Source organism: Cetorhinus maximus, chromosome 20 (genome assembly GCF_964194155.1).
Source record: "Cetorhinus maximus chromosome 20, sCetMax3.hap1.1, whole genome shotgun sequence".
NCBI lineage: Eukaryota > Metazoa > Chordata > Chondrichthyes > Lamniformes > Cetorhinidae > Cetorhinus > Cetorhinus maximus.
Genome location: NC_135898.1, coordinates 1,663,279 through 1,806,778, shown reverse-complemented (window position 1 = coordinate 1,806,778; position 143,500 = coordinate 1,663,279). Strand labels below are relative to the sequence as shown.

The following is a 143,500-nucleotide window of genomic DNA, read 5'->3' as shown; positions in this document are numbered from 1 at the left end:
CCCTCCGACAGTGCAGCACTCCCTCAGTACTGACCCTCCGACAGTGCAGCACTCCCTCAGTACTGACCCTCTGACAGTGCAGCACTCCCTCAGTACTGACCCTCCGACAGTGCAGCACTCCCTCAGTACTGACCCTCCGACAGTGCAGCACTCCCTCAGTACTCACCTGTGTGCTCAGGCCTCCGGAGTGGGAAGCTCCTGTACTCAAGTCCTCTCGCAATTAAGGCCAAAATACCATTTGCCTTCTTAACTACTTGCTGCACCTGCATGTTTGCTTTCAGTGATTGGTGTACAAGGACACCCAGGTCCCTTTGTACATCAACATTTCCCAATCTATCACCATTTAAGTAATACTCTGCCATTCTGTTTTTCCTACCAAATTGGATAACTTCACACTTTTCCACTTTATACTGCAGCTGCCATGTATTTAACCACACACACAACTTGTCTAAATCGCCTTGAAGCCTCTTAACACCCTCCTCACCGCTCACATTCCCACCTAGTTTTGTGTCATCAGCAAACCTGGAAATATTACATTTGGTTCCCTCATCCTAATCATTGATATATATTGTGAATAGCTGGGGCCCCAGCACTGATCCCTGCGGTACCCCACTAGTCACCATCTGCCACTCCGAAAAAGACCCATTTATTCCTACTCTCTGCTAACCAATTCTCAATCCAGGCCAATATATTACCCCCAATTCCATGTGCTTTAATTTTACACACTAACCTCTTATGTGGGACTTTATCAAAAGCTTTCTGAAAATCCAAATACACCACATCCACTGGTTCTCCCTTATCTATTCTGCTAGTTACATTCTCAAAAAAAACTCCAGTAAGTTTGTCAAACATGATTTTCCTTTCATAAACCCATGTTGACTTTGTCTAATCCCGTTGATATTTTCCAAGTGTCCTGTTATCACACCCTTTATAATAGACTCTGGTATTTTCCCTACGATGGATGTTAGGCTAACCACTCTGTAATTCCCTGTTTTCTCCCTCCCTACTTTTTTGTCATCATTCAGACCGCCAATTTCCACTTCCATGATGTTCACCCCGTCTCACCTCATTTGTTGTTGAAATCTTCACCCATACCTCCATTATCTGTAGACTCAACTATTCCAACACACTCCAGGCTGGTCTCCCACATTGTAACCTCCATAAACCTGAGGGCATCCAAAATTACCTGTGTCTTAAGTCACAGCAAGTCCTGTCCCCCTATCACCACTGTGTTTGCTGACCTACTTTGGTTCTGGGTCAAGCAACATCTTGATTTTAAAATTCTCATCTTTCTTTTCAAATCCTTCTGTGGCCTCACCCCTCCTTGTTTCTGCAATCTCCTCCCAGCCCCACGACCTTCTGCGGTATCTGTGCACTTTCAGCTCTAGCCTCTTGTGCATCCACAGTTTTGAGCCCTTCACCGTTGACAGCCATGTCTTCAGCTGCCTTGGCCCCTAGCTCTGGAATTTCCCCCTTGGAAGGAGAATCTTATGGACTGGAAATGTTAACTCTGTTTCTCTCTCCACAGATGCTCCCAGACCTGCTGCGTTTTTCCAGCATTTTCTATTTTTATTACAGTTCTGTACAGTGACTAATCCTTGACCTGCTGAATAAAGAGTGCCTCTATAGTTACAGCGTGTAACAGTTGAACCATGCTGTCCTGGGCAGCTGAGTACAAGCAGCTCCTGTCCTCAAGCGGCAGATAGAAGGCATGGTACAGATGTCAGGAATTAGAGGGGCAAGTGGGTTCCACCTTCTTCCTTCAGAAAAAATCGACAAGGAGATCTGGCTGAAAGAAAGACTTGCATTTATACAGCGCCTTCCATGACTTCGGGCAATCTGGAAGTGCTTTACAGCCGATCCAAGTACTTTTTAAAGTGCCATCGCTGTTGCAATGTAGCAGCCGATTTGTGCACAACAAAACCCCACATACAGAAAAAAGCTAATGACGATAAACTGTTTTAATGATGTTGGATGAGGGATAAATGTTGTGTAGTGCTGAAAAAAAGAGGCATGTCTAAGCTTTTCGTCTTACACTCCTCAGGACACTCGCAAGAACACCAAATATGAGGGGGAAACAACAGTTTATTACTGTATGTGAAGAGAGTGCCGATTGTTTGGCAACTGGCGTTACCATGGAGAATGCAGCACTGATGGTGACTGACAGTTAACTGCCAAGCATTGTTCGAAATTTAAACCAGGCAGTTTGCTAAGAATTACGCTGACAACCAATTTAAGATTGTCACTCAGGCTTACAAAATGGCGCAGTTGCAGACAGAAAGAACATGTACACACATTGTGCCTGTTTCAGCCAAACAAAACAAGTGGCAGCCATCCTCTGACTCATTCCCCAGGGCAATGCCTTGACCAATCAGGGTCAAACTGCCTGGTTTAAACGTCAAGCAATGTTGGCAGTTAACTGTCAGTCACCATGAATGGTGCATTCTCCTTGTTAGTGCCACTTGCCAATCAATCAGCACTCTTCACATATAGTGTAAATTATTCGCTTCCCCTCACACTGGTATTCTTGCGAGTGTCTTGGTGAGTGCAAGACGGAAAGCATAGACATATCTCCTTCTTCAGCAATGCTCAAGTTCTGTACCACCAAATGACAATTGGATAAATATTGTCCTCAGGACACCAGGGAGAAGAACTCCGCTGCTCTTCAAAATGGTGCCATGGGATCTTTTACATTCACCCGAGAGGCGGACGCCTCAGCTAAAAGACAGCACCTGTGCCAGTGCAGCACTCCCATCAGTACTGCATTGGGAGTATCAGCCTGGATTCAATGCTGCACTTTGGACCAATTATTTGATGTTGCGAGTGCTGCCCACAGAGCCACGTTTGGCAGCTTTTATTGTGTGAGTCATGAGTGTTGTGCTTTGACTTTGTGACACCTCCCTTTCTCTTATCGATCAAAGGTTTATAATTCTTGCCATCCTGATTGAGCTTGGGCCATGTTGGGATGATTCCATCATTTTCTATTTTAATCAGTGACTCCACTTCCTCAATCTTGTTGCTTCGCCCTGCTTATAAATACACATACATTTACTTCTGCTTCCTTTCATAGGGCATTTTTTTCCATTTCTGTCTGCCACATCATTCTTTCTAATTCCCATCGGCTCCCACTTTTCAGCCCTTTTACCTTCTTATTCCCCAACGACTGAAGCATCACCCTCCTCCCAGTCTCCTTTTGCATTTCCCTGCATTGGACTCTTGAATTATTCGCCATCTGCCTCTGCACTGCCACCTGCCTGGCTGGAACTGCACTTGCCTGGTTCCATCCTTATCTATTTCATTATAGCCAGAGAACCACTTGCAATGGCTTCTCTTCCTGATCCCACATATTAACTCTGGTGTCCCCCAAGGATCAACCCTGGGCCCCCCTCCTATTTCTCGTTGAATACTGTCCCTCAGCAACATCCAAAAGCACACAATTGATTTTCACATGGATGCTGACGACACCCAGCTCCACTTCACCGCCACCTCTGTTGACTTCTCCATGTTTCTAAATAGCCAACCTGGTTATTTACCATCCAGTACTGAACGAGTAGAGAATTCTTGCAATTAAGTACTGGAACTACTGAATCCATTGTCATTGGTGACTGTCACAAACACTATTCCTAGCTACCAACTCCATCCCTGTTTGTGGCAACAGTCTGAGACGGAACCAGACTATTTGCAACCCTTTGGGCAAGACATGTATGAGGAATGTGAGGAAGAACTTTTTCACGTGGTGAGTGGTCACAACCTGAACCTTGCTGCCTGCAAGGGTGCTGGAAGCAGAGATGACCAATGATTGCAAAAGAAAATTGGAGGGAAATGAACTTGCAGGGCTGGGGGGTAGACCAGGGGAATGGGACTAAGTAGATTGGCCCACTGATAGCTGGCATAGACCTCATTGGCAAATAACCTCCTTCTGTGCCTCAAATAACTAAATAAACCTTGGTGTCACACTTGACCCCGACAGGAGCTTATACATCGTCAGTGCTAGAAAACTCAGCCTTGTTAAACACACAGGCATGCTAGGACAGACCCAGACATGAGGTATATTTGCTAGCAGGCTAACTATTATGTGTTTACCCCATGCCTGGGTGAAGTAAATAATATGGGAAGCTATGACCCAACTTATGTTTCAGAAGGGGCGTCACACATGGAAATCCTCACATCTTTCTTTTGTAGTGACGCCCAGCTTATACCTCGTTCCTGGATCCACATCAACCAGTCTGGATTCAATTTACAATCAGCTTTCTCAGAAGAAACAGCTCTTGTTTGAATTAAGGGTGGTTTATGTATTTGAGATTAACTGTTTCCAGAATGAACCGGATAGCCAAATTGTCCCTGGATCTAATGGGTAAATACGATGTAGGGATGAGACTCTTCACTAGGCAACAAGAAATTCCTGTCCAGCAGGAAAGCTCCGTCCACTATGGGACTGAGAGAGTGAGAACCCTGTCCAGTGCAGGACTGAGAGAGTGAGAACCCTGTCCAGTGTGGGACTGAGAGAGTGAGAACTCTGTCCAGTGTGGGACTGAGAGAGCGAGAACCCTGTCCAGTGCGGGACTGAGAGAGTGAGAACCCTGTCCAGTGTGGGACTGATAGAGCGAGACCCCTGTCCAGTGTGGGACTGAGAGAGCGAGAACTCTGTCCAGTGTGGGACTGAGAGAGCGAGAACCCTGTCCAGTGTGGGACTGAGAGAGTGAGAACCCTGTCCAGTGTGGGACTGAGAGAGCGAGACCCCTGTACAGTGTGGGACTGAGAGAGCGAGAACCCTGTCCAGTGTGGGACTGAGAGAGCGAGAACTCTGTCCAGTGTGGGACTGAGAGAGCGAGAACCCTGTCCAGTGTCGGTCTGAGAGTGGGAGAACCCTGTCCAGTGTCGGTCTGAGAGTGGGAGAACCCTGTCCAGTGTGGGACTGATAGAGCGAGACCCCTGTCCAGTGTGGGACTGAGAGAGCGAGAACCCTGTCCAGTGTGGGAATGAGAGTGGGAGAACCCTGTCCAGTGTGGGACTGAGAGAGCGAGAACCCTGTCCAGTGTGGGAATGAGAGAGCGAGAACCCTATCCAGTGTGGGACTGAGAGAGCGAGAACCCTGTCCAGTGTGGGACTGAGAGAGCGAGAACCCTGTCCAGTGTGGCACTGAGAGAGCAAGAACCCTGTCCAGTGTGGGACTGAGAGAGCGAGAACTCTGTCCAGTGTGGGACTGAGAGAGCGAGAACCCTGTCCAGTGTGGGACTGAGAGAGCGAGAACTCTGTCCCGTGTGGGACTGAGAGAGCGAGAACCCTGTCCACTGTGGGTCTGAGAGAGCGAGAACCCTATCCAGTGTGGGACTGAGAGAGCGAGAACCCTATCCAATGTGGGACTGAGAGAGCGAGAACCCTAACCAGTGTGGGACTGAGAGAGCGAGAACTCTGTCCAGTGTGGGACTGAGAGAGCGAGAACCCTGTCCAGTGTGGGTCTGAGAGAGCGAGAACCCTATCCAGTGTTGGACTGAGAGAGCGAGACCCCTGTCCAGTGTGGGACTGAGAGAGTGAGAACCCTATCCAGTGTGGGACTGAGAGAGTGAGAACTCTGTCCAGTGTGGGACTGAGAGAGCGAGAACTCTGTCCAGTGTGGGACTGAGAGCGAGACCGCTGTCCAGTGTGGGACTGAGAGAGCGAGGACCCTGTCCATTGTGGGACTGAGAGAGTGAGAAATCTGTCCAGTGTGGAACAGAGAGAGAGAACCCTGTTCAGTGTGGGACTGAGAGAGCGAGAACCCTGTCCAGTGTGCGACTGAGAGAGCGAGAACCCTATCCAATGTGGAACTGAGAGAGCGAGAACCCTGTCCAGTGTGGGACTGAGAGAGCGAGAACTCTGTCCAGTGTGGGACTGAGAGAGCGAGAAGCCTGTCCAGTGTGGGACTGAGAGAGCGAGAACTCTCTCCATTGTGGGACTGAGAGAGCGAGAACCCTGTCCAGTGTGGGACTGAGAAAGCGAGAACTCTGTCCAGTGTGGGACTGAGAGAGTGAGAACCCTGTCCAGTGTGGGACTGAGAGAGCGAGACCCCTGTCCAGTGTGGGACTGAGAGAGCGAGAACCCTATCCAATGTGGGACTGAGAGAGCGAGAACGCTGTCCAGTGTGGGACTGAGAGAGCGAGAACCCTGTCCAGTGTGGGACTGAGAGCGCGAGAACCCTGTACAGTGTGGGACTGAGAGAGTGAGACCCTAGTCCAGTGTGGGACTGAGAGAGCGAGAACTCTGACCAGTGTGAGACTGAGAGAGCGAGAACCCTGTCCAGTGTGGGACTGAGAGAGCGAGAACCCTGTCCAGTGTGGGACTGAGAGAGCGAGAACCCTGTCCAGTGTGGGACTGAGAGAGCGAGATCACAGCCCAGTGTGAGACTGAGAGAGCGAGAACCCTGTCCAGTGTGAGACTGGGAGAGTGAGAACCCTGTCCAGTGTGGGACTGAGAGAGCGAGAACCTTGTCCAGTGTTGGGACTGAGAGAGGGAGACCCCTGTCCAGTGTGGGACTGAGAGAGCGAGAACTCTGTCCAGTGTGGGACTGAGAGAGCGAGAACCCTGTCCATTGTGGGACTGAGAGAGGGAGACCCCTGTCCATTGTGGGACTGAGAGAAGGAGACCCTTGTCCAGTGTGTGACTGAGAGAGCGAGAACCCTGTCCAGTGTGGGCCTGAGAGAGCGAGAACCCTGTCCAGTGTGGGACTGAGAGAGCGAGAACCCTGTCCAGTGTGGGACTGAGAGCGCGAGAACCCTGTCCAGTGTAGGACTGAGAGAGCGAGAACTCTGTCCAGTGTGGGACTGAGAGAGCGATATCCATGTCCAGTGTAGGACTGAGAGAGCGAGAACTCTGCCCAGTGTGGGACTGAGAGAGCGAGAGCTCTGTCCAGTGTGGGACTGAGAGAGCGAGAACCCTGTCCAGTGTGGGACTGAGAGAGCGAGAACCCTGTCCAGTGTGGGACTGAGAGAGCGAGAACCCTGCCCAGTGTGGGACTGAGAGAGCGAGAACTCTGTCCAGTGTGGGACTGAGAGAGCGAGAATCCTGTCCAGTGTGGGACTGAGAGAGCGAGAACCCTGTCCAGTGTGGGACTGAGAGAGCGAGAACCCTGTCCAGTGTGGGACTGAGAGCGCGAGAACCCTGTACAGTGTGGGACTGAGAGAGTGAGACCCTTGTCCAGTGTGGGACTGAGGGAGCGAGAACTCGGTCCAGTGTGGGACTGAGAGAGCGAGAACCCTGTCCAGTGTGGGACTGAGAGAGCGAGAACCCTGTCCAGTGTGGGACTGAGAGAGCGAGAACCCTGGCCAGTGTAGGACTGAGTGAGGGAGATCCCTGTCCAGTGTGGGACTGAGAGAGCGAGAACTCTGTCCAGTGTGGGACTGAGAGAGCGAGAATCCTGTCCAGTGTGGGACTGAGAGAGCGAGATCACTGCCCAGTGTGAGACTGAGAGAGCGAGAACCCTGTCCAGTGTGGGACTGAGAGAGCGAGAACCCTGTCCAGTGTGGGACTGAGAGTGGGAGAACCCTGTCCAGTGTGGGACTGAGAGTGAGACCCCTGTCCAGTGTGGGAATGAGAGAGCGAGAACCCTATCCAGCGTGGGACTGAGAGAGCGAGAACCCTGTCCAATGTGGGACTGAGAGAGCGAGAACCCTGTCCAGTGTGGCACTGAGAGAGCGAGAACCCTGTCCAGTGTGGGACTGAGAGAGCGAGAACTCTGTCCAGTGTGGGACTGAGAGAGCGAGAACCCTGTCCAGTATGGGACTGAGAGAGCGAGAACTCTGTCCAGTGTGGGACTGAGAGAGCGAGAACCCTGTCCACTGGGTCTGAGAGAGCGAGAACCCTATCCAGTGTGGGACTGAGAGAGTGAGAACCCTATCCAGTGTGGGACTGAGAGAGCGAGAACCCTATCCAATGTGGGACTGAGAGAGCGAGAACCCTGACAAGTGTGGGACTGAGAGAGTGAGAACTCTGTCCAGTGTGGGACTGAGAGAGCGAGAACTCTGTCCAGTGTGGGACTGAGAGAGCGAGAACTCTGTCCAGTGTGGGACTGAGAGAGCGAGAACCCTGTCCATTGTGGGACTGAGAGAGTGAGAAATCTGTCCAGTGTGGAACAGAGAGAGAGAACCCTGTTCAGTGTGGGACTGAGAGAGCGAGAACCCTGTCCAGTGTGCGACTGAGAGAGCGAGAACCCTATCCAATGTGGAACTGAGAGAGCGAGAACCCTGTCCAGTGTGGGACTGAGAGAGCGAGAACTCTGTCCAGTGTGGGACTGAGAGAGCGAGAACCCTGTCCAGTGTGGGACTGAGAGAGCGAGAACTCTGTCCAGTGTGGGACTGAGAGAGCGAGAACCCTGTCCAGTGTGGGACTGAGAGAGCGAGACCCCTGTCCAGTGTGGGACTGAGAGAGCGAGAACCCTATCCAATGTGGGACTGAGAGAGCGAGAACGCTGTCCAGTGTGGGACTGAGAGAGCGAGAACCCTGTCCAGTGTGGGACTGAGAGAGCGAGAACTCTGACCAGTGTGAGACTGAGAGAGCGAGAACCCTGTCCAGTGTGGGACAGAGAGAGCGAGAACCCTGTCCAGTGTGGGACTGAGAGAGCGAGAACCCTGTCCAGTGTAGGACTGAGTGAGGGAGATCCCTGTCCAGTGTGGGACTGAGAGAGCGAGAACTCTGTCGAGTGTGGGACTGAGAGAGCGAGAACCCTGTCCAGTGTGGGACTGAGAGAGCGAGATCACAGCCCAGTGTGAGACTGAGAGAGCGAGAACCCTGTCCAGTGTGAGACTGGGAGAGTGAGAACCCTGTCCAGTGTGGGACTGAGAGAGCGAGAACCTTGTCCAGTGTTGGGACTGAGAGAGGGAGACCCCTGTCCAGTGTGGGACTGAGAGAGCGAGAACTCTGTCCAGTGTGGGACTGAGAGAGCGAGAACCCTGTCCATTGTGGGACTGAGAGAGGGTGACCCCTGTCCATTGTGGGACTGAGAGAAGGAGACCCTTGTCCAGTGTGGGACTGAGAGAGCGAGAACCCTGTCCAGTGTGGGCCTGAGAGAGCGAGAACCCTGTCCAGTGTGGGACTGAGAGAGTGAGAACCCTGTCCAGTGTAGGACTGAGAGAGCGAGAACCCTGTCCAGTGTGGGACTGAGAGAGCGATATCCATGTCCAGTGTAGGACTGAGAGAGCGAGAACTCTGCCCAGTGTGGGACTGAGAGAGCGAGAACCCTGTCCAGTGTGGGACTGAGAGAGCGAGAACTCTGTCCAGTGTGGGACTGAGAGAGCGAGAACCCTGTCCAGTGTGGGACTGAGAGAGCGAGAACCCTGTCCAGTGTGGGACTGAGAGAGCGAGAACCCTGCCCAGTGTGGGACTGAGAGCGCGAGAACTCTGTCCAGTGTGGGACTGAGAGAGCGAGAACCCTGTCCAGTGTGAAACTGAGAGAGCGAGAACCCTGTCCAGTGTGGAACTGAGAGAGCGAGAACTCGGTCCAGTGTGGGACTGAGAGAGCGAGAACCCTGTCCAGTATGGGACTGAGAGAGCGAGAACTCTGTCCAGTGTGGGACTGAGAGAGCGAGAACCCTGTCCACTGTGGGTCTGAGAGAGCGAGAACCCTATCCAGTGTGGGACTGAGAGAGCGAGAACCCTATCCAATGTGGGACTGAGAGAGCGAGAACCCTATCCAGTGTGGGACTGAGAGAGCGAGAACCCTGTCCAGTGTGGGTCTGAGAGAGCGAGAACCCTATCCAGTGTTGGACTGAGAGAGCGAGAACCCTGTCCAGTGTGGGACTGAGAGAGCGAGAACTCTGTCCAGTGTGGGACTGAGAGAGCGAGAACCCTGTCCAGTATGGGACTGAGAGAGCGAGAACTCTGTCCAGTGTGGGACTGAGAGAGCGAGAACCCTGTCCACTGTGGGTCTGAGAGAGCGAGAACCCTATCCAGTGTGGGACTGAGAGAGCGAGAACCCTATCCAATGTGGGACTGAGAGAGCGAGAACCCTATCCAGTGTGGGACTGAGAGAGCGAGAACCCTGTCCAGTGTGGGTCTGAGAGAGCGAGAACCCTATCCAGTGTTGGACTGAGAGAGCGAGACCCCTGTCCAGTGTGGGACTGAGAGAGTGAGAACCCTATCCAGTGTGGGACTGAGAGAGCGAGAACCCTATCCAATGTGGGACTGAGAGAGCGAGAACCCTGACAAGTGTGGGACTGAGAGAGTGAGAACCCTGTCCATTGTGGGACTAAGAGAGTGAGAAATCTGTCCAGTGTGGAACAGAGAGAGAGAACCCTGTTCAGTGTGAGACTGAGAGAGCGAGAACCCTGTCCAGTGTGCGACTGAGAGAGCGAGAACTCTGTCCAGTGTGGGACTGAGAGAGCGAGAACCCTGTCCAGTGTGGGACTGAGAGAGCGAGAACTCTGTCCAGTGTTGGACTGAGAGAGCGAGAACCCTGTCCAGTGTGGGACTGAGAGAGCGAGACCCCTGTCCAGTGTGGGACTGAGAGAGCGAGAACCCTATCCAATGTGGGACTGAGAGAGCGAGAACGCTGTCCAGTGTGGGACTGAGAGAGCGAGAACCCTGTCCAGTGTGGGACTGAGAGCGCGAGAACCCTGTACAGTGTGGGACTGAGAGAGTGAGACCCTTGTCCAGTGTGGGACTGAGAGAGCGAGAACTGTGACCAGTGTGAGACTGAGAGAGCGAGAACCCTGTCCAGTGTGGGACTGAGAGAGCGAGAACCCTGTCCAGTGTGGGACTGAGAGAGCGAGAACCCTGTCCAGTGTAGGACTGAGTGAGGGAGATCCCTGTCCAGTGTGGGACTGAGAGAGCGAGAACTCTGTCGAGTGTGGGACTGAGAGAGCGAGAACCCTGTCCAGTGTGGGACTGAGAGAGCGAGAACCCTGTCCAGTATGGGACTGAGAGAGCGAGAACTCTGTCCAGTGTGGGACTGAGAGAGCGAGAACCCTGTCCACTGGGTCTGAGAGAGCGAGAACCCTATCCAGTGTGGGACTGAGAGAGCGAGAACCCTATCCAATGTGGGACTGAGAGAGCGAGAACCCTATCCAGTGTGGGACTGAGAGAGCGAGAACTCTGTCCAGTGTGGGACTGAGAGAGCGAGAACCCTGTCCAGTGTGGGTCTGAGAGAGCGAGAACCCTATCCAATGTGGGACTGAGAGATCGAGAACCCTGACAAGTGTGGGACTGAGAGAGTGAGAACTCTGTCCAGTGTGGGACTGAGAGAGCGAGAACTCTGTCCAGTGTGGGACTGAGAGAGCGAGAACTCTGTCCAGTGTGGGACTGAGAGAGCGAGAACCCTGTCCATTGTGGGACTGAGAGAGTGAGAAATCTGTCCAGTGTGGAACAGAGAGAGAGAACCCTGTTCAGTGTGGGACTGAGAGAGCGAGAACCCTGTCCAGTGTGCGACTGAGAGAGCGAGAACCCTATCCAATGTGGAACTGAGAGAGCGAGAACCCTGTCCAGTGTGGGACTGAGAGAGCGAGAACCCTGTCCAGTGTGGGACTGAGAGAGCGAGAACCCTGTCCAGTGTGCGACTGAGAGAGCGAGAACCCTATCCAATGTGGAACTGAGAGAGCGAGAACCCTGTCCAGTGTGGGACTGAGAGAGCGAGAACTCTGTCCAGTGTGGGACTGAGAGAGCGAGAAGCCTGTCCAGTGTGGGACTGAGAGAGCGAGAACTCTCTCCATTGTGGGACTGAGAGAGCGAGAACCCTGTCCAGTGTGGGACTGAGAAAGCGAGAACTCTGTCCAGTGTGGGACTGAGAGAGTGAGAACCCTGTCCAGTGTGGGACTGAGAGAGCGAGACCCCTGTCCAGTGTGGGACTGAGAGAGCGAGAACCCTATCCAATGTGGGACTGAGAGAGCGAGAACGCTGTCCAGTGTGGGACTGAGAGAGCGAGAACCCTGTCCAGTGTGGGACTGAGAGCGCGAGAACCCTGTACAGTGTGGGACTGAGAGAGTGAGACCCTAGTCCAGTGTGGGACTGAGAGAGCGAGAACTCTGACCAGTGTGAGACTGAGAGAGCGAGAACCCTGTCCAGTGTGGGACTGAGAGAGCGAGAACCCTGTCCAGTGTGGGACTGAGAGAGCGAGAACCCTGTCCAGTGTGGGACTGAGAGAGCGAGATCACAGCCCAGTGTGAGACTGAGAGAGCGAGAACCCTGTCCAGTGTGAGACTGGGAGAGTGAGAACCCTGTCCAGTGTGGGACTGAGAGAGCAAGAACCTTGTCCAGTGTTGGGACTGAGAGAGGGAGACCCCTGTCCAGTGTGGGACTGAGAGAGCGAGAACTCTGTCCAGTGTGGGACTGAGAGAGCGAGAACCCTGTCCATTGTGGGACTGAGAGAGGGAGACCCCTGTCCATTGTGGGACTGAGAGAAGGAGACCCTTGTCCAGTGTGTGACTGAGAGAGCGAGAACCCTGTCCAGTGTGGGCCTGAGAGAGCGAGAACCCTGTCCAGTGTGGGACTGAGAGAGCGAGAACCCTGTCCAGTGTGGGACTGAGAGCGCGAGAACCCTGTCCAGTGTAGGACTGAGAGAGCGAGAACTCTGTCCAGTGTGGGACTGAGAGAGCGATATCCATGTCCAGTGTAGGACTGAGAGAGCGAGAACTCTGCCCAGTGTGGGACTGAGAGAGCGAGAGCTCTGTCCAGTGTGGGACTGAGAGAGCGAGAACCCTGTCCAGTGTGGGACTGAGAGAGCGAGAACCCTGTCCAGTGTGGGACTGAGAGAGCGAGAACCCTGCCCAGTGTGGGACTGAGAGAGCGAGAACTCTGTCCAGTGTGGGACTGAGAGAGCGAGAATCCTGTCCAGTGTGGGACTGAGAGAGCGAGAACCCTGTCCAGTGTGGGACTGAGAGAGCGAGAACCCTGTCCAGTGTGGGACTGAGAGCGCGAGAACCCTGTACAGTGTGGGACTGAGAGAGTGAGACCCTTGTCCAGTGTGGGACTGAGGGAGCGAGAACTCGGTCCAGTGTGGGACTGAGAGAGCGAGAACCCTGTCCAGTGTGGGACTGAGAGAGCGAGAACCCTGTCCAGTGTGGGACTGAGAGAGCGAGAACCCTGGCCAGTGTAGGACTGAGTGAGGGAGATCCCTGTCCAGTGTGGGACTGAGAGAGCGAGAACTCTGTCCAGTGTGGGACTGAGAGAGCGAGAATCCTGTCCAGTGTGGGACTGAGAGAGCGAGATCACTGCCCAGTGTGAGACTGAGAGAGCGAGAACCCTGTCCAGTGTGGGACTGAGAGAGCGAGAACCCTGTCCAGTGTGGGACTGAGAGTGGGAGAACCCTGTCCAGTGTGGGACTGAGAGTGAGACCCCTGTCCAGTGTGGGAATGAGAGAGCGAGAACCCTATCCAGCGTGGGACTGAGAGAGCGAGAACCCTGTCCAATGTGGGACTGAGAGAGCGAGAACCCTGTCCAGTGTGGCACTGAGAGAGCGAGAACCCTGTCCAGTGTGGGACTGAGAGAGCGAGAACTCTGTCCAGTGTGGGACTGAGAGAGCGAGAACCCTGTCCAGTATGGGACTGAGAGAGCGAGAACTCTGTCCAGTGTGGGACTGAGAGAGCGAGAACCCTGTCCACTGGGTCTGAGAGAGCGAGAACCCTATCCAGTGTGGGACTGAGAGAGTGAGAACCCTATCCAGTGTGGGACTGAGAGAGCGAGAACCCTATCCAATGTGGGACTGAGAGAGCGAGAACCCTGACAAGTGTGGGACTGAGAGAGTGAGAACTCTGTCCAGTGTGGGACTGAGAGAGCGAGAACTCTGTCCAGTGTGGGACTGAGAGAGCGATAACTCTGTCCAGTGTGGGACTGAGAGAGCGAGAACCCTGTCCATTGTGGGACTGAGAGAGTGAGAAATCTGTCCAGTGTGGAACAGAGAGAGAGAACCCTGTTCAGTGTGGGACTGAGAGAGCGAGAACCCTGTCCAGTGTGCGACTGAGAGAGCGAGAACCCTATCCAATGTGGAACTGAGAGAGCGAGAACCCTGTCCAGTGTGGGACTGAGAGAGCGAGAACTCTGTCCAGTGTGGGACTGAGAGAGCGAGAACCCTGTCCAGTGTGGGACTGAGAGAGCGAGAACTCTGTCCAGTGTGGGACTGAGAGAGCGAGAACCCTGTCCAGTGTGGGACTGAGAGAGCGAGACCCCTGTCCAGTGTGGGACTGAGAGAGCGAGAACCCTATCCAATGTGGGACTGAGAGAGCGAGAACGCTGTCCAGTGTGGGACTGAGAGAGCGAGAACCCTGTCCAGTGTGGGACTGAGAGAGCGAGAACTCTGACCAGTGTGAGACTGAGAGAGCGAGAACCCTGTCCAGTGTGGGACAGAGAGAGCGAGAACCCTGTCCAGTGTGGGACTGAGAGAGCGAGAACCCTGTCCAGTGTAGGACTGAGTGAGGGAGATCCCTGTCCAGTGTGGGACTGAGAGAGCGAGAACTCTGTCGAGTGTGGGACTGAGAGAGCGAGAACCCTGTCCAGTGTGGGACTGAGAGAGCGAGATCACAGCCCAGTGTGAGACTGAGAGAGCGAGAACCCTGTCCAGTGTGAGACTGGGAGAGTGAGAACCCTGTCCAGTGTGGGACTGAGAGAGCGAGAACCTTGTCCAGTGTTGGGACTGAGAGAGGGAGACCCCTGTCCAGTGTGGGACTGAGAGAGCGAGAACTCTGTCCAGTGTGGGACTGAGAGAGCGAGAACCCTGTCCATTGTGGGACTGAGAGAGGGTGACCCCTGTCCATTGTGGGACTGAGAGAAGGAGACCCTTGTCCAGTGTGGGACTGAGAGAGCGAGAACCCTGTCCAGTGTGGGCCTGAGAGAGCGAGAACCCTGTCCAGTGTGGGACTGAGAGAGTGAGAACCCTGTCCAGTGTAGGACTGAGAGAGCGAGAACCCTGTCCAGTGTGGGACTGAGAGAGCGATATCCATGTCCAGTGTAGGACTGAGAGAGCGAGAACTCTGCCCAGTGTGGGACTGAGAGAGCGAGAACCCTGTCCAGTGTGGGACTGAGAGAGCGAGAACTCTGTCCAGTGTGGGACTGAGAGAGCGAGAACCCTGTCCAGTGTGGGACTGAGAGAGCGAGAACCCTGTCCAGTGTGGGACTGAGAGAGCGAGAACCCTGCCCAGTGTGGGACTGAGAGCGCGAGAACTCTGTCCAGTGTGGGACTGAGAGAGCGAGAACCCTGTCCAGTGTGAAACTGAGAGAGCGAGAACCCTGTCCAGTGTGGAACTGAGAGAGCGAGAACTCGGTCCAGTGTGGGACTGAGAGAGCGAGAACCCTGTCCAGTATGGGACTGAGAGAGCGAGAACTCTGTCCAGTGTGGGACTGAGAGAGCGAGAACCCTGTCCACTGTGGGTCTGAGAGAGCGAGAACCCTATCCAGTGTGGGACTGAGAGAGCGAGAACCCTATCCAATGTGGGACTGAGAGAGCGAGAACCCTATCCAGTGTGGGACTGAGAGAGCGAGAACCCTGTCCAGTGTGGGTCTGAGAGAGCGAGAACCCTATCCAGTGTTGGACTGAGAGAGCGAGAACCCTGTCCAGTGTGGGACTGAGAGAGCGAGAACTCTGTCCAGTGTGGGACTGAGAGAGCGAGAACCCTGTCCAGTATGGGACTGAGAGAGCGAGAACTCTGTCCAGTGTGGGACTGAGAGAGCGAGAACCCTGTCCACTGTGGGTCTGAGAGAGCGAGAACCCTATCCAGTGTGGGACTGAGAGAGCGAGAACCCTATCCAATGTGGGACTGAGAGAGCGAGAACCCTATCCAGTGTGGGACTGAGAGAGCGAGAACCCTGTCCAGTGTGGGTCTGAGAGAGCGAGAACCCTATCCAGTGTTGGACTGAGAGAGCGAGACCCCTGTCCAGTGTGGGACTGAGAGAGTGAGAACCCTATCCAGTGTGGGACTGAGAGAGCGAGAACCCTATCCAATGTGGGACTGAGAGAGCGAGAACCCTGACAAGTGTGGGACTGAGAGAGTGAGAACCCTGTCCATTGTGGGACTAAGAGAGTGAGAAATCTGTCCAGTGTGGAACAGAGAGAGAGAACCTGTTCAGTGTGGGACTGAGAGAGCGAGAACCCTGTCCAGTGTGCGACTGAGAGAGCGAGAACTCTGTCCAGTGTGGGACTGAGAGAGCGAGAACCCTGTCCATTGTGGGACTAAGAGAGTGAGAAATCTGTCCAGTGTGGAACAGAGAGAGAGAACCCTGTTCAGTGTGAGACTGAGAGAGCGAGAACCCTGTCCAGTGTGCGACTGAGAGAGCGAGAACTCTGTCCAGTGTGGGACTGAGAGAGCGAGAACCCTGTCCAGTGTGGGACTGAGAGAGCGAGAACTCTGTCCAGTGTTGGACTGAGAGAGCGAGAACCCTGTCCAGTGTGGGACTGAGAGAGCGAGACCCCTGTCCAGTGTGGGACTGAGAGAGCGAGAACCCTATCCAATGTGGGACTGAGAGAGCGAGAACGCTGTCCAGTGTGGGACTGAGAGAGCGAGAACCCTGTCCAGTGTGGGACTGAGAGCGCGAGAACCCTGTACAGTGTGGGACTGAGAGAGTGAGACCCTTGTCCAGTGTGGGACTGAGAGAGCGAGAACTGTGACCAGTGTGAGACTGAGAGAGCGAGAACCCTGTCCAGTGTGGGACTGAGAGAGCGAGAACCCTGTCCAGTGTGGGACTGAGAGAGCGAGAACCCTGTCCAGTGTAGGACTGAGTGAGGGAGATCCCTGTCCAGTGTGGGACTGAGAGAGCGAGAACTCTGTCGAGTGTGGGACTGAGAGAGCGAGAACCCTGTCCAGTGTGGGACTGAGAGAGCGAGAACCCTGTCCAGTATGGGACTGAGAGAGCGAGAACTCTGTCCAGTGTGGGACTGAGAGAGCGAGAACCCTGTCCACTGGGTCTGAGAGAGCGAGAACCCTATCCAGTGTGGGACTGAGAGAGCGAGAACCCTATCCAATGTGGGACTGAGAGAGCGAGAACCCTATCCAGTGTGGGACTGAGAGAGCGAGAACTCTGTCCAGTGTGGGACTGAGAGAGCGAGAACCCTGTCCAGTGTGGGTCTGAGAGAGCGAGAACCCTATCCAATGTGGGACTGAGAGATCGAGAACCCTGACAAGTGTGGGACTGAGAGAGTGAGAACTCTGTCCAGTGTGGGACTGAGAGAGCGAGAACTCTGTCCAGTGTGGGACTGAGAGAGCGAGAACTCTGTCCAGTGTGGGACTGAGAGAGCGAGAACCCTGTCCATTGTGGGACTGAGAGAGTGAGAAATCTGTCCAGTGTGGAACAGAGAGAGAGAACCCTGTTCAGTGTGGGACTGAGAGAGCGAGAACCCTGTCCAGTGTGCGACTGAGAGAGCGAGAACCCTATCCAATGTGGAACTGAGAGAGCGAGAACCCTGTCCAGTGTGGGACTGAGAGAGCGAGAACCCTGTCCAGTGTGGGACTGAGAGAGCGAGAACTCTGTCCAGTGTGGGACTGAGAGAGCGAGAACCCTGTCCAGTGTGGGACTGAGAGAGCGAGACCCCTGTCCAGTGTGGGACTGAGAGAGCGAGAACCCTATCCAATGTGGGACTGAGAGAGCGAGAACGCTGTCCAGTGTGGGACTGAGAGAGCGAGAACCCTGTCCAGTGTGGGACTGAGAGAGCGAGAACTCTGACCAGTGTGAGACTGAGAGAGCGAGAACCCTGTCCAGTGTGGGACTGAGAGAGCGAGAACCCTGTCCAGTGTGGGACTGAGAGAGCGAGACCCCTGTCCAGTGTGGGACTGAGAGAGCGAGAACCCTATCCAATGTGGGACTGAGAGAGCGAGAACGCTGTCCAGTGTGGGACTGAGAGAGCGAGAACCCTGTCCAGTGTGGGACTGAGAGAGCGAGAACTCTGACCAGTGTGAGACTGAGAGAGCGAGAACCCTGTCCAGTGTGGGACTGAGTGAGGGAGATCCCTGTCCAGTGTGGGACTGAGAGAGCGAGAACTCTGTCGAGTGTGGGACTGAGAGAGCGAGAACCCTGTCCAGTGTAGGACTGAGTGAGGGAGATCCCTGTCCAGTGTGGGACTGAGAGAGCGAGAACTCTGTCGAGTGTGGGACTGAGAGAGCGAGAAGCCTGTCCAGTGTGGGACTGAGAGAGCGAGATCACAGCCCAGTGTGAGACTGAGAGAGCGAAAACCCTGTCCAGTGTGAGACTGGGAGAGTGAGAACCCTGTCCAGTGTGGGACTGAGAGAGCGAGAACCTTGTCCAGTGTTGGGACTGAGAGAGGGAGACCCCTGTCCAGTGTGGGACTGAGAGAGCGAGAACTCTGTCCAGTGTGGGACTGAGAGAGCGAGAACCCTGTCCAGTGTGGGCCTGAGAGAGCGAGAACCCTGTCCAGTGTGGGACTGAGAGAGTGAGAACCCTGTCCAGTGTAGGACTGAGAGAGCGAGAACTCTGTCCAGTGTGGGACTGAGAGAGCGATATCCATGTCCAGTGTAGGACTGAGAGAGCGAGAACTCTGCCCAGTGTGGGACTGAGAGAGCGAGAACCCTGTCCAGTGTGGGACTGAGAGAGCGAGAACTCTGTCCAGTGTGGGACTGAGAGAGCGAGAACCCTGTCCAGTGTGGGACTGAGAGAGCGAGAACCCTGTCCAGTGTGGGACTGAGAGAGCGAGAACCCTGCCCAGTGTGGGACTGAGAGAGCGAGAACTCTGTCCAGTGTGGGACTGAGAGAGCGAGAACCCTGTCCAGTGTGGAACTGAGAGAGCGAGAACCCTGTCCAGTGTGGGACTGAGAGAGCGAGAACCCTATCCAATGTGGGACTGAGAGAGCGAGAACCCTATCCAGTGTGGGACTGAGAGAGCGAGAACCCTGTCCAGTGTGGGTCTGAGAGAGCGAGAACCCTATCCAGTGTTGGACTGAGAGAGCGAGACCCCTGTCCAGTGTGGGACTGAGAGAGCGAGAACTCTGTCCAGTGTGGGACTGAGAGAGCGAGAACCCTGCCCAGTGTGGGACTGAGAGAGCGAGAACTCTGTCCAGTGTTGGACTGAGAGAGCGAGAACCCTGTCCAGTGTGGGACTAAGAGAGCGAGACCCCTGTCCAGTGTGGGACTGAGAGAGCGAGAACCCTATCCAATGTGGGACTGAGAGAGCGAGAACGCTGTCCAGTGTGGGACTGAGAGAGCGAGAACCCTGTCCACTGTGGGACTGAGAGCGCGAGAACCCTGTACAGTGTGGGACTGAGAGAGTGAGACCCTTGTCCAGTGTGGGACTGAGAGAGCGAGAACTCTGACCAGTGTGAGACTGAGAGAGCGAGAACCCTGTCCAGTGTGGGACTGAGAGAGCGAGAACCCTGTCCAGTGTGGGACTGAGAGAGCGAGAACCCTGTCCAGTGTAGGACTGAGTGAGGGAGATCCCTGTCCAGTGTGGGACTGAGAGAGCGAGAACTCTGTCGAGTGTGGGACTGAGAGAGCGAGAACCCTGTCCAGTGTGGGACTGAGTGAGCGAGATCACAGCCCAGTGTGAGACTGAGAGAGCGAGAACCCTGTCCAGTGTGAGACTGGGAGAGTGAGAACCCTGTCCAGTGTGGGACTGAGAGAGCGAGAACCTTGTCCAGTGTTGGGACTGAGAGAGGGAGACACCTGTCCAGTGTGGGACTGAGAGAGCGAGAACTCTGTCCAGTGTGGGACTGAGAGAGCGAGAACCCTGTCCATTGTGGGACTGAGAGAGGGAGACCCCTGTCCATTGTGGGACTGAGAGAAGGAGACCCTTGTCCAGTGTGTGACTGAGAGAGCGAGAACCCTGTCCAGTGTGGGCCTGAGAGAGCGAGAACCCTGTCCAGTGTGGGACTGAGAGAGCGAGAACCCTGTCCAGTGTAGGACTGAGAGAGCGAGAACTCTGTCCAGTGTGGGACTGAGAGAGCGATATCCATGTCCAGTGTAGGACTGAGAGAGCGAGAACTCTGCCCAGTGTGGGACTGAGAGAGCGTGAACCCTGTCCAGTGGGGGACTGAGAGAGCGAGAACTCTGTCCAGTGTGGGACTGAGAGAGCGAGAACCCTGTCCAGTGTGGGACTGAGAGAGCGAGAACCCTGTCCAGTGTGGGACTGAGAGAGCGAGAACCCTGCCCTGTGTGGGACTGAGAGAGCGAGAACTCTGTCCAGTGTGGGACTGAGAGAGCGAGAACCCTGTCCAATGTGGAACTGAGAGAGCGAGAACCCTGTCCAGTGTGGGACTGAGAGAGCGAGAACTCTGTCCAGTGTGGGACTGAGAGCGCGAGAACCCTGTACAGTGTGGGACTGAGAGAGTGAGACCCTTGTCCAGTGTGGGACTGAGGGAGCGAGAACTCTGTCCAGTGTGGGACTGAGAGAGCGAGAACCCTGTCCAGTGTGGGACTGAGAGAGCGAGAACCCTGTCCAGTGTGGGACTGAGAGAGCGAGAACCCTGTCCAGTGTAGGACTGAGTGAGGGAGATCCCTGTCCAGTGTGGGACTGAGAGAGCGAGAACTCTGTCCAGTGTGGGACTGAGAGAGCGAGAATCCTGTCCAGTGTGGGACTGAGAGAGCGAGATCACTGCCCAGTGTGAGACTGAGAGAGCTAGAACCCTGTCCCGTGTAGGACTGGGAGAGTGAGAACCCTGTCCAGTGTGGGACTGAGAGAACGAGAACCCTGTCCAGTGTGGGACTGAGAGCGAGACCCCTGTCCAGTGTGGGACTGAGAGAGCGAGAACTCTGTCCAGCGTGGGACTGAGAGAGTGAGAACCCTGTCCAGTGTGGGACTGAGAGAGCGAGAACTCTGTCCAGTGTGGGACTGAGAGAGCGATATCCCTGTCCAGTGTGGGACTGAGAGAGAGAGAGAGACACCTGTCCAGTGTGGGACTGAGAGAGCGATATCCCTGTCTAGTGTGGGACTGAGAGAGTGAGAGAGACACCTGTCCAGTGTGGGACTGAGAGAGCGAGACCCCTGTCCAGTATGGGACTGAGAGAGGGAGATCCCTGTCCAGTGTGGGACTGAGAGAGCGAGACCCCTGTCCATTGTGGGACTGAGAGCGAGAACTCTGTCCAGTGTGGGACTGAGAGAGTAAGAACTCTGTCCAGTGTGGGACTGAAAGAGTGAGAACCCTGTCCAGTGTGGGACTGAGAGAGTGAGAACTCTGTCCAGTGTGGGACTGAGAGAGCGAGAACCCTGTCCAGTGTGGGACTGAGAGAGGGAGAACTCCGTCCATTGTGGGACTGAGAGAGGGAGACCCCTCTCCAGTGTGGGACTGGGAGAGTGAGAACTCTGTCCAGTGTGGGACTGAGAGAGCGAGAACCCTGTCCAGTGTGGGACTGAGAGAGTGAGAACCCTGTGCAGTGTGGGACTGAGAGAGCGAGAACCCTGTCCAGTGTGGGACTGAGAGAGCGAGAACCCTGTCCAGTGTGGGACTGAGAGAGTGAGAACCCTGTCCAGTGTGGGACTGAGAGCGCTAGAACCCTGTCCAGTGTGAGACTGAGAGAGCGAGAACCCTGTCCAGTGTGGGACTGAGAGAGCGAGAACCCTGTCCAGCGTGGGACTGAGAGAGCGAGAACCCTGTCCAGGGTAGGACTGAGTGAGGGAGATCCCTGTCCAGTGTGGGACTGAGAGAGCGAGAACTCTGTCCAGTGTGGGACTGAGAGAGCGAAAACCCTGTCCAGTGTGGGACTGAGAGAGCGAGATCACTGCCCAGTGTGAGACTGAGAGAGCGAGAACCCTGTCCAGTGTGGGACTGGGAGAGCGAGAACCCTGTCCAGTGTGGGACTGAGAGAGTGAGAACCCTGTCCAGTGTGGGACTGAGAGAACGAGAACCATGTCCAGTGTGGGACTGAGAGTGAGACCCCTGTCCAGTGTGGGACTGAGAGAGCGAGAACTCTGTCCAGTGTGGGACTGAGAGAGCGATAACCCTGTCCAGTGTGGGACTGAGAGAGCGAGAACTCTGTCCAGTGTGGGACTGAGAGAGCGAGACCCCTGTCCAGTGTGGGACTGAGAGAGCGAGAACTCTGTCCAGTGTGGGTCTGAGAGAGCGAGAACTCTGTCCAGCGTGAGACTGAGAGAGGGAGACCCCTGTCCAGTGTGGGACTGAGAGAGCGAGAACCCTGTCCAGTGTGGGACTGAGAAAATGAGAACCGTGTCCAGTGTGGGACTGAGAGAGCGAGAACCCTGTCCAGTGTGGGACTGAGAGAGGGAGATCCCTGTCCAGTGAGGGACTGAGAGAGCGAGACCCCTGTCCAGTATGGGACTGAGAGAGAGAGATCCCTGTCCAGCGTGGGACTGAGAGAGCGAGACCCCTCTCCAGTATGGGACTGAGAGAGGGAGATCCCTGTCCAGTGTGGGACTGAGAGAGTGAGAACCCTATCCAGTGTGGGACTGAGAGCGAGACCCATGTCCTGTGTGGGACTGAGAGAGCGTGAACCCTGTCCAGTGTGGGACTGAGAGCAAGACCCCTGTCCAGTGTTGGACTGAGAGAACGAGAACCCTGTCCAGTGTGGGACTGAGAGAGCGTGAACCCTGTCGAGTGTGGGACTGAGAGCGAGACCGCTGTCCAGTGTGGGACTGAGAGAGCGAGAACCCTGTCCAGTGTGGGACTGAGAGAGCGAGAACCCTGTCCAGTGTGGGACTTAGAGAGGGAGACCCCTGTCCAGTGTGGGACTGAGAGAGCGAGAACCCTGTCCAGTGTGGGACTGAGAGTGCGAGACCCCTGTCCAGTGTGGGACAGAGAGAGCTAGACCCCTGTCCAGTGTGGGACTGAGTGGAAGACCCCTGTCCAGTGTGGGACTGAGAGCGAGAACCCTGTCCAGTGTGGGACTTAGAGAGCGAGACCCCTGTCCAGTGTGGGACTGAGAGAGCGAGACCCCTGTCCAGTGTGGGACTGAGAGAGCGAGACCCCTGTCCAGTGTGGGACTGAGAGAGCGAGACCCCTGTCCAGTGTGGGACTGAGAGGGCGAGACCCCTGTCCAGTGTCGGACTGAGAGAGGGAGACCCCTGTCCAGTGTGGGACTGAGAGAGCGAGACCCCTGTCCAGTGTGGGACTGAGAGCGCCAGACCCCTGTCCCGTGTGGGACTGAGAGAGCGAGAACCCTGTCCAGTGTGGGACTGAGATAGCGAGAACCCTGTCCTGTGTAGGACTGAGAGAGCGAGAACTCTGTCCAGTATGGGACTGTGAGAGCGAGAACCCTGTCCAGTTTAGGACTGAGAGAGCGAGAACTCTGTCCAGTGTGGGACTGAGAGAGTGAGAACCCTGTCCAGTGTGGGACTGAGAGAGCGAGAACTCTGTCCAGTGTGGGTCTGAGAGAGTGAGAACTCTGTCCAGCGTGGGACTGAGAGAGGGAGACGCCTGTCCAGTGTGGGACTGAGAGATTGAGAACCCTGTCCAGTGTGGGACTGAGAAAATGAGAGCCCTGTCCAGTGTGGGACTGAGAGAGCGAGACCCCTGTCCAGTATGGGACTGAGAGAGGGAGATCCCTGCCCAGTGTGGGACTGAGAGTGGGACACCCCTGTCCAGTGTGGGACTGAGTGAGCAATATCCCTGTCCGCTGTGGGACTGAGAGAGAGAGAGACACTTGTCCAGTGTGGGACTGAGAGAGCGATATCCCTGTCCAGTGTGGGACTGAGAGAGAGAGAGAGAGACACCTGTCCAGTGTGGGACTGAGTGAGCGATATCCCTCTCCACCGTGAGACAGAGAGAGAGAGAGACACCTGTCCAGTGTGGGACTGAGTGAGCGAGAACCCTGTCCACTGTGGGACTGAGAGAGAGAGAGACACCTGTCCAGTGTGGGACTGAGAGAGCGATATCCCTGTCCAGTGTGGGACTGAGAGAGAGGGAGAGAGACACCTGTCCAGTGTGGGACTGAGAGAGTGAGAACTCTGTCCAGTGTGGGACTGAAAGAGTGAGAACCCTGTCCAGTGTGGGACTGAGAGAGTGAGAACTCTGTCCAGTGTGGGACTGAGAGAGCGAGAACCCTGTCCAGTGTGGGACTGAGAGGGGGAGAACTCCGTCCATTGTGGGACTGAGAGAGGGAGACCCCTCTCCAGTGTGGGACTGGGAGAGTGAGACCCCTGTTCAGTGTGGGACTGAGAGTGAGACCCCTGTCCAGTGTGGGACTGAGAGAGCGAGAACTCTGTCCAGTGTGGGACTGAGAGAGCGAGAACCCTGTCCAGTGTGGGACTGAGAGAGCGAGAACTCTGTCCAGTGTGGGACTGAGAGAGCGAGACCCCTGTCCAGTGTGGGACTGAGAGAGCGAGAACTCTGTCCAGTGTGGGTCTGAGAGAGCGAGAACTCTGTCCAGCGTGAGACTGAGAGAGGGAGACCCCTGTCCAGTGTGGGACTGAGAGAGCGAGAACCCTGTCCAGTGTGGGACTGAGAAAATGAGAACCGTGTCCAGTGTGGGACTGAGAGAGCGAGACCCCTGTCCAGTATGGGACTGAGAGAGGGAGATCCCTGCCCAGTGTGGGACTGAGAGTGGGACACCCCTGTCCAGCGTGGGACTGAGAGAGCGATATCCCAGTCCACTGTGGGACTGAGAGAGAGGGAGACACCTGTCCAGTGTGGGACTGAGAAAGGGACACCCCTGTCCAGTGTGGGACTGAGAGAGCGAGACCCCTCTCTAGTATGGGACTGAGAGAGGGAGATCCCTGTCCAGTGTGGGACTGAGAGAGTGAGAACCCTATCCAGTGTGGGACTGAGAGAGCGTGAACCCTGTCCAGTGTGGGACTGAGAGCAAGACCCCTGTCCAGTGTTGGACTGAGAGAACGAGAACCCTGTCCAGTGTGGGACTGAGAGAGCGTGTACCCTGTCGAGTGTGGGACTGAGAGCGAGACCGCTGTCCAGTGTGGGACTGAGAGAGCGAGAACCCTGTCCAGTGTGGGACTGAGAGAGCGAGAACCCTGTCCAGTGTGGGACTTAGAGAGGGAGACCCCTGTCCAGTGTGGGACTGAGAGAGCGAGAACCCTGTCCAGTGTGGGACTGAGAGGAAGACCCCTGTCCAGTGTGGGACTGAGAGCGAGAACCCTGTCCAGTGTGGGACTTAGAGAGGGAGACCCCTGTCCAGTGTGGGACTGAGAGAGGGAGACCCCTGTCCAGTGTGGGACTGAGAGAGCGAGACCCCTGTCCAGTGTGGGACTGAGAGAGCGAGACCCCTGTCCAGTGTGGGACTGAGAGAGCGAGACCCCTGTCCAGTGTCGGACTGAGAGAGGGAGACCCCTGTCCAGTGTGGGACTGAGAGAGCGAGACCCCTGTCCAGTGTGGGACTGAGAGCGCGAGACCCCTGTCCCGTTTGGGACTGAGAGAGCGAGAACCCTGTCCAGTGTGGGACTGAGATAGCGAGAACCCTGTCCTGTGTAGGACTGAGAGAGCGAGAACTCTGTCCAGTATGGGACTGTGAGAGCGAGAACCCTGTCCAGTTTAGGACTGAGAGAGCGAGAACTCTGTCCAGTGTGGGACAGAGAGTGAGAACCCTGTCCAGTGTGGGACTGAGAGAGCGAGAACTCTGTCCAGTGTGGGTCTGAGAGAGTGAGAACTCTGTCCAGCGTGGGACTGAGAGAGGGAGACCCCTGTCCAGTGTGGGACTGAGAGAGTGAGAACCCTGTCCAGTGTGGGACTGAGAAAATGAGAGCCCTGTCCAGTGTGGGACTGAGAGAGCGAGACCCCTGTCCAGTATGGGACTGAGAGAGGGAGATCCCTGCCCAGTGTGGGACTGAGAGTGGGACACCCCTGTCCAGTGTGGGACTGAGTGAGCGATATCCCTGTCCGCTGTGGGACTGAGAGAGAGAGAGACACCTGTCCAGTGTGGGACTGAGAGAGCGATATCCCTGTCCAGTGTGGGACTGAGAGAGAGAGAGAGAGACACCTGTCCAGTGTGGGACTGAGTGAGCGATATCCCTCTCCACCGTGAGACTGAGAGAGAGAGAGACACCTGTCCAGTGTGGGACTGAGTGAGCGAGAACCCTGTCCACTGTGGGACTGAGAGAGAGAGAGACACCTGTCCAGCGTGGGACTGAGAGAGCGATATCCCTGTCCAGTGTGGGACTGAGAGAGAGAGAGAGACACCTGTCCAGTGTGGGACTGAGAGAGGGACACCCCTGTCCAGTGTGGGACTGAGAGAGCGAGACCCCTGTCCAGTATGGGACTGAGAGAGGGAGATCCCTGTCCAGTGTGGGACTGAGAGAGCGAGACCCCTCTCCAGTATGGGACTGAGAGAGGGAGATCCCTGTCCAGTGTGGGACTGAGAGCGAGACCCCTGTCCAGTGTGGGACTGAGAGAGCGAGAACCCTGTCCAGTGTGGGACTGAGAGAGCGTGAACCCTGTCGAGTGTGGGACTGAGAGCGAGACCGCTGTCCAGTGTGGGACTGAGAGAGCGAGAACCCTGTCCAGTGTGGGACTGAGAGAGCGAGAACCCTGTCCAGTGTGGGACTTAGAGAGGGAGACCCCTGTCCAGTGTGGGACTGAGAGAGCGAGAACTCTGTCCAGTGTCGGACTTAGAGAGGGAGACCCCTTTCCAGTGTGGGACTGAGAGAGCGAGACCCCTGTCCAGTGTGGGACTGAGAGAGCGAGACCCCTGTCCAGTGTGGGATTGAGAGAGCGAGACCCCTGTCCAGTGTGGGACTGAGAGAGCGAGACCCCTGTCCAGTGTGGGACTGAGAGAGGGATACCCCTGTCCAGTGTGGGACTGAGAGCGCGAGACCCCTGTCCAGTGTGGGACTGAGAGCTTGAGACCCCTGTCCCGTGTGGGACTGAGAGAGCGAGAACCCTGTCCAGTGTGGGACTGAGAGAGCGAGAACTCTGTCCAGTATGGGACTGTGAGAGCGAGAACCCTGTCCAGTTTAGGACTGAGAGAGCGAGAACTCTGTCCAGTGTGGGACTGAGAGAGCGACATCCCTGTCCAGTGTGGGACTGAGAGAGGGAGACCCCTGTCCAGTGTGGGACTGAGAGAGCGAGAACCCTGTCCAGTGTGGGACTGAGAGAGTGAGAACCCTGTCCAGTGTTGGACTGAGAGAGTGAGAACCCTGTCCAGTGTGGGACTGAGAGAGCGAGAACTCTGTCCAGTGTGGGTCTGAGAGAGAGAGAGAGACACCTGTCCAGTGTGGGACTGAGAGAGCGAGATCTCTGTCCAGTGTGGGACTGAGAGAGAGAGAGAGACACCTGTCCAGTGTGGGACTGAGAGAGGGAGACCGCTGTCCAGTGTGGGACTGAGAGAGAGAGAGACACCCGTCCAGTATGGGATTGAGAGAGGGAGACCGCTTTCCAGTGTGGGACTGAGAGAGGGAGACCGCTGTCCAGTGTGGGACTGAGAGAGGGAGATTCCTGTCCAGTGTGGGACTGAGAGAGGGAGACCCCTGTCCAGTATGGGACTGAGAGAGGGAGACCCCTGTCCAATGTGGGACTGAGAGAGGAAGACCCCTGTCCAGTGTGGGACTGAGAGAGGGAGACCCCTGTCCAGTGTGGGACTGAGAGAGGGAGACCCCTGTCCAGTGTGGGACTGAGAGAGGGAGACCCCTGTCCAGTGTGGGACTGAGAGAGGGAGACCCCTGTCCAGTGTGGGACTGAGAGAGGGAGACCCCTGTCCAGTGTGGGACTGAGAATGGGTAAACAACGTACAGCCTGGGCATGAAGGTGGGTGAAGTCCATCCAGTGTGATTCGGACATCATGGAGCATAACTCCCAGGGGCAGTGCTGTGTGTCGAGGGAATCGCTATGTAGTGAAGATTTTGGTGCGAGTTGAAATTCAAGCCTTCCATACCCATTTTGTGTTTTCGCGAATGCTAACTGAAGTTAGCTGTGATTTGGTCTCTCAGGGAGCTGATGCCCTCTCTGGTGCAGTCGACTTACTGATTCCGACTGCAGCGACTCCCACAGTGAATGGAGTCCTTAGAGCAGTGCAAAGAGCCTGGATCAACGCTAGCTTAGTCAAGAGGCCGCAGTCCCAAGGGGATCATAAGGAGCAGCCCATGTCAGCTGGGCCCTGAGAGGCACAGAGTGAGTTAATGTCCAGCTCATTGCCCTGAACATGGGCCAGATTGTATGCAAATAACTCCCCAAGCCTCTGTGCCTGCTCTCGCTCGTTGCTACGGATGCGATGTGCCTTACACACTCGCATCCACTCACACGCAAACACACACACTTATTGACCTTCACAAGTAACAGGAAATAGCTCCAGTCAAAACCTGAACTTGAGAAGAGGACTTTAGACCAGCTGTTGAAGAGAGAGAGGGAGAGTCACACAGTCACCAACAGCAGTGCAGCTCATCTGAAACACGGCCAGATCAACAGTAAGTTCATTTTTAAACTGAATTTTTGTCCAGAGGAAATGTCTTTCTAGTTTCCACAGCTGGTTTGGGATAGACTATATTTTTCAGAAGCCACCTCTGCTGCTTCCAGTGGCTTTGTGCGAGTCTCGTGAACAAATGGTGTCTGATCAAACATCAAGCTGCTCTGTGGGTGTCTATGACCAAGTATCAGTGTGACTCGGAAGCGTGTTTCTGTCTGTGTCTCAGCGTCAGTGTGTCTGACAGTGTGTGTTTCAGTCTGCGTTTTGTGTGTTAGTGTCTCTGAAAGTATGTGTCAGTGTGTGTTTCGGTCGGTGCCTGTGTGTCAGTGTCTGTTTCTACCTATATCACTGTGTCTGAAAGTGTCAGAGTGTCTAAAAGTGTGTGTCAGTGTGTGTTTCTGTCTGTATCTTAATGTCACTGTGTCTGAAAGTGTGTGTTTCGGTCAGTTTCTGTGTGTCAATGTGTGTTGCTGTCTGTGTCAGTGTGTTTGGAAGTGTGTGTCAGCATCACTGTCTGAAAGTGTGTGTCAGTATGTGTTTCGGTCAGTTTCTGTGTGTCAGTGTGTGTTGCTGTCTGTGTCAGCGTCACTGTCTGAAAGTGTGTGTCAGTATGTGTTTCGGTCAGTTTATGTGTGTCAGTGTGTTGCTGTCTGTCAGTGTGTCTGGAAATGTGTGACAGTGTCACTGTGTCTGAAAGTGTGTGTCAGTGTGTGTTTCTGTCTGTGTCAGTGTCTGCCTGACTAAAAGCATGTGTCAGTGTGTGTTTCTGTCTGTGTCAGTTTGTGTTTCTGTCTGTGTCTCAGTGTCAGTGTGTCTGAAAGTGTGTGTTTCGGTGTGTGTCTGAAAGTGTGTGTTTCGGTGTGTGTCTGAAAGTGTGTGTTTCGGTGTGTGTCTGAAAGTGTGTGTTTCGGTGTGTGTCTGAAAGTGTGTGTTTCGGTGTGTCCATGTGCGTTTCTGTCTGTCAGTGTATCTGGAAGTGTGTGTCAGTGTGTGTTTTGTTCTGTGTCTGTGTCATTGTGTCTTTGTCAGTGTATCTGAAAATGTGTGTCATTGCGTGTTTCTGACTGTCAGTGTGCCTGAAGCCCAAAAGACGTAGGAGCACAAGTAGGCCATTCAGCCCATCGAATCTACTCTGCCATTCAATGAGATCATGGCTGATCTGATAATCCTCAACTCCACTTTCCTGCCTTTTCCCCATAACCCTGGATTCCCTTACTGATTAAAAATCTGTCTATCTCAGCCTTGAATATACTTAATGACCCAGCCACTACAGCCCTCTGCGATAAAGAATTCCACAGACACACTACCCTCTGAATGAAGAAATTCCTTCTCACCTCTGTCTTAAATGGGCGGCCACTTACTTTTGAGATTATGCCCTCTGGTCCTAGACTCTCCCACAAGGGGAAACAACCTCACAGCATCTACCCTGTCAAGCCCCCTAAGAATCTTATATGTTTCAATAAGGTCGCCTCTCATTCTTCTAAACTCCAATGAGTACAGGCCCAACCTACTCAATCTCTCCTCATAAGAAAATCCCTCCATACCTGGGATCAACCTAGTGAACCTTCTCTGCATTGCCTCCAATGTCAGTATATCTTTCCTTAGACAGGGGCTCCAAAACTGTTCACAGTATTCTAGGTGTGGTCTAACTAGTGCTTTGTATAGTTTTAGCAAGACTTCCCTATTTTTATACTCCATTCCCTTTGAAATAAAGACCAACATTCCATTTGCCTTCCCAATTACCTGCTGGATTTGTATACTAGCTTTTTGGGATTCATGCACAAGGACCCCCAAATCCCTCTGTGCTGCAGCTTTCTGCAGTCTTTCTCCATGTAAATAATATTCAGCTCCTCTATTCTTCCTGCCAAAGTGCATAACCTCACATTTTCCCACATTATATTCCATCTGCCAAGTTTTTGCCCACTCACTTAACCTGTCTATATCCCTCTGTAGACTCTTTGTGTCATCCTCACCACTTGCTTTCCCACCTATCTTTGTGACATCTGCAAACTTCATGACAGTACATTTACTTCCTTCATCTATGTCATTAATATATACTGTATATAATTGTGGCCCCAGCACTGATCCCTGCAACACTCCACTAGTTACAGGTTGCCATCCTGAAAATGCCCCCATTATCCCAACTCCCTGTCTTCTATTAGTTAGCCAATCCTCTCTCCATCCCAATATACAGCCCCCAACACCATGGGCTCTTACCTTATTAAGTTATGTGCCATACCTTATCAAACACCTTTCAGAAATCCAAATATATTACAACTACTGGTTCTCCTTTATCTATCCTGCTTGTTATCTCCTCAAAGATTTCTAATAAATTTGCCAGGCATGATTTCCCCTTCATGAAGCCATGCTGACTCTGCTTGATTAGATTATGCATTTCTAAATGCTCTGCTATTACATCCTTTATAATAGACTCTAACATTTTCCCAATGACAGATGTTATACTAACTGGCCTATAGTTACCTGTTTTTTGTCTCCCTCCTTTTTTTGAATAAGGGCGTTACATTGGCAGTTTTCCAGTCTTCTGGGACTTTTCCAGAATCTAAGGATCCTCTATTTGTGTAGCTACTTCCTTTAATATCCTAGGATGCAACCCATCAGGTCCAGGGGACTTATCGGCCTTTAGCCCCATTAGTTTCCCTAGTACTTTTTCTCTAGTGATAGTTCTTGTATTTATTTCCCTCCCCCAATGAATACTTTGTGTCGATGTTCACAAGTGAGAGGGACAACATGGGTATGGAAATCAGGCAGAAGGACTGTGATATAATTAAAGAAATTAGCATAGAAAGGGAGGAGGCTCTAAGTGGTCTGGCAGGCTTAAAAGTAGATAAATCTCTAGGCCCGGATGAAATGTATCCCAGGCTGATGAGTGAAGCAAGGGAGGAGATAGAAGGGGCGCTGGCAATAATTTTCAATACCTCTCTGACCACAGGAGAGGTGCCAGAGGACTGGAGGACAGCCAATGTGGTACCGCTATTCAAGAAGGGAGGAAAGGATTAACCAGGGAACTACAGGCCAGTCAGTCTAACCTCAGTGGTGGAGAAACTATTGGAAGCAATTCTGAGGGACAGAATTAATCTACACTTGGAGAGGCAGGGATTAATCAAGGAGAGTCAGCATGGTTTTGTTAAGGGAAGGTCATGTCTGACCAATTTGATTGAATTTTTCGAAGAGGTGACCAGGTGTGTAGATGAGGGCAATGCATTTGACGTAGTCTACTTGGACTTCAGCAAGGCTTTTGATAAGGTCCCACATGGGAGACTGATAATAAAGGTAAGAGCCCATGGGATCCAAGGCAATTTGGCAAATTGGATCCAGAATTGGCTGAGTGGCAGGAAGCAGAGGGTGATGGTCGAGGGGTGTTTTTGTGACTAGATGCCTGTGTCCAGTGGGGTTCTACAGGGATCGGTGTTGGGTCCCTTGCTGTTTGTGGTATATATAAACAATTTAGACTTGAAAGTAGGAGGGCTGATCAGTAAATTCGAGGATGACACGAAAATTGGTGTGGTGGTAAATAGTGAGGAGGATAGCCTTAGATTAGAGCAGGATATAGACGGGCTGGTCAGATGGGCTGATCAGTGGCAAATATAACAATCCAGATAAGTATGAGGTGATGCACTTGAGCAGGACAAACAAGGCACGGGAATACACGATGAATAGTAGGACCCTGGGAAGTACGGAGGATCAGAGGGACCTTGGCGTGAATGTCCATCGGTCCCTTAAGGTAGTGGGACAGGTAGATAAGGTGGTTAAGAAGGTACATGGGATACTTGCCTTTATTAGCTGAGGGAAAGAATATAAGAGCAGGGAGGTTATGCTGGAACTGTATAAAACACTGATTAGGCCACAGCTAGAGTATTGCGTGCAGTATAGGAAGGATGTGATTGCACTAGAGAGAGTACAGAGGAGATTTACCAGGTTGTTGCCTGGAGAGTTTTAGTTATGAGGAGAGATTGGATAGACTGGGGTTATTTTCCCTGGAGCAGAGGAGATTGAGGGGGACATGACTGAGGTGTATAAAATTATGAGGAGCACAGATAGGGTAGACAGGAAGTAACTTTTCCCCTTGGTGGAGGGATCAATAACCAGGGGGCATAGATTTAAGGTAAAGGGCAGGAGGTTTAGAGGGAACGTGAGGAAGATTTTTTCACCCAGAGGGTGGTGGGAATCTGGAACTCACTACCTGAAAGTGTGGTAGAGGCAGAAGCCCTCGTAGCATTTAATAAGTATTTGAATGTGCACTTGCGATGCCCAAGGCATACAAGGCTATGGGCCTAGTGCTGGAAAATGGGATTAGAATAGTTAGGTACTTGTTTGACTGGTGCAGACTCGATGGGCCGAAGGGCCTTTTTCTGTGCTGTAGACCTCTATGACTATGATCCCCACCAACTTTTTCCCCTTGATTATTTAGTATTTTTGAAATGCTATTAGTGCCTTCTACTGTGAAGACTAATGAAAAGTATTTATTCAACTCCTCTGCCTTTTCCTGGTTCCCCATTATTATTTCGCCAGCCTCATTCTCTAAGGGGCCTATGTTCACTTTGGCCTTTCTCTTCCCTTTTATATATTTAAAGAAGCTCTTACTGTCCGTTTTTTTTATTATTTGCTTGTTTACCCTCAAAGTTTATTTTCTCCTTCCTTATTATGTGTCAGTGTGTGTTTCTACCTGTGTCAGTGTCAGTGTGCCAGAAACTGTGTCAGTGTGTGTTTCAATCTGTCTCTGTGCCACAGTGTCTGAAATTGTGTGCCCTGTCTGTGTCTCAGCGTCAGTGTGTGTCTCTGTCTGTGTCTCTGTCAGTGTGTCTGGAAGTGTGTGTCAGTGTGTGTTTCGGTTTGTGTTTCGGTCTGTGTCAGCATGCCTGGAAGCCTATGTTCTGGTCAGTGTGTCTGAAAGTGTGTGCTAGTGTGTGTTTCTGTCTGTGCTTCAGTGTCAGCACGTCTAGAAGTGTATGTCAGTGTGCGTTCTGGTCAGTATGTCTGAAAATGTGTGTCAGTGTGTGTTTCTGTTTATGTCTCAAAGTGTGTCAGTGTGCGTTTGTCTGTGTCTCAGTGTCAGTGTACCTGAAAGTGTGTGTTTCTGTCTGTGTCTCAGTGTCAGTGTGCCTGAAAGTGCGTGTCAGTATGTATCTAACAGTGGGTGTGATTGTCTGAGTCTGTTTATACAGATGTGTGTAAACATGAATGTCAGTCTGCGTATGTACATTGTGTACACGTGCTTGTGATTGTACCACTGTGTATCTGTTTTTGTGTACGTGTATATGTCTGCCTGTGCTTCTGTGCGTTTGTGTGGTCCTGTTGGTGTGTTCATGCATTTGTATGCATTTAGCTGTGTGTTTATTTATGTGTGCATGTTGATGTTCTGTGCGGGTGTGTACTTATGCATGTGCCTGCCTGTTTGTGTGCGTGTGTCAGTCCATCTGTTTGTGCTGAGTGAGTGGGCACATGTACATATGTATGTCTGTGTGCATATACGTGCAATGGGATTTGTGCGTGATTGTGTGTATGTGTTTGTGTGTCTCTGTGTGTGCTTGTATATTCACTGGCATGTGTCCATGCTTTTGTCTGCATTTGTGTGTGCACTCGTGTGTTGCATGTGGATTTGTGTATGATTATGCGAATGTTTGTGTGTTCATTAGTGTGCATTCAGGCATGTGTCTGTATTTGTATGTGTTTTTGTGTATGTGTTTCCATGTTGGCATGCTTTTATTTGCATTTGTGCATTGTGCGTTGCATGTTTGTGTGTGCATGTATTTTTCAAAATGTCCAGTTCACTCCATCCCATTTTGTTTCTGTCCCTCTCATTAGTGCGTTTACCTTGTCTGGGATTGGTGGTGTGAGACGAGAAGTTTGTGGTGACTCACCACCACCTTCTCCAGGGCAATTAGGGATGGGCAATAAAGATGCTGGTCTAGCCAGCGACACCTTTGTCCCTTGACAGAATAAAAAGAAAGGCAAAGTTGTCAGATTGGTGATAGATCCTTAACCAGTTTGTTTCTGATTAAGAGAGAGGGGTGGTGGGCAGAAACAGCCCACAGCATTTCTGGATCTGTAAATAGCCTGCCCATTGAGGCAATGGTGCCTGGGTATCCTCCCCCTCGTTTAGGGGAAGGGGAAAGCAACAATTGAAATAATTGTGGAGCAGATTTGTAAACTGTGTTGGTGAAGCTCAAAGCAAAATACTGCGGATGCTGGAAATCTGAAACAAAAACAGAAAATGCTGGAAAAACTCAACAGGCCTGACAGCATCTGTGGAGAGAGAAATAGAGTTAACACTTCGAATCCGTATGACTCCTCTTCAGAGCCAAGAAGAAGAAAGTGGTGTATGGACTCGAAACGTTAACTCTGTTTTTCTCTCTCTCCACAGATGCTGTCAGACCTGCTGAGTTTTTTCCAGCTTTTTCTGTTTTAGAAGCTGAAGATGTTTGAGCTCTGAGTGCAAACAGGTTTCATTGGAGGGAATTTGCAGGTGGCACTGACAGATTCCAAGAAAGAGAGAAAGAAAGCAGAAACTGCATTTCTCTAGAGCCTTTCACGACCGTAAGACATACTGTAACCCAGAGCCATTGACAGACAATGAAATACTTGTGAAGTGCAGTCATTGTTATAATGCAGAAAATATGGAAGCCAATTTACACACGGTACAATTCCAAATAAAGCAGTGTGATAATGGACAGATAATCTGTTCAATGTTGTTTGAGGGGTAAATATTGGCCAGGACACCAGGGAGAACTCCCCTGCTCCTCTTCAAAATAGTACCATGGGATCTTTTACAACCACCTAAGAAAGAAGATAGCGCCTCGGTTTGATGTCTCATCCAATGGACAACACTTCTGACAGTGCAGCACTCCCTCAGTACTGACCCTCTGACAGTGCAGCACTCCCCCAATATTGACCCCCTGACAGTGCAGCGCACCCTCAATGCTGACCCTCTGACAGTGCAGCACTCCCTCAGTACTGACCCTCTGACAGTGCAGCACTCCCTCAGTACTAACCCCCTGACAATGCAGCACTCCCTCAGTATTGACCCCCTGACAGTGCAGCACTCCCTCAGTATTGACTCTCTGACAGTGCAGCACTCCCTCAGTACTGACCCTCTGACAGTGCAGCACTCCCTCAGTACTGACCCTCTGACAGTGCAGCACTCCCTCAGTACTGACCCTCTGACAGTGCAGCACTCCCTCAGTATTGACCCTCTGACAGTGCAGCACTCCCTCAGTACTGACCCTCTGACAGTGCAGCACTCCCTCAGTACTGACCGTCTGATAGTGCAGAACCCCCCTCAGTACTGACCCTCTGACAGTGCAGTGCACCCTCAATGCTGACCGTCTGACAGTGCAGCACTCCCTCAGTACTGACCCTCCGACAGTGCAGCACTCCCTCAGTAGTGACCCTCTGACAGTGCAGCACTCCCTCAGTACTGACCCTCTGACAGTGCAGCACTCCCTCAGTACTAACCCCCTGACAATGCAGCACTCCCTCAGTACTGACCCTCTGACAGTGCAGCACTCCCTCAGTACTGACCCTCTGACAGTGCAGCACTCCCTCAGTACTGACCCTCTGACAGTGCAGCATTCCCTCAGTACTGACCCTCCGACTGTGCAGCGTTCCCTCAGTACTGACCCTCTGACAGTGCAGCACTCCCCTCAGCACTGACCCCCTGACAGTGCAGCACTCCCTCAGTACTGACCCTCTGACAGTGCAGCACTCCCTCAGTACTGACCCTCTGATAGTGCAGCACCCCCCTCAGTACTGACCCTCTGACAGTGCAGTGCACCCTCAATGCTGACCGTCTGACAGTGCAGCACTCCCTCAGTACTGACCCTCCAACAGTGCAGCACTCCCTCAGTACTGACCCTCCGACAGTGCAGCACTCCCTCAGTACTGACCCTCTGACAGTGCAGCACTCCCTCAGTACTAACCCCCTGACAATGCAGCACTCCCTCAGTACTGACCCTCTGACAGTGCAGCACTCCCTCAGTACTGACCCTCTGACAGTGCAGCATTCCCTCAGTACTGACCCTCTGACAGTGCAGCACTCCCCTCAGCATTGACCCCCTGACAGTGCAGCACTCCCTCAGTACTGACCCTCTGACAGTGCAGCATTCCCTCAGTACTGACCCTCTGACAGTAGTGCGCTCCCTCAGTACTGTCACTAGTAGTGTCCACCTGCATTATATGCTCAAGTCTCTTACGTGGGACTTGTACCCATAAGTGTTCAACTCTGGGTTCTGCTGAGCCATGACTGACACCCTTTTGGATATGACTTCCAAATCACAGCACTGGGTGGAACAGCAGAGAGAGACAGGGAGAGCCTATGCCTGCTCCATTAAACCTGTTCCATAAAAGGATTTTCTTCTCCCAAGTTAGTACTCTGACAGCTTCTCCCCAATCCCCCAGCTCAAATAACCATTTTCATTGAGCGCCTTGATTTTGGATATTGGACTTTGTAGAGAGGCAGCACATCAGAAGTCCGATCCTGTCTTCCCCTGTAAGTGCATTCCAGTAGTAATCAGGAGCAGGAGAATCTTCAGCTCTGAAGAGGGGTCATACAGACTCGAAACACTGATTCTGTTTCTCTCTCTCCTCAGATGCTGCTGAGTTTTTCCAGCATTTTCTGTTTTTGTTGCAGGCGAATCCCTATTCATCCCTCATACCTGACCCATTGCCACCTCCCTGCCTGCATCTCTCCCTGCCCAACCCACCTCCCCCACCCCCCAATCCTCGTCCATCTCTTCCCCACCCCACTCATTGTGCCATTCCACCCCCTCGGTACTGCCATCATCCTGCCTTGGTTGATGTCACACACTGACATCAGTGCCTGTGTAAAGATTAAACCCGATGCTCTTTTTATAAGGAGCCTCTTGCATGCAGCTCACGTGAGCCCCATACAATAAGACCAGTTATGCAGCTAACAACTATCCATGAATTACATTCCTGCCCTTCGCCTAATTCTCCCTCTCACTACTACCCGCACCTATCAGTAGTAGTGCTGGGGCCTGAGGACATGCCTTATTCTCGATCCCATTCACAGCCACGGCTCTCTCCAGCAAAGCGGGGACTTCGCACTCTGTGAAGTTTGAGTGGAGTTATTGCCAGGAACAGCACAGAGGCTGCACAGGAACTGAGAGTGAGTCACTGATCCCTCAAGCTACAGCAGCACAACATTGAGTGGACACACAAATCCCAGTGAATTGGCAGTCTCTGCTTTAACTCTTAACTAACAAGGGTACAGAGAGAGTTTGGCAGTGAGTTACAGACTGGAACCTAATTCGTGGGGAGTGTAGCGGCAGGCTGGGGGATTTTATATATACAATAACAGATACCCAGGAGTGAGTTACAGCCTGGAATCTAATTGGGGAGTTTTGGGTAGTTTATATATAGAATAACAGATACCCAGGAGTGAGTGAGTGGAATCTAATTAAGAGGTTCGGGTCGGTGGGGTGTTTAGGGGGACAGCGGTTTAAACACAGAATAACAGATTCCCGGAGTGAGTGACAGGCTGGAATCTAATCAAGGTGTTTGGGCAGGGTTAATATAAAAAAATAACAGATACCCAGAAATGAGCTACAGTCTGGAATCTGATTGAGGATTTTGCTGGGTTTTTTTCTATAAAATAACAGATATCTAGGAGTGAGTTACAGGCTGGAAAGTAAGCCATGATTTTGGAAGGGTTACCTGTGGAATAACATACCTGTGAGTGAGTTACAGACTGGAATTTAATCAAGGGGTTCCGGGGTGAGGGGCATGGAGTTGGGGTTTATACTTAGAATAATACAGACCCTAGAGTGAGTTACAGCCTGCGATCTAATAGTCTCAGGGGGTTTGATTGAAAATATTTCAGTGTGGAATTGTGTGCATAAAAATGCTCAGTAATGACTCTTAGTCTGATGCTGTTAAACAAATATAAATACGATTCAGCGCAGGATTAGGCCATTCAGCTCCTCGAGTATGCCCTGCTATTTGACAAGATCATAGGTAATCTGATTTGTGGTCTTAACTCCACTTTCCTGTCTACCTCCTAAACCCTTTGTCAATCAGTAATCTATCTAACTCAGCCTTAAAAATGTTCAATGACCCAGCCTCCATTGCTCTTTGGGGAAAAAAACGAGTTTCACAGACTAATGACCCTCTGAGAGAAAAAAATCCCCCTCATCTCTGTCTTTACTGGGAGACCCCTTACTTTTAAAGTGAACATTCTGTGAACTGCTTCTAATGCAATTAGATCCTCCCTTAAGTAAGGAGGCCAAAACTGTACACAGTACTCCAGATGTGGTCTCACCAACACCCTGAACAACTGCAGCAAAACTTCCCTACTTTTATATTCCATTCCCCTTGCAATAAACACCAACATCCCGTTTGCCTTCTAATGATTTACTCTACCTGCATATTAACTTTCTGTGATTTGTGTACCAGGACAGTCAGATCCCTCTGTACTTCAGAGTTCTACAATCTCTCTCCATTTAAATATCACATTATTTTTCTATTATTCCTGACAAAGTGGACAAGTTCACATTTTCCCACATTATACTCCATTTGTCTAATTTCTGCCCACTCATTTAACCTATCTATGTCCTTTTCCAGACTCCTTATGTCCTCCTTGCAACTTTCTCTTCTACCTATCTTTGCGTCATTTGCAAATTTACCTACAATGCATGTAGTTTTCTCATCCAGGTCATTCATGTAGATCATAAATAGTTCAGCACTGATCCATGTGGAACTCCACGAGTTACAGCTTGCTAACCTGGAAAAGACGCATTTATCCTTCTTCTTTGCTCCCTGTTAGCTAACCAATCCTTTATCCATGTTAGTATGTTATGCCCTCCACCTTAGTTTGTGCAGTAATCTTTGACGTGGCACCTTGTTAAATGCCTTCTGGAAATCTAAGTATGCCACATCTACAAGTTCCCCCTTTATCAATTGTCAATGCTTTCATGAGATATTAGCTGTTTAGTGGGCAATGATGTGGTGATAAGTTAATAGATTAATTAGTTACCTAGTTTGCAAGATTGGGATTGCTGTGGGCTGAAGACACTTCTTGGTTAACTGTATGCCAATAACTTGAACTAATAATCAAATTGCACTTTGAGCTGTGAATTGTTTGAAGTGTGGCAGGACAGCAAAGTGTGGCCTCGCACCTACTAGCTGATGCATCTCCCAACATCGTTTCTGGATTGTAGGCAGTTGAAGCTAATCAACTGTGTCAGGCATAATGATCAAGACCACTCAAATCCTCACTCTAAGGTCGTGGCTTCAAGTCCCACTCAGGAAACTTAAGCACCTAATCTTGACTGACACTCCCAGTGCAGTACTGAGGGAACACTGTACTATCAGAGAGTCAGTACTGAGGGAGTGCTGCAATGTCAGAGGGTCAGTACTGAGGGAGTGCTGCACTGTCAGAGGGTCAGTACTGAGGGAGTGCTGCACTGTCAGAGGGTCAGTACTGAGGGAGTGCTGCGCTGTCAGAGGGTCAGTACTGAGGGAGTGCTGCGCTGTCAGAGGGTCAGTACTGAGGGAGTGCTGCACTGTCAGAGGGTCAGGACTGAGGGAGTGCTGCACTGTCAGAGGGTCAGTACTGAGGGAGTGCTGCGCTGTCAGAGGGTCAGTACTGAGGGAGTGCTGCACTGTCAGAGGGTCAGTACTGAGGGAGTGCTGCGCTGTCAGAGGGTCAGTACTGAGGGAGTGCTGCACTGTCAGAGGGTCAGTACTGAGGGAGTGCTGCACTGTCAGAGGGTCAGTACTGAGGGAGTGCTGCGCTGTCAGAGAGTCAGTACTGAGGGAGTGCTGCACTGTCAGAGGGTCAGTACTGAGGGAGTGCTGCGCTGTCAGAGGGTCAGTACTGAGGGAGTGCTGCACTGTCAGAGGGTCAGTACTGAGGGAGTGCTGCACTGTCAGAGGGTCAGTACTGAGGGAGTGCTGCACTGTCAGAGGGTCAGTACTGAGGGAGTGCTGCACTGTCAGAGGGTCAGGACTGAGGGAGTGCTGCACTGTCAGAGGGTCAGGACTGAGGGAGTGCTGCACTGTCAGAGGGTCAGTACTGAGGGAGTGCTGCACTGTCAGAGGGTCTGTACTGAGGCAGTGCTGCACTGTCAGAGGGTCAGTACTGAGGGAGTGCTGCACTGTCAGAGGGTCAGTACTGAGGGAGTGCTGCACTGTCAGAGGGTCAGGACTGAGGGAGCGCTGCACTGTCAGAGGGTCAGTACTGAGGCAGTGCTGCACTGTCAGAGGGTCAGGACTGAGGGAGTGCTGCACTGTCAGAGGGTCAGTACTGAGGGAGTGCTGCACTGTCAGAGGGTCAGTACTGAGGCAGTGCTGCACTGTCAGAGGGTCAGGACTGAGGGAGTGCTGCACTGTCAGAGGGTCAGGACTGAGGGAGTGCTGCACTGTCAGAGGGTCAGGACTGAGGGAGTGCTGCACTGTCAGAGGGTCAGGACTGAGGGAGTGCTGCACTGCCAAAGGGTCAGTGCTGAGGGAGTGCTGCACCATCGGAGAGTCAGTACTGAGGGAGTGCTGTATGGTCAGAGGGTCAGTGCTGAGTAGGCACTGCACTGTCAGAGGGTCAGCTATGAGGCGTCAGCTACCCTCTCTGGTGGATGTAAAAGATAGTATGGCACTATTTAGAAGAAGAGCAGGGGAGTGCACTCTGTTTTCTCTCAACTACCATCACTAAAACAGATTATCTGGTTATTAATTTCTCATAACTCATCGCTGTTTGTGGGAGCTTGCTGTGTACTAACTGGCTGCTGCATTTCTTACACACAAACAGTGAATGCACTTTAAAAAGTACTTCATTGGCTGTAAAGAGTTTTGAGACTTGCAGAGGCTTTGAAAGGCCCTATAAAAATGTAAATTCTGTCTGTGTTTACTAACACTCGCCACTGATCTGGAGAGGGGACTGGGTACACACTAGTGTAACACAGTCTTTCATCAACCCACCCCCTCCTCTCTCCAAGATAGCAAAGGCCTTTAGCAACAGGGGAGTGAGTGGTTTGGCTCAGTGCAATGGAAAAGAATGAGTAATATTGGCCATTTGGAAAATGGCACACAATTCCCGGATCCAAGCAGTGGCTGCTCGAGCTCCTGACTGAAGCTCAGCGAGAAACAGTACACACTACATTAACATGTTGAATGCAGTGTATCAGCCACTGAGTAACTTCACAGGGCCGCCTGTGTTAATCGACTATTTCTTCTGAAATTTGCAGAACTAAACCTGGAATACACAATATTAAACCTGGAATACACTGTATTAAACCTGGAATACACTGTATTAAACCTGGAATACACTGTATTAAACCTGGAATACACAACATTAAACCTGGAATACACTGTATTAAACCTGGAATACACAACATTAAACCTGGAATACACTGTATTAAACCTGGAATACACAATATTAAACCTGGAATACACTGTATTAAACCTGGAATACACAACATTAAACCTGGAATACACTGTATTAAACCTGGAATACACAATATTAAACCTAGAATACACTGTATTAAACCTGGAATACACTGTATTAAACCTGGAATACACTGTATTAAACCTGGAATACACAACATTAAACCTGGAATACACAATATTAAACCTGGAATACACTGTATTAAACCTGGAATACACAATATTAAACCTGGAATACACTGTATTAAACCTGGAATACACTGTATTAAACCTGGAATACACTGTATTAAACCTGGAATACACAACATTAAACCTGGAATACACTGTATTAAACCTGGAATACACAACATTAAACCTGGAATACACTGTATTAAACCTGGAATACACAATATTAAACCTGGAATACACTGTATTAAACCTGGAATACACAACATTAAACCTGGAATACACTGTATTAAACCTGGAATACACTGTATTAAACCTGGAATACACAATATTAAACCTAGAATACACTGTATTAAACCTGGAATACACTGTATTAAACCTGGAATACACAACATTAAACCTGGAATACACAATATTAAACCTGGAATACACTGTATTAAACCTGGAATACACTGTATTAAACCTGGAATACACTGTATTAAACCTGGAATACACAACATTAAACCTGGAATACACTGTATTAAACCTGGAATACACAATATTAAACCTGGAATACACTGTATTAAACCTGGAATACACAACATTAAACCTGGAATACACTGTATTAAACCTGGAATACACTGTATTAAACCTGGAATACACTGTATTAAACCTGGAATACACAATATTAAACCTAGAATACACTGTATTAAACCTGGAATACACTGTATTAAACCTGGAATACACAACATTAAACCTGGAATACACAATATTAAACCTGGAATACACTGTATCAAACCTGGAATACACAATATTAAACCTGGAATACACTGTATTAAACCTGGAATACACTGTATTAAACCTGGAATACACAACATTAAACCTGGAATACACAACATTAAACCTGGAATACACTGTATTAAATCTGGAATACACAACATTAAACCTGGAATACACTGTATTAAACCTGGAATACACTGTATTAAACCTGGAATACACAACATTAAACCTGGAATACACTGTATTAAACCTGGAATACACAACATTAAACCTGGAATACACTGTATTAAACCTGGAATACACTGTATTAAACCTGGAATACACAACATTAAACCTGGAATACACTGTATTAAACCTGGAATACACAACATTAAACCTGGAATACACTGTATTAAACCTGGAATACACTGTATTAAACCTGGAATACACTGCATTAAACCTGGAATACACTGTATTAAACCTGGAATACACTGTATTAAACCTGGAAAACACTGTATTAAACCTGGAATACACTGCATTAAACCTGGAATACACAACATTAAACCTGGAATACACAACATTAAACCTGGAATACACAACATTAAACCTGGAATACACTGTATTAAACCTGGAATACACAACATTAAACCTGGAATACACTGTATTAAACCTGGAATACACTGTATTAAACCTGGAATACACAACATTAAACCTGGAATACACTGTATTAAACCTGGAATACACAACATTAAACCTGGAATACACTACTAAACCTGGAATACACTGTATTAAATCTGGAATACACTGTATTAAACCTGGAATACACTGTATTAAACCTGGAATACACTGTATTAAACCTGGAATACACTGTATTAAACCTGGAATACACTGTATTAAACCTGGAATACACAACATTAAACCTGGAATACACAACATTAAAGCTGAAATACACTGTATTAAACCTGGAATACACAACATTAAACCTGGAATACACTGTATTAAACCTGGAATACACTGTATTAAACCTGGAATACACTGTATTAAACCTGGAATACACAACATTAAACCTGGAATACACAACATTAAACCTGGAATACACTGTATTAAACCTGGAATACACTGTATTAAACCTGGAATACACAACATTAAACCTGGAATACACTGTATTAAACCTGGAATACACTGTGTTAAACCTGGAATACACAACATTAAACCTGGAATACACAACATTAAACCTGGAATACACTGTATTAAACCTGGAATACACAACATTAAACCTGGAATACACAACATTAAACCTGGAATACACTGTATTAAACCTGGAATACACTGTATTAAACCTGGAATACACAACATTAAACCTGGAATACACAACATTAAACCTAGAATAATCCGTAATACACAGAATTAACCCTGTAATATACATTGTTAACCTTGTTACGATCAGTATTACTCCTGAAAAACACAGTGTTAACCCTGTAATACAAAGAACAAAGAAAAGTACAGCACAGGAACAGGCCCTTCGGCCCTCCAAGCCTGCACCGATCATATTGCCCGTCAACTAAAACATTTTGCACTTCCGGGGTCCGTATCCCTCTATTCCCATCCTATTCATGTATTTCTCAAGCTGCCTCTTAAACACCACTATTGTACCTGCTTCCACCACCTCCTCTGGCAGCGAATTCCAGACACTCACTACCCTCTGCGTTAAAAACTTGCCCCGCACATCACCTTTATAGTTTTCTCCTCTCACCTTAAATCTATGTCCCCTAGTAATTGACTCTTCCACCCTGAGAAAAAGCTTCTGACTATCTACTCTGTCCCAGCCACTCATAATTTTGTAAACTTCTATTAAGTCGTCCCTCAATCTCCGTCACTCTAATAATCAGTATTAACCCTGGAATACACAGTATGAACCTTGTAATACACAGTATTCCCCCTGAAAGACGGTATTAACCCTGTGAAATTCAGAGACAACACTGAAATACAGGAAGATATCTGTAATATACTGTATTAAACCTTTAATCAACAGTGGAATACAAAGATTAAGCCAACTGCCCTCTTAACTCTGAATATATAGTCAGTAACCCTGTATTTCAGGGTTAATCAGTCAGTAACCCTGAACAGCCCTATGATATTCTTTGCTTGACCCTGCAATTGACAGTGCGGACTAGTTAATGCTTTCATCTGTCGCTGAACCTTCCCCTTCCTGATAATTTCATTCTTCTGGTCAGTTGACAGTGTAATCCTTTCGTGCTGACCTCAGAATGAGTTGTGTCCCACCCTACAGCTAGGAGACTGGGCCACAGAGTGAAGAATGCTGTGCACCCAGGAGTTGAGGGATGTTAATTAACTGCGTGAGCCCACGGTAAATGGCGGCTGCCCAATAGACCCAGCCAGTTTAATAGAGAGAGAGAGAGAGAGACCGATGTCTAATGAGCAGGAGAACCTCTGTGTTTAACTGACTGATTTGACTGAGGAAAGCACATTTGTATTCCTGTCCGCTTAATCACTTCACGAGCACTTCATAAATAATCAATCCCTTTTGAAGTAAAGTGTGGTCACTGCTGTGATGTAGCCAGGACCAGCAGTGAGATGGACAGCCTGTAGATCTGTGTTTGTCGTTATCCCCTGATCTGCAATCCTTCAGAAGTATGTAACGGCTTGGAAACTCTCACCAACTAAAATGTCATCATTCCCAACATGTGATTTTAAAACAAATAAATGATTCATCTTACCTATTGAATCATCTTGGCATCTTTTCATTCAATTGTTCAAGTCTTTTTCTTTCAAGGCTTCAGCTTCACCCAAAGACCTGGGACTTCACTGGGTATTTTGAACACTCAACAGTTTAGATTTCAGAACAATCACTTGCATTTATATAGCACCTTGACCTTGGAAAATGTATCAAGGAATTTTTTAAAAATTCTACCATGGGATGTGAGCTTCACTGGCTGGGCCCAGCATTTATTGCCCATCCCTAATGGCCCTTGAGAAGGTGGTGGTGAGCTGCCTTCTTGAACTGCTGCAGTCCCTGTGGTGTAGGTACACCCACAGTGCTGTTAGGGAGGGAGTCCCAGGATTTTAACCCAGCGACAGTAAAGGAACGGCCGATATATTTCCAAGTCAGGATGGTTTGTGGCTTGGAGGGGAACTTGCAGATGGTGGTGTTCCCATGCATCTGCTGCCCTTGTCCTTCTTGTAGTAGAGATCGTGGATTTGAAAGTTGCCATTGAAGGAGCCTTGGGGAGTTGCTGCAATGCACCTTCATAGAAACATTAAACAAAACGTGGCACAGAACCACAGATGGAGACATTAGGGTGGATGGCCAATTGGTCAGAGTGTCAGGGAGTTCAGGACAGGCCAGATGGATTGCAGTTTTGTTTTGTACAATGTTAGAGACACTATGACTGGAGGTACAGCTGGCTCCTGGTGGTTTGGTTCAACTAGAAAGAGACCCTGATAAAAGACTATGCTGATCTCCCATGTCTGATAACATGGGTCCATTTTAACACTATTCAGGTTATTGATTTATCATCTGAAGCACTTTATTCATCATCAGTTGCATTGAACAACTCTGTAATTTCCAGCAAGCGACAAATGGATTTTTCAACTTCTCTTTGCAAAGAACTTGCCAAGAGACTAATGACTAAATTGAAGCAGCAACTTAATCCATTACTAATTTCTGTCAGTAATAATTGTGCATTCAGTCAGTCACTAACTCAATAATTACACTGAGTCAGTCATTTAATTATAAAATTCTTTCATTGTTGCAAAGTAATAATAACCTCTAGCTCCTGATTGAGCATATCCCAATCCTTCTAATCATCATGCATCTTAACATCTACGTCAGTTCCTCTCAATGCTAACTCTATTAATTAAGTTCACCACAGGGTTGATGTATTTTTAAATTATTGTAATCTGCAAAGGTCATTGGTCCATTTGGTGGAAAATGTCCCAAAAATGTAGAGCTCACATCTTCATTTAATGCATGTAAAATGTTTTCTGGAAGTTGCATATTCATTTAAGGGGAATTTTTCTCCATTAAAGCTGATAGAACAACTGGATGTTGGAATGGGGAATCTCAGTGATCTTCTTCATCTTTAGAATTGTTAGGCTGCCTCACCAGGTAGGTGTGAAAGCAAAACTAAAGGTTGTTGCTCACTGGGTGTGCCCCTGTCCTGTGCTAACATGCCTGGTGCACAGAGACCCTCATCGAATGGCCCAGCTAACAAGGAGTGCTTGCTTGTGTGATTATCAAATCTGTCTGGTTGCAAGGCATGCTCTATTAGAAACTGCAGAATCCAGTCTCCTTCACTGTATCCTCATCAGTTTGAGAGCAGGCTCAGAAGTAACTTTCTCATTCGTAGTAGTTGATAAACTGACTGAGTGAGAGAGTTGATGTTTACACTCTGATGTGGGTCTCTTTACTATGCTGATGATGATCACCAACTCACCATCAGGGAGATACAGCATTTCTGGTGGGAGAGCCTCAGATCATGTCAAGAGTGTGGAGAGCTGTTGAAACAAATCCTCCAACCAAATTCCCACCCCTCCCAAATAACAGCCCCTGTTTCTTCACCGTGACCGGACAGGGAATTTTTAAGCCTAATGATCATACATAGTCAGTCAGAAGCATCTGCCTTACACTGTGAATCCCAATCGCAGCAGAGATTATCTTGAAGAATGGAGGGTTTGAGATTGTGTGTGTGTGTGTATGAATCACTGTTTGTGTCAGTATGTTTGTGTGCATGTGCGTGTGTGTGTGTGTGTGTATGAATCACTGTTTGTGTCAGTATGTTTGTGTGCATGTGTGTGTCTGTGTGTGTGTATGAATCACTGTTGTGTCAGTATGTTCGTGTGTGTATGAATCACTTTTTAATCAGTATGTTTGTGTGTGTATAAATCACTGTGTCACTATGCTCACGTGTGTGTATGAATCACCATTTGTATCAGTACGTTCGTGTGTGTGTAAGAATCACTTTGTGTCGATGTGCTTGTGTGTGTATGTGTCTCTGTGTCAGTGTGTCAATATGTTTGTGTGTGTGTCAGTATGTTCGTGTGTGCAGATCACTGTGTGTCAGTATGTTCGTGTCCATGTGTCTGTGTGTCAGTGTGTGAATGTGTGTGCGCACACGGATAAACATCAGTGTCTTGGTGTGCTCGCTTTGAACTTATTGAGATGAATTTTGACTGCACTCTGCCGTATTGAATTGGACACTTTTTCTGGATTGAAGGCCATTACTGGAGTGCGGGGTTCATGGTCATGGAGCGGGAGATCCAGAGGTGGCAGATTGTTTTTGAGATTCACTTCTGCTGCTCTGAGGCTTATGAATATATCACATTGCCAACAGTGTGTGTTCAGCCTGGGAACTCCTGGTAAAGTCTTTACATCAGGGCACATTCAGAATGTATACACACAGTGACTGATGTCTATCGGTGTGACACTTAAGCATATGTTTCCACGACACTGAAAGAGGGCATTGAGTTACAGGGGTAACAACACCAGTTGGATTCACAAACACCTTGTTAGTTTGCTGGTTTATATTATGTGAGCTGTAGTGATTGGGATTAAGTAACTGAGCAGAGACTGAGCTGGGCAATGGGACCTTTAGGGCAGTCAGTGTGTCTCTCTGGGTGCTTTAGTTTTTCTGCTGTTAGTTTCCTTTACTGTGTCTGATTTGTCTTTGAGTGTGGTTGGGGAAGAGGGTAAACAAGTTCATGGGCCTGAGACATGTGACTAGCTGTCATGTTCTCACAGTTAACCCTTCAATGTCCCTCTGTACAGATCTGTAAAGGAAGCTGGAGTCTGGAACTGAAGCAAACATTCCCCACAGTTGACAGAATGGAGTCAATGGTAAGTGGATCTCTTGTAACCATGGCCAAAACAGTCATTAACCGGTGTCACTCCACACTGATATAAAGACAATAATTTGTTTTAACCTTCTCCTGAATGTACATTGCCACTTCCAGTCCCAGGCTTGAATGTTGTTGGACTGTGCTGAATACTGTTGTGTTTGCAATTGAATTCTGAACTTTGAGAGTACAGTTGTGTTGGTCACTGACCCCTGTCTCTCAGTACAAGCCTGTCTCTCACTCACTGGGAATGAGCTTTGTCCTTTGACAGTCCAGCAGCTTTCTTCTGTCTCTCTACTTTGTTCTTTCCTCTGATCTTTGCCCTTTTTTCAGTTTGAATTTCCTAATTCTCCATTCGACACTCTTTCTCCTGTCATCACCACTCTGTTGGAATTTGGACTCTCTGTCCTGTCTCCTTTCAGTGCTTCGTACTGTACTCCGATCCCTTCTCATTGCCATCACCCTGTAATAGGCAACCTTGGAAAACACAAGCTTCCAGTTTGCTAACAACATTTGTTCATTTACCTTGTCTTTTAACCACGTGACTGACCCAACACAGCCCTGAACCCATTCCCTGGGATCTCTTGGTAAAGCATGCTGCCTGTCCATCTAAGCCTCTCCCATACTCCTCGAGGAACAGACAAGAGGAGGCCATTCAGCCCCTTCAGCCTGTTGCATAGGAAGAGGAGGGGGCCATTCAACACTGGTTGCAAGTATTATGGGATGTTTGATCACATGCTCTGCCACCTCCAACCAGCCATATGTTTTCACCTAGTTACTCAACATCTCCGATCATTTGTATGAAGTTAATTTATGTCAAAGAAAATGAAGAAAGTAAATTTTTTTAAATCCTTCCTGATTTGACTCTTGCATTACTCACACCAGGGTCCTGTAAAAAATAAGACTTGCCTTTCACAGCCTCACCTTAAACTAAAGCACTTGAAACCAATTAAATAATTTCTGAAGTGCATTCATTTTTGTATTGTAGGACATGCAACAGCGAATTTCAGCAGAAAGATTGCACAAGCAACAAAAGCCAAATCGCCTGTTTTTAAGTGATGTTATTTAGGGGATAAATAATGCCTGAGACACGGTGAAGTACTCACCTGCTCTTCTTTTACATCTACATGATAGGCAGCCAGGGCCTCAGTTTAATGACCCAGCAAAAAGATGGCACCTCTGACAGTGCAGCACTCCCTCAGTACTGCCTGAGAGCATTGGCTTGTATTATGGGCTGAGTAATTTTTAATTCCTGGTCCTCCAGGACAATGACAGATAGCAACACTCATGAGCCTCCTCCAAGGTCAGCAGCTTTGACCACAAGTCTCTCCCATGGGTTGTGGTGCAGGAGGTGCTCCAGACTCTTGTCAACACTCATCCTATCTACGATCCTTGTTTCCCTCAGGATGGTCCCATATACCAGCCCAAAATCTTCCTGGTTTCCAAGCACACAAGCGTCCAGCTGGCAGAGCAACCGAGCGGGACATTCCAGAAGAGGACTCCGAGACCACTGGAAGATGTCATAACTCCCCCGTCCGACTCCTTCAGTCCTCCCACATTGAGAGACTTCATCCCTTCTCACCTTCAGAATCATCTGACCACTGAGCTCCACTCAACTCCAGAAACCGCCATCAACGGTTGGAATGAACCATTGGAGCCTGTGACGGTAATGAATTCGGGCTGCAGTACCTGTGCCAACAGGCTTGTCCCTGTATGACACTGGCTTACTGTATCTAGCAGCAAAGTTAGAGCTCAGGAATAAAAGGGACAGCAGTGACATGGATATAAAATTGGCTGAGTGACAGGAAACAGGGAGTATTGGCTCATGGATGTTTTTTTGACTGGAGAAAGGCTTATAGTGGAGCTGCTCAGGGGTCAGTATAAGGACCCCTGCTCTTCCTGACATATGTTCATTCACCTCGACCTTGGTGTACAGGGCACAAGTTCAGAATTTGTGGCTGATACAAAACTTGGAAGTATTGTACAGTGAGGAGAATAGTGTAGATGGAGAACATCAAAAGGACCTAGACAGTTTGGGTGGACCAGTGGCAGGCAAAATTTAATGCAGAGAAGTGTGAAGTGATTCATTTTGGTAGGTAAAACACAGAAAGACAATATAAAATAAAGAGTACAACTCTAAATGGGGTGCTGGAGTAGAAGGGTCTGCGTGTATGTGTGCATAAATTATTAAAGGTGGCAGGCCAGGTTGAGAGCATGGTTGATAAGACATGTGGCATCCTGGGCTTTGTGAATAGGGGCACAGAGTACAAAACCAAGGAAGAAGTGATGTTTAACTTGTGTAAAACACTGGTTCAGCCTCAACTGGAGGATTGAGTCCCAGTCTGGGAACCACACTTCAGGAAGGATGTGAAGGCATTAGAGAGATTCACAAGAATAGTCCCAAGGATGAGGAACTTAAGTCATGGAGATAGATTGGAGAAACTCGGAATGGTTCTCCTTGGAGAAGAGAAGGTTGAAAGGAGATTTGGAGAGGTATGGGAAATCATGAAGGGTCTGGACAAAGTGGGTAGGGAGAAAGTTCCCATTGTTGGGAGGATCGGGAACCAGATAGCACAGGTTTAAGGTGACTGGCAAAAGAAGCAATGGAGACATGAGGAAAACCTTTTTTACATAGTGAGTGGTTAGGATCTGGAATGCACTGCCTGAGAGTGTGGTGGAGGCAGGGTCAACCAAGGCATTCAAGAGGGAATTAGATTATGATCAGAAAAGGAAAGATGTGCAGGGCTATGGAGAGAAAGCAAGGCAGTGGCATGAGGTGAATTGCTCCAGTAGAGGGCCAGCACAAACATGATGGACTGAATGGCCTCCTTCTGTGCTCTAACCACCTGTGATTCTATGTTGGGCACAGTTCTGTTGCTGTCGTACACTGGAGTACAGTATTTGTGAATACAGGGCCTTTACTGTGAGCTGTACCTCACTATATGAAGGTGTGATTCTGTCTTTGCTTCCACCGTGCTGGTTAGTAAATCTGGAGATGTGCTTTGGGAGGTGTGAACCAGGGGTCTCTGTTTTTCAATTGTTAGTACTTCACATAATCTGGCTCACATTCTCTCTTTTTATTCTTTTGCTTTTCTTGCTGCTGCCTGCATATCATTCCCTCTCTCCCTTTATGTACCTGTCCTTCCCTCTCTCCCTTTATGTACCTGTCCTTCCCTCTCTCCCTTTATGTACCTGTCCTTCCCTCTCTCCCTTTATGTACCTCTCCTTCCCTCTCTCCCTCTGTGTACCTCTCCTTCCCTCTCTCCCTTTGTGTACCTGTCCTTCCCTCTCTCCCTTTATGTACCTGTCCTTCCCTCTCTCCCTTTATGTACCTGTCCTTCCCTCTCTCCCTTTATGTACCTGTCCTTCCCTCTCTCCCTTTATGTACCTGTCCTTCCCTCTCTCCCTTTATGTACCTGTCCTTCCCTCTCTCCCTTTATGTACCTCTCCTTCCCTCTCTCCCTCTGTGTACCTCTCCTTCCCTCTCTCCCTTTGTGTACCTGTCCTTCCCTCTCTCCCTTTATGTACCTGTCCTTCCCTCCTCCCTTTATGTACCTGTCCTTCCCTCTCTCCCTTTATGTACCTGTCCTTCCCTCTCTCCCTTTGTTCTGTCTCTCCTATCTCTCAATCTTGCTCTCTCACGATATGTCTTTCGGTATCCACTCTCCCTCTGCTTTTCATCTGTTTCTGCACATTACACGTTCTCTCTCTCTCTCTGTTCTCTCTCTCTCTCTTTTCCCCCTCTTTCCCTCATCTCCTTCCCCACCCCTATCTGCCCTCTATTTGATGGATCTGTCCATCCCTCTCCCCTTTCTCTCTCTCTCCTGTCGCTCCCCTCATCCCTGCCCCTCTCTCTCTGCCCTCTCCTCTCTTTGCCTTCTTTTCACTCCTTCTATCTTTCTCCCTTCCTCCCTCTCTCTCCCTCTCCCTACCTCCCTCTCTCTCTCTCCCTTTCTCTCCCCTCTCTCCCTCTCCACCCTCTCTCTCTTCCTTCTCTTTTTCACTCCCCACTCTCTCTTCCTTCCTCATTCTCTCTCCCTTCACCTTTCCCTCCCTTCCATTCTTTCTCTCTCCCTTGCTCTCCCTCTCTCTCTCTTTCTCTCTCTCTCTCTCTCCCTCTCTCTCCCCCCTCTCTCCACCTATCTCCCCCCTCTCGCCCCTCTTTCTCCCTCACCCCTCTCTCTCTCCCTCACCCCTCTCTCTCTCCCACTTGCTCTCTCTCCCCCAACTCTTTCTCTCCCTTCCTCCCTCCCTCTCCCATCCTCCCTCTCTCTCCCTTCCTCCCTCTCTCTCTCTCCCTTCATCATTCCCCCTTCCTCTCTCACACTCACTTTCTTTGCCTCTCTCCCAGCCTCCCTCTCTCCTTCTCCCTTCCTCCATCTATCTCTCCCCTTGCTATTGTGTTCTCCCTTCATCTCTCTCCCTCCATTCATCTCTCTATCTCTCTCTCTTTGTCTCTCTCCCTTCATCTCCCTCTTGACATTCCTTCCCCCCTCTCCCTCTCTCCCTCCATCTCCCTTCCTCCCTCCCTCCGTCTCCCTTCCTCTCTCCCTTCCACTCTTGCTCCCCCTTCCTCTCTCTCCCTCCCTCTCTCTCTGTCCCCCTCTCTGCCTCTTCCTTGCCCCTCTCTCCTCTCTCTCCCCTTCTCGCATTCTCCCCTTCTCACATTCTCACCCTCTATCACTCTCTCCTTTCCCTATTTCTCCTTCCCCCTCTCTCCTTGCCCCTCTCTCCTTCCCCCTCTCTCTCCTTCCCCCTCTCTCACCTTCCCCCTGTCTCTCCCTTCCTCTCTCTCCCTTCCTCTCTGACCCCTCTCTCTCTCTGCCCTCCTCACTTCCCTCTTTCTCTCCCCACATCTTGCGCTCTCCCGCCTCTCTCTTCCTTCCCACTCTCTCCCCCTCCCTCTACCCACTCTCGCGCTCTCCCTCTCCTTTCTCTCTCCTCTCCCCCCCTATTCCCTCAGGTCCCCCTGATCAATGGAATTAAAAGACACTCTGGATGTCCAGATGCAGCACTCACCCATCATCCCAGGGGTAAGTCATCATTTACACATCAAACTCCGAACAAAGTGTGTAAGGGGAGAGAAATAATACAGTGTCAGCGCACAAAACAGGGCTATCTAATTGCACCTAACACTTCAGATGAAAAGGCACCTTTACTCTGCCCCCATACTATACCTGCCCTGAGAGTGTTTGATGGGGTCAGTTTAGAGGGAGCTTTACTCTGTATCTAACCCTGTGCTGTACCTGTCCTGGAGTGTTTGATGGGGACAGTGTAGAGGGAGCTTTACTCTGTATCTAACCCCGTGCTGTACCTGTCCTGGGAGTGTTTGGTGGGGACAGTGTAGAGGGAGCTTTACTCTGTATCTAACCCCGTGCTGTACCTGTCCTGGGAGTGTTTGATGGGGACAGTGTAGAGAGAGCTTTACTCTGTATCTAACCCCGTGCTGTACCTGTCCTGGGAGTGTTTGATGGGGACAGTGTAGAGGGAGCTTTACTCTGTATCTAACCCCGTGCTGTACCTGTCCTGGGAGTGTTTGATGGGACAGTGTAGAGGGAGCTTTACTCTGTATCTAACCCCGTGCTGTACCTGTCCTTGGAGTGTTTGATGGGGACAGTGTAGAGGGAGCTTTACTCTGTATCTAACCCCGTGCTGTACCTGTCCTGGGAGTGTTTGATGGGGACAGTGTAGAGGGAGCTTTACTCTGTATCTAACCCCGTGCTGTACCTGTCCTGGGAGTGTTTGATGGGGACAGTGTAGAGGGAGCTTTACACTGTATCTAACCCCGTGCTGTACCTGCCCTGGGAATGTTTGATGGGGACGGTGTGGAGGGAGCTTTACTCTGTATCTAACCCCGTGCTGTACCTGTCCTGGGAGTGTTTGATGGGGACGGTGTAGAGGGAGCTTTACTCTGTATCTAACCCCGTGCTGTACCTGTCCTGGGAGTGTTTGATGGGGACAGTGTAGAGGGAGCTTTACTCTGTATCTAACCCCGTGCTGTACCTGTCCTGGGAGTGTTTGATGGGGACGGTGTGGAGGGAGCTTTACTCTGTATCTAACCCCGTGCTGTACCTGTCCTGGGAGTGTTTGATGGGGACGGTGTAGAGGGAGCTTTACTCTGTATCTAACCCCGTGCTGTACCTGTCCTGGGAGTGTTTGATGGGGACGGTGTAGAGGGAGCTTTACTCTGTATCTAACCCTGTGCTGTACCTGTCCTGGGAGTGTTTGATGGGGACAGTGTAGAGGGAGCTTTACTCTGTATCTAACCCCATGCTGTACCTGTCCTGGGAGTGTTTGATGGGGACGGTGTAGAGGGAGCTTTACTCTGTATCTAACCCCGTGCTGTACCTGCCCTGGGAATGTTTGATGGGGACAGTGTAGAAGGAGCATTACTCTGTTTATGAACAGTTTGTCCCAAACTCTATTGCAGTGGATACTGGAACAGCTCAGGATGAAAGTAGAGCGCGACAGGAAAAGGTCTGGATAAAGTACGATGGTGTGGGTCCGATGGATGAAGTGGGAATGCCCATAGCGTCCAGGCCGGTAAGTGAAGATACTGAGCAGAATGTTACTGACTCACTGTGACTCTGTATTTCATGAAGGTACAGTCAGCAGGACAAACACAAGGTACTTTACAGGACTCAGAACAAAACCATCCACTTGAAACACTGAACACAGACTCTGAAATACTGCCTGATCCCAATCCCCCAGACTCGGGTTTACTGCCTGTTCCCAATCCCCCCAGACTCGGGATTACTGCCTGTTCCCAATCCCCCAGACTCGGGATTACTGCCTGTTCCCAATCCCCCAGACTCGGGATTACTGCCTGTTCCCAATCCCCCCAGACCCGGGATTACTGCCTGTTCCCAATCCCCCCAGACTCGGGATTACTGCCTGTTCCCAATCCCCCAGACTCGGGATTACTGCCTGATCCCAATCCCCCAGACTCTAGGATACTCCCTGATCCCAAATCCAGACACTGAAATACTGCCTGTTCCCAATGCCCCAGACTCGGGATTACTGCCTGTTCCCAATCCCCCAGACTCAGGATTACTGCCTGTTCCCAATCCCCCAGACTCGGGATTACTGCCTGTTCCCAATTCCCCAGCCTCGGGATTACTGCCTGTTCCCAATCCCCCAGACTCGGGATTACTGCCTGTTCCAAATCCCCCAGACTCGGGATTACTGCCTGATCCCAATTCCAGACACTGAAATACTGCCTGTTCCCAATCCCCCAGACTCTGTATTATTGCCTGTTCCCAATCCCCCAGACTCTAGAATACTGCCTGTTCCCAATCAACCAGACTCGGGATTACTGCCTGTTCCCAGTCCCTCAGACTCGGGATTACTGCCTGTTCCCAATCCCCCAGACTCGGGATTACTGCCTGTTCCCAGTCCCTCAGACTCGGGATTACTGCCTGTTCCCAATCCCCCAGACTCGGGATTACTGCCTGTTCCCAATCAACCAGACTCGGGATTACTGCCTGTTCCCAGTCCCTCAGACTCGGGATTACTGCCTGTTCCCAATCCCCCAGACTCGGGATTACTGCCTGTTCCCAATCCCCCAGTCTCTGTATTACTGCCTGTTCCCAATCCCCCAGACTCGGGATTACTGCCTGTTCCCAATTCCCCAGACTCGGGATTACTGCCTGCTCCCAATCCCCCAGACTCGGGATTACTGCCTGTTCCCAATCCCCCAGATTTGGGATTACTGCCTGTTCCCAATCCCCCAGACTCGGGATTACTGCCTGTTCCCAATCCCTCAGACTCGGGATTACTGCCTGTTCCCAATCCCCCAGACTCTGTATTACTGCCTGTTCCCAAACCCCCAGATTTGGGATTACTGCCTGTTCCCAATCCCCCAGACTTGGGATTACTGCCTGTTCCCAATACCCCAGACTCGGGATTACTGCCTGTTCCCAATCCCCCAGACTCGGGATTACTGCCTGTTCCCAATCCCCCAGACTCGGGATTACTGCCTGTTCCCAATCCCCCAGACTCGGGATTACTGCCTGTTCCCAATCCCCCAGATTCTAGAATACTGCCTGACCCCAATTCCCCAGATTCTAGAATACTGCCTGACCCCAAATCCAGACACTGAAACACTGCCTGTTCCCAATCCCCCAGACTCTAGAATACTGCCTGTTCCCAATCCCCCATACTCTAGAATCCTGCCTGTTCCCAATCCCCCAGACTCGGGATTACTGCCTGTTCCCAATCCCCCAGACTCGGGATTACTGCCTGTTCCCAATACCCCAGACTCGGGATTACTGCCTGTTCCCAATCCCCCAGACTCGGGAGTACTGCCTGTTCCCAATCCCCCCGACTCGGGATTACTGCCTGTTCCCAACCCCCCAGCCTCGGGATTACTGCCTGTTCCCAATCCCCCAGACTCGGGATTACTGCCTGTTCCCAATCCCCCCAGACTCTGTATTATTGCCTGTTCCCAATCCCGGGATTTGAATTCCTGCCTATTCCCAAATCTCTTGTCGGGGAGATGTCCCTGTTGAGATACCACCTGTACAGGGAGACTCAATGGAAATGCTCAGTGCATGAAGCTATCTCCCAAAATATATGTCAAAACCTTTGTGCAAAGCAACCCCAGAACCGTTTGATATCAGCAATGGACTTGAATTTGAATAAGATTTTGCGTGACATTCCTTTCGTAGCTATGAGCAGTGAACCTTATCAGCAATCCTGAGTGAAAGGTGAATGTATTTTGGCACATTTTTGTTCCCACTTCAGATATTGTGAGTAAAGGTTCCTGTTCTGTTTTCCAGAAATGGCAAAGATGCAGAGGTTGTGCTAGACCCTGACTCATGTCGTCAGAGTCTGCATGCTTGCTGAAGCTGTCTCTTTCTCTCTCTGTCTCTCTCTCTCTCTCTCTCTCTCACTCACTCGCCTGACTCTTCCTGTGTTTTGAGCAGAGTGTGAACAAGCCAAGGGATTGGTACAAGAGAATGTTTCAACAGATTCACAGTAGACCCACAGGTAACTGCTCGTCATTGCTCTCAGGGCCCCGTAGAGCGTGGGTGGACGAGAAGGGAGGAGAGGGCAATGGGACGGAGGAAGCAGGGTCAAATAGGGGAGAAGGATGAGGGAAAAGAGAGGAGGTGGGAGGGTGAAAGGGGGTTGGCGAGAGGAGGTGGAGGAGACAGTCACGGCGGGAGGCTGAGGTCTAAAAGTAGAAAGAAAGACTGGCATTTATACAACACCCTTCCCAATCATAACATCCTGAACGCTTCACAGCCAATTTGCACTCAGCAAGCTCCCACAAATAGACATGAAAAATACCCGATCATCTTTGTTCATGGGCCAGGGATAAATATTGAGCAGGAGACTGGACAAAATTCCCCTGTTTAGTAGTGCCATGGGCTCCTTACGTCACCCGAGAGGGCAGATGGGCCTCAACTTAACTTCTCATTCAAAGATGGCACCCCCGACGGAGCCAGCACCCCATCACTGAGACTGGGGGTGTTGGCTGAGGTTCTGTGTTCAACTGTTTGCATTGGCGTTTGGATCCACAAGCCTTTGACTCAGAGTTGAGGATGCAACCCACTGATAGTGTTACAGCTGATAGTGTCATCTGGGAATATTAAAATCATGAAACAGCTGAACTTCGACCCTGGGCTTTGTTGATTGTCTTATTAAAGAGAATCCTTCTTGAGGAATATTGAGGGACAAAAGCTTTCCCTGAGGGAGGGGATTCCAGGGGTGGGAACTGTTGAGCGAGTGGATTCCAGGGGGAGGGGGTTCTGAGGGAGTATATTACTGTGGGACAAGATTCCTGGAGGTGTGGATTCCCTGGGTGGGGGGGGGGTGGGGGGGGAGTGATTCTGGGGAGGAGATTCCAGGCGGAGGGGGGTTCCTGAGGGAATAGATTACTGTGGGACAGGATTCCTGATGGAATGGATTTTGGGGTAAAGGGATTCCTGGGCAATGAGATTCCTGAGGGGGGGGGATTTCTGAGGGAGGGGATTACTGTGGGAGGAGATTCCTGGAGCTGTGGATTCCCTGGCGGGGAGGGGATTGCAGGGGATGAGATTCGAGAGAGGTTGGAGGGGCATTGCATGCCCTGAGGATGTGAAAGGGGCTATATAAATCAAAGTTGTTTCTGAGTTGAATTGCTATTTTGCTGATTTCACAATAAAATGTCCGATTGTCTTGATTAATGTTTTATTCCAGGTTATGAATTTGGCACCTATGATGGCACAGACCAATCAGACAGTAAGTTTCCTGATACATTGCACTTTAAAACTTGCCAACCTCATTCCAGTGTTGAGGAATGAAATTGATTGATTCGTTGAGGGGAAGTGGAATAAAGATGGGTAAATGAGGTTGAGGCACAGATCAATTGATTGACTGATTGACTGTCAGAACAGGCTTGAAGGGCTGAATGGCCTCCTCCTGTGGCTGTGCAACAGGCTTGAGAATCTGAACAGCCTCCTCCCCTTCCTATGCCCCTACCCATTGTATTTGGTGAAAGTTTTTTTGTGGATTTTAGCTCAGGGTTGTCATGTTTAGTTTTATTTGTTCTGGGGATGTGGATGTGACTTGCAAACTCAGCATTTATCACATAACACATATGATAAAAGAGATTTAAGACAGGCCAGGGAGAAGGGTCGTTTTTTTATACAGAGAGTTGTGAGCCTGTGGAATTCACCCCCAGAGTTTGTGATTGGAGCAGATACCAGGGCAATATTTAAGAACAGGTTAGATAAGCACCTGAAGGAAAGGAGGATTAAGGAATATGGGAACAAGATGGGTTCAGTATAAACACCAGCACGGAGTGGATGGGATGAATATTGTTGTTTTGTGACCCTTGTGAGGGACAACTGTTCCATGGTGCATTCTCCATGGCAACGACTTGACCAATCAGAGTCGACTTGCCAACCAATCAGTGCCCTTTTCTCAGGTAGTATAAATTGTTGTTCCCTTTGAAATGTATTATTCTTGTAACTTTGTCCTGATGATTGCAAAACAAAAAGCTTCAACTATTCAGCAATGTCAATATTTGCCAATGACGCAGGGACCTGCAGTGTTGTAGGCGGTGTGGATAGAAGTTTGACATGACAAAGAGATATAGATAGATTAAGTGAATGGGCCACACTGCGCCAACTCTATAAATGTGTGAGGTCATCCACTTGGACCTAAAAAAGCATCAAACAGGATATTTTATGAAAGGGAAAAAGCTCAAAACAGTGGAGGTCCAGGCACGTAGATTATTGAAATGTCATGATAGGCACAGTAAATGATGGAAAAGGTGATTGGAATGCTGGCCTTTACCTCAGCAGGCCCAGAATACAAGGCCTGAGAAGTCACGCTTCAGCGAAGCAAAGCCCTGGGTAGATAACGTGCGGAATACTGGGAGCAGTTCTGGGCATGATTCCCTGTGGAACGAGGTATTGGCCTTGATCCTTATTTCAGCCTTTTCTCTTTCAGGCGAGTCCCTCTCAAGTGACCTGCCTCATGGTTTGACAGAAGTGGAGGTCCCAGAATCTGATACTCTGCAGCCAGATTTCACCCTGAGCCACTGGTAAGCAATGATGGTGAAGTTTGATATCACTGGAGATTCAGAACAGGAAGGGTTAATTTCTCCTCCCTTTACCAAACACAAATTCCTTTTAAATGACAGCCACTGTCATTCTGTCTGTTGTGTTGTCGAATGAACATTACTGAAGAGGCCAGACATAACGGGGTGGGGAGTTTACTCCAGATGAAATTAGATTGAGGGTTAAACTCCAGACATAACTCAGGCCATTCTGCCTGAGTGCTCCTTTTCTCAGTAGCAATCCTTCAACAGCACAATGCTCAAACCAGGGATGAGACATACAGACCCTGTAGCTAATGGAGACTGTGGCACTTCCCCTATGCCATTCCCTCCTTGGCCTTCTCCCCTCTCCCTTTTCCTCCCATCCCGCCTCAATCACACAAAGGGGTTGAATGGCCTCCCCTCGATCCTGTGTTCACGCCCACAGAAAGAGGAGGCATAGAGGCCGAGGTCCCTTTCAGGATCCATGCTGGACAAGCTGTTAGAATACAGAGAGCTGCTAGAAGATGTTGCTTTCTTTGCTGTGAGTGAGCGATGAAATAGTGTGTGTGGAATGTGAGCGATGTGTTTGTCTTCAGTCCAGCCACAGACTGGAGTCTCAACATGTTGTGGGATGTGGAGTTTCACCAAGAAACACTCAGAGTCAGCTCTGCTCAGCTCTCATCCCCCTGAGCAACCAGAAGATTTCATCTGGCATTTCCTTTCTGGACTGCAGGAAGGAGCTGGAACTCAGAGGGGAGCAGAGTGAAGGCCACAGGCTGCAGGCTCAGCACAGGAGCATCTTCAACTATGAGCCACAGGATTGCACAGCCCAGGAGCCTGAGCAACAGGTCAGTTCCGTCTCTCTGTGCTTCACTGATGCGATTTCTCACTTCAATCTCTGCCGATCCCTCTCTCGATCCATTTCTCTCTGTATCCGTCTCTCTCTCTCTCTATATATATATATATATATCTCTTTCCCTCTGTCCTCTCTATCCCACACTGTATCCGTCTCTCTCTCTCTCCCTCTCTCTCTATATATTCCCTCTGTCCTCTCTATCCCACACTGTATCCGTCTCTCTCTCCCTATATATATATATATCTCTTTCCCTCTGTCCTCTCTATCCCACACTGTATACGTCTCTCTCTCTCTCCCTCTCTCTCTGTATCCAATTTCCCTTCTCCCCCTTTCTCTCCCTATCTCTTTATCCGCCCCTCTCTCTATTCCACACTATCCCTCTCTCATTCACTATTTATCCCTCTTTCGGTCTCTCGTATACCTATCCCTCTATCCCTCCCTCTCTCTTTCTCTCCCAGTCTTAATCTTTCCCTCTCCCTATTCTTCTCTATCTCCCTCTCTCTATCTTCCCCAATCTCTCCCCCCATCAAATCTCCCCACCTGTATCTCTCCCCCTTCTATGTCCCCCCACTCCCATCGTCCCCACCCCGCCCCGGTCTGTCCCCCGCAACTGTCACCCCATCACTGTCAGCACCCCAACCACCTCCCACCGTCTCTCCCCCATCCCACCCCTTGCTGCCCCCCCCACCCCGTCTCCATGCTTTACCTTCCCCCACCTCCCCTTTGTTTCTCCCCCAGCTCTGCCCCACCCCCATCTCCCCCCTTTGCCTCCCCCTCCCCCCACCCCCGCTCTGCCTACCTCGCTTTGTCTACCCCCTCCCCGCCTCCCTGCTCTCTGTTCCCCCAGCACTGTCCCAACCCCCCCATCTCTCCCCTGCTGTCTCACCCCCACTGTATTCGTGCTTTGCTCTCACCCTATCCCCCCCATCTCTCTCCAACCCCCCCCCACTCTCTTCATCCCCCTCTGTCTCTCTCCCAATCCCCCTCTCTGTCTCTACGTCACCCTCTCTCTCTCTCTCCATCCTCCTCTCTCTCCATCCCTCTCTTTCTCCCTCCATCCCCAAACTCTCTCCATCTCCCTCTCTCTCTCCATCCCTCTTTTTTTCTCCCCATCCCTCTCTCTCCCCATCCCTCCTTCTCTCCATCCCTCTCTTTCCATCCCTCTCTCTCATCCCTCTCTTCCCATCCCTCTCTCCCACTCTCTCCGTCCCTCTCTCTCTCTCCATCCCTCTCTCTCTCCATCCCTCCCTCTCTCTCCATCCCTCTCTCTCTCCGTCCCTCTCCCTCTTTCTCCATCCCTCTCTCTCTCCGCCCCTCTCCCACTCTCTCCGTCCCTCTCTGTCTCTCCATCCCTCTCTCTCTCCATCCCTCCCTCACTCTCCGTCCCTCCCTCTCCGTCCCTCTCCCTCTCTCTCCGTCCCTCTCTCTCTCCGTCCCTCTCTCTCTCTCCGTCCCTCTCTCTCTCTCTCCGTCCCTCTCTCTCTCTCTCTCCATCGCTCTCTCTCTCTCTACTCTCTGTCCCTTTCTCTCTCCTTCCCTCTCTCTCTCTCCGTCCCTCTCTCTCTGTCCCTCTCTCTCTCTCTGTCCCTCTCTCTCTCTGTCCCTCTCTCTCTCTGTCCCTCTCTCTCTCTCTGTCCCTCTCTCTCCGTCCCTTCCTCGCTCTCCTTCCCTCCCTCTCTCTCCATCCCTCCCTCTCTCTCCGTCCCTCTCTCTCTCCGTCCCCCTCTCTCTCTCTCTCCGTCCCCCTCTCTCTCTCTCTCCGTCCCCCTCTCTCTCCATCCCGCTCTCTCTCCATCCCTCTCTCTCTCCATCCCACTCTCTCTCCATCCCTCTCTCTCTCCATCCTTCTCTCTCTCCATCCTTGTCTCTCTCTCTCTCCATCCCTGTCTCTCTCTCTCTCCATCCCTGTCTCTCTCTCTCTCCATCCCTCTTTCCCTCTCTCTCCATCCTGCTCTCTCTCCATCTCGCTCTCTCTCCATCTCGCTCTCTCTCCATCCCTCTCTCTCCATCCCTCTCTCTCTATCCCTCACTCTCTCTCTCCATCCTTCTCTCTCTCTCCATCCCTGTCTCTCCCTCTCTCTCCATCCCTCTTTCCCTCTCTCTCCACCCCTCTCTCTCTCCATCCCTCTCTTTTTCACCATCCCTCCCTCTCTCTCCATCCCTCTTTCTGTCTCCATCCCTCTCTCTATCCATCGCCTCTTTTTCTCTCCATTCATCTCTTTCTCTCTCCATCCCCCCTCTCTCTCCATCCCCCCGCTCTCTCCATCCCCCCACTCTCTCCATCCCCCCTCTCTCTCCATCCCCCCTCTCTCTCCATCCCCCCTCTCTCTCCATCCCCCCTCTCTCTCCATCCCCCCTCTCTCTCCATCCCCCCTCTCTCTCCATCCCCCCTCTCTCCATCCCCCCACTCTCTCCATCCCCCCACTCTCTCCATCCCCCTCTCTCTCCATCCCCCTCTCTCTCCATCCCCCTCTCTCTCCATCCCCCTCTCTCTCCATCCCTTACTCTCTCCATCCCTTACTCTCTCCATCCCTTACTCTCTCCATCCCTTACTCTCTCCATCCCTTACTCTCTCCATCCCTTACTCTCTCCATCCCTTACTCTCTCCATCCCTTACTCTCTCCATCCCTTACTCTCTCCATCCCTTACTCTCTCCATCCCTTTCTCTCTCCATCCCTTACTCTCTCCATCCCTTTCTCTCTCTTTCCCTCTTTCTCTCCATCCCTCTCTCTCTCCATCCCTCTCTTTCTGTCCCCATCCCTCTCTCTCTCTCTCCATCCTTCTCTCTCTATCCCTCTCTTTTGCTCTCTCACTCTGTGAGCTGGTCTCTCGTTGTTGAGAATCGGTCCTCTATCTCGCGAGAGGGAGACATGTCAGTGTGTCCAGTTGTGACCCCGCGCTCCCTCTCTCTCTGCAGTCAGTCAGTCTGAGCTTGTGAAACCAGGAGGCTGTAGGATTTTCTCAATACAAGCTCACCTTCTGCTCTGAGCCAGCTTATGTCAGATTGAACAAACAAAAAATACTTCACCCATCCTGAACAGGTCTGGCTACTGGAAACATCTGATTGACCAGAGGCCAATAAGAAGCCAAGGATCTGCAGAGCTTTGCAAACTGTAACACCAAACCTTCCAGCTGGTTACTGAGTGAGAGATACAGTCAGTAACACAGGCGGATGGGGGAAGAGGGGGATAACTGAGTGACAGTGTGAGGGAGCTGGATTAACATCAGTAGAGATACAGTCAGTAACACAGGGCGCTGGGGGGAGAGGGGTTACTGAGTGACAGTGTGAGAGAGCTGGATTAGCATCAGTAGAGATACAGTCAGTAACACAGGGTGCTGGGGGAGAGGGGTTACTGAGTGACAGTGTGAGGGAGCTGGATTAACATCAGTAGAGATACAGTCAGTAACACAGGGCGCTGGGGAGAGAGGGGTTGCTGAGTGACAGTGTGAGGGAGCTGGATTAACATCAGTAGAGATACAGTCAGTAACACAGGGCGCTGGGGGAAGAAGGGGTCAGTCAGTAGCTGCTCTTTGTCGGTCTCCTGTTGCCTTCACTAATGTTATCCATTTTCCCAATTATTTAGGCTGAGTCTTCAATTCTGAGCTCTTCGACCAGGAGACTCTCAAACTCATTTGAGGTAAGGGACTGTGTTGAATATTTTGTCTGCGTTCACCCCTACCCGCAGCTCCAGCCTCAATCTGACTTTCAAATCGGATGAGTGGACTATGGGCCTTGTTTGTCTCAGGGCTCATCCAGAGACAGTGAAGGTGAAGGGGGAATCGGAATGAAGATGTTCCAATTGGCTCATAGGAGGCTTCCCACTGGAAACAAACCCAACCTCTACTCTGCAGCACTCACTGAACACCCAGTTCCACCTTGTGCCGTTGTACCTGACTCTTGCTCTCTGCCCACTGTGTGCAGTTTATCACAAAGAGCGAGCTCGGTGGTTGGGGAGGGAGGTCTCATAGCGAGTTGAGCTGGTGGGAGGTAGGAGTGGAGCAGATCGAGGCTGCTTACGCTGTACCTGTGGCAGGAATATCTCCCTGAGACAGAAAGAGGGACAGAGATATGGAGAGAGAGAGAAAGAGCTGAAGACAAATGGAGACAGAGACAGTTACAGACAGAGATGCAGGTGGAGAGAATAAAATAACTCACATGAAAAAGATAGAGAATCAGAAAGATGGAGAGACTGGGTGAGAGTGAGAGAGGGAGGAGAGGGAGATGGTGCGAGGGAGAGAGACAGGGATAGATAGAGATAGATGGAAAGAGGTAGAGAGAGAGAGACGCAGTGAGAAAATTGGCGTGAGAGACAGAGATGAAGACAGGTAAATAGAGAGGGGGAGGCAGAGAGAGATGGTGGGATGGGGGTGCAGAGACAGAGGGAGAACCAGTCCCATACAAAATCTCATCTACTCAAAGAGCAGTGGGGTTGCCAAGAGATGGGGCTGTGAATGCACTGGCACCCGGAGGTGAGGAGCAACAATAAGAACAGGTACATCACTGCTCAGTGTCTGAGTGTGTCTCCAGCCTTGTCCCTGTGTCACTATCATGACCCAGTGCTGCTGAAGGCTAGTGTTATTCAGCGTGGAGCATTCTTAATGATATCTCTCCTTCTGGTCTCCTGTTTTTTGGTGCAGATCTCACTCGAGAAAGAGCTGAACCTGTTGGAAGCTGAGTTAGATTCCGATCTGCAGAACCTCAAGCTGCGGCTGGCAGAGAGAGACAGGACACATCAGGTACTGATTTCCCTGCTGACAGTCACCATGACTGCAGACAGCTTTGCACTTAATCCTGAACACAAACTTAGCTCATCCACTTACTGCTTCCAACACGCTCCTGGCTGACCGCTTGTCTTCCACCTTCCCGATGCTTCATCTCCTCTGAAACTCTGCTGTCTATATCGTAACTCATACCAAGTCCTCTTCACACTTAGGGGGCAGGAGTGGCATTGTTGCTGGACTAATAATCCAGGGACTCAGGGTAATGCTCTGGGGACCCGGGTTCAAATCCCAGGAGATGGTGGAATTTGAATTCAATAAAAATCTGGAATTAAAAGTCTTTTTTTTTATTATTCAAGGGATGTGGGCATCACTGGCTAGCCCAGCATTTATTTCCCATCCCTAATTGCTCCTGTTCAGAGGGCAGTTAAGAGCCAACCACATTGCTGTGGGTTTAGAGTCACATGTAGGCCAGACCAGGTAAGGACAGCAGATTTCCTTCCCTAAAGTGAACCAGGTGATTTTTTACAACAATGGTTTCAAGGTCATTATTAGACTTTTAATTCCAGATTTTTATTGAATTCAAATTCCATCATCTGCTGTGGCGGAATTCGAACTTTGGATTATTAGTCTAATGACAATACCATGATACCATCACCTCCCTCTAAACTGTTTCCATCAAACACTCTCAGGACAGGTACAGCACGGGGTTAGATACAGAGTAAGGCTCCCTCTACACTGTCCCCATCAAACACTCCCAGGACAGGTACAGCATGGGGTTAGATACAGAGTAAAGCTCCCCTGACACTGTCCGCATCAAACACTCCCAGGACAGGTACAGCACAGGGTTAGATACAGAGTAAAGCACCCTCTACACTGTCCCCATCAAACACTCCCAGGACAGGTACAGCACAGGGTTAGATACAGAGTAAAGCTCCCTCTACACCATCCCCATCAAACACTCCCAGGACAGGTACAGCATGGGGTTAGATACAGAGTAAAGCTCCCTCTACACTGTCCCCATCAAACACTCCCAGGACAGGTACAGCACGGGGTTAGATACAGAGTAAAGCTCCCACTACACTGTCCCCATCAAACACTCCCAGGACAGGTACAGCACGGGGTTAGGTACAGAGTAAAGCTCCCCTGACACTGTCCGCATCAAACACTCCCAGGACAGGTACAGCACGAGGTTAGATACAGAGTAAAGCTCCCTCTACACTGTCCCCATCAAACACTCCCAGGACAGGTACAGCACGGGGTGAGATACAGAGTAAAGCTCACTCTGCACTGTCCCCATCAAACACTCCCAGGACAGGTACAGCACGGGGTTAGATACAGAGTAAAGCTCACTCTGCACTGTCCCCATCAAACACTCCCAGGACAGGTACAGCACGGGGTGAGATGCAGAGTAAAGCTCACTCTGCACTGTCCCCATCAAACACTCCCAGGACAGGTACAGCACGGGGTTAGATACAGAGAAAAGCTCCCTCTACACTGTCCCCATCAAACACTCCCAGGACAGGTACAGCACGGGGTTAGATATAGAGTAAAGCTCCCTCTACACCATCCCCATCAAACACTCCCAGGACAGGTACAGCACGGGGTTAGATATAGAGTAAAGCTCCCTCTACACCATCCCCATCAAACACTCCCAGGACAGGTACAGCACGGGGTTAGAAACAGAGTAAATCTCCCTCTACACTGTCCCCATCAAACACTCCCAGGACAGGTACAGCACAGGGTTAGATACAGAGTAAAGCTCCCTCTACACTGTCCCCATCAAACACTCCCAGGACAGGTACAGCGCGGGGTTAGATACAGAGTAAAGCTCCCTCTACACTGTCCCCATCAAACACTCCCAGGACAGGTACAGCACGGGGTTAGATACAGAGTAAAGCTCCCTCTACACCGTCCCCATCAAACACTCCCAGGGCAGGTACAGCACGGGGTTAGATACAGAGTGAAGCTCCCTCTACACCGTCCCCATCAAACACTCCCAGGGCAGGTACAGCACGGGGTTAGATACAGAGTAAAGCTCCCTCTACACTGTCCCCATCAAACACTCCCAGGACAGGTACAGCAGGGGGTTAGATACAGAGTAAAGCTCCCTCTACACTGTCCCCATCAAACACTCCCAAGACAGGTACAGCACGGGGTTAGATACAGAGTAAAGCTCCCTCTACACTGTCCCCATCAAACACTCCCAGGACAGGTACAGCACGGGGTTAGATACAGAGTAAAGCTCCCTCTACACCGTCCCCATCAAACACTCCCAGGACAGGTACAGCACGGGGTTAGATACAGAGTAAAGCTCCCTCTACACTGTCCCCATCAAACACTCCCAGGACAGGTACAGCGTGGGGTTAGATACAGAGTAAAGCTCCCTCTACACTGTCCCCATCAAACACTCCCAGGACAGGTACAGCACGGGGTTAGATACAGAGTAAATCTCCCTCTACACCGTCCCCATCAAACACTCCCAGGACAGGTACAGCACGGGGTTAGATACAGAGTAAAGCTCCCTCTACACTGTCCCCATCAAACACTCCCAGGACAGGTACAGCGTGGGGTTAGATACAGAGTAAAGCTCCCTCTACACTGTCCCCATCAAACACTCCCAGGACAGGTACAGCACGGGGTTAGATACAGAGTAAAGCTCCCTCTACACTGTCCCCATCAAACACTCCCAGGACAGGTACAGCACGGGGTTAGATACAGAGTAAAGCTCCCTCTACACTGTCCCCATCAAACACTCCCAGGACAGGTACAGCGTGGGGTTAGATACAGAGTAAAGCTCCCTCTACACTGTCCCCATCAAACACTCCCAGGACAGGTACAGCACGGGGTTAGATACAGAGTAAAGCTCCCTCTACACTGTCCCCATCAAACACTCCCAGGGCAGGTACAGCACAGGTTAGATACAGAGTAAAGCTCCCTCTACACTGTCCCCATCAAACACTCCCAGGACAGGTACAGCACGGGGTTAGATACAGAGTAAAGCTCCCTCTACACTGTCCCCATCAAACACTCCCAGGGCAGGTACAGCACGGGGTTAGATACAGAGTAAAGCTCCCTCTACACTGTCCCCATCAAACACTCCCAGGACAGGTACAGCACGGGGTTAGATACAGAGTAAAGCTCCCTCTACACTGTCCCCATCAAACACTCCCAGGACAGGTACAGCACGGGGTTAGATACAGAGTGAAGCTCCCTCTACACTGTCCCCATCAAACACTCCCAGGACAGGTACAGCACGGGGTTAGATACAGAGTAAAGCTCCCTCTACACTGTCCCCATCAAACACTCCCAGGACAGGTACAGCACGGGGTTAGATACAGAGTAAAGCTCCCTCTACACTGTCCCCATCAAACACTCCCAGGACAGGTACAGCACGGGGTGAGATACAGAGTAAAGCTCCCTCTACACTGTTCCCATCAAACACTCCCAGGACAGGTACAGCACGGGGTTAGATACAGAGTAAAGCTCCCTCTACACTGCCCCCATCAAACACTCCCAGGACAGGTACAGCACGGGGTTAGATACAGAGTAAAGCTCCCTCTACACTGTCCCCATCAAACACTCCCAGGACAGGTACAGCACGGGGTTAGATACAGAGTAAAGCTCCCTCTACACCGTCCCCATCAAACACTCCCAGGACAGGTACAGCACAGGGTTAGATACAGAGTAAAGCTCCCTCTACACCGTCCCCATCAAACACTCCCAGGACAGGTACAGCACGGGGTTAGATACAGAGTAAAGCTCCCTCTACACCGTCCCCATCAAACACTCCCAGGACAGGTACAGCACAGGGTTAGATACAGAGTAAAGCTCCCTCTACACTGTCCCCATCAAACACTCCCAGGGCAGGTACAGCACAGGTTAGATACAGAGTAAAGCTCCCTCTACACTGTCCCCATCAAACACTCCCAGGACAGGTACAGCACGGGGTTAGATACAGAGTAAAGCTCCCTCTACACTGTCCACATCAAACACTCCCAGGGCAGGTACAGCACGGGGTTAGATACAGAGTAAAGCTCCCTCTACACCGTCCCCATCAAACACTCCCAGGACAGGTACAGCACAGGGTTAGATACAGAGTAAAGCTCCCTCTACACTGTTCCCATCAAACACTCCCGGGCACAGCACAGGCAAGGCAGGGCCTGAGGACAGTGCCTCCATGACATGTTGACAGCTTTTTAACCAGGAATCCTGATGGTTGGAAGATGAGACGATATCAGGTGGAGTTTAGGACCCAGTGTTGACTTGCTGACTAAGTGTTACTAACTGACAGCTTCCAAGAATTCCCCATTCCGATCATTCCATCCTGTCTCCTCCTGGGTTCCGGACTCAGATCTTTCAACACTTCTCTGTCTGCTCTTTTTCAGGAAAGATCGGGAAGCTGGCAGCTGGGAGGGCAGCCTGTGAGAGTCAGGTGAGTGGGAAGCAGGGGAATGTGGAGGAGGAGAGGGACGGAAGGGGTATGAATGCAGGTCAGGCTTCATCTGGGATCATTCAGCACTTGACGACATTACGGGTGGAATTCTCCCAGCCACTGCCTCACTACAAGATGTCTCTGTGAGTTTGCAGCACTCCCAGTCTCATTTGTGCATCAAGAAATCAACCAAGAAATTCTGTGATGCAGTTTACCTCCCATTGGGTCACTGCCTGTCGATTGGGCTGGGATTCGAACCCAGGCGCTGAAGACTGTTACAGTGAGGGGTGTGGGGTATATCAGAGTGTTACAGTGAGGGGTGTGGGGTATATCAGAGTGTTACAGTGAGGGGTGTGGGGTATATCAGTGTGTTACAGTGAGGGGTGTGGGGTATATCAGAGTGTTACAGTGAGGGGTGTGGGATATATCAGAGTGTTACAGTGAGGGGTGTGGGGTATATCAGAGTGTTACAGTGAGGGGAATGGGATATATCAGAGTGTTACAGTGAGGGGTGTGGGATATATCAGAGTGTTACAGTGAGGGGTGTGGGGTATATCAGAGTGTTACAGTGAGGGGAATGGGATATATCAGAGTGTTACAGTGAGGGGTGTGGGGTATATCAGAGTGTTACAGTGAGGGGTGTGCGATATATCAGAGTGTTACAGTGAGGGGTGTGGGACATATCAGAGTGTTACAGTGAGGGGTGTGGCATATATCAGAGTGTTACAGTGAGGGGTGTGGGGTATATCAGAGTGTTACAGTGAGGGGTGTGGGGTATATCAGAGTGTTTCAGTGAGGGGTGTGGGGTATATCAGAGAGTTACAGTGAGGGGTGTGGCATATATCAGAGTGTTACAGTGAGGGGTGTGGGGTATATCAGAGTGTTACAGTGAGGGGTGTGGGATATATCAGAGTGTTACAGTGAGGGGTGTGGGACATATCAGAGTGTTACAGTGAGGGGTGTGGCATATATCAGAGTGTTACAGTGAGGGGTGTGGGGTATATCAGAGTGTTAGAGTGAGGGGTGTGGGGTATATCAGAGTGTTACAGTGAGGGGTGTGGGGTATATCAGAGTGTTACAGTGAGGGGTGTGGGATATATCAGAGTGTTACAGTGAGGGGTGTGGGATATATCAGTGTGTTACAGTGAGGGGTGTGGGATATATCAGAGTGTTACAGTGAGGGGTGTGGGGTATATCAGAGTGTTACAGTGAGGGGAATGGGATATATCAGAGTGTTACAGTGAGGGGTATATCAGAGTGTAACAGTGAGGGGTGTGGGATATATCAGAGTGTTACAGTGAGGGGTGTGGGATATATCAGAGTGTTACAGTGAGGGGTGTGGGGTATATCAGAGTGTAACAGTGAGGGGTGTGGGATATATCAGAGTGTTACAGTGAGGGGTGTGGGATATATCAGAGTGTTACAGTGAGGGGTGTGGGACATATCAGAGTGTTACAGTGAGGGGTGTGGGATATATCAGAGTGTTACAGTGAGGGGTGTGGGGTATATCAGAGTGTTACAGTGAGGGGTGTAGGGATATATCAGAGTGTTACAGTGAGGGGAATGGGATATATCATAGTGTTACAGTGAGGGGTGTGGGGTATATCAGAGTGTTACAGTGAGGGGAATGGGATATATCAGAGTGTTACAGTGAGGGGTATATCAGAGTGTAACAGTGAGGGGTGTGGGATATATCACAGTGTTACAGTGAGGGGTGTGGGATATATCAGAGTGTTACAGTGAGGGGTGTGGGATATATCAGAGTGTTACAGTGAGGGGTGTGGGGTATATCAGAGTGTAACAGTGAGGGGTGTGGGATATATCAGAGTGTTACAGTGAGGGGTGTCGGATATATCAGAGTGTTACAGTGAGGGGTGTGGGATATATCAGAGTGTTACAGTGAGGGGTGTGGGATATATCAGGGTGTTACAGTGAGGGGTGTGGGATATATCAGAGTGTTACAGTGAGGGGTGTGGGATATATCAGAGTGTTACAGTGAGGGGTGTGGGATATATCAGAGTGTTACAGTGAGGGATGTGGGATATATCAGAGTGTTACAGTGAGGGGTGTGGGATATATCAGAGTGTTACAGTGAGGGGTGTGGGATATATCAGGGTGTTACAGTGAGGGGTGTGGGGTTATCAGAGCGTTACATTGAGGGGTGTGGGATACATCAGTGTTAAAGTGAGGGGTGTGGGGTATATCAGAGTGTTTCAGTGAGGGGTGTGGGGTATATCAGAGTGTTTCAGTGAGGGGTGTGGGGTATATCAGAGTGTTACAGTGAGGGGTGTGGGATATATCAGAGTGTTACAGTGAGAGGTGTGGGGTATATCAGAGTGTTTCAGTGAGGGGTGTGGGGTATATCAGAGTGTTTCAGTGAGGGGTGTGGGGCATATCAGAGTGTTTCAGTGAGGGGTGTGGGGTATATCAGAGTGTTACAGTGAGGGGTGTGGGATATATCAGAGTGTTACAGTCAGGGGTGTGGGGTATATCAGTCTGTTACAGATGGGGTGTGGGGTATATCAGAGTGTTACAGTGAGGGGTGTGGGGTATATCGGAGTGTTTCAGTGAGGGGTGTGGGGTATATCAGAGTGTTTCAGTGAGGGGTGTGGGGTATATCAGTGTTACAGTGAGGGGTGTGGGGTATATCAGAGTGTTACAGTGAGGGGTGTGGGGTACATCAGAGTGTTACATTGAGGGGTGTGGGGTATATCAGAGTGTTACAGTGAGGGGTGTGGGGTACATCAGTGTTACAGTGAGGGGTGTGGGGTATATCAGGGTGTTACACGGAGGGGCGTGGGGTATATCAGAGTGTTTCACTCAGGGGTGTGGGGTATATCAGTGTTTCACTGAGAGGTGTGGGGTGTATCAGGGTGTTACACTGAGGGGTGTGGGGTATATCAGAGTGTTACAGTGAGGGGTGTGGGGCATATCAGAATGTTACAGTGTGGGATGTGCGGTATATAAAGGTGTTACAGTGAGGGGCGTCGGGTATACCAGAGTGTTACAGTGAGGGGTGTGGGGTATATCAGTGTGTAACAGTGAGGGGTGTGGGATATATCAGAGTGTTACAGTGAGGGGTGTGGGACATATCAGAGTGTTACAGTGAGGGGTGTGGGATTTATCAGAGTGTTACAGTGAGGGGTGTGGGGTATATCAGAGTGTTACAGTGAGGGGTGTGGGGCATATCAGAATGTTACAGTGTGGGATGTGCGGTATATAAAGGTGTTACAGTGAGGGGCGTCGGGTATATCAGAGTGTTACAGTGAGGGGTGTGGGACATATCAGAGTGTTACAGTGAGGGGTGTGGGATTTATCAGAGTGTTACAGTGAGGGGTGTGGGGTATATCAGAGTGTTACAGTGAGGGGACTGGGATATATCAGAGTGTTACAGTGAGGAGAATGGGATATATCAGAGTGTTACAGTGAGGGGTGTGGGGTATATCAGAGTGTAACAGTGAGGGGTGTGGGGTATATCAGAGTGTTACAGTGAGGGGTGTGTGATATATCAGGGTGTTACAGTGAGGGGTGTGGGGTTATCAGAGCGTTACATTGAGGGGTGTGGGATACATCAGTGCTAAAGTGAGGGGTGTGGGGTATATCAGAGTGTTTCAGTGAGGGGTGTGGGGTATATCAGAGTGTTTCAGTGAGGGGTGTGGGATATATCAGATGGTTTCAGTGAGGGGTGTGGGGTATATCAGAGTGTTACAGTGAGGGGTGTGGGATATATCAGAGTGTTACAGTGAGAGGTGTGGGGTATATCAGAGTGTTTCAGTGAGGGGTGTGGGGTATATCAGAGTGTTTCAGTGAGGGGTGTGGGGTATATCAGAGTGTTTCAGTGAGGGGTGTGGGGTATATCAGAGTGTTACAGTGAGGGGTGTGGGATATATCAGAGTGTTACAGTCAGGGGTGTGGGGTATATCAGTCTGTTACAGATGGGGTGTGGGGTATATCAGAGTGTTACAGTGAGGGGTGTGGGGTATATCAGAGTGTTTCAGTGAGGGGTGTGGGGTATATCAGAGTGTTTCAGTGAGGGGTGTGGGGTATATCAGTGTTACAGTGAGGGGTGTGGGGTATATCAGAGTGTTACAGTGAGGGGTGTGGGGTACATCAGAGTGTTACATTGAGGGGTGTGGGGTATATCAGAGTGTTACAGTGAGGGGTGTGGGGTACATCAGTGTTACAGTGAGGGGTGTGGGGTATATCAGGGTGTTACACGGAGGGGCGTGGGGTATATCAGAGTGTTTCACTCAGGGGTGTGGGGTATATCAGTGTTTCACTGAGAGGTGTGGGGTGTATCAGGGTGTTACACTGAGGGGTGTGGGGTATATCAGAGTGTTACAGTGAGGGGTGTGGCTATATCAGAGTGTTACAGTGAGGGGTGTGGGGCATATCAGAATGTTACAGTGTGGGATGTGCGGTATATAAAGGTGTTACAGTGAGGGGTGTCGGGTATATCAGAGTGTTACATTGAGGGGTTGGGAATATATCAGAGTGTTACAATGAGGTGTGTGGGATTTATCAGAGTGTTTCACTGAGGAGTGTAGGGTATATCAGAGTGCTACAGTGAGGGGTGTGGGGTATATCCGAGTGTTACAGTGAGGGGTGTGGGGTATATCCGAGTGTTACAGTGAGGCGTGTCGGATTTATCAGAGTGTTTCACTGAGGAGTGTAGGGTATATCAGAGTGTTACAGTGAGGGGTGTGGGATATATCAGAGTGTTACAGTGAGGGGTGTGGGGTATATCAGAGTGTTACAGTGAGGGGTGTGGGGTATATCAGAGTGTTACAGGGAGGGGTGTGGCTATATCAGAGTGTTACAGTAAGGGATGTGGGGTATATCAGAGTGTTTTAGTGAGGAGTGTGGGTATATCAGAGTGTTACAGTGAGGGGTATGGGGTATATCAGAGTGTTACAGTGAGGGGTGTGTGATATATCAGAGTGCTGCAATGAGGGGTGTGGGGTATATCAGAGTGTTACAGTGAGGGGTGTGTGATATATCCGAGTGTTACAGTGAGGGGTGTGTGATATATCAGAGTGTTACAGTGAGGGGTGTGGGGTATATCGGTGTGTTACAGTGAGGGGTGTGGGGTATATCAGAGCGAAACAGTGAGGGGTGTGGGGTATATCAGAGTGTTACAGTGAGGGGGGTCGGGTATGTCAGAGTGTTACACTGAAGTTTGTGAGCTATATCAGAGTGTTACAGTGAGGGGCGTGGGATGTATCTAACGGTTACAATGAGGGATGTGGCGTATATCAGAGTGTTTCACTGAGGGGTGTGGGATATATCAGAGTGTTAGAGTGAGGGGTGTGGGGCATATCAGAGTGTTACAGTGAGGTGTGTGGGATATATCAGAGTATTACAGTGAGGGGTGTGGGATATATCCGAGTGTTACAGTGAGGGATGTGGGATATATCCGAGTGTTACAGTGAGGGATGTGGGATATATCAGAGTGTTACAGTGAGGTGTGTGGGATATATCAGAGTATTCCAGTGAGGGGTGTGGGATATATCCAAGTGTTACAGTGAGGGATGTGGGATATATCAGAGTGTTACAGTGAGGTGTGTGGGATATATCAGAGTATTACAGTGAGGGGTGTGGGATATATCAGAGTGTTACAGTGAGGGGTGTGGGATATTTCAGAGTGTTACTGTAAGGGGTGTGGGATTTATTAGAGTGTTTCACTGAGGGGTGTAGGGTGTATCAGAGTGTTACAGTGAGTGGTGTGGGGTATATCAGAGCGTTACAGTGAGTGGTGTGGGATACATCAGTGTTAAAGTAAGTGGTGTGGGATATATCGGAATGTTACAGTGAGGGGTGTGGTGTATATCAGAGTGTTACAGTGAGGGGTGTGGGGTATATCAGAGTGTTTCACTGAGGGGTGTGGGGTATATCAGGGTGTTGCAGTGAGGGGTGTGGGGTATATCAGAGTGTTACAGAGAGGGCTATGGGATATATCAGAATGTTACAGTGAGGGATGTGGGATACATCAGTGTTATAGTGAGGGATGTGAGATATATCAGAGTGTTACAGTGAGGGATGTGGGATATATCAGACTGTTACAGTGAAGGGTGTGGGGTATATCAGAGTGTTACAGTGAGGGCTGTGGGATATATCAGAGTGTTAGAGTGAGCGGTGTGGGGTATATCAGAGTGTTACAGTGAGCGGTGTGCGATTTATCAGAGTATTTCACTGAGGGGTGTGGGGTATATCAGAGTGTTACAGTGAGGGGTGTGGGGTATATCAGAGTGTTACAGTGAGGGGTGTGGGGTATATCAGAGTGTTTCAATGAGGGGTGTGGGGTATAACCGCGTGTTTCAGTGAGGGATGTGGGGTATATCAGAGTGTTACAGTGAGGGGTGTGGGATATATCAGAGTGTTACACTGAGGGGTGTAGGGTTTATCAGAGTGTTACAGTGAGGAGTGTGGTGTATATCAGAGTGTTACAGTGAGGGGTGTGGGTTATATCAGATTATTACAGTGAGGGTTGTGGGGTATATCAGAGTGTTACAGTGAGGGTTGTGGGGTATTTCAGAGTGTTACAGTGAGCGGTGTGGGATATATCAGAGTGTTACAGTGAGGGGTGTGGTGTATATCAGAGTGTTACAGTGAGGGGTGTGGGATATATCAGAGTGTTACAGTGAGGGGTCACGGGTATATCAGAGTGTTACAGTGAGGGGTGTGGGATATATCAGACTGTTACAGTGAGGGTTCTGGGGTATATCTGAGTGTTACAGTGAGGGGTGTTGGGTATTTCAGAGTGTTACAGTGAGGGGTGTGGGGTATATCAGTGTGTTACAGTGAGGGGTGTGGGGTATATCAGAGTGCTACTGTGAGGGGTGTGGTGTATATCAGTGTGTTACAGTGAGGGGTGTGGGTATATCCGAGTGTTACAGTGAGGGGTATGGGATATATCAGAGTGTTACAGTGAGGGGTGCAGTGTTTATCAGAGTGTTACAGTGAGGGCTGTAGGATTTATCAGAGTGTTAGAATGAGGGGTGTGGGATATATCGGAGTGTTACAGTGAGGGGTGTTGGGTATATCAATGTGTTACATTGAGGGGTGTGGGGTATATCAGAGTGTTCCAGTGAGGAGTGTGGGATATATCAGAGTGTTACAGTGAGGGGTGTGGGATATATCAGAGTGTTATAGTGAGGGGTGTGGGATATATCTGGGTGTTACAGTGAGGGGTGTCGGGTGTATCAGAGTGTTACAGTGAGGGGTGTGGGATATATCAGAGTGTTACAGTGAGGGGTGTGGGATATATCTGGGTATTACAGTGAGGGGTGTGGGGTGTATCAGAGTGTTACAGTGAGGGGTGTGGGATATATCAGAGTGTTACAGTGAGGGGTGTGGGATATATCAGAGTGTTACAGTGAGGGGTGTGGGATATATCAGAGTGTTACAGTGAGGGGTGTGGGATATATCAGAGTGTTATAGTGAGGGGTGTGGGATATATCTGGTTGTCACAGTGAGGGTTGTGGAGTGTATCAGAGTGTTATAGTGAGGGGTGTGGGGTATATCAGTGTGTTACAGTGAGGGGTGTGGGGTATATCAGAGTGTTCCAGTGAGGAGTGCGGGATATATCAGAGTGTTATAGTGAGGGGTGTGGGATATATCAGAGTGTTACAGTGAGGGGTGTGGGATATATCAGAGTGTTACAGTGAGCGGTGTGGGGTGTATCAGAATGTTACAGTGAGGGGTGTGGTGTATATCAGAGTATTACAGTGAGGGTTGTCGGGTATATCAGAGTGTTACATTGAGGGTTGTGGGATATATCAGAGTGTTACAGTGAGGGGTGTGGGATATATCAGAGCGTTACAGTGAGGGGTGTGGGTTATATCAGAGTATTACAGTGAGCGATGTGGGATATATCAGAGTGTTACAGTGAGGGGTGTGGGATATATCAGAGTGTTACAGTGATGGGTGTGGGGTATATCAGATTGTTACAGTGAGGGATGTGGGATATCTCAATGTTACAGTGAGGGGTGTGGGGCTTATCAGAGTGTTACAGTGAGGTGTGTGGGATATATCAGAGTATTACAGTGAGGGGTGAGGTAAATATCAGAGTATTACAGTGAGGGGTGTGGGATATATCAGAGTATTACAGTGAGGGGTGTGGGGTATATCAGAGTGTTACAGTGACGGGGTGTGGGATATATCCAAGTGTTACAGTGAGGGGTGTGGGATATATCAGAGTGTTACAGTGAGGGGTGTGTCGTATATCAGAGTGTTTAGGTGAGGAGAGTCGGGAATATCAGAGTGTTTCACTGAGGGGTGTGGGGTATATCCGGTTGTTACAGTGAGTGGTGTGAGATACATCAGTGTTAAAGTGAGGGGTGTGGGGTATATCGATATGTTACAGTGAGGGGTGTGGTGTATATTAGAGTGTTACAGTGAGGGGTGTGGGGTATTTCAGAGTGTTACAGAGAAGGGTATGGGATATATCAGAATGTTACAGTGAGGACTGTGGGGTATATCAGAGTGTTACAGTGAGGGGTGTGGGGTATATCGATATGTTACAGTGAGGGGTGTGGTGTATATTAGAGTGTTACAGTGAGGGATGTGGGATATATCAGAGTGTTACAGTGAGGGATGTGGGATATATCAGACTGTTACAGTGAGGGGTGTGGGGTATATCAGCGTGTTACAGTGAGGGGTGTGGGGGATATCAGTGTTACAGTGAGGGGTATGGGGTATATCAGAGTGTTTCAGTGAGGGGTGTGGGGAATATCAGAGTGTTTCAGTGAGGGGTGTGGGGTATATCAGAGTGTTACAGTGAGGGGTGTGGGGTATATCAGTGTTACAGTGAGGGGTGTGGGATATATCAGGGCGTTACAGTGAGGGGTGTGGGGTTATCAGAGCGTTACAGTGAGGGGTGTGGGGTATATCAGAGTGTTACAGTGAGGGGTGTGGGGTATATCAGGGTGTTACAGTGAGTGGTATGGGGTATATCAGAGTGTTACAGTGAGGGGTGTGGGGTACATCAGAGTGTTATAGTGAGGGGTGTGGGATATATCAGAGTGTTACAGTGAGGGGTGTGGGATATATCAGAGTGTTATATTGAGGGGTGTGGGATATATCAGAGTGTTACAGTGAGGGGTGTGGGATATATCAGAGTGTTATAGTGAGGGGTGTGGGATATATCTGGGTGTTACAGTGAGGGGTGTGGGGTGTATCAGACTGTTACAGTGAGCGGTGTGGGGTATATCAGTGTGTTATAGTGAGGGGTGTGGGGTATATCAGAGTGTTCCAGTGAGGAGTGCGGGATATATCAGAGTGTTACAGTGAGGGGTGTGGGGTATATCAGAGTCTTACCGTAAGGTGTTTGGGATTTATTAGAGTGTTTCACTGAGGGGTGTAGGGTGTATCAGAGTGTTACAGTGAGCGGTGGTGTATATCAGAGTGTTACGTTAAGGGGTGTGGGTTATATCAGAGTGTTACAGTGAGGGGTGTGCGATATATGAGAGTGTTACACTGAGGGCTGTGTGATATATCAGAGTGTTACAGTGAGGGGTGTGGGATATATCAGAGTGTTACAGTGAGGGGTGTGGGATATATCAGAGTGTTACAGTGAGGGGTGTGGGGTATATCAGAGTGTTTCAGTGAGGGGTGTGAGTTCTATCAGAGTGTTACAGTGAAGGGTGTGGGATATATCAGAGTGTTACAGTGAGGGGTGTGGGATATATCAGAGTGTTACAGTGAGGGGTGTGGGATATATCAGAGTATTACAGTGAGGGGTGTGGGGTATATCAGAGTGTTACAGTGAAGGGTGTGGGATATATCAGAGTGTTACAGTGAGGGGTGTGGCATATATCAGAGCATTACAGTGAGGGGTGTGGGATATATCAGAGTGTTACAGTGAGGGGTGTGGGGTATATCAGAGTGTTACAGTGAGGGGTGTGGGGTATATCAGAGCATTACAGTGAGGGGTGTGGGATACATCAGTGTGTTACAGTGAGGGGTGTGGGGTATATCAGAGTGTTACAGTGAGGGGTGTGGGGTATATCAGAGAGTTACAGTGAGGGGCGTGGGATATATCAGAGTATTACAGTGAGGGGTGTGGGGTATATCAGAGTGTTACAGTGAGGGGTGTGGTGTATATCAGAGTGTTACAGTGAGGGGTGTGGGGTATATCTGAGTGTTTCTGTGAGGGGTGTGGGGTATATCAGAGTGTTACAGTGAGGGGTGTGGGGTATATCAGAGTGTTACAGTGAGGGGTGTAGGGATATATCAGAGTGTTACAGTGAGGGGTGTAGGGATATATCAGAGTGTTACAGTGAGGGGTGTGGGATATATCCCCGTGTTTCAGTGAGGAGTGTGGGGTATATCCGAGTGTTTCAGTCAGGTGTGTGGGGTATATCAGAGTGTTACAGTGTGGGGTGTGGGATACATCAGAGTGTTACAGTGAGGCGTGTTGGGTATATCAGAGTGTTACAGTGAGGGGTGTGGGTTATATCAGAGTGTTACAGTGAGGGGTGTGGGCTATATTCGAGTGTTACAGTGAGGGGTGTGGTGTATAACCGCATGTTTCAGTGAGGGGTGTGGGATATATCAGAGTGTTACAGTGAGGGGTGTGGGGTATATCTGAGTGTTTCTGTGAGGGGTGTGGGGTATATCTGAGTGTTTCTGTGAGGGGTGTGGGGTATATCAGAGTGTTACAGTGAGGGGTGTAGGGTATATCAGAGTGTTACAGTGAGCCGTGTTGGTTATATCAGAGTGTTACAGTGAGGGGTGTGGGTTATATCAGAGTGTTACAGTGAGGGGTGTGGGCTATATTCGAGTGTTACAGTGAGGGGTGTGGTGTATAACCGCATGTTTCAGTGAGGGGTGTGGGATATATCAGAGTGTTACAGAGATGTTGTGGGGTTTCTCAGAGTGTTACAGTGAGGGGTGTGGGATATGTCAGAGTGTTTCAGTGAGAGGTATGGGTTATATCAGAGTGTTACTGTGAGGGATGTGGGGTATATCAGAGTGTTACAGTGAGGGTTGTGGGGTATATACGAGTGTTACAGTGAGGGGTGTGGGGTATATCAGGGTGGTACAGTGAGGGGTGTGGGGTATATCCGAGTGTTACAGTGAGTGGTGTGGCGTATTTCAGAGTGTTTCAGTGAGGGGTGTGGGGTATATCAAAGTGTTACAGTGAGGCGTTTGGCGTTTATCAGTGTGTTAGTGAGGGTTGTGGGATATATCAGAATGTTACAGTGAGGGGTGTGGGATACATCAGAGTGTTACAGTGATAGGTGTGGGATATATCAGAGTGTTACAGTGAGGGGTGTGGAGTATATCAGAGTGCTACAGTGACGGGTGTGGTGTATATCAGTGTGTTATAGTGAGGGGTGTGGTGTATATCTGAGTGTTACAGTGAGGAGTGTGGGGTATATCAGAGTGTTTCAGTGAGGGGTGTGGGGTATATCCGCGTGTTTCAGTGAGGGGTGTGGGGTATAACCGCGTGTTTCAGTGAGGGATGTGGGGTATATCAGAGTGTTACAGTGAGGGGTGTCGGATATATCAGAGTGTTACACTGAGTGGTGTAGGGTATATCAGAGTGTTACAGTGAGGAGTGTGGTGTATATCAGAGTGTTACAGTGAGGGGTGTGGGATATATCAGAGTGTTACACTGAGGGGTGTAGGGTATATCAGAGTGTTACAGTGAGGAGTGTGGGGTATATCAGAGTGTTACAGTGAGGGGTGTGGGGTTTATCAGTGTGTTAGTGACGATTGTGGGATATATCAGAGTGTTACAGTGAGGGGTGTGGGATATATCAGTGTGTTACAGTGAGGGGTGTGGGATATATCAGTGTGTTACAGTGAGGGGTGTGGGGTATATCAGAGTTTTACATTGAGGGGTGTGCGATATATCAGAGTGTTACAGTGAGGGGTGTGGGATATATCAGAGTGTTACAGTGAGGGTTGTGGGGTATATCCGAGTGTTTCAGTGAGGGTTGTGGGATATATCCGAGTGTTACAGTGAGGGGTGTGGGGTATATCAGAGTGTTACAGTGAGGGGTGTGGGGTAAAGCAGAGTGTTACAGTGAGGGGTGTGTGATATATCAGAGTGTTACAGTGAGGGGTGTGGGGTATATCAGAGTTTTACATTGAGGGGTGTGCGATATATCAGAGTGTTACAGTGAGGGGTGTGGGATATATCAGAGTGTTACAGTGAGGGTTGTGGGGTATATCCGAGTGTTTCAGTGAGGGTTGTGGGATATATCCGAGTGTTACAGTGAGGGGTGTGGGGTATATCAGAGTGTTTCAGTGAGGGGTGTGGGGTAAAGCAGAGTGTTACAGTGAGGGGTGTGGGGTATATCAGAGTGTTACAGTGAGGGGTGTGGGATATATCAGAGTGTTACAGTGAGTGGTGTAGGGTATATCAGAGTGTTTCAGTGAGCGCCGTGGGGTATATCAGAGTGTTACAGTGAGGGGTGTGGTGTATATCTGAGTGTTACAGTGAGGAGTGTGGGGTATATCAGAGTGTTTCAGTGAGGGGTGTGGGGTATATCCGCGTGTTTCAGTGAGGGGTGTTGGGTATAACCGCGTGTGTCAGTGAGGGATGTGGGGTATATCAGAGTGTTACAGTGAGGGGTGGGAGATACATCAGAGTGTTACACTGAGGGGTGTAGGGTTTATCAGAGTGTTACAGTGAGGAGTGTGGTGTATATCAGAGTGTTACAGTGAGGGGTGTGGGTTATATCAGAGTGTTACAGTGAGGGTTGTGGGGTATATCAGAGTGTTACAGTGAGGGGTGTGGGGTATTTCAGAGTGTTACAGTGAGCGGTGTGGGGTATATCAGTGTTACAGTGAGGGGTGTGGGATATATCAGAGTGTTACAGTGAGGGTTGTGGGGTATATCAGAGTGTTACAGTGAGGGGTGTGGGGTATTTCAGAGTGTTACAGTGAGCGGTGTGGGGTATATCAGTGTTACAGTGAGGGGTGTGGGATATATCAGAGTGTTACAGTGAGGGGTGTGGGATATATCAGAGTGTTACAGTGAGGGGTGTGGGGTATTTCAGAGTGTTACAGTGAGCGGTGTGGGGTATATCAGTGTTACAGTGAGGGGTGTGGGATATATCAGAGTGTTACAGTGAGGGGTGTGGGGTATATCAGAGTGTTACAGTGAGCGGTGTGGGGTATATCAGTGTTACAGTGAGGGGTGTGGGATATATCAGAGTGTTATAGTGAGGGGTGTGGGATATATCAGAGTGTTACAGTGAGGGGTGTGGGGTATATCAGAGTGTTACAGTGAGGGGTGTGGGGTATATCAGTGTTACAGTGAGGGGTGTGGGATATATCAGAGTGTTATAGTGAGGGGTGTGGGATATATCAGTGTTACAGTGAGGGTTCTGGGGTATATCCGAGTGTTACAGTGAGGGGTGTGGGATATATCAGAGTGTTACAGTGAGGGGTGTGGGGTATATCAGAGTGTTACAGTGAGGGTTCTGGGGTATATCCGAGTGTTACAGTGAGGGGTGTGGGATATATCAGAGTGTTACAGTGAGGGGTGTGGGGTATATCAGAGTGTTACAGTGAGGGTTCTGGGGTATATCCGAGTGTTACAGTGAGGGGTGTGGGATATATCAGAGTGTTACAGTGAGGGGTGTGGGGTATATCAGAGTGTTACAGTGAGGGGTGTGGGATATATCAGAGTGTTACAGTGAGGGGTGTGGGATATATCAGAGTGTTACAGTGAGGGGTGTGGGGTATATCAGAGTGTTACAGTGAGGGGTGTGGGATATATCAGAGTGTTACAGTGAGGGGTGTGGGGTATATCAGAGTGTTTCAGTGAGGGGTGTGGGGTATATCAGAGTGCTACAGTGAGGGGTGTGGTGTATATCAGTGTGTTACAGTGAGGGGTGTGGGTATATCCGAGTGTTACAGTGAAGGATGTGGTTTATATCAGAGTGTTACTGTGAGGGATGTGGGGTATATCAAATTGTTACAGTGAGGGGGTGTGGGGTTTATCAGTGTGTTAGTGAGGATTGTGGGATATATCAGAGTGTTTCAGTGAGAGGTGCGGGGTATATCAGAGCATTACAGTGAGGGGTGTGGGATACATCAGTGTGTTACAGTGAGGGGTGTGGGGTATATCAGAGTGTTACAGTGAGGGGTGTGGGGTATATCAGAGAGTTACAGTGAGGGGCGTGGGATATATCAGAGTATTACAGTGAGGGGTGTGGGGTAAATCAGAGTGTTACAGTGAGGGGTGTGGTGTATATCAGAGTGTTACAGTGAGGGGTGTGGGGTATATCTGAGTGTTTCTGTGAGGGGTGTGGGGTATATCAGAGTGTTACAGTGAGGGGTGTGGGGTATATCAGAGTGTTACAGTGAGGGGTGTAGGGATATATCAGAGTGTTACAGTGAGGGGTGTAGGGATATATCAGAGTGTTACAGTGAGGAGTGCGGGATATATCAGAGTGTTACAGTGAGGGGTGTGGGGTATATCAGAGTCTTACCGTAAGGTGTGTGGGATTTATTAGAGTGTTTCACTGAGGGGTGTAGGGTGTATCAGAGTGTTACAGTGAGCGGTGGTGTATATCAGAGTGTTACGTTAAGGGGTGTGGGTTATATCAGAGTGTTACAGTGAGGGTTGTGCGATATATGAGAGTGTTACACTGGGGGCTGTGTGATATATCAGAGTGTTACAGTGAGGGGTGTGGGATATATCAGAGTGTTACAGTGAGGGGTGTGGGATATATCAGAGTGTTACAGTGAGGGGTGTGGGGTATATCAGAGTGTTTCAGTGAGGGGTGTGAGTTCTATCAGAGTGTTACAGTGAAGGGTGTGGGATATATCAGAGTGTTACAGTGAGGGGTGTGGGATATATCAGAGTGTTACAGTGAGGGGTGTGGGATATATCAGAGTATTACAGTGAGGGGTGTGGGGTATATCAGAGTGTTACAGTGAAGGGTGTGGGATATATCAGAGTGTTACAGTGAGGGGTGTGGCATATATCAGAGCATTACAGTGAGGGGTGTGGGATATATCAGAGTGTTACAGTGAGGGGTGTGGGGTATATCAGAGTGTTACAGTGAGGGTTGTGGGGTATATCAGAGCATTACAGTGAGGGGTGTGGGATACATCAGTGTGTTACAGTGAGGGGTGTGGGGTATATCAGAGTGTTACAGTGAGGGGTGTGGGGTATATCAGAGAGTTACAGTGAGGGGCGTGGGATATATCAGAGTATTACAGTGAGGGGTGTGGGGTATATCAGAGTGTTACAGTGAGGGGTGTGGGGTATATCAGTGTTACAGTGAGGGGTGTGGGATATATCAGAGCGTTACAGTGAGGGGTGTGGGGTTATCAGAGCGTTACAGTGAGGGGTGTGGGGTATATCAGAGTGTTACAGTGAGGGGTGTGGGGTATATCAGGGTGTTACAGTGAGTGGTATGGGGTATATCAGAGTGTTACAGTGAGGGGTGTGGGGTACATCAGAGTGTTATAGTGAGGGGTGTGGGATATATCAGAGTGTTACAGTGAGGGGTGTGGGATATATCAGAGTGTTATATTGAGGGGTGTGGGATATATCAGAGTGTTACAGTGAGGGGTGTGGGTTATATCAGAGTGTTACAGTGAGGGTTGTGGGGTATATCAGAGTGTTACAGTGAGGGGTGTGGGGTATTTCAGAGTGTTACAGTGAGCGGTGTGGGGTATATCAGTGTTACAGTGAGGGGTGTGGGATATATCAGAGTGTTACAGTGAGGGGTGTGGGATATATCAGAGTGTTACAGTGAGGGGTGTGGGGTATTTCAGAGTGTTACAGTGAGCGGTGTGGGATATATCAGAGTGTTATAGTGAGGGGTGTGGGATATATCAGAGTGTTACAGTGAGGGGTGTGGGGTATATCAGAGTGTTACAGTGAGCGGTGTGGGGTATATCAGTTTTACAGTGAGGGGTGTGGGATATATCAGAGTGTTATAGTGAGGGGTGTGGGATATATCAGAGTGTTACAGTGAGGGGTGTGGGGTATATCAGAGTGTTACAGTGAGGGGTGTGGGGTATATCAGTGTTACAGTGAGGGGTGTGGGATATATCAGAGTGTTATAGTGAGGGGTGTGGGATATATCAGTGTTACAGTGAGGGTTCTGGGGTATATCCGAGTGTTACAGTGAGGGGTGTGGGATATATCAGAGTGTTACAGTGAGGGGTGTGGGGTATATCAGAGTGTTACAGTGAGGGTTCTGGGGTATATCCGAGTGTTACAGTGAGGGGTGTGGGATATATCAGAGTGTTACAGTGAGGGGTGTGGGGTATATCAGAGTGTTACAGTGAGGGTTCTGGGGTATATCCGAGTGTTACAGTGAGGGGTGTGGGATATATCAGAGTGTTACAGTGAGGGGTGTGGGGTATATCAGAGTGTTACAGTGAGGGGTGTGGGATATATCAGAGTGTTACAGTGAGGGGTGTGGGATATATCAGAGTGTTACAGTGAGGGGTGTGGGGTATATCAGAGTGTTACAGTGAGGGGTGTGGGATATATCAGAGTGTTACAGTGAGGGGTGTGGGGTATATCAGAGTGTTTCAGTGAGGGGTGTGGGGTATATCAGAGTGCTACAGTGAGGGGTGTGGTGTATATCAGTGTGTTACAGTGAGGGGTGTGGGTATATCCGAGTGTTACAGTGAAGGATGTGGTTTATATCAGAGTGTTACTGTGAGGGATGTGGGGTATATCAAAGTGTTACAGTGAGGGGGTGTGGGGTTTATCAGTGTGTTAGTGAGGATTGTGGGATATATCAGAGTGTTTCAGTGAGAGGTGCGGGGTATATCAGAGCATTACAGTGAGGGGTGTGGGATACATCAGTGTGTTACAGTGAGGGGTGTGGGGTATATCAGAGTGTTACAGTGAGGGGTGTGGGGTATATCAGAGAGTTACAGTGAGGGGCGTGGGATATATCAGAGTATTACAGTGAGGGGTGTGGGGTATATCAGAGTGTTACAGTGAGGGGTGTGGTGTATATCAGAGTGTTACAGTGAGGGGTGTGGGGTATATCTGAGTGTTTCTGTGAGGGGTGTGGGGTATATCAGAGTGTTACAGTGAGGGGTGTGGGGTATATCAGAGTGTTACAGTGAGGGGTGTAGGGATATATCAGAGTGTTACAGTGAGGGGTGTAGGGATATATCAGAGTGTTACAGTGAGGAGTGCGGGATATATCAGAGTGTTACAGTGAGGGGTGTGGGGTATATCAGAGTCTTACCGTAAGGTGTGTGGGATTTATTAGAGTGTTTCACTGAGGGGTGTAGGGTGTATCAGAGTGTTACAGTGAGCGGTGGTGTATATCAGAGTGTTACGTTAAGGGGTGTGGGTTATATCAGAGTGTTACAGTGAGGGGTGTGCGATATATGAGAGTGTTACACTGAGGGCTGTGTGATATATCAGAGTGTTACAGTGAGGGGTGTGGGATATATCAGAGTGTTACAGTGAGGGGTGTGGGATATATCAGAGTGTTACAGTGAGGGGTGTGGGGTATATCAGAGTGTTTCAGTGAGGGGTGTGAGTTCTATCAGAGTGTTACAGTGAAGGGTGTGGGATATATCAGAGTGTTACAGTGAGGGGTGTGGGATATATCAGAGTGTTACAGTGAGGGGTGTGGGATATATCAGAGTATTACAGTGAGGGGTGTGGGGTATATCAGAGTGTTACAGTGAAGGGTGTGGGATATATCAGAGTGTTACAGTGAGGGGTGTGGCATATATCAGAGCATTACAGTGAGGGGTGTGGGATATATCAGAGTGTTACAGTGAGGGGTGTGGGGTATATCAGAGTGTTACAGTGAGGGGTGTGGGGTATATCAGAGCATTACAGTGAGGGGTGTGGGATACATCAGTGTGTTACAGTGAGGGGTGTGGGGTATATCAGAGTGTTACAGTGAGGGGTGTGGGGTATATCAGAGAGTTACAGTGAGGGGCGTGGGATATATCAGAGTATTACAGTGAGGGGTGTGGGGTATATCAGAGTGTTACAGTGAGGGGTGTGGGGTATATCAGTGTTACAGTGAGGGGTGTGGGATATATCAGAGCGTTACAGTGAGGGGTGTGGGGTTATCAGAGCGTTACAGTGAGGGGTGTGGGGTATATCAGAGTGTTACAGTGAGGGGTGTGGGGTATATCAGGGTGTTACAGTGAGTGGTATGGGGTATATCAGAGTGTTACAGTGAGGGGTGTGGGGTACATCAGAGTGTTATAGTGAGGGGTGTGGGATATATCAGAGTGTTACAGTGAGGGGTGTGGGATATATCAGAGTGTTATATTGAGGGGTGTGGGATATATCAGAGTGTTACAGTGAGGGGTGTGGGATATATCAGAGTGTTATAGTGAGGGGTGTGGGATATATCTGGGTGTTACAGTGAGGGGTGTGGGGTGTATCAGACTGTTACAGTGAGCGGTGTGGGGTATATCAGTGTGTTATAGTGAGGGGTGTGGGGTATATCAGAGTGTTCCAGTGAGGAGTGCGGGATATATCAGAGTGTTACAGTGAGGGGTGTGGGGTATATCAGAGTCTTACCGTAAGGTGTGTGGGATTTATTAGAGTGTTTCACTGAGGGGTGTAGGGTGTATCAGAGTGTTACAGTGAGCGGTGGTGTATATCAGAGTGTTACGTTAAGGGGTGTGGGTTATATCAGAGTGTTACAGTGAGGTGTGTGCGATATATGAGAGTGTTACACTGAGGGCTGTGTGATATATCAGAGTGTTACAGTGAGGGGTGTGGGATATATCAGAGTGTTACAGTGAGGGGTGTGGGATATATCAGAGTGTTACAGTGAAGGGTGTGGGGTATATCAGAGTGTTTCAGTGAGGGGTGTGAGTTCTATCAGAGTGTTACAGTGAAGGGTGTGGGATATATCAGAGTGTTACAGTGAGGGGTGTGGGATATATCAGAGTGTTACAGTGAGGGGTGTGGCATATATCAGAGTGTTACAGTGAAGGGTGTGGGATATATCAGAGTGTTACAGTGAGGGGTGTGGCATATATCAGAGCATTACAGTGAGGGGTGTGGGATATATCAGAGTGTTACAGTGAGGGGTGTGGGGTATATCAGAGTGTTACAGTGAGGGGTGTGGGGTATATCAGAGCATTACAGTGAGGGGTGTGGGATACATCAGTGTGTTACAGTGAGGGGTGTGGGGTATATCAGAGTGTTACAGTGAGGGGTGTGGGGTATATCAGAGAGTTACAGTGAGGGGCGTGGGATATATCAGAGTATTACAGTGAGGGGTGTGGGGTATATCAGAGTGTTACAGTGAGGGGTGTGGTGTATATCAGAGTGTTACAGTGAGGGGTGTGGGGTATATCTGAGTGTTTCTGTGAGGGGTGTGGGGTATATCAGAGTGTTACAGTGAGGGGTGTGGGGTATATCAGAGTGTTACAGTGAGGGGTGTAGGGATATATCAGAGTGTTACAGTGAGGGGTGTAGGGATATATCAGAGTGTTACAGTGAGGGGTGTGGGGTATATCCCCGTGTTTCAGTGAGGAGTGTGGGGTATATCCGAGTGTTTCAGTCAGGTGTGTGGGGTATATCAGAGTGTTACAGTGTGGGGTGTGGGATACATCAGAGTGTTACAGTGAGGCGTGTTGGGTATATCAGAGTGTTACAGTGAGGGGTGTGGGTTATATCAGAGTGTTACAGTGAGGGGTGTGGGCTATATTCGAGTGTTACAGTGAGGGGTGTGGTGTATAACCGCATGTTTCAGTGAGGGGTGTGGGATATATCAGAGTGTTACAGTGAGGGGTGTGGGGTATATCTGAGTGTTTCTGTGAGGGGTGTGGGGTATATCTGAGTGTTTCTGTGAGGGGTGTGGGGTATATCAGAGTGTTACAGTGAGGGGTGTAGGGTATATCAGAGTGTTACAGTGAGCCGTGTTGGTTATATCAGAGTGTTACAGTGAGGGGTGTGGGTTATATCAGAGTGTTACAGTGAGGGGTGTGGGCTATATTCGAGTGTTACAGTGAGGGGTGTGGTGTATAACCGCATGTTTCAGTGAGGGGTGTGGGATATATCAGAGTGTTACAGTGATGGGTGTGGGGTTTCTCAGAGTGTTACAGTGAGGGGTGTGGGATATGTCAGAGTGTTTCAGTGAGAGGTATGGGTTATATCAGAGTGTTACTGTGAGGGATGTGGGGTATATCAGAGTGTTACAGTGAGGGTTGTGGGGTATATACGAGTGTTACAGTGAGGGGTGTGGGGTATATCAGGGTGGTACAGTGAGGGGTGTGGGGTATATCCGAGTGTTACAGTGAGTGGTGTGGCGTATTTCAGAGTGTTTCAGTGAGGGGTGTGGGGTATATCAAAGTGTTACAGTGAGGCGTTTGGCGTTTATCAGTGTGTTAGTGAGCGTTGTGGGATATATCAGAATGTTACAGTGAGGGGTGTGGGATACATCAGAGTGTTACAGTGATAGGTGTGGGATATATCAGAGTGTTACAGTGAGGGGTGTGGAGTATATCAGAGTGCTACAGTGACGGGTGTGGTGTATATCAGTGTGTTATAGTGAGGGGTGTGGTGTATATCTGAGTGTTACAGTGAGGAGTGTGGGGTATATCAGAGTGTTTCAGTGAGGGGTGTGGGGTATATCCGCGTGTTTCAGTGAGGGGTGTGGGGTATAACCGCGTGTTTCAGTGAGGGATGTGGGGTATATCAGAGTGTTACAGTGAGGGGTGTGGGATATATCAGAGTGTTACACTGAGGGGTGTAGGGTATATCAGAGTGTTACAGTGAGGAGTGTGGTGTATATCAGAGTGTTACAGTGATGGGTGTGGGATATATCAGAGTGTTACACTGAGGGGTGTAGGGTATATCAGAGTGTTACAGTGAGGAGTGTGGTGTATATCCGAGTGTTACAGTGAGGGGTGTGGGGTTTATCAGTGTGTTAGTGACGATTGTGGGATATATCAGAGTGTTACAGTGAGGGGTGTGGGATATATCAGTGTGTAACAGTGAGGGGTGTGGGATATATCAGTGTGTTACAGTGAGGGGTGTGGGGTATATCAGAGTTTTACATTGAGGGGTGTGCGATATATCAGAGTGTTACAGTGAGGGGTGTGGGATATATCAGAGTGTTACAGTGAGGGTTGTGGGGTATATCCGAGTGTTTCAGTGAGGGTTGTGGGATATATCCGAGTGTTACAGTGAGGGGTGTGGGGTATATCAGAGTGTTACAGTGAGTGGTGTGGGGTATATCAGAGTGTTTCAGTGAGGGGTGTGGGGTAAAGCAGAGTGTTACAGTGAGGGGTGTGGGGTATATCAGAGTGTTACAGTGAGGGGTGTGGGATATATCAGAGTGTTACAGTGAGTGGTGTAGGGTATATCAGAGTGTTTCAGTGAGCGCCGTGGGGTATATCAGAGTGTTACAGTGAGGGGTGTGGTGTATATCTGAGTGTTACAGTGAGGAGTGTGGGGTATATCAGAGTGTTTCAGTGAGGGGTGTGGGGTATATCCGCGTGTTTCAGTGAGGGGTGTTGGGTATAACCGCGTGTGTCAGTGAGGGATGTGGGGTATATCAGAGTGTTACAGTGAGGGGTGGGAGATACATCAGAGTGTTACACTGAGGGGTGTAGGGTTTATCAGAGTGTTACAGTGAGGAGTGTGGTGTATATCAGAGTGTTACAGTGAGGGGTGTGGGTTATATCAGAGTGTTACAGTGAGGGTTGTGGGGTATATCAGAGTGTTACAGTGAGGGGTGTGGGGTATTTCAGAGTGTTACAGTGAGCGGTGTGGGGCATATCAGTGTTACAGTGAGGGGTGTGGGATATATCAGAGTGTTATAGTGAGGGGTGTGGGATATATCAGAGTGTTACAGTGAGGGGTGTGGGGTATATCAGTGTTACAGTGAGGGGTGTGGGATATATCAGAGTGTTATAGTGAGGGGTGTGGGATATATCAGACTGTTACAGTGAGGGTTCTGGGGTATATCCGAGTGTTACAGTGAGGGGTGTGGGGTATATCAGTGTGTTACAGTGAGGGGTGTGGGGTATATCAGAGTGTTACAGTGAGGGGTGTGGGATATATCAGAGTGTTACAGTGAGGGGTGTGGGGTATATCAGAGTGTTTCAGTGAGGGGTGTGGGGTATATCAGAGTGCTACAGTGAGGGGTGTGGTGTATATCAGTGTGTTACAGTGAGGGGTGTGGGTATATCCGAGTGTTACAGTGAAGGATGTGGTTTATATCAGAGTGTTACTGTGAGGGATGTGGGGTATATCAAAGTGTTACAGTGAGGGGGTGTGGGGTTTATCAGTGTGTTAGTGAGGATTGTGGGATATATCAGAGTGTTTCAGTGAGAGGTGCGGGGTATATCAGAGCATTACAGTGAGGGGTGTGGGATACATCAGTGTGTTACAGTGAGGGGTGTGGGGTATATCAGAGTGTTACAGTGAGGGGTGTGGGGTATATCAGAGAGTTACAGTGAGGGGCGTGGGATATATCAGAGTATTACAGTGAGGGGTGTGGGGTATATCAGAGTGTTACAGTGAGGGGTGTGGTGTATATCAGAGTGTTACAGTGAGGGGTGTGGGGTATATCTGAGTGTTTCTGTGAGGGGTGTGGGGTATATCAGAGTGTTACAGTGAGGGGTGTGGGGTATATCAGAGTGTTACAGTGAGGGGTGTAGGGATATATCAGAGTGTTACAGTGAGGGGTGTAGGGATATATCAGAGTGTTACAGTGAGGGGTGTGGGGTATATCCCCGTGTTTCAGTGAGGAGTGTGGGGTATATCCGAGTGTTTCAGTCAGGTGTGTGGGGTATATCAGAGTGTTACAGTGTGGGGTGTGGGATACATCAGAGTGTTACAGTGAGGCGTGTTGGGTATATCAGAGTGTTACAGTGAGGGGTGTGGGTTATATCAGAGTGTTACAGTGAGGGGTGTGGGCTATATTCGAGTGTTACAGTGAGGGGTGTGGTGTATAACCGCATGTTTCAGTGAGGGGTGTGGGATATATCAGAGTGTTACAGTGAGCGGTGTGGGGTATATCTGAGTGTTTCTGTGAGGGGTGTGGGGTATATCTGAGTGTTTCTGTGAGGGGTGTGGGGTATATCAGAGTGTTACAGTGAGGGGTGTAGGGTATATCAGAGTGTTACAGTGAGCCGTGTTGGGTATATCAGAGTGTTACAGTGAGGGGTGTGGGTTATATCAGAGTGTTACAGTGAGGGGTGTGGGCTATATTCGAGTGTTACAGTGAGGGGTGTGGTGTATAACCGCATGTTTCAGTGAGGGGTGTGGGATATATCAGAGTGTTACAGTGATGGGTGTGGGGTTTATCAGAGTGTTACAGTGAGGGGTGTGGGATATGTCAGAGTGTTTCAGTGAGAGGTATGGGTTATATCAGAGTGTTACTGTGAGGGATGTGGGGTATATCAGAGTGTTACAGTGAGGGTTGTGGGGTATATACGAGTGTTACAGTGAGGGGTGTGGGGTATATCAGGGTGGTACAGTGAGGGGTGTGGGGTATATCCGAGTGTTACAGTGAGTGGTGTGGCGTATTTCAGAGTGTTTCAGTGAGGGGTGTGGGGTATATCAAAGTGTTACAGTGAGGCGTTTGGCGTTTATCAGTGTGTTAGTGAGGGTTGTGGGATATATCAGAATGTTACAGTGAGGGGTGTGGGATACATCAGAGTGTTACAGTGATAGGTGTGGGATATATCAGAGTGTTACAGTGAGGGGTGTGGGGTATATCAGAGTGCTACAGTGACGGGTGTGGTGTATATCAGTGTGTTATAGTGAGGGGTGTGGTGTATATCTGAGTGTTACAGTGAGGGGTGTGGAGTATATCAGAGTGCTACAGTGACGGGTGTGGTGTATATCAGTGTGTTATAGTGAGGGGTGTGGTGTATATCTGAGTGTTACAGTGAGGGATGTGGGGTATATCAGAGTGTTTCAGTGAGGGGTGTGGGGTATATCCGCGTGTTTCAGTGAGGGGTGTGGGGTATAACCGCGTGTTTCAGTGAGGGATGTGGGGTATATCAGAGTGTTACAGTGAGGGGTGTGGGATATATCAGAGTGTTACACTGAGGGGTGTAGGGTATATCAGAGTGTTACAGTGAGGAGTGTGGTGTATATCAGAGTGTTACAGTGAGGGGTGTGGGGTTTATCAGTGTGTTAGTGACGATTGTGGGATATATCAGAGTGTTATAGTGAGGGGTGTGGGATATATCAGTGTGTTACAGTGAGGGGTGTGGGATATATCAGTGTGTTACAGTGAGGGGTGTGGGGTATATCAGAGTTTTACATTAAGGGGTGTGCGATATATCAGAGTGTTACAGTGAGGGGTGTGGGATATATCAGAGTGTTACAGTGAGGGTTGTGGGGTATATCCGAGTGTTTCAGTGAGGGTTGTGGGATATATCCGAGTGTTACAGTGAGGGGTGTGGGGTATATCAGAGTGTTACAGTGAGTGGTGTGGGGTATATCAGAGTGTTTCAGTGAGGGGTGTGGGGTAAAGCAGAGTGTTACAGTGAGGGGTGTGGGGTATATCAGAGTGTTACAGTGAGGGGTGTGGGATATATCAGAGTGTTACAGTGAGTGGTGTAGGGTATATCAGAGTGTTTCAGTGAGCGCCGTGGGGTATATCAGAGTGTTACAGTGAGGGGTGTGGTGTATATCTGAGTGTTACAGTGAGGAGTGTGGGGTATATCAGAGTGTTTCAGTGAGGGGTGTGGGGTATATCCGCGTGTTTCAGTGAGGGGTGTTGGGTATAACCGCGTGTGTCAGTGAGGGATGTGGGGTATATCAGAGTGTTACAGTGAGGGGTGGGAGATACATCAGAGTGTTACACTGAGGGGTGTAGGGTTTATCAGAGTGTTACAGTGAGGAGTGTGGTGTATATCAGAGTGTTACAGTGAGGGGTGTGGGTTATATCAGAGTGTTACAGTGAGGGTTGTGGGGTATATCAGAGTGTTACAGTGAGGGGTGTGGGGTATTTCAGAGTGTTACAGTGAGCGGTGTGGGGTATATCAGTGTTACAGTGAGGGGTGTGGGATATATCAGAGTGTTATAGTGAGGGGTGTGGGATATATCAGAGTGTTACAGTGAGGGGTGTGGGGTATATCAGTGTTACAGTGAGGGGTGTGGGATATATCAGAGTGTTATAGTGAGGGGTGTGGGATATATCAGACTGTTACAGTGAGGGTTCTGGGGTATATCCGAGTGTTACAGTGAGGGGTGTTGGGTATTTCAGAGTGTTACAGTGAGGGGTGTGGGGTATATCAGAGTGTTACAGTGAGGGGTGTGGGGTATATCAGAGTGTTACAGTGAGGGGTGTGGGGTATATCAGAGTGTTACAGTGAGGGGTGTGGGGTATATCAGAGTGTTACAGTGAGGGGTGTGGGGTATATCAGAGTGTTACAGTGAGGGGTGTGGGATATATCAGAGTGTTACAGTGAGGGGTGTGGGGTATATCAGAGTGTTTCAGTGAGGGGTGTGGGGTATATCAGAGTGCTACAGTGAGGGGTGTGGTGTATATCAGTGTGTTACAGTGAGGGGTGTGGGTATATCCGAGTGTTACAGTGAAGGATGTGGTTTATATCAGAGTGTTACTGTGAGGGATGTGGGGTATATCAAAGTGTTACAGTGAGGGGGTGTGGGGTTTATCAGTGTGTTAGTGAGGATTGTGGGATATATCAGAGTGTTTCAGTGAGAGGTGCGGGGTATATCAGAGCATTACAGTGAGGGGTGTGGGATACATCAGTGTGTTACAGTGAGGGGTGTGGGGTATATCAGAGTGTTACAGTGAGGGGTGTGGGGTATATCAGAGAGTTACAGTGAGGGGCGTGGGATATATCAGAGTATTACAGTGAGGGGTGTGGGGTATATCAGAGTGTTACAGTGAGGGGTGTGGTGTATATCAGAGTGTTACAGTGAGGGGTGTGGGGTATATCTGAGTGTTTCTGTGAGGGGTGTGGGGTATATCAGAGTGTTACAGTGAGGGGTGTGGGGTATATCAGAGTGTTACAGTGAGGGGTGTAGGGATATATCAGAGTGTTACAGTGAGGGGTGTAGGGATATATCAGAGTGTTACAGTGAGGGGTGTGGGGTATATCCCCGTGTTTCAGTGAGGAGTGTGGGGTATATCCGAGTGTTTCAGTCAGGTGTGTGGGGTATATCAGAGTGTTACAGTGTGGGGTGTGGGATACATCAGAGTGTTACAGTGAGGCGTGTTGGGTATATCAGAGTGTTACAGTGAGGGGTGTGGGTTATATCAGAGTGTTACAGTGAGGGGTGTGGGCTATATTCGAGTGTTACAGTGAGGGGTGTGGTGTATAACCGCATGTTTCAGTGAGGGGTGTGGGATATATCAGAGTGTTACAGTGAGCGGTGTGGGGTATATCTGAGTGTTTCTGTGAGGGGTGTGGGGTATATCTGAGTGTTTCTGTGAGGGGTGTGGGGTATATCAGAGTGTTACAGTGAGGGGTGTAGGGTATATCAGAGTGTTACAGTGAGCCGTGTTGGGTATATCAGAGTGTTACAGTGAGGGGTGTGGGTTATATCAGAGTGTTACAGTGAGGGGTGTGGGCTATATTCGAGTGTTACAGTGAGGGGTGTGGTGTATAACCGCATGTTTCAGTGAGGGGTGTGGGATATATCAGAGTGTTACAGTGATGGGTGTGGGGTTTATCAGAGTGTTACAGTGAGGGGTGTGGGATATGTCAGAGTGTTTCAGTGAGAGGTATGGGTTATATCAGAGTGTTACTGTGAGGGATGTGGGGTATATCAGAGTGTTACAGTGAGGGTTGTGGGGTATATACGAGTGTTACAGTGAGGGGTGTGGGGTATATCAGGGTGGTACAGTGAGGGGTGTGGGGTATATCCGAGTGTTACAGTGAGTGGTGTGGCGTATTTCAGAGTGTTTCAGTGAGGGGTGTGGGGTATATCAAAGTGTTACAGTGAGGCGTTTGGCGTTTATCAGTGTGTTAGTGAGGGTTGTGGGATATATCAGAATGTTACAGTGAGGGGTGTGGGATACATCAGAGTGTTACAGTGATAGGTGTGGGATATATCAGAGTGTTACAGTGAGGGGTGTGGGGTATATCAGAGTGCTACAGTGACGGGTGTGGTGTATATCAGTGTGTTATAGTGAGGGGTGTGGTGTATATCTGAGTGTTACAGTGAGGAGTGTGGGGTATATCAGAGTGTTTCAGTGAGGGGTGTGGGGTATATCCGCGTGTTTCAGTGAGGGGTGTGGGGTATAACCGCGTGTTTCAGTGAGGGATGTGGGGTATATCAGAGTGTTACAGTGAGGGGTGTGGGATATATCAGAGTGTTACACTGAGGGGTGTAGGGTATATCAGAGTGTTACAGTGAGGAGTGTGGTGTATATCAGAGTGTTACAGTGAGGGGTGTGGGGTTTATCAGTGTGTTAGTGACGATTGTGGGATATATCAGAGTGTTACAGTGAGGGGTGTGGGATATATCAGTGTGTTACAGTGAGGGGTGTGGGGTATATCAGAGTTTTACATTGAGGGGTGTGCGATATATCAGAGTGTTACAGTGAGGGGTGTGGGATATATCAGAGTGTTACAGTGAGGGTTGTGGGGTATATCCGAGTGTTTCAGTGAGGGTTGTGGGATATATCCGAGTGTTACAGTGAGGGGTGTGGGGTATATCAGAGTGTTACAGTGAGTGGTGTGGGGTATATCAGAGTGTTTCAGTGAGGGGTGTGGGGTAAAGCAGAGTGTTACAGTGAGGGGTGTGGGGTATATCAGAGTGTTACAGTGAGGGGTGTGGCATATATCAGAGTGTTACAGTGAGTGGTGTAGGGTATATCAGAGTGTTTCAGTGAGCGCCGTGGGGTATATCAGAGTGTTACAGTGAGGGGTGTGGTGTATATCTGAGTGTTACAGTGAGGAGTGTGGGGTATATCAGAGTGTTTCAGTGAGGGGTGTGGGGTATATCCGCGTGTTTCAGTGAGGGGTGTTGGGTATAACCGCGTGTGTCAGTGAGGGATGTGGGGTATATCAGAGTGTTACAGTGAGTGGTGGGAGATACATCAGAGTGTTACACTGAGGGGTGTAGGGTTTATCAGAGTGTTACAGTGAGGAGTGTGGTGTATATCAGAGTGTTACAGTGAGAGGTGTGGGTTATATCAGAGTGTTACAGTGAGGGTTGTGGGGTATATCAGAGTGTTACAGTGAGGGGTGTGGGGTATTTCAGAGTGTTACAGTGAGCGGTGTGGGATATATCAGAGTGTTACAGTGAGGGGTGTGGGGTATATCAGTGTTACAGTGAGGGGTGTGGGATATATCAGACTGTTACAGTGAGGGTTCTGGGGTATATCCGAGTGTTACAGTGAGGGGTGTTGGGTATTTCAGAGTGTTACAGTGAGGGGTGTGGGGTATATCAGTGTGTTACAGTGAGGGGTGTGGGGTATATCAGAGTGTTACAGTGAGGGGTGTGGGATATATCAGAGTGTTAGAGTGAGGGGTGTGGGGTATTTCAGAGTGTTACAGTGAGGGGTGTGGGGTATATCAGTGTGTTACAGTGAGGGGTGTGGGGTATATCAGAGTGTTACAGTGAGGGGTGTGGGATATATCAGAGTGCTACAGTGAGGGGTGTGGGGTATATCAGAGTGTTTCAGTGAGGGGTGTTGGGTATATCAGAGTGCTACAGTGAGGGGTGTGGTGTATATCAGTGTGTTACAGTGAGGGGTGTGGGTATATCCGAGTGTTACAGTGAAGGATGTGGTTTATATCAGAGTGTTACTGTGAGGGATGTGGGGTATATCAGAGTGTTTCACTGAGGGGTATGGGATATATCAGCGTGTTACAGTGAGGGGTGTGGGGTATATCAAAGTGTTACAGTGAGGGGGTGTGGGGTTTATCAGTGTGTTAGTGAGGATTGTGGGATATATCAGAGTGTTTCAGTGAGAGGTGCGGGGTATATCAGAGTGTTACAGTGAGGGGTGTGGTGTAAATCAGAGTGTTACAGTGAGGGTTGTGGGATATATCAGAGTGTTACACTGAGGGGTGTAGGGTATATCAGAGTGTTACAGTGAGGGGTGTGGGATATATCAGAGTGTTTCAGTGAGGGGTGTGGGGTATATCAGAGTGTTACACTGAGGGGTGTGGGATATATCAGAGTGTTACAGTGAGGGGTGTGGGGTATATCAGAGTGTTAGAGTGAGGGGTGTGGGATATATCAGAGTGTTACAGTGAGGGGTGTGGGATATATCAGAGTGTTTCAGTGAGCATTGTGGGGTATATCAGAGTGTTACAGTGAGGGTTCTGGGGTATATCCGCGTGTTACAGTGCGGGGTGTGGGGTATTTCAGAGTGTTACAGTGAGGGGTGTGGGGTATATCAGACTGTTACAGTGAGGGTTGTGGGGTATATCAGAGTGTTACAGTGAGGGGTGTGGGATATATCAGAGTGTTACAGTGAGGGGTGTGGGCTATATCAGAGTGTTACAGTGAGGGGTGTGGGGTATATCAGACTGTTACAGTGAGGGGTGTGGGGTATATCAGACTGTTACAGTGAGGGGTGTGGGCTATATCAGAGTGTTACAGTGAGGGGTGTGGGATATATCAGAATGTTACAGTGAGGGGTCTGGGGTATATCTGAGTGTTACAGTGAGGGGTCTGGGGTATATCAGAGTGTTACAGTGAGGGGTCTGGGGTATATCAGAGTGTTACAGTGAGGGGTGTGGGATATATCAGAATGTTACAGTGAGGGGTCTGGGGTATATCAGAGTGTTACAGTGAGGGGTCTGGGGTATATCAGAGTGCTACAGTGAGGGGTGTGGGGTATATCAGAGTGTTACAGTGAGGGGTGTGGGATATATCAGAGTGTTACAGTGAGGGGTCTGGGGTATATCAGAGTGCTACAGTGAGGGGTGTGGGGTATATCAGAGTGTTACAGTGAGGGGTGTGGGGTATATCAGCGTGTTTCAGTGAGGGGTGTGGGGTATAACCGCGTGTTTCAGTGAGGGGTGTGGGGTATATCAGAATGTGGCGGGGTAATAAGTGAGGACATGGGGTCCCTATCATGTTTCTGGGAGGGAGAGGAAGGTGTGAGGGCGGATGCGCGGGAGATAGGTAAGACACGGTTGTGGGCCCTGTCAACCACCGTGGGTGGAAAACCTCGGTTTAAGAAGAAGGAAGACATGTCAGAGGAACTGTTTTAGAAAGTGGCATCATCAGAACAGATGCGACGGAGGCGAAGGAACTGAGAGAAACGGATGGAGTCCTTACAGGAAGCGGGGTGTGAGGAGCTGTAGTCGAGGTAGCTGTGGGAGTCGGTAGGCTTGTAATGGATATTGGTGGTCAGTCTATCACCAGAAATTGAGACAGAGAGGTCAAGGAAGGGAAGGGAAGTGTCGGAGATGGACCATGTGAAAATAATGGAGGGGTGGAAATTGGAAGTAAAATTAATAAATTTTCCAGGTCCCGACAAGAGCATAAAGCAGCACCGAAGTAATCATCGATGTACCGGAGAAAGAGTTGTGGGAGGGGGCCGGAGTAGGACTGGAACAAGGAATGTTCCACATACCCCATAAAGAGACAGGCATAGCTGGGGCCCATGCGGGTACCCATAGCCACACCTTTTATTTGGAGGAAGTGAGAGGAGTTAAAGGAGAAATTGTTCAGTGTGAGAACAAGTTCAGCCAGACGGAGGAGAGTAGTGGTGGATGGGGATTGTTCGGGCCTCTGTTCAAGTAAGAAGCTAAGGGCCCTCAGACCATCCTGGTGGGGGATGGAGGTGTAGAGGGATTGGACGTCCATCGTGAAGAGGGGGCGGTTCGGGCCAGGGAACTGGAAATTGTTGATGTGATATAAGGTGTCAGAGGAATCACGGATATAGGTGGGAAGGGACTGGACAAGGGGAGAGAGAATGGAGTCAAGATAGCAAGAAATGAGTTCCTAGGGGCAGGAACAGGCTGACACGATCGGTCTGCCAGGACAGTTCTGTTTGTGGATTTTGGGTAGGAGGTAGAAGCAGGCCGTCCGAGGTTGGGCGACTATCAGGTTGGAAGCTGTGGGAGGAAGATCTCCAGAGGAGATGAGGTCAGTGACAGTCCTTGAAACAATGGCTTGATGTTCAGTGTTGGGGTCATGGTCCAGGGGGAGGTAGGAGGAAGTGTCTGCGAGTTGACGCTCGGCCTCTGTGAGGTAGAGGTCAGTGCACCAGACAACAACAGTACCACCCTGGAAAAGTAAAACAGAATATTATTTAAATGGAGGGAGACCGCAAAATGCTGCGACACAGAGAGATCCAGATGTCCTTGTTCATGATAGACAAAAAGTTAGCATGGAGGTACAGTAAATGATTCAGAAGGGAAATGGAATGTTGCAAGGGAAACAGAATATCAAAGTAGGGAAGTGTTGCTTCAGTTACACAGGGCCTGAGTGAGAGCACTCCTGTGCACAGTTTTGATCTACTCACTTGAAGTGAGGGTGGGGGATATACTTGATTTGGAAGCAGTTCAGAGAAGGTTCGCTTGGCTGATTCCTGGGATGAAGGGGTTGTCTTTTGAGGGAAGGTTGAGCAGGTTGGCCCCATACTCATTGGATTTTGGAAGAATGAGAGGTGACCTTATTAAAACATAAGATTCTGAAGGGGCTTGATAGGGTGGGTGCTGGGATGATGCTTCTTCTTATGGGAGAGACTAGAACAAAGGGGCACAGTTTTAATAAGTTTCCCATTTAAGATGGAGATTAGGAGGAATTTTTGCCTTAGAGAGTTGTTACACTTCGGAATCCTCATTCCCAGGGAGGGATGGAGGCTGGGTCATTGAATATGTTCAAGGCTGAGTTGGCATGTTTTTGATAGACAAGGGAGTCAAACTTTATGGGGAGCAGGCAGGAAAGTGGAGTTAAGGCCACAGTCAATCAGCCATGATCTGATTGAATGGCGAAAGAGGATTGAGGGGCCGAGTGGCCTACTCTTGCTCCTATTTCTTATAATTTATGACCTTCGAATGAGTTGTTTGAAAATTTGCAAATGAGCTTTGGTTTTCTCAAGTTCACCTAACTTCCCAATTCCACCCCTTCCCCTCAATTTAAAAAGCATGTGCCCTGCAGAAACTCTCTACAAGGGTTCAGCACATCCATAATCCTGCTGCCAAATGGGACATTGGTCAAGCCAGCAATACTTCAAAGTCTGCAGCTCGCTCTGGACAGAGAATCGTCGCTGTGTTGCCAATGTGTTGATCACTGAGGGAATAATGATAGAAGATGTAAATAAAGGTGCATGGTTGAATGCGAGAGTGAGCCAGCACAGACTGGCCATAAGTGGGAACAAATAGGGGGCAATGTCCAGTGCATCAGGAGGAGTTTGCGCTCCCTCATAGACACAGATACCTGGTCCTCTTGGCCGGCCAGGAGCCAGTGTTAACATTCAACTGCTTGAACCTTGCGGAGAGATACAGTGATTTGTAGAGTGTAGAGTCTGGACTCCAACTGTACTGTATGCCCTGGAGGGAGAGCGGCAGCTTTGAGGTCCTGAGGCCTAAACTGAAACTTCGTTGCACCACCCCTCCCCTACTCCACTGTGACCTTGTCATAAGGAGATGTCATCAGAAATAAGCTGAAATCTCAGCCTGACCCTCAATGACATTGATTCTAAAGTCCACTTCTTATTTGTTCACTCCAACCCCAAGGGTGATCACCTCTGTCGCTGCTGCTGTGCAGTACTATTTAATGATTTTTTAAAAAAAATTCATTCAGCTTTACATGGATGATACCAGAATTGAAAGGTTTTTCTTTCAAGGGATGTGGGTGTTGCTGGCTGGGCCAGTATTTGTTGTTTATCCCTCATTACCTTGAGAAGGTGGTGGTGAGCTGCCTTCTTGAACCGCTGCAGTCCATGTGGTGTAGATACACCCACAGTGATGTTAGGGAGGGAGCTCCAGGATTTTGACCCAGTGACAGTGAAGGGACGGCCGATATATTTCCAAGTCAGGATGGTGAGTGGCTATGGTGTGTGGATGCTTCTATCGGGAAAGGCTGAACAGGCTGAGGTTTCTCTCTCTGAGAAAGAGAATTCTGAGAGGGTTTGATAGAACAGATGTTGAGATGTTTCCACTTGTAGGGGAGACTTAAGCTAAAGGCCCTAAGATACTAATGAATAAATCCAAGAGGGAATTTGACAGAGAGCGGTGAGAACGTGGAACTCGCTACCACAGGGAGTGGTTGGAATGAATTGTGTCGATACATTGCAGGGGAATAAGGATAAACATATGAGGCAGAAAGGGATAGAAGGAAATGTTTGATCAGGTGAGATGAAGAGGGTTGGGAAGAGGCTCAGATGGAGCATTAACACCGACATGGACTGGTTGGTCAGAATGGCCTCTTCCTGTGCTTTAAAATGTAGTATAAAGGGTTAATAGCTATAACTCTGATAGCTAACATACATCAGCAGTGATGTCAGATCACATGTTACTGGAACTCAGAGAGATATGGTTCTGGAAGGAGATTCATGCTTATCCATCCTGTGCATAGTTATACGTAATTAATAAATGTCGCCAAGTTCCTGGATACCTTGTTTCCAGGCGTCTGTGTTAACTGGGACCATTTATGATAAGTACAATGTAATTCTCGGTTTGTGGCATCACTGGCAAGACCAGCATTTATTCCCTATCCTGTAAAGCCCTGAGATTGTGCTTCTGAGCTTTCTCAATCAGTTTGATATGACTGAGTGTCTTGCTGGGCCATTTGAGAGGGGCAGCTAAGTGTCATCCATGTTCGTGTGGGACTGGAGTCACATAAAGGCCCAGACAAGACAGGGGCGAGGACCACAGCGTATTAGTGAGCCAGCTAGGTTTTACAACAATGCTGGAGTTTTACTGATTCTCAAACTCCCACAGCGGGACTTAAACTTTTGTCCTCTGGATGAATGGTTCAGGCCTCCGCATTAATGATCCAGGAACACAATCACTGTCATTGCTGTGCCTCCCTGGGTTAGATTGCTAATTCATCCCATTTTAAATTCAGCACCCTTACAAGATCAGAACCAGTGCTGAATGCTAAAAACTCATTGTAGACATGAGAGAGTGAGAGAGGTCGAGTGAGGGGCTGAGAGAATGAGACTGAGAGAAAGAGAGCGTCAGCCAGAAGCAGAGTGAGGGAGAGAGAAGCATGGAACCAAAATGGGAGAGAGAAGAATGGGCAGAAAGGAGACCTCGTGAGATCCAGGAATGAGGAAATCTCCTTGGTGTAAAGAATCAGGAATTTGCAGGTCAGGCAATGGAATGCAGACAGGCTCATTAATATGCAGGACAAGCTGATTAGTATGCTGGACACGTCCTAGAAATGGCTGAGGTTTCTTCGCTTCTTTATGTGAGAGAATGGCCTGACAATGTTCGGCTCTGAAGGATAAGCTCTGTTCAGCAACAGCTGATAATGGGCTTGTTTCTGTCCAGCCTGGGAGCTGTGTGGGAGCAGAGGGATTTAAGGGTTCGAGAACATTATTAAAAGCAGCCCCTTGAGTGAAAGAGCTGGTTCACTATTGGCTTTCAGCCTGAGGTACAAAGTCTCCAAGTGAACATGAAGCAATGAATTTCTGTAAAGCCTTTGAGAGCACAGTTGGAGACAATGTGGATAGGCTTGGGCTCCACACCATCGCCGGATCTGGAGGTTCATTGTGAGGCCAATGTGCACATTCACTGCGATATCTGAGCAAGCACACATTGTTCTGAAGAAGTTCAACTTGAAATGATAACTTTCTCTCTCCACAGATGTTGCAAGAGCTGCTGAGTATTTCCAGCATTTCCTGTTCTAATTACAAATTGTTCTGTTTCAACATTTTGTCCAAGTCATTGTGTCACTTCTCATTCCATTGCCCCTGTTTGGTATCAAATACAAACTTAGTCATTTTACATTGAGTTTCTGAAAATAATTTGTGGAATGAATTGGGAGCAAAGTTCTTCATTCTGCCCAAGTTTTCAGTGCTTGAGAAGGTCCAATGAATCAACGCCTGTCTTTGGGCGTTGTTTGGAGAGAAGGTTCCTGGGCTGAAACTTGATGATGGCTGTACGCAGAGTGAATCCTGATTTTAAGTGAAACGTTTTTCTCTCCAGTGTGATGAACTCGCCTCCTGGGTGGGACCGGTCACCTGTCCATCTCCAACCCAACGGCCAACGCAGCGAGGTGCCCAGCAACGGGAGCATCCATGGAGATGTGAACGGGAGAAATCATCCAGGATCTTCTTCAGGAGGTCAGAAAGATTTGCATTTCTGTTGTGCCTTTCACAACCCCAGCATGTCCCAAAGTGCTTTCCAGCCAGTGAAGTACTTCTGAAGTGTAGTCACTGTTGTAATGTAGAAAATGCGGCAGCCAATTTGCACACGCAATCTCCCACAAACAGCATATGATAATGACCAGATAATCGGTTTTAGTGATGTTGGTTGAAGGATAAATATTAGCCCTAGGACACCTGGAAGAATTTCCCCGCCTTTCTTTGAAATCATGCCACGAGATCTCTTCCATCCACCCAAGAGGCCATCCAGGTCCCTGGAACACATCATCCAGGCTGACATTCCCACACACTGAGGGGGTGCTGCACTGTCACAGGTGCCATCTTTCAGCTGAGTAGACAGACCACTGCGCTCCAATGTTTTAACAAAGAGCCGGAACTCTATTTCTCGCTTGAATCTCCAAACCTGGGCCCCTTCAGAAATTCGGAGTGTGCCAGTTCTCAGTGTCCTTCTTTCTAGTGCAGGATCATTGGGTGAAACAAAACCCTTTTTATTTTGGTGAGTCTTCATTCACTAACACACTGACAAGACTTGGGACATGTAAGTTGCTTTTCAGTGTGCTCGTGAATGAGCATGAGTGAGGTAACTGGGTAGGGTTCCATGTGACAAGGTGACCGGGTCGGTAGGGTGCCAGCTATGTGGGGTGGTAGGGTGTTCAGGTTTGGTCAAGGGGAAGTTGGCAGGTCAGTAGGGAGTCAGAGGGTCGCGGGGGGTGGTGTCAGAAGGTCATGGGAGTCAGTGGGGATTCGGGGGTGGTGGTCAGTGGGATGTCGGTGGGGTGTCAGACGGGAGTCAATGGGGGCTCAACGGGGAGCCGGGGGTGGTCAGTGGGGAGCTGGGGGTGGTCAGTGAGGAGCTGGGGATGGTCAGTGGGGAGCCGGTGGTGGTCAGCGGGGAGCCGGTGGTGGTCAGCGGGGAGCCGGGGGTGGTCAGCGGGGAGCCGGGGGTGGTCAGCGGGGAGCCGGTGGTGGTCAGCGGGGAGCCGGGGGTGGTCAGCGGGGAGCCGGGGGTGGTCAGCGGGGAGCCAGTGGTGGTCAGCGGGGAGCCAGTGGTGGTCAGCGGGGAGCCGGGGGTGGTCAGCGGGGAGCCGGGGATGGTCAGCGGGGAGCCGGGGGTGGTCAGTGGGGAGCCGGGGTTGTCAATGGGGAGCCGGGGGTGGTCAGTGGGGAGCCGAGGGTGGTCAGTGGGGAGCCGGTGGTGCTCAGCATGGAGCCAGTGGTGGTCAGCGGGGAGCCGGTGGTGGTCAGCGGGGAGCCGGTGGTGGTCAGCGGGGAGCCAGGGAGTCAATTGTTTCGTTCCCAGGAAGTAGATTTTTTTTCCCTGGATAACTATCCGGGTCAGTAAATCGGAATCCTCCAAAGCCTTCGACTCACTCAGAGTTGGGGACTTTTCCGGAGGGTTCCGCACACTGGGGGATTGCCCAGCGGAGTTTGGAACTTCCCATGCAATTCCCATTGAGTCGTTGCATTGGAACTTCCAAGGTGTCCCGCAATGTATCTCCCGGGGAACCTCTGGGGTCCAACTGTCTGGAAACTGGAATACCTGGACCAATGCTTCATACATCACCACAGTGACTATGCTTCAAACCACATTTCATTGGCTGTAAAGCACTTTAGGACGTCCTGTGGTTGTGAAAGGTGCTAATGAAATGCAACACCTTTCCTTTCTCTTTCATTTCTAGATCCTTGGAACTCTGGGAATAACGAGAGCAGACCTGACAGGAGACAGGACAGCGTGTCGGATCAGTCACACAACACAGAAACAACAAAGGTAAGCATGGACTCCTGGCTGGGCAGAAGGGACAGATCAGTCGTTATTTAGTGCAGTGTTTCACGCTATTCCTCCCTGACTGATAGTACCTGGGCTCCCATGACTGATGAGTATAGCCATGAGTGGTGATGGTGTGGGTCAAGCAACTCTCTGCTCCTGAGTTCAGGTCTGGCCACAGCAAATGAGGAAGACAAATCCTGGTAATGTTTGGCCTGGGAAATTTCCCAGAACCTGCCCCTGGTTCAACAATTCTGTTCATGGAAAGAACCTGACCAACACCATTCCCTTTAAACTGGGTGGGTGTGTGTGTCCTGCAGATATACAGAATGTACCACACAGAAAACCAGGCTGAATAGAAATGCCTTCCTTGAAGAAGTATTGCTCTTCTCTCCGACAGGATTTCCGCCTGTCTCTTCTGCCCTGTTCACCTTCATTGCTTTCCATTTCTCTCCTGGTGTTTGACAAGGTGTTTACTAAAACCCGCTTTCATAGCCATATTTCCTTTCTCAGTGACTGTCTCCGTCTCCGACTTACCCCATGTGGACTTCAACTGAAATTCCATCCCTCTTGTTTCGAACCCACCCAGGATTACAGGTATCTCCGGGACATAAAACGTTTCTCGGACTGCTGTTCCCGTCGCATTCTGAGATCCACGCTCAGTGCCATGCGCCGCCATATGAACACACTCGACCTCTCCCTCCAGCAGCACCGCCGCACCCTTTTTCAAAGCTGCGCGTGCCCCCAGTTTCATTTTATTCTTCGTCTCATCCGACGCCTCAACAAGAAACTTTTTCTCTTTCTCTCAAGTGCTAAGGAACGCAAGCTCCAACAACTCATCGACACCAACACCCATCTGGGACCCTCCATCCCTGCTTGTCCCTCCGTCCCCACCCCATCTTCCAATCCCAGCCCCAGCCGCGTATTCACTATACCCCCTGACCTTCCCCTCTCCGATGCTGAACGTTCAGTGCTCAGCAAAGGACTTAGTTTCATAACCTTACGCCCTCATCTCAATGAATTTTGGGCTCGGCATGTTGCTGAACTCTTCTTCCGCCGTCTTCGTCTCCGTGCTCACTTCTTTGGGCAGGAGTCCTCTCCCCGTTCAACGGATCCTTTTACCAACCTCCAATATTCTCCCTCCACCTGGACCCCACCCTCTGGATTCTTACCTTCTCTTGATCTTGTCATTGAAAACTGTCGGCGTGACATTAGCCATCTCAATTTCTCTGCTCCTCTCACCCATTCTAATCTGTCTCTCTCTGAACTTGCCGCACTCCGTTCTCTCAGGTCCAACCCCAACATTGTCATCAAACCCGCTGACAAGGGTGGTGCTGTTGTTGTCTGGCGCACTGACCTCTACCTCGCGGAGGCTGAGCGTCAACTCGCAGACACTTCCTCCTACCTCTCCCTGGACCATGACCCCACCACAGAACATCAAGCCATTGTTTCCAGGACTGTCACTGACCTCATCTCCTCTGGAGATCTTCCTCCCACAGCTTCCAACCTGATAGTCGCCCAACCTTGGACGGCCCGCTTCTACCTCCTACCCAAAATCCACAAACAGAACTGTCCTGGCAGACCGATTGTGTCAGCCTGTTCCTGCCCCACGGAACTCATTTCTCGTTATTTTGACTCCCTTCTCTCTCCCCTTGTCCAGTCCCTTCCCACCTACATCCGTGATTCCTCTGACACCTTACGTCACATCAACAATTTCCAGTTTCCTGGCCCCAACCGCTTCCTCTTCACCATGGATGTCCAATCCCTCTACACCTCCATCCCCCACCAGGATGGTCTGAGCTTCTTCCTTGAACAGAGGCCCGAACAATCCCCATCCACCACTACTCTCCTCCGTCTGGCTGAACTTGTTCTCACACTGAACAATTTCTCCTTTAACTCCTCTCACTTCCTCCAAATAAAAGGTGTGGCTATGTACCAGTATGGGCCCCAGCTATGCCTGACTCTTTATGGGGTATGTGGAACATTCCTTGTTCCAGTCCTACTCTGGCCCCCTCCCACAACTCTTTCTCTGGTACATCGATGATTACTTCGGTGCTGCTTCATGATCTCGTCGGGACCTGGAAAAATTTATTAATTTTACTTCCAATCTCCACCCCCTCCATCATTTTCACATGGTCCATCTCTGACACTTCTCTTCCCTTCCTTGACCTCTCTGTCTCAATTTCTGATGATAGACTGTCCACCAATATCCATTACAAGCCTACCGACTCCCACAGCTACCTCGACTACAGCTCCTCACACCCCGCTTCCTGTAAGGACTCCATCCCATTCTCTCAGTTCCTTCGCCTCCGTCGCATCTGTTCTGATGACGCTACCTTCAAAAACAGCTCCTCTGACATGTCCTCCTTCTTCCTTAATCGAGGTTTTCCACCCACGGTCGTTGACAGGGCCCTCAACCGTATCCGGCCCATCTCCCGCGCATCAGCCCTCACGCCTTCTTCTCCCTCCCAGAAACATGATAGAATCCCCCTTGTCCTCACTTATCACCCCACCAGCCTCCGCATTCAAAGGATCATCCTCCGCCATTTCCGCCAACTCCAGCATGATGCCACCACCAAACACATCTTCCCTTCACCCCCCCTGGTGGCATTCCGTAGGGATCGTTCCCTCCGGGACACCCTGGTCCACTCCTCCATCACCCCCTACTCCTCAACCCCCACCTATGGCACCTCCCCATGCCCACGCAGAAGATGCAACACCTGCCCCTTCACTTCCTCTCTCCTCACCGTCCAAGGGCCCAAACATTCCTTTCAAGTGAAGCAGCATTTCACTTGCATTTCCCCTAACTTAGTCTACTGCATTCGTTGCTCCCAATGCGGTCTCCTCTACATTGGAGAGACCAAACGCAAATTGGGCGACCGCTTTGCAGAACACCTGTGGTCTGTCCGCAAGAAAGACCCAAACCTCCCTGTCGCTTGCCATTTTAACACTCCACCCTGTTCTCTTGCCCACATGTCTGTCCTTGGCCTGCTGCAATGTTCCAGTGAAGCCCAACGCAAACTGGAGGAACAGCACCTCATCTTCCGACTAGGCACTTTACAGCCTTCCGGGCTGAATATTGAATTCAACAACTTTAGATCTTAAACTCCCTCCCCCCATCCCCACCCCGTTTCTTCCCCCTCTCTTTTATTTTGTTTTTTTTTTCAATAATGTATATTGATTCTTCTTTTCCCACCTATTTCCATTATTTTTAAGTCTACAACTAATACCTTGTTAGTCTTTCCACCCCAGCCCCACTAGAGCTGTACCTTGAGTGTCCTGCCATCCATTCTAAATTAGCATATTCGTATAGATAATATCACCACCTTCAACACCTCTTTGTTCCTTTGTCTGTGACATCTTTTGATTATCTGCTCCTATCACTGCTTGCTTGTCCCTACAACCACCCCACCCCCCAACTTCTCTCCCCCCACCCTCCCCCCCACCTTTAACCAGCTTATATTTCACCCCTCTCCTAATATTACTCAGTTCTGTTGAAGGGTCATGAGGACTCGAAACGTCAACTCTTTTCTTCTCCGCCGATTAAAGTGAAACGCCTGTCTGTCCTCTCAGGTAAATGTTAAAACTCCCAAGGTACTGTTTAAAAGAAGAGTAGGACAGTGTAGAGGGAAACAAAAACACCTGGAAAAACTCAGCAGGTCTGGCAGCATCTGTGGAAGGGAACACAGTTAACGTTTCGAGTCCGCATGACTCTTCAACAGAACTAAGTAAAAATAGAAAAGGGGAGATTTACACAGTTTCTAACCCCGTGCTGTACCTGTCCTGAGAGTGTTTGATGGGGACGGTGTAGAGGGAGCTTTACTCTGTATCTAACCCCGTGCTGTACCTGTCCTGGGAGTGTTTGATGGGGACAGTGTAGAGGGAGCTTTACTCTGTATCTAACCCCGTGCTGTACCTGCCCTGGGAGTGTTTGATGGGGACAGTGCAGAGGGAGCTTTACTCTGTATCTAACCCCGTGCTGTACCTGCCCTGGGTGTGTTTGATGGGGACAGTGCAGAGGGAGCTTTACTCTGTATCTAACCCCGTTCTGTACCTGTCCTGGGAGTGTTTGATGGGGACAGTGTAGAGGGAGCTTTACTCTGTATCTAACCCCGTGCTGTACCTGCCCTGGGAGTGTTTGATGGGGACAGTGTAGAGGAAGCCTTACTCTGTATCTAACCCCATGCTGTACCTGCCCTGGGAGTGTTTGATGGGGACAGTGCAGAGGGAGCTTTACTCTGTATCTAACCCCGTGCTGTACCTACCCTGGGAGTGTTTGATGGGGACAGTGCAGAGGGAGCTTTACTCTGTATCTAACCCCATTCTGTACCTGTCCTGGGAGTGTTTGATGGGGACAGTGTAGAGGGAGCTTTACTCTGTATCTAACCCCGTGCTGTACCTGCCCTGGGAGTGTTTGATGGGGACAGTGTAGAGGGAGCTTTACTCTGTATCTAACCCCGTGCTGTACCTGTCCTGGGAGTGTTTGATGGGGACAGTGTAGAGGGAGCTTTATTCTGTATCTAACCCCGTGCTGTACCTGTCCTGGGAGTGTTTGATGGGGACAGTGTAGAGGGAGCTTTACTCTGTATCTAACCCCGTGCTGTACCTGTCCTGGGAGTGTTTGATGGGACAGACCTTCCCCTCCACAGCTGAATTTGGTTTAATCCGTTCTGTCCAGTTGGGAACTGGGAACCAGGCCGGGACTGTGATCCCAGAGCAGATTCCTCTCTCCTCCTGACTTGTCCTTATTATTTCCACAGATGAAGGCTGCCCGTGCAAAGTTTGATTTCCAGGCTGAATCTCCAAAGTAAGTTGAGCAAACAGAAACCAGTGGGACGGGTGGGTTGCGTTACGATGATTAAATGTTGTGATACCAACGTGGTTGAATAGTTATATATTGAATAGGGCCCCAGTTATGCCTGTCTCCTTATGGGGTATGTGGAACATTCCTTGTTCCAGTCCTACTCCGGCCCCCTCCCACAACTCTTTCTCCGGTACATCGATGATTACTTCGGTGCTGCTTCATGCTCTCGTTGGGACCTGGAAAAATTTATTAATTTTGCTTCCAATTTCCACCCCTCCATCATTTTCACATGGTCCATCTCTGACACTTCCCTTCCCTTCCTTGACCTCTCTGTCTCAATTTCTGATGATAGACTGTCCACCAATATCCATTACAAGCCCACCGACTCCCACAGCTACCTCGACTACAGCTCCTCACACCCCGCTTCCTGTAAGGACTCCATCCCATTCTCTCAGTTCCTTCACCTCCGTCGCATCTGTTCTGATGACGCTACCTTCAAAAACAGTTCCTCTGACATGTCCTCCTGCTTCTTTAACCGAGGTTTTCCACCCTTAACCGTGTCTGGCCCATCTCCCGCGCATCAGCCCTCACGACTTCTCCTCCCTCCTGGAAACATGATAGGGTCCCCCTTGTCCTCACTTATCACCCCACCAGCCTCCGCATTCAAAGGATCATCCTCCGCCATTTCCGCCAACTCCAGCATGATGCCACCACCAAACACATCTTCCCTTCTCCCCCCTCCCGGCGGCATTCTGCAGGGATCGTTCCCTCCGGGACACCCTGGTCCACTCCTCCATCCTCCCCTACACCTCAACCCCCTCCCATGGCACCTTCCCATGCCCACGCAGAAGGTGCAACACCTGCCCTTTTACTTCCCCCCTCCTCACCGTCCAAGGGCCCAAACACTCCTTTCAAGTGAAGCAGCATTTCACTTGCACTTCCCCCAATTTAGTCTACTGCATTCGCTGCTCCCAATGCGGTTTCCTCTACATTGGAGAGACCAAACGCAGACTGGGTGACCGCTTTGCAGAACACCTTCAGTCTGTCCGCAAGCATGACACAGACCTCCCTGTCGCTTGCCATTTCAACACTCCACCCTGCTCTCATGCCCACATGTCCGTCCTTGGCCTGCTGCATTGTTCCAGTGAAGCTCAACGCAAACTGGAGGAACAGCACCTCATCTTCCGACTAGGCACTTTACAGCCTTCCAGATTTAACATTGAGTTCAACAACTTTAGATCATGAACTCTCTCCTCCATCCCCACCCCCTTTCCGATCCCCCCTTTTCCAATAATTTATATAGATTTTTCTTTTCCCACCTATTTCCATTATTTTTAAATGTATTTCCATCCATTGTTTTATCTCTACCTTTTAGCCTATTTCGATCCCTTCCCCCCACCCCACCCCCACTAGGGCTATCTGTACCTTGCTCATCCTGCTTTCTACCCTTAATGTCACTATTAGCACATTTTTTAGCTAATATCACCACCGTCAACACCTCTTTGACCTTTTGTCTGTGACATCTTTTGGTTATCTCCACCTATCACTGGCCCTCTATCCAGCTCTACTTGTCCCACCCCCCCTTAAACCAGCTTATATTTCACCTCTTTTCTATTTTCCCTTAGTTCTGTTGAAGAGTCATACGGGCTCAAAACGTTAACTGTGTTCCTCTCCGCAGATGCTGCCAGACCTGCTGAGTTTTTCCAGGTATTTTTGTTTTTGGTTGCATAGTTTGTTTGCCAGTGTTTAATTGATCAGTGGATTGGTTACCGGAGGGCATGTGGAATCTATGCTACTGTATCCAATGGGAGTCAACGCTTTGGAGTCGTGTGTGTGTGTGTGTGTGTGTGTGTGTGTGTGTGGGTAGGAGGCCTGTTAGGGTCCCATTCCCTCTGAGGAATACACTCTCTAGGAGCAATGTTGAATATTGGAAATAACCCACCTTATTGGATAGCCCCTGGATTTGCCTTGTATACAACAGTGTATTCGAGAGGAACGGTCTTAATGTTGGCTGCTAAGTGTCCGTGCTGCAGTCATTTCTATTGGCATTAAGGGGTATCCAATGTACTTTGACCATTCCTTTCACCTTATCTCTCCAGGGAACTCACTCTTCAAAAGGGAGATGTTGTCTACATCCACAAAGTGCTGGACCAGAACTGGCTGAAAGGGGAGCACCATGGGAGGCTCGGAATCTTCCCTACATCTTATGTTGAGGTAGGACTTGTCTCCTCAATATTGCAAGAGGACAGGTCTGGAGATGACTGACAACTCAGGTAGAGGACTGGCTCCATGTTGGGAGGGCTGAGAACTCCACTAGGCTTTTGGACTCCTGCTGGGGGGAACTGGCATCTCTCAAGTCGAAGGTTGGATTCTTGCTGGGAGGTCTGGGATCTATCTGCCCAGTAGAATATTGGGCTCCTGCAAGTAGGACTGGGACCCTCTCCGGTAGAGGATTGGGACTCGACTAGACTGTCAACCCTGAACCGACTGCTGTTCCCATCTCTTGTTTTCCTATTTCAGTTTATTCCTGCTACCGAGAGACCGACTCCGATTAAAAGCCCACCCATTCAAGTCCTGGAGTATGGAGAAGCTATTGCCGTATTCACTTTCAAAGGGGACCTAAGTGTGGAGCTCTCCTTTCGCAAGGTGCGTGTGTGAACAGCTTCGATTGAACGAAAGCATGAGCAAATCTTGATAGTTACTAAAATTACAGCCTATAGGATTAAAGTAACTATATCACTGTTCATATGAAAATTGGCTAAGGGACGGAAAACAGGAGCTTGCACAGTCGTGATGGGCTGAATGTGGTCGCCCTGTGCTGTATTTTCTAGAATTCTAATTTAACATGTGTCTGTCTCTCTGTCTTTTGCTGTCTGTATGTGTGGGTGTGTCTCGCTCTGTTTCTCTGCCTGTCTTGCTCCCTCTCCCTGTTTCTCTCTGTCTCTCACACTTTTGCTCTCTCCTGCACCCTAGGCTATCCTGGCCTGAGTTTCAGCACCATCTTGTGGAAATGTGGAGATTTACAGAGGGATCCTGAGCCAATTAAGGCAGCAGGACGTTACAAAGGAGCATTCACAGATTCAGTGAGTGGGCAGAGCAATCTTCTATTCACTGCATTTCGCCAGTTCTTGGACAACATTTCCAGCTTCCACACTGTCCTATTAATCTAGTCGGTACTGAGCCTGTAGAGTACACTACTTTACATTGTAATATTGGAGGAACACTGTCACTGAGGAAGCTCTAGACACCACAGAAAGCCTGCCTGTCATGACAGAGCTGGATATCGAATCCACACTGGAGGAGCTTAGCAAAGCTATTGACCCACTTGCCGTAGGCAAAGCTCCAGATGCTGATGCTAGTCCGCCTGAACTCATCAAGCAGGGGAAACTGGCACTCCTACTGCATCTTCACAAACATCTCTGTCTCTGCTGGAGGGGGGAGAGAGTGGCCCAGGATATACGTGATGCAAAGATTGTGACCCTGTACAGGAATAAAGGTGAGCACAGCAAATGCAACAACTATCAAGGCATCGCCCTGCTGAGCAGTGTGGGAAAGGATTTGCCTGTGCTACCCTTGTCAGACTGCAGATGCTGCCTGAACACATCTACTTGGAAACCCAGCGTGGTTTCAGAACTGGAAGATCTACAACTGACAAGATCTTCTCGGTCTAGCAGCTGCAAGAGAAATGCTGTGGACTAAGCAGATCACAGTATATTGCCTTCATCAATCTCACCAAGGCATTTGACCATGTGAGCAGACATTGTCTATTGAAGCTGCTGGAGAAAATTAGTGACCCATTGAAGCTGCTCAATGTGATCTTCTCTTTCCATGGTAACATGATGGGTAAGGTCAACTATGACAGGGCAACATCAGAACCCTTTGAGATTCACAGTGGGGTCAAACACAGTTGTGTTTGGACACTGACACTCTTTGACATCTCTTTGCTGCTATCATTTGCCTTCATGTCATCTACAGAGAGTGTCTACTTAGATACCCAAACTGAGGGAAAACTGTTCAGTCTTTCTCACCTGAGATCCAAGACGAAGGTACCCCAAGTCTTCATCAGAGAGTGCCTTTACGCTGACAATACCTCACTAACATTCCACACCGAGGAACACCTTCAACGGCAAATGGACAGACTCTCTCACGCCTGCAAAGAGTTTGGTTTGACCATCAGCATGAGGAAGACAAATGTCGTGGTCCAGGATGTTGTCATACCGCCATCTATCAGCATTGATAATGTGGCACTGGAGGTTGTTGACAGTTTCACATATCTCAACTCCACAACCACCAGCAATCTGTCACTTGATGCTGAAATCAACACATGCATTGCAAAAGCTGCAGCTGTTCTGTCCAAGCTGAGTAAGAGAGTGTGGAACAACAGCAACCTGACTGAGAACACCAAACTGCGAGTCTACCAAGCCTGTGTCCTCAGTGCACCCTTCTACAGTGGTGAGACCCAGACAACATAGCCTCAGAAGGAGAAAGGGCTGAACAGTTTCCACCTCCACTGTCTCAGACCTATTCTCATCATCTCTTGGCAGGACAAAGTCACCAACTCAGAGATCCTGGAGTGTGCTTATTCCATCAGCATACACTCATTGCTAAGCCAATGATGTCGGTGCTGATTCAGCCTCTTTCATCCAATGGATGACGGCCATACACCCAGAGACCTTGTGTACGATGAGCTGGCCACTGGGTCATGACCTTCTGGGCATCTAATGCCTCCACTCTAAGGATACCTGCAAGCAGGATATGAAGATGGTGGACATTGACACTGACAACTGGGAGACAGTCGCTGATGGCTGTGACTTCTGGAGGCTGACTGTTCGGAGGGCATTGGAAGAGGTGAGGGGAAACAGAAAGCTCAGCTGGTCAAGAAGAGGGCCCAGAGAAAACAGGGGCCAGTGAATCGTGCACCTTCTCAGCCACCGTCTTCCTCTACAGCAGGTGGGACAGAGACTGCAATGTCAGGGTGGGGCTCCTGAGCAGTGAGTGAGTCCCAGGAGCAGGGGAACCCTCGACTGTTTGGGACTGGGGCCCTCAAAGTGATAGGGTGTCTTGGTACTGATGTAGATGTGCAGGGAGGCAGGATTGTTGCCTCGTGTGAGCTGTTTGTGAAAATGCCAGGATGACACAGAAAGCTGAGCTCCCCATTCAGGTTCACCCTGGCGAACTGACAGGGTGAGTGATCCACAACGCGTACTCATGGTTTAGGTACCATTGGTAGAACCTCTGACTTATCCCAGATTCCATTTGAGAGAGGATTGGCTGCCACCATAAAATGAATTATTTTCAGCACAGAAATGGGCCATTCAGCCCAGCTGCTCTGAGCTGGCATTTCTTTTATTTTTATTCATTCCTGGGGTGTGGGCTTCGCTGGCTGGCCCAGTGTTTATTGCCCATCCCTCATTGCCCTTGAGAAGGTGGTGGTGAGCTGCCTTCTGGAACCGCTGCAGTCCCTGTGGTGTAGGTACACCCACAGTGCTGTTAGGAAGGGAGTTCCAGGATTTTGACCCAGCAACAGTGAAGGAACGGCCGATATATTTCCAAGTCAGGATGGTGAGTGGCTTGGGGGAGGAAATTCCACACAAGCCTCCTTCCACCCTCTCTTCATCTCATCCTGACCAACAGACCCTTATATTCCTTTCTCTCTCATGTGTTTATCAGGCTTCCCCTTGAATACACCTATCGCTCCAGTCTGTTCAGCATTTCCTGATGGGTACAACCTCAAGCCTTCAGTCCTGCTCTGCTAAATCTTTTTGCAACCTCTCTGCTGCCACAATCTCTATCCTTTTTATAATATGGAGACCAGAACTGTGTACTTTACTCCCAAGTATGGTCTAGCAAGGTTTTCAAGAAGCTTTGCATAACCTCCTCCTCTTCACTCTGTCTCTCTTAGAAATAAAGTGCAATGTTTGGTTTGTCAGTGGTGGAGGATTCAGTCCCGTTCACTCGGTTCTAGACTGATGCAGTTTTAGAATGGGGCTTTAAGACAACTCTCTGGATTGAGGCTATTTCCTGTTTTATGCCTGCAGATTTGTTTTTTATTTATCCATGGGATGTGGGCTTCGCTGGCTGGCCCAGCATTTATTGCCCATACCTAGTTGCCCTTGAGAGGGTGGTGGTGAGCTGCCTTCTTGAACCGCTGCAGTCCATGTTGTGTAGGTACACCCACAGTGCTGTTAGGAAGGGAGTTCCAGGATTGTGACCCAGCGACAGTGAAGGAACAGCCGATATATTTCCAAGTCAGGATGGTGAGTGGCTTGGAGGGGAACTTCCAAGGGAGGGGCAGGTGTTAATGGTGTCTAGTGGAGCCGTCAATAGTTAGGCTAACAAGAACTTGTATTGATAAAGCACCTTTACCCCGTAAAACATCCCAAGGCTTCATCACAGGAACAATTATCAAAAAAATGTTTTGGCACCAAGCCACATAAGGAGGTATCAGAACAGATGATCAAAAGTTTATTCGAAGAGGTTGGATTTAGCGAATGGTTTCAAGGAAAAGAGAGAGAGGTGGAGAGGTTTAATGAGGAAATTCCAGAGCTTCAGAGCCAGACAGCTGAAGGCACGGCTCAGTAAGAGGCCAGGATTAGAGATCTCAGAGGGTTGTAGGGCTGGAGAAGATTACAGAGATAGTGAGGTGTGAGGATCTGGAGAGATTTGAATATAAGGATGAGAATTTTAAAATGGAGATGTTACTTAAACTGATTCCAATATTGGTCATTGAATACAGAAATAATGGATGAATGGAACTTAGTGTGAGTTTGAGTATAGACAGCAGAGTTTTGGATGAGCTGGAATTTATGGAGAATGGAAGATGGGGGTCCATCTACGAGACCATTGGAATAGTCAAGTCTGGAGGTAACAAAGGCATGGTTGATGTGTTCAGCAACAGTTGAGCTGAGTTAGGGTTGGAGCCAAATAATTTTACAGAGATGGAAATTAGTGATTGTTTGTTTGTGGCTCAGGGTGAAACCATCTCACTGATCCGAAGAGTTGATGACAACTGGTTGGAGGGAAGAATAACAGGCACCAATCGACAAGGGATCTTTCCAGCCAATTATGTGCAGGTGGTGAAAAGTCCAAAGGTGAAAAATGCTAGCGAATATGCCACTGGTCCAGTCCCAATGTCCCAAAATCACCACTACCCCAATACATCATCCAGCCCCCCACCTATCCAGCAACCCCCTAAAAACTCACAACCCCCCAGCACCCAGCAATACCCCACAACCTCGCCAGCCTCCACAATCCAGAAATACCCCAATACTTCACCAACTGCTCCAACCCAGCAATATCAAAAAACCTTACAGAGTCCCCCAACCCCACATCGCTACAATCCTTCAAACCCCATAACCCAGCCATACCCCAAAACCCCGCCAATCGCTCCGACCCAGCAATACCCCAATATTTCACCCACCCCAATAACCCAGCCATACCCCAAAACCCCGCCAATCGCTCCGACCCAGCAATACCCCAATATTTCACCCACCCCAATAACCCAGCCTTACCCCAAAACCCCGCCAATCACTCCGACCCAGCAATACCCCAATATTTCACCCACCCCAATAACCCAGCAGTACCCCAAAGCCCTGCCAATCGCTCCGACCCAGCAATACCCTAATATTTCACCCACCCCAATAACCCAGCAGTACCCCAAAGCCCTGCCAATCGCTCCAACCCAGCAATACCCCAATATTTCACCCACCCCAATAACCCAGCAGTACCCCAAAGCCCTGCCAATCGCTCCGACCCAGCAATACCCCAATATTTCACCCACCCCAATAACCCAGCAGTACCCCAAAGCCCTGCCAATCGCTCCAACCCAGCAATACCCCAATATTTCACCCACCCCAATAACCCAGCAGTACCCCAAATCCCTGCCAATCGCTCCGACCCAGCAATACCCCAATACTTCACCCACCTCAATAACCCAGCAGTACCCCAAAGCCCTGCCAATCGCTCCGACCCAGCAATACCCCAATATTTCACCCACCCCAATAACCCAGCAGCACCCCAAGATGTCACCAACTCTGCCAACCCAGCAATGCTCCACATCCTCACCAACCTCCACAAAAAGGGAGTGCTCGGATTCATTGACTAGACTCCCAGACAAACATTACTCAGTACCAATGCCATCCATCAATCAGCAGACAGTTCTGGCACCAAGCACCAATCAGCACTCATTGCCAGCTTTGTCGACCAATCAGCACGGAGACAGTTCAGTCGCCCCTCTCACCTGGCACCTGCAGTCGTCTCCTCAGCCGGGCCTAAGCTCAGTAACCATGCCAACTGCATCCTCTGTTCAACAGGTAAGAAGCAACAAAACTTCTATTTTTTACAGCATTTTTAATGTAATGAACGTCTCATGGCGAATTACGAGAGCACGATAAAAGAAAGTATGATAGCGAGCCACAAAAGGTGAGATGAGGAACAGATGACTAAAAGCTTGGTCAACAAGGCTGATTTTAAGGAGCGTCTTAAAGGAGGAAAGAAAGTTGAGGAATTTGAGGGAGCCTATTCCAGAGCTTAGGGCCCAGGCAATTCAGGAGCAATTAAAATCAGGGAGGCACAAGAGGCCAGAATCAGAGAAGTGCAAATATCTCGGAAGGTTGTGAGGTTGGAGGAGATGACTGACATAGGGTGGGGTGAGGCTATGGAGGGATTTGAAACAAAGATATGAGAATCTTAAACTCAAAACGTTGTTTGACCAAGAGCCATAAATTTTTAAAAATGTTTATTTACCAATAACACCCACCACAGCTCCTCAGGGTGATTCAGGACATCAGCTCACCAGCGATGGCCACAACCCAAGAATATATACAACAAAAGAGCTGAGTTCATTCTGGAATGTTCCACAAGGAGCAGCAGTGCAATGAAAGGAGCCTCATGGTGATTTCCCATTCCAGAATGAGGCACAAACACTTCCCTTCTACTGTGTCCCTGAGGGAAGAAGCTGGGCTTCCACAGTGACCAGACCTGTTGATGGTTCCCTTGGCTTGACACAGGAACAGTCCCACCGTGAGGTGTCTGACTGTACCACTCCCTCTGCAGAAATGGCTGCAGCCTCTCCTGCCGAATGTATACATCAAACAGGGACTCCTCCAGGTGGCAGGAGTTACAGGCGCCCCGGCAATCCCTGAATCCCTTTAAAAATAGGATCGACCAAAGCAACACCCTCCATCCCAGAATCCCCCAAGGAAACAGAGAGGATTGGCACATGGAGAGATCTCCACTGAGATGCGCAGGCCATGCCCGGATACGGAATGGGAACGCCAGGCCGAGCGGGAATGCCAGGCTGTGTCCGGACACAGAGCGGGAACGCCAGGCCGTGTCCGGACGCGGATCGGGAACGCCAGGCCGTGCCTTTGAGTCTCCGGCTCCCAAGGGAGAATTTGGGGTCTTGGTCCAATCCCAATGATAAATTTGGCCCCACAAGACAATCAGTCCCCAAGTCCTGAGCCTTCTCGACACACTGAGCAGAATCAGGGCAGAGTGTAGATCTTACTATTACCGCTCCTGTTCCTGTAACTAAACTCTTTCCCCTCTGCTCATTGGACAGTTCCAGATGACTTCTGACCCCAGTCTGCAGTCGCGCAGAATTTCCACTGAACCAATAGGATCCCAGATGGTTCCCTCAGGCAATGTGCTTGGTGCTGGCTGGAGTCCGTGAGTAACAGTTTCATTCACTGAGTCTCTGTGTGAGGTGATGTGGGGGTAAGATGGGGGAGTCAGGAGCATTCTGCTTATCCTGACCCTGTCCACCTGTACCTGGAGTGTTTACTCCTTCGCTCAAGAGAAGGGAATGTTCCTCGGAAGATCGGAATCAAAGGTTGAGGTACTGACAGGAATGAAAATCAGATCCCACTCAGATGAAAGTGGGAGCAAGTCCTGGGGAGACGATCGGCATCCCATTCCAGAGGGTCCGAGGGGAGGAGCTGGATCCCATTCCAGAGGGTCCGAGGGGAGGAGCTGGATCCCATTCCAGAGGGTCCGAGGGGAGGAGCTGGATCCCATTCCAGAGGGTCCGAGGGGAGGAGCTGGATCCCATTCCAGAGGGTCCGAGGGGAGGAGCTGGATCCCATTCCAGAGGGTCCAAGGGGAGGAGCTGGATCCCATTCCAGAGGGTCCAGGGGGGCCGGAGCTGAATCCCATTCCAGAGGGTCCAGGGCATGGGGCTGAATCCCATTTCAGAGGGTCCAGGGCATGGGGCTGAATCCCATTCCAGAGGGTCCGAGGGGAGGAACTAGATCCCATTCCACAGGGTCCAAGGGGAGGAGCTGGATCCCATTACAGAGGGTCCGAGGGGAGGAACTAGATCCCATTCCACAGGGTCCAAGGGGAGGAGCTGGATCCCATTACAGAGGGTCCAGGGGGGCCGGAGCTGAATCCAATTCCAGAGGGTCCGAGGGGAGGAACTGGATCCCATTCCAGAGGGTCCGAGGGGAGGAGCTGGATCCCATTCCAGAGGGTCTGAGGGGAGGAACTGGATCCCATTCCAGAGGGTCCGAGGGGAGGAACTGGATCCCATTCCGGAGGGTCCGAGGGGAGGAACTGGATCCCATTCCGGAGGGTCCGAGGGGAGGAACTGGATCCCATTCCAGAGGGTCCGAGGGAAGGAGCTGGATCCCATTCCAGAGGGTCCGAGGGGAGGAACTGGATCCCATTCCGGAGGGTCCGAGGGGAGGAACTGGATCCCATTCCGGAGGGTCCAAGGGGAGGAACTGGATCCCATTCCGGAGGGTCCGAGGGGAGGAGCTGGATCCCATTCCGGAGGGTCCGAGGGGAGGAGCTGGATCCCATTACAGAGGGTCCGAGGGGAGGAACTGGATCCCATTCCAGAGGGTCCGAGGGAAGGAGCTGGATCCCATTCCAGAGGGTCCGAGGGGAGGAACTGGATCCCATTCCAGAAGGTCTGAGGGGAGGAACTGGATCCCATTCTAGAGGGTCTGAGGGGAGGAACTGGATCCCATTCCAGAGGGTCCGAGGGGAGGAACTGGATCCCATTCCAGAGGGTCCGAGGGGAGGAACTGGATCCCATTCCAGAGGGTCCGAGGGGAGGAAATGGATCCCATTCCAGAGGGTCTGAGGGGAGGAACTGGATCCCATTCCAGAGGGTCTGAGGGGAGGAGTTGGATCCCATTCCAGAAGGTCTAAAGAGAGGAACTGGATCCCATTCCAGAGGGTCTGAGGGGAGGAGTTGGATTCCAGTCTGGAGGGTCCGGGGGGCTGGAGCTGAATCCCATTCCAGAGGGTCAGGGGGGCCGGGGCTGGATCCCATTCCAGAGGGTCCGGGGCGTGGGGCTGAATCCCATTCCCGGAGGTCCGGGGCGTGGGGCTGAATCCCATTCCAGAGGGTCCGGGGGGCCGGGGCTGGATCCCAATCTTTAATTTGGGTTACATGCATGGGCTGCTCACCAAGTTTACAGATCCCAAGGGAGTGGAGATTCCCTAAAAATGGAGGAATGCTTTCCAATTCCTGTATGGATGAATGTTGTGTTTTCTGAAGTAGGCCCACTGAATTCTCTGCCTGTTTCAGGTACAGGGCATTGTATACCTACCATCCTGTGAATGGGGACGAATTGGAGTTGATCGAAGGTGACCTTGTGGATGTCATGGAGAAATGTGATGATGGCTGGTTTGTAGGTAAGGCTTCTCCCACTAAACATCAGGGTGAAGGAAGGAACCTGGGTGTCCTAGTGCATGAATCACAAAAGGTTAGTGTGCAGGTACAGCAGGTAATTAGGAAAGCTAATAGAATGTTATCATTTATTGTGAGGGGAATTGATTACAAAAGTAGGGAGGTTATCCTTCAGTTGTACAAGGCACTAGTGAGTCCACATTTGGAGTGTTGTGTACAGTATTGGTCACCTTATTTAATGGAAGATGTAAATGCATTGAAAGCAGTTCAGAGAAGATTTACCAGACTAATACCAGGAATGTGCGGGTTGTCTTATGAGGAAAGGTTGGACAGGCCGGCCTTGTATCCACTGGAGTTTAGAAGAGTAAGAGGTGACTTGATTGAAACCTTTAAGATCCTGAGGGGTCTTGACAGGGTGGATGAGGAGAGGATGTTTCCTCTTGTTGGAGAATCTAGAACTAGGGGTCACTGTTTAAAAATAAGGGATCGCCCATTTAAAATAGAGATGAGGTGAATTTTTTTCACTCAGAGGGTTGTGAGTCTTTGGAACTCTCTTCCTCAAAAGGTGGTGGAAGCAGAGTCTTTGAATATTTTTAAGGCAGAGGCTTCATAGAGTCATAGAGGTCTACAGCACAGAAAATGGCCCTTCGGCCTGTCGAATCTGTGCCGGTCAAACAAGTACCTAACTATTCTAATCCCATTGTCCAGCACTAGGCCCATAGCCTTGTATGCCATGGCATTGCAAGTGCACATCCAAATACTTCTTAAATGTTATGAGGCAGTGAGTTCCAGATTCCCATCACCCTCTGGGTGAAAAAATTCTTCCTCACATCCCCTCTAAACCTCCTGCCCCTTACCTTAAATCTAACCCCCCTGGTTATTGATCCCTCCATCAAGGGGAAAAGTTCCTTCCTGTCTACCCTATCTAAGCCCCTCATAATTTTATACGCCTCAATCATGTCCCCCCTCAATCTCCTCTGCTCCAGGGAAAATAACCTCAGTCTTTCCAATCTCTCCTCATAACTAAAACTTTCCAGCCCAGGCAACATCCTGGTAAATCTCCTCTGCACTCTCTCTAGTGCAATCACATCCTTCCTATAATGCGGGTTCCAGAACTGCACGCAATACTCTAGCTGTGGCCTAATCAGTGTTTTATACAGTTCCAGCATAACCTCCCTGCTCTTATATTCTATGCCTCAGCTAATAAAGGCAAGTATCCCAAATGCCTTCTTAACCACCTTATCTACCTGTCCCGCTACCTTAAGGGACCAGTGGACATGCACACCATGGTCCCTCTGATCCTCGGTACTTCCCAGGGTCCTACCATTCATCGTGTATTCTCGTGGATAGATTCTTGGTAAGCAAGGGGGTGATAGGTTATCGGGGGTAGGTGGGATAAAGATTTGAGGTTACTATCATATCAGCCATGATTTTATTAAATGTCGGAGCAGGCTCAGGGGGCTGAGTGGCCCACTCCTGCTCCTTGTTTGTATGTTCTGAGCGTGTTGTGTCAGTACCTACTGTTCACCCAATGGAGAGAACTCCACCTTGTTCACTCAGCCATTCTGTCTCTCCCTTGTAGGTACATCTCGACGGACCAACAATTTCGGAACATTCCCCGGGAACTATGTGCAACTAGCATAACCTTTACCACTAGCATGAGAACCTCCATCACAGTATTCCAGGCCTGAGTCCTCTCTCTCTCTCTCTCTCTCTCTCTCTCCCTCTGCTTTTTGCTATGCTTTGTTTATCTTGCTCTCTCTTTCGCTCGCGCTCTCTGTCACTGTTGCTGTTTTTCTCTCTCCCTTTGTTGCTCTCTCTCTGTCCTCTGTCTCTCTCTGTTTCTCTCTGCCTCTCCCACTTTGTCTTCATCCCTCTGTCTCTCTCTCTCTACTCTTGCTCTGCCTGTCTTGCTCTGTCTCTCCCACTGTCTCTGTCTCTCTTGCTATCTCTCTCTCCTGCTTTGTCTCTCTTGTGCTCTCTCTCTCTCTCTCTGTCTCTCCCACACTGTGTCTCTCCATCCCTCTGTCTCTCTCTACACTTGCTCTGCCTGTCTTGCTCTGTCTCTCCCACCGTCTCTGTCTCTCTTGCAGTCTCTCTCCCTTGCTTTGTCTCTCTCTCTCTCTCTCTCCCCCCCCCTCTCTCTCTCTCTCTCCATCTGTCTGTCTGCTTTTGCTTTCTCGAGCATTTTTCCTCTCGTGAGCAGTGATCTCTCCAGTCGCTGTAATCTGTGTCCTGACCCTGGTCTGCTGCTTGTCTCTCAGATTGGACTCGATGCTGATGTTGGGCTTATCGGAATGGATCAGCTGATGGCATCCCAAAATCTGAGTGTAAATCCATGCAGAGTCGGAGGTGAAGTCGGGGTTGTTGTGAGGTGGGGGGGTTAGGAAGGAGCGGAATTAAGAAATGTAAGGCCCCTCCCAATTCCAGGCATGACCATCCTGTTGGAGCGGGTGCTGAGAGCGTCCGGGACACGGCTCAGTCTTCCTGACATAGAGAGGTCACTTGCTAAGGGTATTGTGCCTTGGAGAGCTGGGGAGAGGGGGTGTGCTCAGGGAGCCCCTCACACAGTGAGACGTGAGGGCCATTCACCTGCTGCAGCACATTCCCAGTCATGTTTCATCAGGGACTCACTGCCCTCCAGTGAAGGTTTGAAGCTTTGCTAGATTTTGTAAGAAGCACAATCTGAACTGCTGCACCAGACATAGAGCCAAGGTTGGCCCGAGTCAATCAGTGAGAGTCCAGTCTCATTACCAGCTGAGATCAGCTGAGGGCTGGCGGAGGATGGGGGAGTGGGGAGCAAGCTGCTGACTTTCTGGGGCTGGGGCTGAGAGGGTGGAGCGGGGTAGCTAAGAGTTGATGAGTGGCAGTGCAGATTCAAACAGCATTGCATTGAGTGGGAACCCGGATGCAGAAAGACAGTCGATGATCCCAACCAGTTGGAGCAGGTGGGTCTCAATGTGGAAACGTGACAGGCTGCAGTCTCTGGATGGATCTAACTGTTACCATACTTTGTATCTCAGCTGCATGCCAGGGCTGCGTACCAGGGATGTATTCCTGTGCTGCGTATCTGCATTTTGTTTCTGAGCTATGTGCCATGGCTGTATTCCTCAACTTCATAACAGGGCTGCGTTCCTGAGCTGCGTACCAGGGCTGCGTTCCTGAGTTGCGTACCAGTGCTGCGTTCCTGAGTTGCGTACCAGGGCTGCGTTCCTGAGTTGCGTACCAGGGCTGCGTTCCTGAGTTGCGTACCAGGGCTGCGTTCCTGATTTGTGTACCAAGGCTACGTTCCTGAGATGCACACCAGGGGCTGCGTTCCTGAGATGCACACCAGGGGCTGCGTTCCTGAGCTGCATGCCAGGGCTGCGTACCTGAGCTGCATGCCAGGGCTGCGTACCAGGGATGTATTCCTGTGCTGCGTATCTGCATTTTGTTTCTGAGCTATGTGCCATGGCTGTATTCCTCAACTTCATAACAGGGCTGCGTTCCTGAGCTCCGTACCAGGGCTGCGTTCCTGAGTTGCGTACCAGTGCTGCGTTCCTGAGTTGCGTACCAGGGCTGCGTTCCTGAGTTGCGTACCAGGGCTGCGTTCCTGAGCTGTGTACCAGGGCTGCGTTCCTGAGCTGCGTACCAGGGGCTGCGTTCCTGAGCTACGCACCAGAGCCTCATATCTATGTACCAGGGATGTGCTTAAGTCAGCCTGTCACCTGTGTCACTGTTCATGAATCAAATATTTGTATAAATCTCCCATTCTTTCGAATAAAAAGATATCACAGACACACAGTGTCTTTCCTTTCATGAGTAATGTGACTACTGTACTCAGTTAGCGGGAACTCCTTATCATCCTGTGTAAACGAACTGGATCACTGCCTCAGCATGTAACAACTTGCATTTATATTATGCATTTAACAGCTGCATTTCCCAAGGTGCTTCTTAGGGTGGGTGATCAAAGAAAGCTACACCAAGTCTCATAGCAATGTCTGGGTAGCTGATCAAAGGCTTGGTCAATGAGGACTGATTTAAGGCATGTCTTAAAGGAGAGAGCTCAAGAGGTTTAGGAAAGGAATTGCAGAGCTTAGGGCCCAGGCAACTGAAGGCAGAGTGATTAAAATCTGGGATGCTCATGCAGAATTGGACGAGCTCACCACCTGACTCCCTAAAGCCTGTCCACCATCTACAAGGCACAAGTCAGGAGTGTGACGGAATACTCCCCACTGGCCTGGATGAGTGCAGCTTCAAGAACAGTCAAGAAGCTCAACTCCGTCCAGGACAAAGCAGCCCGCTTGATTGGCACCACATCCACAAACATTCACTCCCTTCATCACCGACGCAGCACAATTGTAGCAGTGTGTACTATCTACAGCATCTTCCAAACCCACAACCACTACCATCTAGAAGGACAAGGACAGCAGACACATGGGAACACCACCATCTGGAAGTTCCCCTCCAAGCCACTCACCATCCTGACTTGGAAATATATCGGCCGTTCCTTCACTGTCGCTGGGTCAAAATCCTGGAACTCCCTCCCTAACAGCACTGTGGGTGCACCTACACCACATGGACTGCAGTGGTTCAAGAAGGCAGCTCACCACCGCCTTCTCAAGGGCAACTAGGGATGGGCAATAAATGCTGGCCCAGCCAGCGATGCCCACATCCTGTGAATGAGTAAAAAGAATTTTGAAGGGGTGTCGGGGCTGGAGAAGGTTACACAGATTTTGGGGGGTTGTAGGGCTGGAGGAGGTTACAGAGACAGGGAAGGACGAGGCCATGGAGGAATTTGAACGATTTTATGATGTCAGTGTTGGAGCTATGTACACCAGCAAGTGCAGGGTTAATAGGCTCCCTCCTCAGCTCTGCAGCTTGTGACTATTAACAACCAGCATGTGGCAGCTGAAGACTGAAAATTCCAGAATGGGTGCCAGAAACAATTCCCAAAAACAGTGTAAAAACTCACAAATCCAAACAACACAAGCTTTCCCTTTCATCGTCATTGTACAATCTTACAGAACAGGAAGAGGCTATTCAGACCACCTTTGCTGTATTTTACTAGAACAATCCAAATAATCCCACTCCACTCTGTTCTTTCTCCATAGTCCTCTCATTTTCTCTCCAAGTATTTATCCAAGGAAAGATCCTATTGAATCTGCTTCCACTGCCCTTTCAGGCAGCACCTTCCAGATCACAACAACTCACTGTGGGGAAAAATATTCTCTTCATATCCCCTCTGGTTCTTTTGTCAACGATCTTAAATCTATGTCCTCTGCATCCACACTTTCCTGCCACTGCAACTGCTTCTTCCTAACTGCCCTTCATGATTTCAAACACCCCCATTCAATCTCCCGTGAAGCTTCTCTGCTCAAAGGAGAACAACCCCAGCTTCTCTAGTCTCTGTACATGCCTAAAGGCCCTCATCTCTGGTAGCATTCCAGAATATCTCCTCCCACTCTCTCCAAGGTTTTGATATTCTTCCTAAAGTCTGGTGGCTATAATTGGACACACTATTCCAGTTGAGGCCTAACTAGTGATGTTTGTCGTACCTTCCTTGCTTTTGAATTCTGTGCCTCTCAGCCTATGGAATCCATGACTTGGTTATTGTGAGCAACCTGCTCAATTTGTTGTCATCTTCAAAGATTTGTGCACAGGGGCCAGGTTTCTCTGTGCCTGCACCCCCCTTTAAAAATGTACCATTTGGTTTACAAACTATGAAATAGGAGCAGAAGTAGGCCACTCGGCCCCTCGAGTCATTCAATAACATTATGACACAGTAGTTGGGAAAGGCTGAGTTGTTTAAATCCCAGAGGAAAACTTGAACAACTGTCATAACCTATATTTTCAATTGGTATGTTTGAGGTGCAGATCTGAATTCAGTAATAAAACCACCAGGCCATTTAACAATAAATTTAAACACATACACATGTCTACAAATTACTACCGTAATAACTTTTAAACAAATCCCCAAATTAATCACTTCTAGGTAAATCTTCACCAAGGCAACAGTAACCCATAGACTTTAAACAGACACCAGGCAAAACACATTTGATCCTACAAATTCAAAATGAGCTTCCTTTCAATTTGGTTCCTTTGCAGACACTGTTGTAGGTTTATAGGCTGGTTGGATCTTAACATGCCTGACCTATACACACAAACTCCTTTCTGTTTATTCCTAGTTCCCCCTAGGGATGTTTTTGTAAATTTTACCTCTCCTAACAATAATCCTGTCATTCCACCAGTTTTATGTGTAATATAAACACATTGCTTGGTGTCTCCCAGCTGCTACAAGGTTTTACCCATTCTTTTGAATGGTTTATTCAACAAATGCAAATTGCACTTTACCTTTTACTCCTTACGTTTATCTAATTAACATCTCAAACTACTACACATTAAAGCACCAGACTAGCTGGTTTTAATCCAATTAAGCCACACACAGACACAGACCCTACTACAAGTCCAATTTAAAAATAATTTCCAATAACGTTATACACATTAATATCTCTTCATGGCTGATCTGTTTATGTTCCGATTTCCACATTCTGATCTACCAAAGTTAACCTTTGATTCCCTTGCCTAACAAGAATCTATCCACCTCCACCTTAAAAATATTCAGTGACCCCGCCTCCACCGCTTTCTGAGGCAGAGAGTTCCAAAGTCGCACAACCCTCTGAGAGAAACAATTCTCCTCATCTCTGTCCTAAAAAGGTGACCCCTAATTTTAAAACAGTGCCCCCTAGTTCTGGACTCAAGATGAAATATCTTTTCCACCTCCACCTTGTCAAGACTGTTCAGGATTTTATATACTTCAATCCAGTCACCCCTCACTTTTCAAAACTCCAGTGGAAACAAGCCCAGTCTGTCCAACCTTTCCTCATAAGACAACCCACTCATTCCAGGTATCAATTTAGTAAACCTCCTCTGAACCGCCTCCAACACATGTACATCCTTCCTTAAATAAGGAGACCAAACTGCACACATTGTTGGAGATCTGGTCTCATCAGTGCCTGTATAACTGAAACATGACATTCTTACTTTTATAAAAGCAAAAAACTGCGGATGCTGAAAATCTGAAACAAAAACAAAAATAGCTGGAAAAACTCAGCAGGTCTGACAGCATCTGCGGAGAGGAACACAGTTAATGTATACGGACTCATACCCATACGGACTCGAAACGTTAGCTGTGTTCCTCTCCACAGATGCTGTCAGACCTGCTGAGTTTTTCCAGCTATTTTTGTTTTTGATCCTTACTTTTATGTTCAATTCCTCTTGTAATAAAGGATAGCATTCCATTAGCCTTCTTAATTACATGCTGTATCTCCATACTAACTTTGTGACTCATGCACAATAACTCCTAGGTCCCTCTGCATCTCGGAATTCTGCAGTTGTTTTCCATTTAAGTAATACTCTGCTTTTTTATTCTTCCTGCCAAAGTGAACAACTTCACATTTTCCCACATTATACTCCATCTGCCAGATTTTTGCCCACTCACTCAACTTATGTACATCAGTCTGCAAACTCCTTATGTCTTCTTCACAACATACTTTTCTACCTATCTTTTTTGTCGTCTGCAAATTTAGCTACCATACCTTTGCTCCCCTCATCTAAGTTATTGATATGAATTGTAAAAACCTGAGGCCCCAGCACAGACCCCTGTGGGACTCCACACGTCACATCCTGCCCAATCAGACAAAGACCCATTTGTGCATACTCTCTCTTTTCTGCCAGCCAGCCAATCTTCCATCCAGACTTATCTGTTACCCCCTACACCATGAGCTTTTATTTTCCGCAATAACCTTTGATGTGGCAGCTTATCAAATACCATCTGGAAATCTAAGAACATCTAGTATGTCTACATATCCAAGTACATCAATAGGCTCCTCTTTATCCATAGCATGTTACTCCTTCAAAGAACTCTAACAAATTGGTGAAACATGATTTCTCTTTCACAAAATGCTGACTCTTCCTAAGTAACTTGAGTTTTTCTAAGTATGATCGATTCTAACACCTTTGCCACACCAGACGTCAAGCTAACTGGCCTATAGTTTCCTGTTTTCTGCCTCCCTCCCTTCTTGAATGAGGGGTTATATTTGCTATTTTCCAATCTGATGGAAGCTTTCCAGAATCTAGCGAATTATGTAAAATTAATACCAGCGCATGAATACTACCTCATCAGCCATTTCTTTTAAGACCCCATGATGAAGTCCATCTGGACCCGGAGACTGGTCAGCCCACAGCTCCATCAATTTGCTCAGTACTGCTTCCTCAGTGAATGTAATTTCACCAAGTTCCTCTCTCCCCTCCACCTTCTGATTTGCAGCTATTACTGGAATGCTTTTTGTATCCTCTACACTGTAGGCAGAAGCAAAATATTTGTTCATTTCATTTACCATTTCCTTATTATCTACTATTAACTCTGCACTGTCACTCTCTAGAGGACCAACACTCACTTTACTTACTCTTTTCCTTTTTAAATACCTGAAGAAGCTCTTGCTATCCATTTTTATATTTCTAGCTAGCTTCCTCTCATACTCTAATTTCTTTCTCCTGATTAATCTTTTCGTCATTCTCTACCGTTTTTTATATTCTGACCAATCATCTGACCTGCTACTCATCTTTGCACAGTTATATGCTTTTGCCTTAAGTTTGATTCTTTCCCTAACTTCTTTAGTTAACCACCGATGGTGGGTCCCCCCTTAGAATTTTTCATTATCGTAGGAATATACTTATTCTGAATGCTATGGAATATCCTTTCAAATATCTGCCACTGCTTCTCTATTGATCTATCCTCTAGCCTAGTATCCCAGTTTACTTAAGCTCGCTCAGCTTTCATGCCCACGTAGTTGCCATTATTTAAGTTTAAAATACTAGCCTGAGACCCACTCTTCTCCCTTTCAAACTGGATGTAAATTTCAATCATATTGTGGCCGCTGCCCCCTAGCGGTGCCTTTACTCTGAGGTCATAAATTAATCCTGTCACATTACACAACACCAAGTCTAATATAACCTGCTCCCTGGTTGTTTCAATGTGCTGCTCTCAAAAAGCACTCTTGAAAGTATTAAATGAACTCCTCATCTACTTCCTTAGGTTTGCAAGAACACTGGTCCCAGCACAGTTCAAGTGTAGACCATCCCAACTTTCCCCAGTACTGGCGCCAGCGCCCACAAACCGGAGCCCACTTCTCCCGCACCAGTCTTTGAGCCACGTGTTCATCTCTCTCATTTTTTTGTACCCTATGCCAATATGAACGCGGCTCAGTTAATAATCCAGAGTTTATAACCCTTGAGGTTCTGCTTTTTAATTTAATGCCTAACTGCTCATACTCTCTAATCAGAACCTCTTTCCTAGTTCTACCTATGTCTTTGGTACCTACATGGACCACAACAACTGGATCCTCCCCCTCCCACTGCAAGTTTACATTGTCTTCAGTGTGATTCAGTTTTAACATAATACCTTCTGACTTGGATAGGGATAGGGAGAGAGAGAGTAATCCCAATTGAGTCATGTCTGGTGACAGATTCCAGAGCAAAGAGCGGAGCAGGTTAGAGGATCAGGTTATCAGTCCTAGACTGTGCTAGATTCGCTCTCCCGCAGAATCTCACTTGAGCTGACAGGGTTGGTGAGTAAACCTTGTCTTTGTGTGTGTGTGTGTTTGTGTGAGTGGGACAACAAGCTGCCTGCCCTGTCACTGATCTGAGCCACACTCTGTGAGCATGGCAGGATAAGGCAGTCAAATGGAGGGAGTCTTCCTTTTCATTGTGCTCCAAAGGGAAGGTGGATGGTGTGGAGGCGAAAGAAACAACTGAACAAATGGTCTCAGTATTCGCGACAATGAAAGTGAGGGTGAAGGAGGAGAGAGTTAACGATAAAGGGCTTATCTTGTGAAGAAAAGTTAAGCAGGTTAAGTCTATACCCATTAGAGTTTAGGAGAATTTAAGGTGACCTTATTGAAACAGAGGAGATCTTGAGGGAACTTGATAAGGTCAATACTGGGAGGATGTTTCCTCTTGTTGGGCAGACAAGAACCAGGGGAACATAAGATCAGGAATAGGCCATTCAGCCCATTGAGCCTGCTCCACTATTCAATATGATCATGGCTGATTGTCCACTTCAATGCCTTTTTGCCACACTATCTCCATTTCCCTTTGTCATTGGCATTTAGAAACCTGTCAATCTCTACTTTAAACACACTCAATAACTGAGATTGCACAGCCCTCTGGAGAATTTCAAAGATTCACAACACTCTTAGTAAAGAAAATTCTCCTCATTCAGTTCTAAGTAGCTTCACTCTTACTTTGAAATTGTGCCCCCTGGTTCTAGACTCCCCAACCAGGGGAAACATCTTACCTGCATCTACCCTGTCTATCCCTTTAAGTATTTTGTAGGTTTCAATGAAATCACCTTTCATTCTTCGAAACTCTTGAGAATACAGGCCCAGCTTCCCCAATCTTTTTTCATAAGACACAGTTTAAGAATGAAAGGTCTTCCATTTAAGACAGAGGTGTGGATAATATTTTTCTCTGAGGGCCAGCAGTGGAGGCTGGGTCATTGTTTTTATTGAAGACTGAGTTAGATTTTTGATAGGCAAGGGAGTCAAGTGTTATGGGGCGGGGGTTAGGAAGGTGGAGCTGATACCACAATCGGATCAGCCACGATCTTATCGAATGGGGGAGCAGGCCTGAAGGGCCAAATGGCCAGCTCTTGCTGCTAAGTCCAACGTTCCTAACTGGGTGAATTCGCTCACCCTCTTGCCCGAGTTAAAAGATTGTGAATTCAAACCCCACTCTAGAGTTTTGGCTATATAATGTAGGCTAATACTCCCAGTGCAGTACTGAGGATGTGATGTAAAATATCCCATGGTCCATATTAGGAGAAGTGCTGGGGAGTTCCCCTGGTGTCCTGGGACCAATATTTATCCCTCAGTCAACATCACTAAAGCCTGATCATCTGATCATTCTTACATTGTTATTTGTACAATTGCCAGCTCTGTTTCCTTCATTACACTTCAGCAGCACTTCAAATTACATTGGCTGTAAAGCACTTTGGGAAAGGTGCTATAGAAATGCAGACCTTTTTCCTTCCTTTCAGTAAAAAGCAGAGACCCCGGTGCTCAGTGGATCTTGGGACCCGATATCCTGTTCACCTACCATGGCTCCTTCAACAATAGCTGCCGAAGGGGCTGCAGGGGTTGACAGATGCGTTGAGTGGATAACCAAAAACATGGCAGATGCAGTACAATTTGTTGAAGTGTGAAGTTATCTACTTTGGGTGTTATTTTGAACGGTGAGTGACTGATAAGTGTTTACTTTCAGAGGGACCTAGGTATCTTTGTCAGTGAATCATAGAAATTTAACATGCAGATGCAGCAGGCAATTAGGAAGGCAAATGGTATGTTAGCTTTTGTTACAAAGGGATTGGAGTATACAAGAAATCTTGCTACAATTATACAGAGCATTGGCGAGGTTGCACCTGGAGGATTGTGTGCAGTTTTGGGCTCCTTATCTAAGGAGTTCAGAAAAATTAAGAGGTGATCTTATTGACCATAAGACCATAAGACATAGGAGCAGAAATTAGGCCAATCGGCCCATCGAGTCTGCTCTGCCATTCAATCATGGCTGATAAGTTTCTCAACCCCATTCTCCTGCCTTCTCCCCGTAACCTTTGATCCCCTTACCAATCAAGAACCGATCTATCTCGGTCTTAAATACACTCAATGACCTGGCCTCCACAGCCTTCTGTGGCAATGAATTCCGTAGATTCACCACTCTCTGGCTAAAGAAGCATAAGATTCATCAGGGGCTTGTCAGGGTAGATGCTAGGAAAATGGGGAAGCTGGGGAATATGGAACTCAAGGCCACAGACGGAGAATCAGGGGTTTAGGACTGAGCTGAGAAATTTTCTCAGTCAAAGGGCTGCGAATCTTTGGAATTCTCAAACCCAGGGAGGTGCGGCTGCTCAGTTATCGAGGATATTCAAGGCTATGATTGATAGATTTCTGGGTGCTGAGTGAATGAAGGGATATGGGATAGTGCAGGAATCTGCAGGTAAGGTAGATGATGAGTTGTGACCATACTGAATGGTGCAGCGAGCTCAAAGAGCCAAATGGTTTATTTCTGGTCCTATTTTTAATGATCTGAGGGGAATTCAAATCCAACCATTAGCCTTTGAGAATTGGAATTCATTTGGAAAAAAAAACAGGAAATTACCAGTTTTTAACCAGTATAAGTGACCACGAAGCTCTTGGATTGCCATTAAATCCCAATGATGTCCTTTTTGGGAAGGAAACCTGCCTTCCTTAACAAGTCTGGGCCGGCTCCAGTGTAACTCCAGTCCCATGTCAATGATGTCCACTCGGCTGCATCAACCCCACTATCAGAAGCTCAAGAAGGCGTCTCACTGTCACCTTCTCAGGATAATTAGGGATGGGCAATAAATCGTGGCTTTTCCAGTGGCCTGAATTCACTCGCACCGTACTACCGCTAGAATGACTGTCAGGATTAGGTGATCGAGGAGGTCTTGTGATGTCATGGGTAACAACCTGGCCTTGGACTCAGAGGCTCTGGGTTCACTCCGGGACTTAATGACCACAGATAGTGTGTTGATAACACGGCCAGACAGGTTGAGTATTAAATTGTAAATCCTGCCAATGACAGGCAGTAAGAACGGGAGGGATTCCTGGTCAGCCATGTGATGGAAATTAGAGCCTCTACCATCGCTATCAATGTGGTAAAAGTGGTTGTTGCCACAGCAAATGGGACTCCTTGGTTGCGGGGAGCTGGACGGCTGGTGTGGATCAGATTGGTGCTAACAGCATGGGCTTCAGTGCCCATTCCGGCTGGGGTGATTTCGGGATTTGCCCCCTCGCCCTACATGTGGCAGAGGTCATGGTGCTGTGGGTCAGGCTGCAGAGAAGTACAAAAGAAGCAACAGATGAGGTGCTCCCTGCTCCTTTCCCACCTGGAATAAACAGAAGGAACAGCAGCATCTGAGGGAGATTCTCTGCCAGTCCTCCCACAGTGAGGGAGGAATGGAAACATACTGATTCTGCTCAGACAGGATGTGGTCAAACTGCAATGACAGGCAGCACTGGTTGTGGTGAGAAAGACTGAGACTCGTTCAGCATGGCCGTTTGTATCTTCCTTCCTCTTCAGTCTAGAAGCTTCTCCATTCCCCCAGCACTCCAATACTCCATCCTTCTGCCCCTTTGCCTGAATATTGCAGACAATCGATAATCATAAGACAAAGCAAACTTGCAATTATGTGGCACTTTTCACCACCCCTGAACATCCCAAAGTGCTTTAAAGCCACTAAAGTGTTTCGAAATGTTTTCACTTGTAATGTAGGAAATACGTCAGCCAGTTTGTGCTCAGCAAGATCCCACAAACGGTAAAGTGATCATGTGTCAGATCATTTTTTCCACTTCTTATCTAAGGAGCCACACCCCATTGCCAGCTCACATTTTAGGCAAAACTATTCACATGCAAGAGCATTTACTTAATATGCTTTGTGGAATGACAGAATGATAGTGCACAGACAGAGGCCATTCAGCCCATCATGCCTCTGCTGGCTCTTTGAAACAACTATCAATCAGTTCCACTCTTTTGCTCTTTCCCCAAAGCCCTGCAAAAATTTCCATCGAAGTATTTCTCCAATTCCCTTTTAAAAGTTCTTTTTGAATCTGCTGCACCTGCCCTTTTAGGCTGTGCATTCCAGATGTGGAAAATAAATCCTCCTCATCGTCCCTCTGGTTCTTTTGCCAATCATCTTAAATACAAACAAATGAATTGGGAGCAGGAGTAGGCCACTCAGTCCTTTGAGCCTGCTCTGCCATTCAATAAGATCAACTTCAACTTTACATTCCCACCTACCCCCAATAACCTTTAACCCCCTTGTTTAACAAGAATCTATCCAGCTCTGCCTTAAAAATATTCAAAGACTGCTTCCACTGCCTTTTGAGGAAGAGAGTTCCAAGGACTCACAACCCTCTGAGAGAAAACATTTCTCATCTCTGTCTTAAATGAGCGATCCCTTATTTTTAAACAGTGACCCCCTAGTTCTAGATTCTCCCACAAGAGGAAACATCCTCTCCACATCCACCCTGTCAAGAACACTCAGGATCTTATATGTTTCAATCAAACCTGTGTCCTCTGGTTACTAACCCTCCTCCCACTGGAAACCATTTCTCCTTACTTACTCTATCAAGCCCCTCGATTTTTGAACACTTCTATCAGTCCTGGTGGGGTGACTAAAATCAGGAATGCTCAAGAGGCCAGATTTGGAGGAAAGTAGATACCCCAGAAGGTTGTGGGGGCTGAAGGAATTTCGAGTCAATGAGAGGCAAGGCCCAGTCGAAACCAATTATGAGATTTTTAAAATTCAAGGCATTGTTTAGTCCCGATCGGGATGAATGAGCAATTCAGCATCAGATGAGCTGAGATCAGGACAGAGTCAGGCGATGTTACAGAGGTGGAAATAAAAACTGCAGCTATGAGAACCTGCCTGGGACCTCGCTACGCCTGCCTTTCCATGGGATTATGTGGAACATTCTTTGCTCCTGTCCTACTCAGTGCTTTTGCCAGTTCATTAGTGACTGTATCAGTGCCATTTCCTGCTCTCACCCAAATCTCATCAACTTTGCCCGAACTTCTACCCGTCTCTCTGCTTCCTTCACTCCTCTGCCTCCACTTCTGAAGATAGGCTGCCGACTATTCTGAAGTCCCACTCCCTGTCTGTCCTCTCTGTCCTTGATTTCTGACACTGTTTCGCTGAAGCTGGAGGAACTGCACCTCATCTTTCCACGAGGCACTTTACAGCCTCCGGGACTGGAGATGGGGGTTCAACGATTTTGGATCATCACCACCCCATTTGGTTTCTCAATGACAGCTATTGGTGACAATTCTGCTATTCCCATGTACATCTTCTCTAGAACATCTTTTATTTCTTTCATCCTCCCACTATCTTCTCCTTTCGCTCTGCACCGTCATCCTTTTTGCCACTTTTGTCTCTCCTGCCTTCCACCCATCCACAGACCTTCCCTTCTGTCCTTTGCATTTCTAATGAAAGCTCATTGCCCTGAAAGGTGAACTCTGTTTCTCTCTCTCTGTGTGGATGCTGCCTGACCTGCTGAGTATTTACAGCGTTTTCTGTTTATCATTCTGAGACAAGCTGTGGTTTCCCAGTGTTTGGGTTTTAATCGGCGTTTGGAATGTGGGTGGAACTGGCAAAGCCACATTCATTGCCCCTCCCTTGCTGCCCTAAGGGTATCAGGATGGAGTCAGCCACATTGCGTGGTGCTGGAGTCAGGTGTGGCCCAGGATTGGCACATTCTCCTTCACTGAAGGATGCACTTGGAAGGGAGCTGGCTGGGCTTTTATAACAAAACTATCAGGAGGCAGCCCACAATTATTGACCAGCATTATTGAAATGCTGGGATCTGAGCTGAAGATTTCGGGTCCCAGAGTAATCTCAGGGATGAGGTGGGGGCAGCGAGTGAGAGATTTTGGGGAGGAGGTTACGGGGGCGAATGAGGAGTGATGTGCCGGAGAAGCTGGGAGCTGCTGACAAGTGGAATGGGCTGACCTTGATCCTGAGCGCTCCTCACAGCTACTGCTGCTGCTGGCGCATTGTTAAATACTGAGCCAAAGAGTTGAGGTGCCAAAGGATGGGTGACCAAAAGCTTGGTCAAGGACTGTGTTTTAAGGATGGTGGAGAAGTTTAGAGATGTTGCTGAAGGCATGCCCCTCCCTCCCTCCCTCCCTCCCCCCCTATAATAATAGAGTGAAGGAAGGAAGAAGAAATGGAGGAAGAGAGAGTGGCTGGACAGGGGTTGGAGAGTTGGGGGTAAGGGAGCAGAGATAGGAAGGGGGTATGGAGGGATTTCAGCAAGAGGACGAGAGGTTTAGAATTGGGGAATTGCCAGAGCAGGAATCAAAGGACTGCCTTCAGTTTTTCAAGTGATTCCTGAAACATCGAGGGGCTTTGTGTGTTGCTGAAGATGCTTCACCTGCAATAGATACTCGGTGTTTCACTGCTGTGGGTTTGCATCTGGCTCCAGGTCTGGTGAATGAATCCCTCTTGAGAGTTAGCAGGAACTTAGGAGAGAAGCTGTATTTTCTTAAACCAGGTTAACCTGAGTGGTACAAGAATCCACACTGAATTCTATTCCTGTAATAAAGTTGGAATGCAGAGCTGGTTTCTTGGAAGAAACGGTGAACTTTATTTACAGACTCCTGAGGAGGTGACATACTTGTCCCTAAACCAAGGCTAAAAAAAACTCCGCTTCTAAGAATTCCCGGTGCTCAGGGCTGATTCATCTGGACAGTCACATGATTCCCCAGAACAGTAAGAAAAGGTTTAACTTACAATTACCACAGTTTCCCCCTGACAACACTTTTGCAGAACGTCCCTGAATTGGAGGGCTATTCGACTGTATGTAGCGGCACAGCTGAGCTCAGTCCCTTCCCTCCAGCAGGGTGAGCTATGAGCAGCCAGGGAGGTGCTGTGAGGTGCCTCACTCAGTGCTGCCTGAGCTGGGGCTGAGGGCAGTGATGTGCCAGGACTCGGTTTTGCTCTGAGAGACAGGGACCTGGCACTGGGGGGGGGAGGGGGGGGGGGAGGGGGGCTGATGTGCCTGGCAGCAGGGGGTGGGGAGATTGCCAGGTTTGGGGAGGAGCCTGTTTCAGGTGAACAGCAGCAGTGGGTGAGTGAGGGAGGGAGGGAGGCGTGTTGCAGGCTGAAGCGGGTGGGGCTGCTGTTGCTGCTTTGAAAGGGGCGGGAGCTTGTGTGTTGAAGCGGCTGCTGCCCCTTTGGGCTGATGAGCTGCAGGAAAATGTCTCGGGTTGTGAGACTGGCGGCTCCTGGCCCCTGGGGTTTCCGCATTACTGGCGGCCGGGACTTTAACAAACTCATCACAGTGACCAAGGTGAGCCGCTTGGGACCGGGACTGGGACTGGGACAGGGACAGGGACAGGGACAGGGACAGGGACAGGGACAGGGGGGCTGTGGGCGCTGAGCAGGGGGTGTGGGACAGGGACAGGGACAGGGGCAGGGGGTGTGGGCGCTGAGCAGGGGGTGTGGGACAGGGGGGCTGTGGGCGCTGAGCAGGGGGTGTGGGACTGGGACAGGGACAGGGGGGGTGTGGGCGCTGAGCAGGGGGTGTGGGACCGGGACCGGGACAGGGACAGGGGGTGTGGGACTGGGACTGGGACTGGGACAGGGGGGGTGGGACAGGGGCAGGGGGGGAGGGACAGGGGCAGGGGCAGGGGGGGAGGGACAGGGGCAGGGGGGGAGGGACAGGGACTGGGACAGGGACAGGGACAGGGACTGGGACAGGGGGGGTGTGGGCGCTGAGCAGGGGGGGAGGAGAAGTGAGTTTGCAGCTTGGGTTAAGTTGGGCGAAGGTTAAATTGATGGGGCATTGGGTTCAGGCTTGTTCGCTGCTGTGAGGCTGTGAGAAATGCTGGATCCCAGACAAGGGCACAGCCTGCAAGTGTCAGGCAGGATAGGGGGCGGGGGGGGAGGAAGCATTTGCTTAAACAGCGATGATCAGTTTGGGTTCTGCGTGAGAAAATGTGACAGGTTGTTTGAGAGCCTGCTCAGGTCCCAGTTGTAGAGAGGCTGGCTGGAGGGGCTGGGGTGTTGCCGAGCTGCTGGCTTGTGAAACATTCCTTAGGCTGCCTGAGTGAGCCGAGTGTCTCCTTGTGGCACCTGCAGAGTGAACCAGGACTGGAATAGGATCTCAGCAACTTCAACCTTCAGACAAACCGAGCCAAGTCTTTACCAGGAGGAATAGGGAGGCCCAGCAAGTTCCATTCCAGTGTCAGAGTTATGCAGCACAGAAGCAGGCCCTTCAGCCCATCGTGTCCGTGCCAGCCATCAAGCACCTATCTATTCTAATCCCATTTTCCAGCGCTTGGCCTGTAGCCCTGTGTCGTTTCTCTGTGTTGTGAGGTCTGTCTGAATCCAGAGCATAAATAGAGATAACACTGTGATACGGGAGGGATCTTCCCTGTGCTGGAGGATTGAGGCGATTCAGACACAAATGAAACCCTCTGGAATCTCAATTTCACTTCTCTGTAACTTGAAAGCTCCATCTCTCCTTGGCTTGTCCCCTGGGCTCCAACCCTCACCACAGGGAGATCCATACAGAGAATAAGATGGGTGACATTTGGTCAAACCATCTCTGAATGCCGACGATCTATTCAGTGAGCTCTGGTTTGGTGATGCCTGCCAGACAGTGTGAGGAAGGTGGATAAGTCCCCAGGGCCAGATGGGATCTACCCCAGTGTACAGAGGGAGGCAAGGGAGGAGATTGCTGGGGCCTTGACAGGAATCTTTGTATCCTCACTGGCTACAGGTGAGGTCCCAGAGGACTGGAGAATGGCCAATGTTGTTCCATTATTTAAGAAGGGTAGCAGGGATAATCTAGGAAATTACAGGCCGGTGAGCCTTACATCAGTGGTAGGGAAATTATTGGAGAAGATTCTTCGTGACAGGATTTACTACCATTTGGAAGCAAATGGGCGTATTAGTGAGAGGCAGCATGGTTTTGTGAAAGGGAGGTCGTGTCTCACTAACTTGATCGAGTTTTTCGAGAAAGTGACAAAGATGATCGACGATGGAAGGGCAGTGGATGTTATCTACATGGATTTCAGTAAGGCCTTTGACAAGGTCCCTCATGGCAGACTGGTACAGAAGGTAAAGTCGCACAGGATCAGAGGTGAGCTGGCAGGATGGATACAGAATTGGCTTGGTCATAGAAGACAGAGGGTAGCAGTGGAAGGGTGCTTTTCTGAATGGAGAGCTGTGACTAGTGGAGTTCCACAGGGATCAGTGCTGGGACCTTTGCTGTTTGTGGTGTACATAAATGATTTGGAGGAAAATGTAACTGGGCTAATTAGTAAATTTGCAGACGACACTAAGGTTGGAGGAGTTGCAGATAGTGAAGAGGATTGTCAAAGGATACAAGGGATATAGATCGGTTGGAGACTTGGGCGGAGAAATGGCAGATGGAGTTTAATCCGAACAAATGCGAAGTAATGCATTTTGGAAGGTCTAATACAGGCAGGAATTATACAGTAAATGGCAGAACCCTTAAGTGCATCGATGGGCAGAGGGATCTGGGTGTACAGGTCCACAGGTCACTGAAAGTGGCAACGCAGGTGGATAAGGTAGTCAGGAAGGCATATGGCATGCTTGCCTTCATTGGCAGGGGTATTGAGTATAAAAGCTGGAAGTCATGCTGCAGCTGTATAGAACCTTGGTTAGGCCACACTTGGAATATTGCGTGCAATTCTGGTCGCCACATTACCAGAAGGATATGGAGGCGTTGGAGAGGGTGCAGAGGAGGTTTATCAGGATGCTGTCTGGTCTGGAGGTTATTAGCTATGAGGAGAGGTTGGAGAAACTCGGATTGTTCTCACTAGAGCGACGGAGATTGAGGGGCTACTTGATAGAAGTTTACAAAATTATGAGTGGCATGGACAGAGTAGATAGTCAGAAGCTTTTTCCCAGGGTGGAAGAGTCAATTACTAGGGGACATAGATTTAAGGTGAGAGGAGAAAACTATAGAGGAGATGTGCGGGGCAAGTTTTTTATGCAGAGGGTAGTGAGTGTCTGGAATTCACTGCCAGAGGAGGTGGTGGAAGCAGGTACGATAGTGGTGTTTAAGAGGCAGCTTGACAAATACATGAATAGGATGGGAATAGAGGGATACGGACCCCGGAAGTGCAAAATGTTTTAGTTGACGGGCAATATGATCGGCGTAGGCTTGGAGGGCCGAAGGCCCTGTTCCTGTGCTGTACTTTTCTTTGTTCTTTGTTCTTGAAGTGGGAAAGATTTGAGGAATTGTCTATGTCTGTAATCAGTCCTGAGAGAGACTTTCGACAGGCCGCTAGGGAATCTCCATACACACTGAGCATCCCAGAAGAATTCGCGAGCTGCAGGTCCAGTGACATCGTTTTGCCTTTTTTCATTGAACTGGTCTGATTTTTTTAAAAATCCAATGGAAAAATTGGGAAGAACCAGAGAATCTTCTCGTACAGAAGGAGAGTCTTGGCCCACTGTACCTGTACCAGCTCTTTGAAAGGGTGACCCAATGAGTCTCACTCCCCTCGCTTTCTCGGAGTGTTTTCCTTTTGAAGGACTCCTCCATTTGTTCTGCAGGGCTCAGGCAGTGTAACTCTGTTTCGAGAAGACAGGAAATAGCCTGAGT

General features: G+C 49.5%; 2 protein-coding genes across 2 annotated transcripts in view; both read left to right on the top strand.

Annotated features, from left to right (window-relative positions):
- The first annotated feature begins 27,754 nt into the window (after window positions 1-27,754).
- LOC144694785 (uncharacterized) lies at window positions 27,755-127,078 on the top strand. The gene is made up of 21 exons (XM_078565374.1): window positions 27,755-28,198; window positions 48,305-48,373; window positions 49,778-50,038; window positions 53,336-53,405; window positions 54,803-54,915; window positions 57,300-57,363; window positions 58,558-58,599; window positions 59,815-59,908; window positions 60,639-60,753; window positions 64,346-64,399; window positions 65,400-65,498; window positions 69,869-69,915; window positions 104,911-105,047; window positions 106,769-106,857; window positions 111,615-111,661; window positions 113,758-113,872; window positions 114,179-114,304; window positions 118,630-119,970; window positions 121,221-121,327; window positions 123,198-123,304; window positions 124,882-127,078. The coding sequence occupies exons 2-21, from the start codon at window positions 48,362-48,364 to the stop codon at window positions 124,941-124,943; spliced, it is 3,102 nt and encodes a 1,033-aa protein (XP_078421500.1). The 5' UTR covers window positions 27,755-28,198; window positions 48,305-48,361; the 3' UTR covers window positions 124,944-127,078.
- Window positions 127,079-140,043: 12,965 nt separating this feature from the next.
- Window positions 140,044-143,500, top strand: part of pdlim2 (PDZ and LIM domain 2 (mystique)) — a 17,355-nt gene continuing 13,898 nt past the window's right edge. Inside the window, exon 1 of the mRNA XM_078565364.1 lies at window positions 140,044-140,209. Coding sequence (XP_078421490.1) covers window positions 140,102-140,209 — 108 coding nt within the window. The 5' untranslated portion in view covers window positions 140,044-140,101. The remainder of the gene's footprint in view (window positions 140,210-143,500) is intronic.

Excerpts from the sequence above, each read along its gene's own strand:
- LOC144694785 (XM_078565374.1), top strand. Across the intron at positions 69,916-104,910 it reads GGGCAGCCTGTGAGAGTCAG|TGTGATGAACTCGCCTCCTG; the intron begins GTGAGTGGGAAG and ends TTTTCTCTCCAG. Across the intron at positions 111,662-113,757 it reads TTCCAGGCTGAATCTCCAAA|GGAACTCACTCTTCAAAAGG; the intron begins GTAAGTTGAGCA and ends TTATCTCTCCAG.